Source organism: Plecotus auritus, assembly GCF_963455305.1.
Source record: "Plecotus auritus genome assembly, chromosome: 2".
NCBI classification, from domain to species: domain Eukaryota; kingdom Metazoa; phylum Chordata; class Mammalia; order Chiroptera; family Vespertilionidae; genus Plecotus; species Plecotus auritus.
Genome location: NC_137771.1, coordinates 228,555,405 through 228,689,609, shown reverse-complemented (window position 1 = coordinate 228,689,609; position 134,205 = coordinate 228,555,405). Strand labels below are relative to the sequence as shown.

Genomic DNA, 134,205 nt, shown 5'->3' with positions numbered 1-134,205 from the left:
GTCACCCTTCCCAAGCACCTAGTTTTTGCTTGGCCCCTTCATCCTTCTCATCCATCTTGTCCTGGAAAAGGTCCCTCACCCTCCCTCCCTCGGCTCAGCGCCCCCTCTTCTGCCCCCTGGGGCCCCCGTACTGATGACTCTGGCTCGCCTGGCATTGCCTGTCCAGGATCTGTCCCCCTCACTGTAATGGGGCTGATACTGACCGGGCCCTTGTAAGGCCCACGCCTCCTGCCCCGGCACCTGGATCAGCTCATTCGGGCCTCCCAGGAGGAAGCAGGCTGCCTGCCCAATGGGCGACTGTGCCCAGCGCATCTGGGGGCCTGGGTGCCCCCAGGACGGTGGGGGCGCGGCCTCTTTCTGGGCCACAGCATCTCGCTCAGAGGCACCAGTTCACATGGCAGCCGGGTGTTGAGTGGACGGTGGAATGACAGCCCAGGAGGCACCTGAGTTTGGGGCAGGTGTTCCTTCGGGGGTGGCTCCCAAGCGCTAGGCACCCTTACCCACCACCCAGCCTCCGTTTCCCCAACCCAGAAAGCGCACACGACTCATGTCCGAGGGCCGCTGAGGAGGTCCAGCCCTGGCCGGTTTGGCTCAGCGGGGAGAGCTCGGCCTGTGGGTCCGGGTTCCATCCCGGTCAGGGCACGTGTCCAGTGGCGGGCTCCATCCCCAGTGGGGGGCGTGCAGGAGGCAGCCAACCAATGATTCTCTCTCATCACTGATGTTTCTTTCTCTCCCTCCCTCTCTGAAATCAATAAAAATATATTTAAAAATGGGAAAAAATCAATGGGAAAAACATCCTCCGGTGAGGATGCGCAGCAAAAGAGAAATAAGTAAATAATAAATAAATAAGTAATAAGAGGAGGCTCAGCACTCAGTGCAGAGTTTAAACGTCACTGGGCCTCGCAGACTCGTCCCCTCAGCACCGGACCCACCCGCCGCCCCGCCCCGGGGTCCTCGCGCCCCTCGAGGAGGTCGCTCAGCGGGCGGCGCGTCTCCTCCCGGTTCCCGGCTCCGTCGTCTCCGGCAGCGCCGCCCGGTCCCGCCCTCGGGCCTCATTATCTGCGTTTCCGCGTCGGGCCCCGCGCTTGGCCGGCCTCCCCGCGGCGTCCGGAACGCTCCGTGCCGGGCCCGCCGCCCGCAGGGCCTCCGCCCTCGCCCGCGCCCCCGCGGGGTTTGGGTCCCTGGGGCCCAGGTACCCGCAGCCGCGGCCACGAGCCCCCTCCCTTGTCCTTGGTCCCCCTCCTCCCCGGCCCGGCCCCTCAGCGCGCCCCTCGCCCGCGGACCGGGCGTCCACCCGCGGGACCCGCCGCGCGTACCCAGGAGGAGGGAGACGGAGCCCACTCCTCGGGGCCGCGATGCGCGCGTGGGTCCGGCGGGGTCCTGAGCGCTGCGCCCGGCCGGCAGCCGGAGGAGGTGCGAGCGAGTCGGCGCCCGTTTGGAGACCCGCACCCAGCGGCGCATTCCCGTCGGAGCTGCGGGGACCTGGGCGCTGCGGGGGTCTCATCTCTGAACCCGGGAAACTGCGTGCCTGGGGACCCTGCACGTGGGGAGAGGCGGGTCCCGAGGCGGGTCCCGGGGCGGCCGCGTCGCACCTCCAGGACCCCGCCTCCCGCCGGCCCCACCTTCCGCGGCCCCCGCCTCGGCCTCGGCCCCGCCCCGGGCGCCCGGGCTCGCGGCGCGGCGCTGGCTCCAAAGTGCGTCACGGGCACCGGCCGGCTCCTCGGAGGCCAGGGCGAGGCTGGCGCCGGGCCAGCGCGGGCCGGGCCAGGGGTGCCGGGCCGGCTCGGGGCGGGGAGCGGGCGTGGAAGACGCTCCAGTGGCCCGGCCCTCGGCGCGCGGTGGGAGGCACCCTCGCGGCGGGCAGCGCGCCAGGCACCGGCCCCCCAGCCGCGGGGCGCGCGAAGGCGACACTTTCCCCGGCCCCCCTCGTTTCCTCCGCGCGGCGGGCGAGATTTCCTCCCGGGGAAACGGCGCGGCTCCTTCCCGGGGGGCCGCCCCGCCCCGCCCCGCCCTCCGCCCCCTCCCTTGCTGGGGAGCCGGTGCCGGGGCAGAGGCAGGGGCCGCGGAGCGCTGCCACCCACTCGCCCGCCATGTGACGCCGGCCTCCGCCCAACAGACCCCGCGCCCCGCGCCGCCGCCGCGCACCATGCTCCCGCCGGGCCCCGCGCGCCCGCCCGCGCCCCCGCCCGCGCCGCACCCCGGCCTCCGCAGGCAGGTGGAGCCGCCGGGCCAGCTCCTGCGCCTCTTCTGCGCCGTCCTGGTCTGCTCCGGGGAGATCGCGGCGCTCGCCGACTTCTCAGGTAAGACGCGCCCGCCCGTGCGCCCCCGGCAGGTGCCCAGGTGAGCCCTGGGCCGGGGGCAGTCGCCCGAGGGCGCTCGGCAGGGTTGGATGAGAGTTGGGGTGCGCTCACCGCCAGTGTTCTGCCGGTGGTGAGCCTTAGCGTATCGTGGCCGCGTGTGAGGCGGTGGCGGGGGAGCGCCCCCCCCCCCCCCGGTGAAGGGTGGGTCACCTGTTTGGAGCTGGCCGCCGCGCTGGGGACTTGGCCAGCATCAGCGACACCTCGGATGGCGTGTGGGCCGGAGGCTCCTGGAACTCAGCCTCGGTGCCCAGCGCGGGAAAGGCAGGTGCTGGGGCCCCGGTGCTCTGGGCTCGCCACCTGCACCCTCCGGGCGCATCCAGGGAGACCCGAAGTCTGCCTGCCAGGGGCGAGGGGACCCCGAGGGATCATCGAGGGATCGGAAGGTTGGGGGCGGTGGGCAGAAGCTTACAGAACAGAGGGGAGACTGGGGGTGGGGGTGGGGGTGGGGGCGGGGCCTGACTACCTCCAAAAGGTACCAGCACCCCCTCCCTTCCCAGTCACTTCCTTTAAACATGAGGACTTCCTCCATCCAGCCAACCGTGAGGCTGTTCCTCCGGGGACTGGGACCAGGAGCTCGCAGGGGGCCCCCCCGGGCTGGAGGTTGGCACCCCAGGGAGAGCAGTTTGTGGGTGGAGGAGGGACTGGCGCGCCTCTGCGCCCGTGGTCCTTGCCTGGAGTCGCCACCCTCCTGCCGGTGGGGTCCCCCCCGGGGAGCCTCCCCTCTCCAGCCCAGGAAGCAGCTCCGAGCCCCGCCCCTTTCCAGCATCTTCGGCAAGTCCAGGTCTGCAGTCCTGGAGGGCCTGCCTGCAGGGGCTTTTGTGGTTACCTGGAGGTGAGGGGAGCCCAGGGCCAGGCTGGCGGGAGCCGTGGAAACCAGAGGCGAGTTGGGTTTCTCGGGTCCTCACAGAGCGGGTCATTGTTAGCCCAGAGCCCTCCGGCCAGAGGTTCTTCCCTCTGAATATTTAATATCAGGGCAGTGTTTCCACCTGGCGAAGGACGCCAAGATCTGCCCCTTTGGCAAGCAGACCGCGGTCCTGGAATCACCCGAGCCGGCGCTGAGGCGGCGCGGGGAACGGCTCGCGGAGCGCCATGGACTTTTTTGGGAAAGGACTTGGCTGCTGCGAAGGCCCTGCCTGTGCCGGGGTCAGCGGGAGAGCTTGGCCGAGGAGGGAACTGGGAGCCACAGGCCCCGGGCGGCCCCGGCAGCCGCTGGGGGGACGCGCGTCACCAGGAGATGGAGCAGCTCAGGGACACTGTGGCCCGCGGGGTCACCACCCAGGCTTGGCCCACGGTCCAGAGGGGGAACCTGAGCCCCGAACAGGAGGCTGCACCCCGAGGGCGTGCACGCTGGGATGCCCGTCCTCCTAAACGGGCCCCGCCTGCGTGGGAAAAGCCATTTCCTTCTGCTCCGGGAGGGAGCCTGCATTGGGGTGAACACGCCCCGAGGGGGGGGGGGGGCGCCAGCCTCACCCATCAGCCTGGCCTCCAGAGATCCCAAGACTAGGGAGAAAGTGTGTGTGTGGGGGGGGGGATCCCAAGACTAGGGAGAAAGTGTGTGTGTGGGGGGGGGATCCCAAGACTAGGGAGAAAGTGTGTGTGTGGGGGGGGATCCCAAGACTAGGGAGAAAGTGTGTGTGTGTGTGGGGGGGGGATCCCAAGACTAGGGAGAAAGTGTGTGTGTGGGGGGGGATCCCAAGACTAGGGAGAAAGTGTGTGTGTGTGTGGGGGGATCCCAAGACTAGGGAGAAAGTGTGTGTGTGGGGGATCCCAAGACTAGGGAGAAAGTGTGTGTGTGGGGGATCCCAAGACTAGGGAGAAAGTGTTGGGGGCCTTTTGCGGAGAAGAAAAGAAAACAAACATCCTCCCCCCCCCCCAAACCACAGGTGCACTCAGGTTTCTGTCTGAATTCTGTCGGGTGTGGCGTCACGGACACAACAGGGACCCCTCCAGAGTGGGTTCCTTTGACCTGAGACGTGATGAGCCTTCAGGGACCCCCCTAACCACGTGATGGAGCGTTGAGAGGAACCCCTACCTCCGAAGACGGCAGGCGGAGTGTGCAGTGGAGAGTTTTAGCCAAAGTCGTGGGTCCAGACCATGTAATCCCCCCGCCCCCATGCCCCCATGCCACCCCCGTGGCCTCAGACTCCCCCCCCCGAGGCTTGCTTTCTGGGGATGGGCAGCCCTGTCCCCGTGTAGGAACTTGAGGGGTGCCAGGAAGCAGAGGCTGTGAGGAAAGGCGGCCCGCCCCCCGGGAGACGGACTGGGGAGCCGCGTGGGGCAGGCAGGTACCAGCTTTCTTAACGGAGGGAGGAGGGAAACGTCCGAAACCAACCCAGAGAGCTGGGGACCCCTCGCCGTGCGAAGAGGGGATGCAGGAAGGATGGCGTGTCCGCGTGGGAGAACGTGCGGGACGTCCGGGTCTGGCGGGTGTCTGCACAGGGGGGAGCAGTGCAGGGTCTGGGGTTACTCAGGCCTTTCTCATCTCCCACCGCCTCCTGCAGCCTGTGCGGGGCCGGGCCGTCCACTGGGGCAGCGTTCCCGGGTCAGCGAGTTTCCCTTTGCCCTGGGGATCGCAGCAAGGACCTCCCTGTGGTGAGCCAGCGGCTGCCTTGTGAGTCCTCACCGCCCCAGCTGCTGGGAAAGGCACCCCAGCCCCTTCTCCCTCGCCCTGAGGGTACGCGATGCTGCCAGCCTTAGAAACACATCCCGGGAGGCCGGAGCGGCTCCTGCAGAATCCGTGCCCTGATCCTAGGCCAGGGGTCCTCAAACGCCGGCCCGCTGGCCACAGGCGGCCCGCCGAGGACATGGATCCGGCCCGCCGGGGGCCGCTGCCTGTCCTGCTTAGCAGCCGACGTGTCCCGGGCCCGCAGTGCGCATAGGAATTTGTTCATCCTTTTTTTTTTAAACTATAGTCCGGCCCTCCCGCGGTCTGAGGGACAGGGAACTGGCCCCCCGTTTAAAAAGTTGGAGGACCCCTGCCCTAGGCCCACAGGCAGACGCGCTGGCGCTCAGCCACGCTCCCCTTCGGGCGGAGTTCTCCTCGGACTGCGGTCCTCAGTTGCGGGTTCGGCCTGTGAGGGTCGCATTGCCCACCGATAAAAAGAAAATACAGAAACGTCCCGTCAGCCGCATCTGTGCTCCAGGATCCAGGCAGGGGGAGGGCGGAGCGGAGGGAGCAACGGAGCCCCTACGTCTTGCCGTCCTGCCGTACAGGGCGATGTTTCAGCGCAGGCGTCTGCACACTGCTCGCCGTCCGTCCGTCCGTCCGTCCGTCCGTCCGTGTGTGTTCTGGGTTTTTTGGTGGATTTTTTTTTTTTTGATGGTTTTAATCTCGTCATCTCTGCTGAGGGCAGGCGGGTCCTCTCTCCCTGCTTCTGCTCACCCTCTCCTGTCCTTTCCCCTTCCCACAGAGCCTGAGTGACGGACGGGCTTGTGGAGAGGGAGGGGGAGGGGGTGGGGGAGAGGGGGAACCATTCTCATTCCCACTTGGATTCCTCAGAAACGCCTGACTTCAGACAGAGCGGTCGGGCTGTATGTTTACACACTTGGCGTGATGCTGGGGCCCAGCTGCGAGTGTGGGAAGAAGAGGGAAGCCGATGAGAACCAGGGACCAAGGGGGGCGGGGCCGCGGAAGGCTCCCTGTGCAGATGGTCCCCGGGCCTCAGGGAAAGCCCTGGCGTGGTGGCGGGTCTCGGCGGCGCCCTCCTCCCTCCGGCGCAGCCCCTGCCGGAAGCGATGCCTGTGACCAGACACAGGTACACGGAGAGGTTCCGGCCCCCCAGGACAGCCCAGCCAGGGAAACAGGCCAGGGGGGGTCAGGCTGGACCTCGGCCTTGTGGGTGCTGAGTGCAGGGACAGTTTGCCTGACCTTTCTAGAAAGTTCATGGGGCCCTAGCGGGTTTGGCTCAGTGGATAGAGCAGCCGTGGGCAAACTATGGCCCGCGGGCCAGATCCGGCTGTTCTATCCGGTTCTCTTGGTCTCCCCTCCGCTCCTTTACTTTGAATTTATATGAGTTCACACAAACACTCCATCCATGCTTTTGTTCCGGCCCTCCGGTCCAGTGTAAGAACCCATTGTGGTCCTCGAGTCAAAAAGTTTGCCCACCCCTGGGAGCGTGGTCCTGTGGACTCAAGGGTCCCAGGTTCGATTCCGGTCAAGGGCATGTACCTTCGTTGCGGGCACATCTCCAGTAGGGGGCGTGCAGGAGGCAGCTGATTGATGTTTCTAACTCTCTATCCCTCTCCCTTCCTTCTCTGTAAAAAAAATCAATGAAATATATTTAAAAAAAAAAAAAAGTTCATGGGGTGCCCAGCCGTGCGTCAGCTACCCACGGAGCAGGCTGACCTTCCCCGGTTCCTTCCTTCACTCCTTTCATCACCACGTCTCGGCCTGCGCTCGGGGTTGGAGGACAGATGATGTCCCTGGAGCATGTGACCACAGGCCTGCCTTTCCAGTCTGGGCGTTGGGTCCACATCGCCTTTGCCAGAAAACCCGAGCTGAGACACGGACCACGTTCTCCCAGGCTGGTGGTGCCCCAGGGCCCTTGGCAAAACCAAACACTAGAATACACCCAGCATAGCCACATCAGCAGCACAAACCCCACGAGGTTCGTAGCCGTGGAAAACCCTGCTGATAGGACCACACAGTCCCAAACCACAGTACACGGGCAACGGTCGCCGTCAAAACAGCAGAGTCCTCGCCTCACGGAGGGAGTTTAAAACACGAAGAAGGGCCCTAACCGGTTCGGCTCAGTGGATGGAGCGTCAGCCTGCGGACTGAAGGGTCCCGGGTTCGATTCCGGTCAAGGGCGTGTACCTTGGTTGCGGGCACATCCCCAGTAGGAGGTGTGCAGGAGGCAGCTGATCGATGTTTCTCTCTCATCGATGTTTCTAACTCTCTATCCCTCTCCCTTCCTCTCTGTAAAAAATCAATAAAATATATTAAAAAAAATATATATATATATATAAAACACGAAGAAGGGATGCAAGGCGATAGAGAGGGCATGTTGGGAAAAAGAACCAAATAGATGTACTGACTTTACTAAAACCGCTGTGTTCACGAAAACCATGTTGGAGCTAAAAGCCCCGTGGATTAGACTTAGCTGAAGAGAGAAATGGAAAAAAAAGCGGGAAAAAGTGTCCAGAATGCAGCAGAGGAGGTAAAGACGCGGCCCACGTTTATAGGACATGGAGGATGAGGAAAGGCTCAGCGGCCTCCGGATCCCGGAACGCCAGATGAGGGAAAGCCAGGGAGGGCCAGCACTGACAGCAACACGATCCTGGACTCAGTTCTCAAGAAGGAATGAGAGGGGTGCATCCAGGCATCCCCAGCAAGTACAATAAATTGACGCCTGTAACAGCGATGCTATCAAACACGAACAGCGAGCTGGTAGCCTTCACACCATTGAAGAGGGGACAGGATGTAACTTACAAAGCCTTTGCAACAACCGCCAGAGCAGAAGCCAGTGGAACATTTCCCAGGTTCTGGAGAAACCACCACCCATGCAGAGCTGTACCCCTCAGCAAGCGCTCGTTGGGAGGGTGTGCAGGAGATGCGCTGACCCCTGACGGATCCTTACGGAGAGAGCTGACGGGGGCGCTTCGGGAGGAAGGACACGGAGTCTGGAAGGAAAGACTGAGACCCAGAGAAATGGTGAGCAAAGAAATGGTGCAATTTCGGGTGCTCTGCACCCACGTCCTTGCTGCCCTCCCCCAGCGCCTCTGCCTCTCCTGGCCTGGAGAGCCGTCCCTAAGGTGTCCAGTCCTTCCAGCAGCTACGGTCAGGAGACAGGTGTGTGTGTGTGTGTGTGTGTGTGTGTGTGTGTTGTGTTTCTTTTTCTGGTTAACCCTCACCCGAGGATATTTTCCCATTGATTTTTGGAGAGAGTGGGAGGGAGGGGGAACGACAGAGAGAAGCCACGACGTGAGAGAGACACATCGATGGGTTGCCTTCTGCATGAGGCTGCCACCGATATGTGCCCTTGACCGGAATCGAACCCGAGACCCTTCACTCTGTGGGCGGTCGCTCTCTCCACTGAGCCACACCGGCCAGGGCAAGAGACAGACGGTTGGCTCAGTGGCGCTCTCCCGCTGACGGACGAGCTCCCGCGGAGACACCCGTCGCCCCCCCCAAGGTGGGCCCCGTGCCCCGGGGACGACGCGGTGGGGAATCTGTACGAGAGAGCGGGACGTGCCACGGCGTCCAGGAATCGGAGGCTGTGCTACCTGTGAGCCAAGGCTACTCGGAGAGCCAGCCCTGCTATGGGCAAACTTCCTTCTCCGTGGGTTTGTGGCCACACGGATAACCAGGGTTTGAGGCGTGACTGGTCTCAGGGTGGCACCGTCTCCAGGTGTGCCCACACCGCAGAGCTTGGCCCCGAGCTGTGGGAGTGTGTCCACAGGCCTGCGAGGCAGCAGTGCCAGGCCTGAGCGTCCCATCCCCACCCCTGCATTCCGGACCCTGGTATCCCGTGCGCGCGGGACCCCGAGCTGAATTCTGCACCACAAGTTGGGGAATGAGACACCGCCGTGGTTCGCTTCCCGCGAAGGGCCACGGTCTCTGCACACCGAGAAGCAGGCCACACGCAGACGCACCACGCAGGCCGCGGCCTCTGCGATGTGTGTTTGCAAACTGTCTGACTTCCCGTCGGCCTCCGATGTCCCGTGAATACAAATCGCCTCGTTCGGGGTGGGAAGGAGAGGGAGGAAGAAGGAAGAAACCCAAGAAGGATCTGCGAGGCCCATCTTGAGTCCGGAGGAGCATAATAGAGGGTCATCGCGTTTCAAGTCCGTCAGCATTCCTTTGATGACTACGGAGGAGAGCCTTCCCGCTGCAGTGCGGGGCATCATCGGGGGTAGAGCCCTCTCTGTCTGCAGGGTCTCCGCAGCCTCCGAGAACCTTCCAGTCCGAGACGGGCCGGTGTGCCTATCCGTCTCGCTTTCTCCCGACGTGGACGACTTTTCACGCTTCTCATGCTCAGCAGCTCCCGAGGGTCTCAGGCTCAGTGATCATAAATCACCGTCCCTTGCCACGCTAGCAGTCAGCAGCTGTGCGACGCAGCAGGTTGCCTAGGACCAAACCAGAGAGGGTCGGACCTGCATTGCCACCAGCTGCCCACCATCCAGATATCATCGCTGACATGTACACGTAAGGAACTGTTTGACATTGAAACGGGGACTCAGGACTGTTGGACAATGAAATTGGGACTCAAACATTTTTTGTTATTATATGTTTATTTCTAGTCTGCGGAGGCAAGATTTTTTAAAGGAAAGAAAAGGGGGGAAAATAGATACAGAGGCAATGAAGCATTGAACAGACTGTCAAAATACAGTGGGAAGGCAGGGGAGGTTTTGGTGGGGGGGGGCGGGCTGTAAGAGATCAACCGAAGGACTTGTACACATGCATATAAGCATAACCAATGGATACAAGACACTGGGGGGGGGGCAGGTAAAGGCATGTACGGGGGGGTAGGGGAGGCCGGGGGGAGGTCAATGGGGGGGAAAAAAAAGAGATATATGTACTACTATTTGTAATACTTCAAACAATTAAAAAAATCAATAAATTAAAAAAAAAAATCACCGCCCCGGCCCTTCCCTCTCCGCCTGCGGGGTACAGGTGGGAGCGGGAAGCCTGCTCTCCGGGCTGATTTGTGGGTTTTCGAGGCTGTGCTGTAAGGCACTCACGGCACCCCAGTCCCTTTCCCGTGAGACATACTGCGCCCCGACCCCAGGCCCGGCCGGCACACCCCTTTCTGTCAATACGACCGTGAGGCGAAGGGACAGTCCTTTTGAAACACCTGCCTCTCGGAGGCCTGAGGGACTGAACACACCTTCCAAAGCTAACAGGCCTGGCGCTCTGTGGCAGGTCACCCGCCACCTGCGGCCTCGGCATGGTGGGGGGGGCCCTGGGCCCGGGGCTGCGGGACCCGTGGGAATGGATCGCCGCCCGCTGGGCGGAGTGTCCCAGAGTGCACCTGTGGTCCGTTTTGCCTCTTTAAACCCCAAGCTCAAGTCCTGATTTCCCTCTTCTTGTTTTTTTTTTTGAGCGAGGTGCCCCAGCATTTTCCCAGGATTATTTAAAAATAGCTTTATGGCTCCCGAAAGCCATAAACCCACGTTTTGAGGTAGAAGGTCAGCCTTTGGCACAGACGTCTGTGTTTCTGACTGTTCAGAGCAGGGAAGGCGGCCCACCTCGGCCAAAAATGCCGCCTGGCGACGTGGCTCAGGGGTTGAGCGTCGACCTAGGACCCAGGAGGTCAGGGTTCGATTCCCGGGTCAGAGCACAGGCCCGGATTGTGGGCTCCATCCCCAGCGTGGGGGGCGTGCAGGAGGTAGCTGATCAGTGTTTCCCTCTCATCACTGATCAGTGTTTCCCTCTCATCACTGATGTTTCTGTTCTCTCTCTCCCTTCCTCTCTGAAATCAATAAAAATACATTTAAAAAAGGAGACGCCGAAGTCGGTGTGGCTCAGCGGATAGAGCGTCGGCCTGCGGACTGAAGGGTCCCGGGTTTGATTCCGGTCAAGGGCATGTACCTTGGTTGCGGGCACATCCCCAGTGGGAGGTGTGCAGGAGGCAGCTGATCGATGTTTCTCTGTCATCGATGTTTCTAGCTCTCTATCCCTCTCCCTTCCTCTCTGTAAAATATCAATAACATATATTTAAAAAAATAAAATAAAAAGGAGGCAGTGGGAGGCCCAGAGACCCCAGCCCAGAGCTGTCCTTCGCCTGACGCACCGGGGCTGCCTGGCTGCTCACGTCCCCCTGGCTCCCGCGGGAACCTCCCGCAACGCTGTCCAGAGGCGCCCACGTCTGCGCTCCCCCCGGGCGGGTGGGCGGGAGGGGGGCCGCCGGGCGGGGCCTGGGCACGGACCGGGCAGCCGAGTCGCGGCCTGCTGGGAGACGGCCCCCCTCCGCCCTCCGCACGCTTAGTAAACATTCACCAGTTTCCCACACGCAGGCCGGGCGGGAGGGTACAAAGACCTCTCTTACACCCTCACCCGGATTCCCCGGATGTTTCCCTTCGTTGCCTCGGCTTCGGTTTCTTCTGAGTTGCAAACGGTCCTCCACGCCTGACCCTAAGGACACGGACACGCTGACACCACCCCGAGCAGCGTCAAACCCCGGAGGTGACCCGGCACGTGCCGTGTTCGGAGCCACAGACCCCGCTCCGTGTCACCGGGTCCCGGGATGCACGGCAGGGCCCGGGAAACCCGCCCCGCGCCCGCCGTTCTCCGTCCTCGGGTCTCCGTCCGAGACCGGGACCAGCTCCCGGGGTCTGTCCCTCTGTGACCCGGCCCTTTGGAAGGCGGCCAGATGGTCCCGCCGACCCGCCCGGCTGGGACGCTGTGCCCTATGCGCATCGCGCCCCACGAGCCGGGAGGACGGAGACCCGCTTCGCCCCATTGCTCGGAAGCCTCGCCGATGCTGTTGGCTTGTTTATCTCTTTATTTATTGTAATCCTCACCCAAGGAGTGAGGACGTTTTTTTCCCCACTGATTTCGAGAAGCGTGGAAGGCAGGGAGTGGGGGAGAGAGAGAAACATGGATGTGACAGACACACATCGATTGGCTGCCTCCCGCCTGTGCCCCGACCGGGGCTGGGGGTCAAACCTGAAACCGAGGTACGTGCCCCGGACCCCTGAGCGTGGGCCAGGGCTGCAGGCCTCTTAGGTCACAGACGTGGCGGTCAGCCACACGCGTCCAAATGAACTGGTCACTTTAACGAGCAGCTCACCTGGCGAAGCCGTAAGGGTCGCGGGCGCAGGAGAAGCAGGTCTTCAGGCAGAGGAGGGAGGACGAGGGTTCTGGAGCCGGGAGCTTTGGCTGGGGACCCGCTGCGGGAGGGCACCGCCAGCGCGGCTCCCGGAATCAGGATGAAGCCGGCACGGGTGGAGCGGGCGTTTGGGCTGGAGAGGGAGGCGGGCTCGGGCGCGCGTGGGAGAGGGGCGCGCGCGGGAGGGGGGGCGTGCGGTGGCCTGTGGCTTTGCTGAGCTGTGTCGCCTGCCGGGCGGGGTCCTCCAAGTGTGGTCTCCAGCCTCCGCCCTGGACAGGGCAGCGCTCCTCCTAAGCGCCGGCCACTTGGCCGCCCATCGCCGTTTGGGGGGAGGGGAGGGGAGGGGAGGGGGTGCTGACGTCCAGGGTACCCCGACGGTGTCTGCTAGGACGATGCCCAGCCCAACCCGCTTGGAGCCAGGCTGTTGTTCCCGGTTGTCCATCTCAGATCGGAGGGGCCTCCCCGTCTCAGACGCGTGAGAGCTTTGCTTTGCTTCGCTGCGGGCTCGGAAGACCTTCCAGCCGCAGATTCCGCCTGTCCCGGGTTTCCCTGCGTCGCTAGAACCTGACGCCCCGTGACTACTTCTTGCTAATTAAGTGGATTGGGGCGACGCCGGTCAGTAGGTCATACGGGTTCCAGGTGGAGTCTCTCCGTTTTTTCAGTTTATTTCCCAACGACAGCTGGTGGGCGTGCTCCATTGCTCTTCAGCGTTCTGAGCCAATCACGCACACGTCGCGCGTGGGGCGTGGGGGCTGCCTTGCCGCTCCTCGTCGGGTTGCGCTGAGCCAGCTCCAGCTCCAGCTCCAGCTCCAGCGCCAGCGCGTGTTCAACAGCGAGGCGACCTGCTTGCCGCCCCCTCCCCGCCGCGCCGTTTGCTGACTGGGCCATCTCCCTGCCCGCAGCCTGCGGGAGGAGGAGCAGGGGAGGCCTGTTGTCAGTGAAGTCGGAGACAGGCCGCCCCATTGAGACCTGCTCTGCAGGCCCAGGGGGCGCTGCTCCGTCCGGTGACACGCGGCAGGCCCCGGTGGAAAGCCGCCCTGGTGTGGGCGCGTCCCGCTCTGTCGCACGTGGAAAGCCCCGTCCTGGTTGCTGGGGACGCGTTTCCATGGCCGCTGCTGTCCAGCTCCAGATGGCCAGATACGCCGCTGTCGGCCGCGGGAATGCAGAGCTGGTTCCGCGTGTTTCTGTCTAAAGGCCCCTGTGGACGAGGCAGTGCTGATGTTGGCCTGGACCGAGGCCGGCAGCACCATCGCCGCCCCAACCAGCTGACCTAACCCGCGCTTTCTCCAGGGCCCGCTCCTGGCGCTCAGGGGCCCCGGACGGCACCTCAGCACCGCACGGGACTCTGTACGACGCCGTCATTACCACGGAGCACAGGCGTGTGGAAAACGTGGCTCGTGACACCGGCCACGGAAAGGACACGTGGCAGGTGAGCCGGGACGAGGGGCAGAGGTCACCTCCTGACCCCGGCGGGGACACGGAGCGCTCACGTTGCTGCTTCGAGCCCGTCCAGAATGGCCAGGACAGCCCCACGCGGCTTGCTTTTGGGGTCACACGTGAGCGAGCAGGCGCGTTTGCAGATACAGAGTCTGCGCTTCAAGGGGCGCAGCTGCAGCCTTGGCCGGTGTGGCTCAGTGGACAGAGCATCAGCCCGCGGAGTGAAGGGTCCTGGGTTCGATTCCCGTCAAGGGCACGTACCGGGTCCCGGTCTCTCTCACGTCGATGTTTCTCTCGGTCTCTCCCTCTCCCTCCCACTCGCTAAAAGTCAGCGGGAAAACACCCTCGGTGAGGATTAACAACGAACCAACAAGAGGAGGTGCAGCTGTACTCCCAGGGCGCCGGGTCACGCTGTCCTCGCTTCACCGCCCAGAGGGGCCGGGAGCCAGGAGCCGGGAAGCGGCCCCCGGTGTGGGGTGGCGGTTAAAGGAGACACAGCTGGGCCAGGGTGAGAGGGCCTCACTCCTGGCACCCGGCGAGGGAAACACAGCAGATGGAGAGGCAGGCACGGGAGGGCAGGCGAGGCTCACCCGTGGGGGTGAACGCGCGCCCATGGCAGGGTGAGAGAGGTGGGCCCGGGGGAGGCCCAGCCCGCTGGGAGGCCACCCAGACCCTGGGGGCAGCGCCAGGCCAGGGGCTCAGTGAAGGGTGAATTGAAGACCGGGCAGGCCAGCCTAATTGCCCGTGATTATTGCTTTACGTTCACCCCTTCCCGCCCCCCCACCCCCCCACACACACACACGCACCTGCTAGGGAATGCTGTCAGCTCTTAAAGTGAAACCAGAGAGGCTTGGCTCAGATCCTCCATCGAGCCCGCGAGGAGGCCGAAGGGAGACGGGGTCCCCAGCCCGTTTCCCAGCGGCCTCTGGGTACACGGTTCGCCTGTCTCCGCTTTAGAGATTCCTGCTCCGTGAGCTGCCTGGGGAACACGGCACCCTTGTCTGGCCGGGTGGCTCCGTGGGTGAGCGCCGACCTAGGAACCACGAGGTCACGGTTCGGTTCCCGGTCAGGGCAGGTGCGGGGTGGCAGGCTGGATCCCCAGTGTGGGGCGGGCAGGAGGCAGCCAGAGGATGGTTCTTTCTCATCATCGATGTTTCCCTCCCTCCCTTCCTCTCTGAGATCCATAAATATATTAAAAAAAGAAAAAGGAAGTTCCCTGGCCCCCAACGAGTCTCTGTAACCTCCCAAGGAGCTCGCGGACGTCCGAGGGCTGCTCCCCAAACACCCGCCCTGCGGTTACAGGAAAGCCTTCGCTGTCTCGGTGAGACCCTGTGTGCTTTCCCGCTCAGCGCGACCCGCGGCCCTCACTCCCGCTGGGAACGCATCGCAGGTGCTGGGTCGCCCACGCGCCTCAGAAGTGGCAGGTGCGGGCCAGGCTGGCGGAGCGGGATCGCCGGCCGCCCCCACCCCGGCTGCACGGGGTGCCGGGCCTTCCGGTCCGCCCGCTTCCCTGAGTGCGTCTGAGAGCCTTTTGTTGTGCCTGGGGCGGAGCCGCCGGCCTGGCCGAGTCCGGGCAGAAAAGATCAAGTGTCGGTTTCATATCGGAGCTTGCAGCGCTGGGAGAAAGTCGCATTAAGTTATCCAATGCTCCTCGCTCGTACGCTGAGGTTCGGGGGTTACTCTGCACCCAAAAGAAAAGAAAAAGCGATCCGTTGCGATGCTCGGGGCAAGCGGGGATTGATCCGGTTACGGCGAAGCGAATCGTACGCAGACGGGTGTCCCCGAGTAACCGCCAGGGCCCGGTACCGGGTTACCCGGCACGGTGTTGGCTCCCTTTCAGAAGGTTTGAACCTGTGGTGGCAAAGGCACGAAGGGCTCCTGGCAGACGTGTTAACAGTGAAATAGTGTAAATCCTAAGGGGGTCATGCAAGCCCTGACCGGTGGCCCAGTGGTTAGAGCACCGGCCCTCTGCACCGAAGGGCTGTGGGTTCGATTCCGGGGAAGGGCACGTACCTCATTTGTGGGCTCCATCCCCGGCCCGGTTCGGAGTGTGTGCAGGAGGCAACCAATCAGTGGGTCTCTCTCACGTTGATGTTCCTCTCTCTGTCTCCGTCTTTATCCCCCCTCCCCACTACTCTCTTAAAAAAAAAAAAATCGCCAAAACTGGTGTGGCTCAGTGGATAGAGCGTCAGCCTGCGGATTGAAAGGTCCCGGGTTCGATTCCGGTCAAGGGCATGTAACTTGGTTGCGGGCACATCCCCAGTAGGAGGTGTGCAAGAGGCAACTGATCGATGTTTCTCTCTCATCGATGTTTCTGACTATCTATCCTTCTTCCTTCCTCTCTGTAAAAAATCAATAAAATATATTAAAAAAAAAATCAATGGAAAAATACCCTTGGGCGAGGATTAAAAAACAATTGCCATTGGAGTCCAACACAGAGTGTTTAGAGTAGTCTTTAATCCATTGATCCATCTCTCTCTCTGTGTATGTGTATATACATACATGTATGTTTACACATGTTGTAGATGGAGGAGTAAGTTCTCTTCATGGGGTCTTTAAGCTCCACTCTGATATGGCCGCGGAAATGGCCCTTGGGGAGGCGTCAGAGATGCAAGGGTTTATCCTCAAGGGCGAGGGGGCCCCTGGGCAGTGCCCTTTTGGGGGTCAGGGGTCCTACACAAGCAGAAGGCATGAGACCGTTACTGGTGCCTTTGGAGGCCCCGGGTCACAGTCGGGGGAGCCCAGGAAGGGGCCTCGCCACAGGGACCCCTTCGTCCCCCTAGCCCCCTGGTCACGGCTCACAGCCTGGCGGTGGGGATGTTGAGACATCAGGAAATCTTAAAAATGGACAGTACAGCCCGGCCGGCATGGCTCAGGGGTTGAGCATCGACCTATGAGCCAGGAGGTCATGGTCTAATTCCGGTCGGGGCACAGGCCCGGGTTGCAGGCTCAGTCCCCAGTGCGGGGTGTGCAGGAGGCTGCCGATCCATGATTCTCTCTCATCGTTGATGTTTCTCTCTCTCTCTCTCTCTCTCTCTCTCTCACTCTCTCTCTCCATCTCTCTTCCTAAAATCAATAAAAATAAAAACTGAAAACGTGGACGGTACAGTCATACAGAGAGCTCCCTGAGCGCTGGTGGCGAGGGCAAACGCTCGTTTCTCAGGCCGAAGTCACAGAGCCGGCCTGTTCGCACTCGCCAGTGTCAGCAGCCCCTTCCGGGGTCACGTGCTCCACGTGGACGGGCAATGTCGCCGCTGCGCGCGGGGCTTCCTTCGCCCGCTCCTGAGACCACGGCGGCAGGGACGTCTGGTAGGATTTGTGGCACGCCCTTGGTTGGGAATCGTGTTCATTTGGCTTGAAGAAAACCAAGGAGTTGGACTGTCCAAGAGAAGAGCCGAGTTCCCTGAGAACAATCGGCCGGACACTGGGATCCGGGGACTTGTGGGCCGGGAAGCGGGTGCCAGGAGCCAGCAGCCTTGTCCAGAGCGGCCCCGGCGGGTCCCTGCGGGCAGCATCTCGCTCGTTCCTGTGAAAATGCTTCCGCGCACCCTCAGACCCGGGACACGTGATCCGTGGCATCAGGCCAGCACGAAGATGCTCCCTCTCCTGGGGCAGCCGTGTAGGATGTGAAAGCAGACGTCACCTAGGGTTTCGCCAGCTGTCTGTCCTCAGGCCAGACCCAGACAAAGCAGGTCCTTGCCCTCTCTGGGTCCCCTTCTTCCGAGGTTGGGGCTCCCAGCCACTTTTCCTTCTCCACCCCCGCTCTCCTCGGCAGTGACCTGGACCGCCCTGCCCCCAGACCAGGTGCCCCACTTAGGTATTTCTTATCCCATCAACCCTGTAAGCAGGCCCGAGGCTCCCCTTTTACAGATGAGAAAACTGAGGTCTAAAAGAGGTTGCACTCAACGTGTCCAAACGCATCAGATCTGAGGGGTTCCAAAGCCTGGATTCCCTACATCATAGCCTGCGGCCACCCCGTGCTTGGACACTTTTGATCCTGGGCCAGCACCTCTGGCGAGCCACACCAGCCTGCCCCCGTCCCACCTCCCATCTAGGGCCCCCCCGCCTCTGCCTTCCACTTTCCCTAACGCGGTTTTTAAAAGTCAGCGGGGGAGAGTGAGGCTAATTAAGGAGTTCCCTAGTCCCTTTCATCTCCCTAGTAATTGAACGCACTTCAATTACAGCTTTTCAGGAGCAACATCTTAAAGAAGTGATGCCCCCAAGGAGGATGCCACGCCCCCATCACACACCAGTGAGATGTGTGTGGTGAGTCTTGGGGACGCCTCGGAGTCCTGCCAGCCTTCCCCTCAGCACAGAAACCTGCTGCCGCGGCCAGGTCGGCCACTGCCGGAAACCAACACCCCCACGTCCCGGAGGAATGGCAGGATAAAGGGTTATTTCCTGCTCGTGCCTCCATCGGGCGTCCTTCGAAGGTGGGGGAGGCTGCGCTCCGCGCTGTCACTCGGGGACCCAGGTTCCTTCCATCTTGTGCCTCTGTCACCTTCTGCCTCCCCAGGGTCTGTCCTTGTCCCGGTATCTTCCCCACGTGGCAGCAGACGGGGGGGGGGGGTGTGGAGAGGGAGTGGAGGTCACTGGGCCGCTCGAGGGTCAGACCTGCCCGTGGCAAATGTCACTCGGCCCTCTTTCCACCGGCCAGACTTTCTCCTGTCCCTGTACTGCAAGGGGGACCGAACCACATGCTCCCCCAGGGGCCCCCAGAGAAATACGTTGTGTCCACCCCGTGGAGACGCCCGGGTCCTCCTCGGTGGGTTCTGGGACCAGGACCTGAGGCATCACTTCGGAGCGGTGATAGCTCCCCTTGGTCGCCCCACCATGTGATCCCCAAAAGTATCTGAGAAACAGGCTGGTGGCTGTCCTTCCAATCATAGTCACTCCAGGTTCACATTTTTTATTTTTACTTTATTTTATTTTATTTTATTTTTTTTGAGCTTGGATTCAGAATTTTACTCAGAGCCTCCAGACAAGAAATCTTGACTTCAGCCTGGCAATATCATGAGCAGAGAACCCAGTAATATTATTTAGGGCTTTTGACCTATAGCACTTCAAATTAATAAATGGGTAGTGTTTTAAGCTACATTTGTGGTAAATTGTTATACAGCACAGGTTCACATTTTTTAAAAAATATATCTTATTGTTTACAGAGAGGAAGGGAGAGGGATAGAGAGCTAGAAACATGGATGAGAGAGAAATATCCATCAGCTGCCTCCTGCACGCCTCCCACTGGGGATGTGCCCGCAACCAAGGCACATGCCCTTGACCGGAATCGAACCCGGGACCCTTCAGTCCGCAGGCCGACGCTCTATCCGCGGAGCCACACCGGTTAGGGCTCCGGGTTCAAATTTTGGTGCCAAACCTGGGATGAGAGAAAGGGCTTAATCTGAGGTCTAAGTTCACTTCCAATGCTCCCCAGTGTGGGGGGCCCAGCCACCAGCCCTTGATCCGCTTTGGGGGAGTCCTGACTCTCCCCCTCCCCCCAACACTGACTCACGGCTCTCCACGCGTGGGCGGCCTCTCCCCGGGCTCCTGCCAGTTCTCTAAACACGCTCGCGAGCACAGAAGAAAAAACACCCTTTTCTGGACAAGAACCTGGAACATGTGGCAACACCGCGGGGTATTTGCGAATAGAAGGGTGCAGCCTCTTATCAAGCGTTAATGGGGGGTGGGGGAGGCGCCGCTTTGTTATTTCTTTAAACGGGGGAGGCAGGGACAATAGAATTGAATTCCACTCTCTTCCCAGAAGTCGTTGTGAAATGGGCCCGCGGTTCGGGGCCCCAGCAGGGGCGGGGGCAGCGCGCTGTGCTCCCGCCTGCGCGCAGCGGCCGGCAAGGGGCCTGTGTGGGGGTTCTGGCCTCGGAGAGGGAAGGGCGGGAGAAGGTCAGCCCGAGGGCCTCTGCTCAACAGAGCGGCTCCTTAAACCGCGGTTGTTGGAAGGTCGGCCATTGGCACCGGCGGTGCCCCGGTCACTGGGTGCTGCTTGTAGAAACGGGTTGTCCGTGTACGTGTGACGGCCGTGTCCTGGTCACTGGGTGCTGCTTGTAGAAACGGGTTGTCCGTGTACGTGTGACGGGTGATGACCTGGAATCACTTCCCATGTCTGTCTGAGGACAGAGAGGCGCTCCTGCCATTCTTAGGGGTCTGTTTCCCAAAAAGTCTTCATCTTCCTTTAAAAAAAAAGGACCCCTGGCCCCAGCCGGTGTGGCTCAGTGGATAGAGCCTCGGCCTGGGGACTGAAGGGGGAGGGGTCCCAGGTTCGATTCTGGTTGCGGGCTCGATCCCCAGAAGGGGGCGTGCAGGAGGCAGCCGATCCATGGTTCTCTCTCCTCATGCATGCTTCTATCTCTCCTGCTCCCTTCCTCTCTGAAGTCAGTAAAAATACATTTTTTTAAAAAGGGAAAACATAGACGCCTTTACGTGGACGACTCCGAGATGTGCCTTTCGGGACAGGGCTTGGAGCCGAGTTCTAGCCGTGGCTGTGGCTGCAGAAGTGTCTACTGACAGGGAGTGGGGAGTTCGCCAGGAAAGAGCGTATCTTGAGTTAAACGCCAGCCGCATCGAGGCCCCTGAGCCACGGAGCTGATGATGGGCGCGCCCCCCCCACGTTGGACACGGTCAACGGAGCGTCTCGCGGCCGTTCCAGGCTCAGGGACGGGTTTCCTGACAGCGTGCCCTCCTGCCTTCTCTCGGGAGCGGGTCTTTGCCCACCGCTATAGCGTGGGAACTGGCCGAGGGGGTTAAGAAGTAAAGCATTTTCCACCACCGCCCGGGGAGGGACACGTGGTCCCCAGGGAACTGCCCACAGAACGCTGTGATGCTGGTGGTTTTGGAAAAGGGTCTCGTGGGGACCAGCCCAGGAACCCAGGTGGGAAGGCCCAGTGCTGGGTCTGAGCGCTTGTGCCCCCCCATTCGTGTTTTAAAACCGGAACCCCCACGCCCTAACCAGTTTGGCTCAGTGGATAGAGCGTCGGCCTGCGGACTGAAAGGTCCCGGGTTCGATTCCGGTCAAGGGCACGTACCTTGGTTGCGGGCACATCCCCAGTGGGGGGTGTGCAGGAGGCAGCTGATCGATGTTTCTCTCTCATCGATGTTTCTAACTCTCTATCCCTCTCCCTTCCTTTCTGTAAAAAATCAATAAAATATAAAAAAATAAAAAAATTAAAAAAAATAAAACCAGAACCCCCAAAGGGGACGGTGTGAGGGCGGGGGACCTTTGGGGTGTGATAGGTCAAGAGGGAGGAGCCGTCATGAATGAGACCCACTACTCCCATTGATGTCACGTAAGTGAGTTTCCCAGCCTGGCCGCGTGGCTCCGTGGTTGAGCATCGACCTCTGAACCAGGAGGTCACGGTTTGCTTAGGTCACGGTTTGCTTAGGTCACGGTTTGCTTCCCGGTCAGGGCCCAGGCCCGGTTGCGGGCTCGATCCCCAGTGTGGGGCGTGCGGGAGGCAGCCGATCCGTGATTCTCTCTCCGCACTGATGTCTCTCTCCCTCCCTCTCCCCTCCTCTCTGAAATCTGTAAAAACACATTAAAAAACAAACGTGCGCTGCCGTGTGTCCCCCGATACGGAACAGGCTCGTGGCCCTGGAACCCTGTGCTCCGCCGACAGCCCCGCCCAAGCCCTGGGCCCCGACCCTCCCACGTCCGTGTGGCTTAGCCTTTCCCGGCCTCACGGCGGGACCCGCACGCGTGGGGCCTCCTCAGGCGCCCCTGCCCTGGGTCACGTGCCCGCGGGGCCTGGGGCCTTCCGTGCCTTCACCGCTCACTGCACGCGTGTCCCGGATGGACCCCTGGTCGGGACGTGGGCACCGGTTCTTGCAGAAAGAATTGGCCTGAGTCTCCAACCAGGTTCGCGGCCGGAGAACCTCGGGGATCCGCCTGCTGGCCTGACCCCCGGGACGGCCGCTCCTCCGGCGCCAAGGGCCCGTCCTCCTGGAATATGGACGTGGCGGGCAGGGCGCCGGGCCGCGCACTCGTGTCGTTCCGAGGGGAGTGGTCCCGTGGGGGACCTGCCCTGTCTCCCGGGACGGACGGCACGACAGACAGAGGAGCGAGGCCGTGGCCCCACCGCGAAGCCGCTTCCTCCGCCATGACCCGCCCTGGGCGCCACCCCTCGGCCTCAGCGCACCGTCCACCGAGCCAGAGTCACGCACGGCCTTTCCGACAAACCGCGGCCACGGGGCCAAGTCACGTTCAGTCCGCCGGCCGCCCAGCGTGGCCTGGGGGTAGGGGACACGGACAGGACAGTTTGGTGTTGATGCCCCCCCGGGGGGTATTTTCCCATTGATTTTAGGGAGAGTGGGAGGGAGAGGGAGAGACAGAGAGAAACATCGATGTGGGAGAAACACATCCATGGGTCGCCTCCTGCACGCGCCCCAACCAGGACCTGGGCCGGGGAGGAGCCTGCCACTGAGGTGCGTGCCCTTGACCGGAATCGAACCCGGGACCCTTCGGTCCGCAGGCGGATGCTCTATCCACTGAGCCACACCGGCCAGGGCCAAGACAGTTTTAACGGCCAGTGTGCAGAGCCGCGTATGGGGCACCCGGCCGGGGAGCTTCCGGCGGGCTGGCCTGGGGCAGCATCGGGCGGCCCTGAGCTCCCTGCGGTGGCCGCCACGGCTGGGGGGGTCCCAGGAGGGAGCTGGCACTCGGAGCTCCGGCTTTATCGGGACCCCCCCCCCCCACCCCTGTGTTCCCCGTGAGGACCCTGACCGTTAGCCCTGGGCCACGGGGGGTGTGTCTCTGCCTGGCCCTCCTGGTGCCTGGCGGGGGACACAGAGGGAGGGGTGGCCCCACAAGCAGGACCCTGACCCCCACACTGAGGTCGCTGTGCTGTCGTAGCTATACCCTGCCTCCCGAGGGAGCTGACGCGGTGGCCGACTTCTCGGCCGTTTGAGGACGGGCTCTGTGCGTGGCCAGGGCCGCAGTGAGTGCTGGGGTCCGGGCCCGTCTGCACCCTCAGACTCGCGGGCTGTGCGTGAGGCTGCGGAACACCGGGCCGTCCAGTCCTTCCTGCTGTGGCTTGGTGTGTGTGGGGGGGAGCGTCTGGGAACCCTCTGGACGGCGCCTTTGCCCAGAAGTGGTTCTGGGAGGTTGTGAAACCCGACTGGGAGGGACTCGGCATGGCCAGGCCGTCCGTGTGGGAACCAGGAGGTTCTGAAACTGCCTTCCTCCCCCCCCCGCCCTCCGGGGCCGAGGGCTGCCAGCGTCCCCCACACGCCTCCCCAGAAAGTCCCTGGCTCTGCTCCCGGCCGCGTCAGGGACCTGAGGTGTGAGGAGGAGGAAAGGAATCCACGTTCCGGCCGAACCTTCCTTCCTTCTTCCTGAGAGGCAGCCAGGCCCTGCCCGCCGGCCAGGCCGTCCATCCTCGGCCCTCGGGCCCCAGGCCCTGCCCGCCGGCCAGGCTGAGGGGGGAGTGGGAGGAGCACCCGGCGGCTTGGAGCCCGTGTCAGAGGCTGAGGCTGTGACAGGGCCACACCTGGGAGGGGGAGCCCCAGGAGCTCCTTCCCTCCCAGAGCAGAGGCTCCTTCTGAATCAGGGGTCGCAGGGCTGGCTGCCGAGGGGCCGGGGAGGGGCCGGCTGCGTGTCCTGGCTTCCTCGGCCCGTCGCTCCGTCCTTGCACGCGGTCCGTCCTCTGTGTCTTCTCTCCTCCGGAGGACCCGCCCTGTGGCCGTAAAGGCCCACCCACCCTGCCCACCTCACCCTAACAGGGACACCCTCAGTGCCCTGTCTCCAAACAAGGCCATTTTCTGAGGTCCCCAGTCAACATGGATTGGGGGGGCACTATTTTTTAAATATATTTGTATTGATGTCAGAGAGGAAGGGAGAGGGAGAGAGAGAGAAACATCCATGATGAGAGGGAATCACTCATCAGCTGCCTCCTGCAGGCCACACTGGGGATCGAGCCCATAACCTGGGCATGTGCCCCGACCGTAATCAACCTGTGACCTCCTCCCGACCTGTGACCTCCTCCTGACCTGTGACCTCCTCCCGACCTGTGACCTCCTCCCGACCTGTGACCTCCTCCCGACCTGTGACCTCCTCCCGACCTGCCTTCCAGGCTACCTGACGAAGCTCCTGCAGAACCACACGGCCTACGCCTGCGATGGCGACCACCTGAGCCTGCAGTGCCCGCGGCACTCCTCCATCAGCGTCCAGGCGGCCTTCTACGGCCAAGACCGCCGAGCGTGCGGTGGCCAGCGGCCGGCCCAGGGCGGGGACAGCCTGGCCTGCGAGGCGCCCACCACCTTCCAGGTACTGCGCTTCGTGGGTGTTGGAAGGGGCCCCTGGTTCTCTCCCTGCCTGTCTCTGTCTCTCTGTCTCTCTGTCTCTCTGTCTGTCTCTGTCTCTCTGTCTCTCTGTTTCTCTTTCTCTCTGTCTCTCTGTCTCCCCCTGTCTCTGTCTCTCTCTGTCTCTCTCTCTCTGTCTCTGTCTCTCTGTCTCTCTCTCTTTCTCTCTGTCTCTGTCTGTGTCTCTCTGTCTGTCTATCTCTCTTTCTCTCTGTCTCTCTGTCTGTCTCTGTCTCTCTTTCTCTGTCTGTCTGTCGGTCTCTGTCTCTGTCTCTCTGTCTCTGTCTCTCTCTCTCTGTCTCCCTCTGTCTCTGTCTCTCTCTGTCTGTCTCTGTCTCTCTCTCTCTGTCTGTCTGTCGGTCTCTGTCTCTGCCTCTCTCTCTCTGTCTCTGCCTCTCTGTCTCTGTCTCTCTCTCTCTCTGTCTGTCTGTCGGTCTCTGTCTCTCTGTCTCTCTGTCTCTGTCTCTCTCTCTGTCTCTCTCTGTCTCTGTCGGTCTCTGTCTCTCTCTCTGTCTCTTCAGGGTGGGATCCACTTTCCATTTCCACCTGTGGGCTGGGTTTGGGGTGGGGTCGCTCAGCCCCCCAGATGCAGCTCTGCCTGTGTCCCTCAGGGTGAGGAGCTGTGCCTGGGCCTCCTGGTCCCAGAGAGCCCTCAGCCTCGCCGCCTGCAGCACGTGGCCCCGCGGGCAGTGGTCCCGTCGCGGTGACGCGAGGCTGCTCTGAGGGCCGGGGCCCGCGGTTCGCTCCCCGAGCCTGAGCCGGCCCACGTGTCACAGCCTGTCCCTGTCTCCTGCCAGAAGGTGTTGGACGAGTGCCAGAACCAGCGGGCCTGCCGCCTCCTGGTCAACAGCCGGGTGTTCGGGCCGGACCTCTGCCCGGGGAGCAGCAAGTACCTGCTGGTGTCCTTCAAGTGCCAGCCGAGTAAGTGCCCGCGGGGCTGGGCTCTCTGGGCCTCCCCCCATGTGGTGCTGTGGGCATTGGGCCCCCGGAAACACGCCTGAGTGGAACGTGGGCCCTCCTCCCGGCTTTTCCTGAGGTGTGGGTTTGCGTGGGTGCGAGTGTGAGTTCACACCCAGGTGCGTCCCTGTGCGTGCTGACTGTGCCCGCGTCCCTGTGCGTGCTGACTGTGCCTGCGTCCACGTGTGTGCTGATGCCCGCGTCCCTGTGTGTGCTGACCGTGCCCGCGTCCCTGTGCGTGCTGACGGTGCCCGCGTCCCTGTGCGTGCTGACTGTCCCTGTGCGTGCTGACAGTGCCCGCGTCCCTGTGTGTGCTGACCGTCCCTGTGCGTGCTGACCGTCCCTGTGCATGCTGACCGTCCCTGTGCGTGCTGACGGTGCCCGCGTCCCTGTGCGTGCTGACGGTGCCCGCGTCCCTGTGCGTGCTGACGGTGCCCGCGTCCCTGTGCGTGCTGACGGTGCCCGCGTCCACGTGCGTGCTGAGGTGCCCGCGTCCCTGTGTGTGCTGACCGTGCCCGCGTCCCTGTGCGTGCTGACGGTGCCCGCGTCCCTGTGCGTGCTGACGGTGCCCGCGTCCCTGTGCGTGCTGACGGTGCCCGTGTCCCTGTGCGTGCTGACCATGCCCACATCCACATGTGTGCTGACCGTGCCCGCGTCCCGGTGCGTGCTGACGGTGCCCGCGTCCCTGTGCGTGCTGACCGTGCCCGTGTCCAAATGCGTGCTGACCGTGCCCGCATTTGGAAAGCCTTCCTACACTGCAGCCCAGCTGTCCTTCTCCCCGAGTGGCCCCTGCGGCGCCTCCCCCCAGACCTCCTCCCGTCAGAGAACTGTGGGTCCAGCGAGGCTTCGGATTTGGGCAGCTCTGGGGTCTTTGTGTTTTTTTAATAATATTTTTACTGATGTCAGAGAGGCAGGGAGAGGGAGAGAGAGAGAGAAACATCAGTGATGAGAGAGAAGCATGGATCGGCTGCCTCCTGCACGCCCCCTCCTGGGGATGGAGCCCACAACCCGGGCGTGTGCCTGGACCAGGAATCGGACCGTGACCTCCGGGTTCCTGGGTTGATGCCCAACCACTGAGCCCCGCGGCCGGGCTGCTGTTGTCCTTTAAGTAGAGTCTTGGCTCCACCTCCTCCCAGGCCATCGCTCCCCGTTGAACCCCGCGGGGGGCCGGCGCTGCCCGCACCTCGTCTATCCCGCACCCAGTGAGCGCCCACGGCCTGAGACAAGCTCTCGTTCTCCAAGAAAAGGAGCGGTTATGTCCGTGGCCCCATGGTCGTGAGAACCCAGAAATGTCACTCTCGGGCGACGGTGACTTAGCACGTTCCCGAGGAACCGAGTGAGTCAGCGTGACACACCGTCACCCCACGCCTGTCAGGGGACACCCCGGCCCCCAGTCCAGGAGGCGATTTGCCCGTCATCGGGCCGATCGCTGGGGCCGTCCCCGCGGGTGTAGAGTTACCTGGGAGAGCCTGGCTGGCTTCGCTGCCGCTCGCGAACGGCCTTGAACTTCAGAGAGCTGGTAGCCAACCAGGGCACGGCGTGCCTCCGAAAGAAAACGCACCATTTAGAACTTCTGAAGGGAAAGGGAGGGAGCGCAGCGAAGAGAGGCCATTCCTGGAAGCATCTCCGGGTGCCGAGGTAGGCGAGGTTGGCGTCCTGCCCTCTCCTGCCCTCGCTCCCGGCCTGCTCTGCCCCAGGAGGCATTCTTCACATTTTTGGGCCTTCTCCCGCTGGGAGGGCGCCCACATCGAAGGCAGGGTTCGGCCCTAGGTGGCGTGGCTCAGTGGTTGAGTGTCACCTGCGGACTGAAGGGTCCCTGGTTCGATTCCCGGTCAGGGCACAGGCCCGGGTTGCGGGCTCGATCCCCAGCGGGAGGGCGTGCAGGAGGCAGCCGGTCAGTGGTTCTCTCTCATCATGGATGTTTCTCTCTTCCTCTCCTTCCTCTCTGAAACTGATAAAAATATTAAAAAAAAACACCACAAAGCCAGTGTTCGGTCCCGGCCCTGAGGTCGGGCGATGTCTCCCATTTTCTCATCAGCAGCTGGAGCAGCTCCAGCCAGTGCAGGTGGGACTCACGTGCACCGACGTTGGGTCAGACACTGACGTCGGGTCAGACACTGACGTGGGGTCAGACACCGATGACGTCGGGTCAGACACTGATGACGTGGGGTCAGACACTGATGACGTGGGGTCAGACACTGACGTCGGCTCAGACACTGATGACGTCGGGTCAGACACCGACATCGGCTCAGACACCAACGTCGGCTCAGACACTGACGTGGGGTCAGACACTGACGTGGGGTCAGACACTGACGTCGGGTCAGACACCGATGATGTCAGCTCAGACACTGACGTGGGGTCAGACACCGATGATGTCAGCTCAGACACTGACGTCGGGTCACACACTGATGACGTCGGGTCAGACACCGACATTTGGCTCAGACACCAACGTCGGGTCAGACACTGATGACGTCGGGTCAGACACCGACATTTGGCTCAGACACCGACGTCGGCTCAGACACCCACGTCGGCTCAGACACGGACGTCGGCTCAGACACGGACGTCGGCTCAGACACCGACGTCGGCTCAGACACGGACGTCGGCTCAGACACCCACGTCGGCTCAGACACCCACGTCGGCTCAGACACCCACGTCGGCTCAGACACGGACGTCGGGTCAGACACGGACGTCGGCTCAGACAGTGACGTCGGCTCAGACACTGACGTCGGGGTCAGACACAGACGTCGGGGTCAGACACAGACGTCGGGGTCAGACACCAATGACGTCGGGTCAGACACGGACGTCGGCTCAGACACGGACGTCGGCTCAGACACGGTCGTCGGGTCAGACACTGACGTCGGCTCAGACACCATGTTCTTTCCGCTGACAGACAGGAGACAGGGCTGTCTTGCTCTCAGGCGACCTCACAGGAGGACCCCAGTTCGCGGGGAAGGGTGCTCTCCACGTGGGCTTAGCCCTCTCTGTGGTTCCCGTGTGTCCGTCCCGACACGGCGAGGAGGGTCTGTGAGAGCCGGGTTCTTCCCTCAGTGTCTGGGGTTCCCCCGGCCACGGCTTACCTGCACCCGAGACACCGGAGACCCGACACCCTGTCCGAGGGGCAGCCGCTGGAAGGTCGGCCTCCCTGCCAGCCCCTCTCTGTTTTGGGGAGAAAGGCAGAGAACTTACGAGGTACAGAAGGTGGAATTTGCCCTGCGGTGTGGCTCAGTGGTTGAGCACCGACCTATGAACCGGGAGGTCACAGTTTGATTCCCGGTCAGGACACAGGCCCGGGTTGTGGGTTCGATCCCCAGTGTGGGGCGTGCAGGAGGCAGCCGGTCCATGGTTCTCTCCCATCATTGACGTCTCTCTCTCTCCCTCACCCTTTCTTTTTTTGAAATCAATAAAAACATACTATATATCCTATCTAATAAAGAGGGAATATGCTAATTGACCGTCACACCCTCACAAAGATGGCAATGCCCATAGCCAATAGGGAGGGAATATGCTAATGGACTGCCGCACCCTCAAAGATGGCAATGCCCATAGCCAATAGGGAGGGAATATGCTAATGGACTGCCGCACCCTCAAAGATGGCGGCGCCCATAGCCACAGGATGGCGGCACCCAGTTCCCTCAGCCCTGCCGGGGTGGCAGGCATGTGGCATGTGCCTGCCTCCAGAGTCCCCCAGTCCTCTCAGCCCCCAGCCGCCCAGGGTTGGCCCAAGGCACAGACAAGCCTTGGATGGCGGCTGCCTAGCCCCCCAGGGCCACCTGAGGCTCAGGTAACCCGGGCCGGCCGAGGCTTGCGCTGCCGGCAGTGGCAGCAGCAGAGGTGTGATGGGGGTGTCACCTTCCCCTAATCGCTGGGTCGCTTCCCGCCCCTGAGGGCTCCCAGACTATAAGAGGGGGCAGGCCTGGCTGAGGGACCACCCCCTCCAGTGCATGAATTTTCATGTACCGAACCTCTAGTATATTTATACTCTGAGTGGCCAAATGATTATGATCTCTGAACGCATAATAATCTGGCCGCTCAGTGTATATATATATAGAGGCCTGGTGCGTGAATTTGTGCATGGGTGGGGTCCGGCCAGCCTGGCCAGGGGGAGGGGACATGGGCGGTTGTCCGGCCTGCCTGCTGGTCGAACTCCTGGTCGAGGGGACAGTTTGCATATTAGCCTTTTATCATATAGGATATACACTGAGTGGCCAGGTGATTATGCGTTCAGAGATCATCATCATCTGGCCACTCGGTGTATTTAAAAGAAAGGTGGAGTTTATGTTTGGAAAGCGTTTTCCTTCGTGTTCCTGTGTGGGGCTCAAGCTTCATCCACTTCAGGTCACGAAGGTCCCAGTGGCCCCAGTGTTTGCCTCTGTGAGGCCAGGAGCTTCCCAATGGTTTGACTGCAACACGAGTAAGGAAAGCCTTTGACCTTTGACCCAGTAAAGTACACAATTGAAAAAAAATCCTAAATGGTGAAATAGGGCTTGTCCGCACCTGGTGTGGCGGCCTCGGGGCCCTGGGCTCTCCTCTGTGTCATGTAAGACCGCTGGCCGCAGCCCCTGCCCGAGGGGACTCCACGAGGGTCATGCAGTTGGCCCCGAGGGTGGGGGCCTGGGATCCCGGCATCCCGTCGGGCGGCGCTCCCGGGAGCTGACGATGCCCCGGTTTTGTTTCTGCCCCAGATGAGCTGAAAAACAAGACGGTGTGCGAGGGCCAGGAGCTGAAGCTGCACTGCCACGCCTCCAAGTTCCTCAACATCTACGCGGCCGCCTACGGCCGGCGGGCCCAGGACACGGACCTGTGCGCCTCGGGGGCCTGGCCGCCCCCCTTCGGTAGGTCTTCACGTGGCCGTTGTGGGGGGCTCCCCGCAGGGTGGGTCCCTGCTGTGGCTCGCACCGGGTTAGAGGGCAAGTCAAGGGCAAGGAGGTACCAGCCCCCCAGCACAGGGCCTCCTGCTGCCCCACATTCCTGCACCCGCCCCTGGTCCCGTCATTCCACACCGAGGAGCTGTGGAGCGCCTGCTGGATGCAAGGCCCTGCTCTGGGCACGGGGCACGCTCAGGGACCCGCACGGAGTCCACAGGGACCGGGCCTCCCAGCAGCGGGCGGGCGAGGGCGGTGAGGAAGCAGATAGCAGGGGCTGATGGGCCGTGTTTCAGGTGCGAAGAGCTCCGGGAACAGCGCGTGGGGGCTGGGGGGGGGGCGGCTGCAGGGAGGGGCGGGTTCAGGCAGAGACTGCACTGAGCAGGGCTGAAGGTGGAGAGGCTGCAGGCCCCTGGGGAGGGTGTGGGCAGGGGCCCAGCCGCGCCCGCTGAGGCTGCTCAGCGTGGAGAGTCCGCAGGCGGCCCCCTCGGAGCCTGCGGATCAGAGCCCAGACCGCAGCCCCGACGCCGGCCTGAGCCCCACCCATCACGTCCCTCTGCGTTACCATTAGTTGGGATTTGCCCGAGGAACAGGCAGTAGGAGACACGGAGAGAGAGGAACCGCTGGTGGGTGTCAGGGCTGCAAGTCTGACATCCTCGGGGCGGCCTCGGGGCGAGAAACTCGGGAGGAGCCTGTGTCCACTTCCGAGTCTGGCTCCGCGGGACACAGGCCGGAAGCCCTCGGAGAATTCCGATCTGCCGCCTCGAGAAAACGCGCTTTTTCGGAAAACCCCGCTCTTGGCTCTCCAGGCCGTCCACGGCTCGGGCGAGGCCCACCCACGCTGGAGGGTAGTCTGCTTCAGGCAGAGTCTCCTGGTTTAAACGTTAGTCACACACACAAACTAAGAAAAATCCATTTCCGTCACAGCTTAAGAAAATGCCTTCCTGCCCTGGCCGGTGTGGCTCAGTGGATAGGGTGTTGGCCTGCGGACTGAAGGGTCCCGGCTTTGATTCTGCTCAAGGGCACCTGCCTGGGTTGCGGGCTCCCCGCCCTCGTCGGGAGCACGTGAGAGGCAACCAGTCGCTGTGTCTCTCTCACGTCAGTGTTTCTCTCTCTCCCCCTCTCCGTTCTGCTCTCTCTGAAAATCAGTGGAGAAAACATCCTCGAGTGAGGACTAAAAAACACAAAAACCAGCAAAAAAAGTACCTTCTCAACAGCATCTAGACGTGTCTGACCAGACGACTGGGCACTGGAGCCCAACTAAACTGGCACCAAAGATTAAACGCCACCCCCACCTGTGAGGTTAACCCCCCATCCACCCCTGTGAGGTTAACCCCCCATCCACCCCTGTGAGGTTAACCCCCCCATCCACCCCTGTGATGTTTAACCCCCCACCTGTGAGGTTAACCCCCCACCCGTGAGGTTAACCCCCCACCCGTGATGTTAACCCCCCACCTGTGAGGTTAACCCCCCCATCTGTGAGGTTAACCCCCATCCACACCTGTGAGGTTAACCCCCCACCTGTGAGGTTAACCCCCCACCTGTGATAGTTAACCCCCCACCTGTGATGTTTAACCCCCCACCTGTGATGGTTAACCCCCCACCTGTGATGTTTAACCCCCCACCTGTGATGGTTGACCCCCTCACCTGTGAGGTTAACCCCCCATCCACTCCTGTGATGGTTGACCCCCACTTGTGATGGTTGACCCCCTTATCTGTGATAGTTAACCCCCCATCCACCCCTGTGATGTTTAACCCCCCACCTGTGAGGTTGACCCCCCACCTGTGAGGTTAACCCCCCACCTGTGATAGTTAACCCCCCACCTGTGAGGTTAACCCCCTTATCTGTGAGGTTAACCCCCCACCTGTGATAGTTAACCCCCCACCTGTGATGTTTAACCCCCCACCTGTGATAGTTAACCCCCATCCACACCTGTGAGGTTAACCCCCCACCTGTGAGGTTAACCCCCCATCCACACCTGTGATGTTTAACCCCCCACCTGTGAGGTTAACCCCCATCCACACCTGTGATCTTTAACCCCCCACCTGTGAGGTTAACCCCCCACTTGTGATGGTTAACCCCCCACCTGTGATGGTTGACCCCCCACTGGTATCTCACCAGAGAGAATAGGCCCCACCCTGAAACGCCCAAGGCACTGAGCTGCAGTCATCAGCATCTCGAGCTTCTTAACACGCCAAATTGCCACAATGTATTCATGGATCTGTATTCATGGATCCCAAGTGGACGGGAGCATGGCTCTAAGAGACACTCACGCATAAGTAACATGTCTGATGGAGAGGAAGAGCCGTAAACGCCCTCCCCTCACAGGCAGGCTCCACGGGGGCCCCTGAGCCGCACCGGCCGGGTGGGGCTCCACGTCTTCCCATTGGGAGGAGGCCCCGTTCCCCGGCGGAACCCCACGCAGCCCCGCCGTGGAGCGGGTAACATCTGTCTTAAGCTCTTGGTTTGAGTGGATGAATCCAGCCGGCAAGGAGGGGCACCTGCGGCTGGAGGTTCGCGCTCAGTACCTGCTGCCTCCCGTCCCTGGTCCCCGGGGCGGTGGATGGGCTGTTACAGGGGAAAGTGCTCCGTCAGCCAGAGAAGCGGCAGCAGACACCTGGCGGAACACAGGCCCCCGGGGGTCCGAGGGGCCCTGGCCAGCCCGGCTCTGGGCTCTGACGGGGAGGGAGGGCCCGGTGGCCGGGAAGGGGCTGGTCTGCGAGTGGAGGCGGCGCCCCTGCGCAGCTGCTGTGCTAGAAGGTGAACCCCGAGTCTCCGGGGAAAAATACCTGCCCATCCTCCTTCCACCCCACCCCTCCCCGCCCTCGCAGCCAGGAGCTCCCGTCCATGACCGTGAGGTGGGGGGGATCAAGCTCTTCCCGCACTCACGCCTCTGCCAGAGGCCAGGACCCCGGGCGGGGCCGTGCGGGGCAGCGGGAGGGGCTCGCAGGGAGCAGGGCCGGGCCTGGAGGACGGGTCCCTCACCTCCAGTGCACCCCACGCTCAGGCCTCCCTCCGCCTCACCGCAGGCTCGCTGACGGGCGGCGCTGTGTGAGCATCCACGGGACCACGGCTGCCTCGCGGGCCTGTCTCCGCTGACTGAGCGCCGAGAAGGGTTCCCTCCTTGGCCCCGTAACTGCCCGGTTTTAAACGGCCCTTGGCAGAGGCACCCCACAAAAACACCAGCTTGTCTTTTTGCACCAACACAGTTTACCATCGCCCGCCTGGAGAGCACGCTCCGCGGCCCCGCCTCCCGCGGCCCCCTCCACGCCCTCCCGTCCACTCGGCCCTGCCTCCCGCGGCCCCCTCCACGCCCTCCCGTCCACTCGGCCCTGCCTCCCGCGGCCCCCTCCACGCCCTCCCGTCCACTCGGCCCTGCCTCCCGCGGCCCCCTCCACGCCCTCCCGTCCACTCGGCCCTGCCTCCCGCGGCCCCCTCCACGTCCTCCCGTCCACTCGGCCCTGCCTCCCGCGGCCCCCTCCACGTCCGCGCGTCCACTCGGCCCCGCCTCCCGCGGCCCCCTCCACGCCCTCCCGTCCACTCGGCCCCGCCTCCCGCGGCCCCCTCCACGCCCTCCCGTCCACTCGGCCCTGCCTCCCGCGGCCCCCTCCACGCCCTCCCGTCCACTCGGCCCTGCCTCCCGCGGCCCCCTCCACGCCCTCCCGTCCACTCGGCCCTGCCTCCCGCGGCCCCCTCCACGCCCTTCCGTCCACTCGGCCCTGCCCCCACCGCGTGTCTCAAGTGCAGCCGCTTTGCTCTGGGTCCACTCGGGCATCTGCACCGGGACCCTCCCGGCCACCTCCCGACTGGTCTCTGGGCGCCCCATCCCAGTCCCCCCCACCCCCCTTGGTCCTCTCTGCACTTAGCAGCCAAAGAGACTCCATTTAACTTCAGTCAGACCCCATCACCGCGGCTCGAGCTCCTCACTCGGCCCCTGCACTTAGATCCCGTCTCCCGCGGAGGTCTGGCCCCTCTCCGCCCGCCCGCCCTGCCTCTGGAGCGCACCACAAGCTCTGCTCTCGGCCTGGAGTGTTCTCTCCACACGCGTTTGCACGGCCAGCGCAATCACGCCATTGCGTCGTGGGCATCGACACATGTCGCCTCCGAGGCTTCCGCGGTCTCTCCCGAGCTGTGCCCCGTGCTCTGTCTTCGCAGCTCGAAACAGTCACCTTGCCTGAGGCTCCCCCCGGGGGCGGGGGGCAGGCCCTGCAGCGATGGAGCCTGCGTCCTTCCTGCCGTTTCCCAGCGAGGAGGGCAGGCCCGCGTGCAGGGAGCTGAGCCCCCAGGCGGTGCCCCGGCTGCGGGGTGGACGTCGCGGCCGGATGCGGGCCGGTGTGGTCCCAGCCCCTGACCTCTGGGAGATCGGAAACCCATGTCTGTTTTCTTTCCATGTGAAACGTTCCAACTTTCAAAACACGGTGTGAGCCAAGGCAAACATGCCTGCAGGCCACATCCGAGCCACAGCCGAGTGCGTGTGTGTGCGTGTGTGTGTGTGTGTGTGTGTGTGTGTGTGTGTGTGGACCGCAGCCCCACCCTGGAGCAGGGGCAGGGCCTGCAGGATGCCTGCCCGGGGCGAGGGGCGGGGCCTCTCCCGGCTCAGAAAGGTCACGGCCTCGGAAAGGTCACGGGTGCTTTCCCCTCTCGGAGAGGCTACAGGTGGCTCAGAGCCTGGGTGCCCCCCGGGCACACGGTGGGGACAGCAGGGCCTGGTGGTCGGGGGTCGGGAAGCAGCGCCGAGCGGCTCCCGCCCTCAGCCGGGAGGAGGGAGGGAGTGGAGGGGGGCGCGTGTCCAGGCCTCGCTGAGGGACGGTCACTGGTCACCGGGCCCTCCTGGGCGACACCCCCACAGGCAGCAGAGCTCCCGACGAGGAAGAGATTTCCTTTTCCCTTTCTTTTTGTTAGTTCTCACCTGCGGGCCTTTCCCGTTGGTTTTCAGGGAGAATGGAAGGGAGGGGGGGGGGAGAGAAACAGAGAGAGAGAGAGAGAGAGAGAGAGAGAGAGAGAGAGAGACATGGATGTGAGAGAATCATTGATCAGCTGCCTCCTGCACGTCCCCTACTGGGGATCAAAGCCCGCAACCCGGGCCTGTGCCCTGACGGGAATTGAACCCAGAGCTCCTGGCTCACAGGTCGACGTCAGCCATTGAGCCACCCGGCCGGGCCCACTTTAAAGCTCCAGGGCTCCAGGAAGGTCCCTGGCTGGGCGTCCCCGGGGACACGCCCATCCGGCCACAGTTACTTTTCCTGGGTGGACGCCTGGATCCTGCTGTTTCCTTAATAAGGAAGGAGAACACCGCCCGTGGCCTCAGGGGGGGCCAATGTGGGCAGGCCCGGGCTCTGCAGGCGGAGATCCAGGCCCCGGGCCCTGCTGCCAAGGCCGCCTGGCGAGCCGCCGCCCGTCACCCAGGTGCCCGTCACCCAGGTGCCCGCCACCCAGGTGCCCGCAGGTTCTGAAGAGCGGCTCGCCCTGCCTGCACCAAGCAGCAGCCAGGAGACCGAAACCCGACAGAGGGCACCTCGTTCGCCATCACATCCGGGGGGGCACCCCATCATCACATCCGGGGGGGCACCCCGCCATCACATCCGGGGGGCACCCCGCCATCACATGTGGGGGGCACCTCGCCATCACATCCTGGGGGGCACCCCGCCATCACATGTGTGGGGCCACCTCGCCATCACATGCGGGGGGGCACCTCGTTCGCCATCACATGCAGGGGGGGGCGCACAGAACCAGGCTGGGAGGGAAAGACGACTTTATTTTTAAAAAACATTCTTAGAACACATTGTTATTGATTCAGAGAGGAAGGAGAGGGAGAGAGAGGAACATCAGTGACGAGAGTCGTTGATCACTGAGCCACGCGGCCGGCGGAGCGGGTGACCTGTGTGGCTTAGCGAGGCAGTTCTGCCCGCGGTCACCGTGGGAGCGAGTGGCTTCTTCCTGGTCGGGGGGAGAGGACCCAGAGTGGGTTTTCAGGAAGAGGCCAGGCCACCGGGCCTGACTCGGGGCTGACACACCCTGGGCCGCACTGCGCTCGGGACCATTCGTAGGAGACAGAGTTTTAAAGGGGGCCCACCCAGCATGGCTCCGCGGTGGAGCGTTGACCTGTGAACCAGGAGGTCAGGGTTCGATTCCCGGTCAGGGCACACGTCCGGGTTGTGGACTTGATCCCCAGTGGGGGGCGTGCAGGAGGCAGCCGGTCCCTGATTCTCCCTCATCGATGTTTCTCCCTCTCCTCTCCCTTCCTCTCTGAAATCAATATATATATTGATTTATATGTATAAAAAGTCCTCACGGAGCTTTGTTCGTGGAGGGAAATGGATTCTCAGTAGAAACGGCAAATGGTTCCCAGGATGGTCGGGTCACAAATGAAACAAAAACCTCAGTTCCACGCTGTGCTGATTCTGCCATTCAGTGCAGAGCCCGTTACAGAACGTGTGGGGCCCGGTGCGTGCGAAATGGAGGCGTAGGCCCCGTGAAACTGTAAGGATTCAGCCGGCCCTCCCGCTGCCGCCCAGGAAGCCAGCGTCTCTGCACTTGGCCCTCTGGGGGCCTGCTCCTCCGTGGAACGTGGTCCTCTGGGGGCCTGCTCCTCCGTGGAACGTGGTCCACGCTGGGGCCTGCTCCTTCGTGGAACGTGACCCTCTGGGGCCTGCTCCTCTGTGGAATGTGACCCTCTGGGGCCTGCTCCTCTGTAGTTGGTACGTGGCCCTCTGGAGGCCTGCTCCTCCGTGGAACGTGGTCCTCTGGGGGCCTGCTTCTCCGTGGAACGTGGTCCTCTGGGGGCCTGCTTCTCCGTGGAACGTGGTCCTCTGGGGGCCTGCTTCTCCGTGGAACGTGGCCCTCTGGGGGCCTGCTCCTCTGTGGTTGGTACGTGGCCCTCTGGGGGCCTGCTCCTCTGTGGTTGGTACGTGGACCGTGCCGGGGGGCCTGCTCCTCTGTGGTTGGTACGTGGCTCTCTGGGGCCTGCTCCTCCGTGGAACGTGGCCCTCTGGGGGCCTGCTCCTCCGTGGAACGTGGTCCTCTGGGGGCCTGCTCCTCCGTGGAACGTGGTCCTCTGGGGGCCTGCTTCTCCGTGGAACGTGGTCCTCTGGGGGCCTGCTTCTCCGTGGAACGTGGTCCTCTGGGGGCCTGCTTCTCCGTGGAACGTGGTCCTCTGGGGGCCTGCTTCTCCGTGGAACGTGGTCCTCTGGGGGCCTGCTTCTCCGTGGAACGTGGTCCTCTGGGGGCCTGCTTCTCCGTGGAACGTGGTCCTCTGGGGGCCTGCTTCTCCGTGGAACGTGGCCCTCTGGGGGCCTGCTCCTCTGTGGTTGGTACGTGGCCCTCTGGGGCCTGCTCCTCTGTGGTTGGTACGTGGCTCTCTGGGGCCTGCTCCTCCGTGGAACGTGGCCCTCTGGGGGCCTGCTCCTCTGTAGATGGTATGTGGCCCTCTGGGGCCTGCTCCTCCGTGGTTGGTACGAGGCCCTCTGGGGGCCTGCTCCTCTGTAGTTGGTACGTGGCCCTCTGGGGGCCTGATCCTCTGTGGTTGGTACGTGGACCGTGCCGGGGGGCCTGCTCCTCTGTGGTTGGTACGTGGCCCTCTGGGGGCCTGATCCTCTGTAGTTGGTATGTGGCCCTCTGGGGGCCTGATCCTCTGTGGTTGGTACGTGGCCCTCTGGGGGCCTGCTCCTTCATGGTACGTGGCCCTCTGGGGGCCTGCTCCTCCGTGGTTGGTACGTGGACCACGCCGGGGGCCTTCCAGAGACAGGAGGTCATCAGAGCCACTGTCCAGATGAGACTGAACCCAGCCCGGGGTACTCATTCCCAGGACACAGCGTGGGCCACGGGGCGCCGTGTGCGGCACGCAACCTAACGCTCTCGCTGCTGTATCCGCCTGCAGACTGCTTGTCCCACTCGGCGTCGCACGTGCTGGCCCGGAGGTGCTACGGGCAGCAGAGATGCAGAATCCTCGTTGACAGCCACCACTTCGGGAGCCCCTGTCCGCCCGGAGCCAGGAAGTACCTCACCGTCGCCTACGCCTGCGGTAAGATCGTCCCCTCAACCCGGGCGGCCTGCCCGGAGGAGGTGGCCATGACAACCAGCGCAGCTGCCGCCAACCAGCCAGCGGCGCTGCTCCTGAAGCTGCTCCTGAAGCTGCTCCTGAAGCTGCCGTCCCCCCGGAGAGCCCAGGGCCCCTTTTCGGGCTTTATGGCTGTTTATGACGCGCTCACCACATAAGCAGCAGAGTTTGGTCCAGATTCGCGTCAAAGCGCTTAGCCATCGGATCGGCAGCCAAGGGGGCGGTGGGGAGGGAACGGACGGGAAAGCTGATGTCACCGAGAGCAGCGGGCCTCATGCGGGCTCTTAGGAGGCTCCGGCCTTTATGGGGAGGCCGTGCGAGGCCTCGGGAGCTTAGCTGCCCCTCCGGCCTGCTTTTAGGCCCTAAGTGACGAGTCCCGGGGCCGCCGTTCCAGCCGCTGTTCCAGCCGCGTCCCCCGGCCCTGAGTCAGCAGGCCCCGTGCTGACCTGAGCAGTGAAATACGACAGGACACGGCTTTCCTAGTGTCTTCAGGGGCCACGTGCAGGGCCGGCTCGCTAGGTTCCGGTTCGGTACCACGGCTTAAAAGGAAGGCGGCGGCCGGTGTTCGCAGAGGGAGAGGCGGGTTCTGGTCTGTGAGCCGGACGCGTGGGCTGTTGTTTTTAAGGAGCATAAAAGCCAAGGGTGAGCCCGGCCGGGGGTGGCTCAGGGGTTGGGCGTCGACCCAGGAACCAGGAGGTCAGGGTTCGATTCCCGGTCAGGGCACAGGCCCGGGTTGCGGGCTCCATCCCCAGTGGGGGCGTGCAGGAGGCAGCCGGTCCATGGTTCTCTGTCATCGTCGATGTCTCTGTCTCCCTCTCCCTCAAATATTAAAATATAAATATAATTTTTAAAAAGCCCGGGTGGCCTGGCGCTGTCAGGAAGCCCCCGTGGCCCTTCCCTGGGGCCCGAATCGCACGTCAGGACGAAGCAGCACGGCACGCCTTCCATGCCAAAGGGGCCTCCCCGCTGACAGGGACCTCGATGCGGAGCCCAGAGGCTGTCTGTCAGGAACGTCCCAGCGAATCTCGGGGGCTCTGGGTGGGAGCCGGGGAGCAGTGTGAGCCAAAAGGGGTTGGGGTGGGAGGTAGGGAAGTTCCCATGACCACACGACCCCGTTCTCATAGCCTCCAGGACCAGATGCAGGGAATCCGGGTTTCTGGGGGACTCGGGGGGGCCTGGAGGGCTTCTGGGGGAGGTGGCGTCTGAAGCAAGGGAGGTGCGGGCGTGTAGGCGTCAGCGCTGGTGACGCAGGAGGAGGGCGGGAGGCGGGAGGCCAGCACACAGCACACGGGCATGTGCAGAGGCTGGAGGTGAGAGCCGGTACGGGGGTGGGGGTGGGGGGCTGGGAGGTTCAGCTTGGCTTCTGCAGGCTCGGGGGCCACGGAAGGACTTCCCCAGGGACACAGCCATTCGCGTTTTAAAAGGAACAGCCTCCCTGTTGGTAGAGCTCCTTCAATCCCGGCTCCCTCCGCCTTCAGGCTGGAGGCGGTTTCAGGTCACTGTGAGCCTGGGGGTGAGCCGGCTCCGGCCTTCTGCTCTCTGACCTTGGGCCCGCCTGGCGGATGTCCTACTCGCACGGAGGAACTGGTCGCTGGTCGGGCAGGGAGGGGTGTCGCTCCAGCGCCTCAGCGCGCGGCCCACCCGGGGTCCTCCCGCGGCGCCTCCAAGTCTGACCTCCGGCCACGCTCCGGACCAGGTGTCCTCAAACTACGGCCCGCGGGCCACATGCGGCCGCCGAGGACATTGATCCGGCCCGCCGGGGGCCGCTGCCTGTCCTGCTCAGCAGCCGACGCGTCCCGGGCCCGCAGTGCGCATAGGAATTTGTTCATAGTTTTTTTTTTAAACTATAGTCCGGGCCCTCCCACGGTCTGAGGGACAGGGAACTGGCCCCCTGTTTAAAAAGTCTGAGGAGCCCTGCCCTGGACCGTAGGCTTCTGGGCTGCGGACTTCCTTCCTAAGAGGCCCGGAGGCCCGGACACCTGGCCAGCCCCTCGCCTCCGCAGGGATGGCTTCTCTCTAAACCTGTGGCCGCAGTCCCCGGGAGTCACCAGCTCAGGCACAGCCAGCACCCCCCCCCGCCCCCACCTCCTGGGAGCACAGGACTCCGGGGGCCCCGGCCGGGGCAGCTCTCGAGGACCCGGCCAGCAGAGGGGCCGGGATGTGGGGCAGCAGGGAATAGGGGGCCGCTGACGGGGAGGAGCAGGTGACAGAGGAGAGTCTTTAACGCGCAGAATGCTTAGGGCCCTGAGTTCAACCTGCGATGCTTCTTTCTTTTTCTTTATTGTGTTTTTTAATTCTCAATTGGGATTTATGTTTATTGATTTGAGAGAAAGAAGGAGGAGGAGGAGAAGAGGAGGAGGAGGAGAAGGAGGAAGAGGAGGGGGAGGAAGAAGAGGAGGAGGAGGGGAGGAGGAGGAGGAGGAAGAGGAGGAGGAGGGGAGGAGGAGGAGGAGGAAGAGGAGGAGGAGGAAGAGGAGGAGGGAGGGGGGAGGAGGAGGAAGAGGAGGAGGAGGAGGGGGAGGAGGAAGAGGAAGAGGAGGAGAGGGGGAGGAGGAAGAGGAAGAGGGAGGGGAGGAGGAGGAGGAGGAGGAGGAGGAGAAGGAGGAAGAGGAGGGGGAGGAGGAAGAGGAGGAGGAGGGGAGGAGGAGGAGGAGGAGGAAGAGAAGGAAAATGAGGAGGAGGAGGAGAAGGAGAAGGAGGAAGAGGAGGAGGAGGGGGAGGGAGGGGAGGAGGAGGAGGGGGAAGAGGAGGGGGGAGGAGGAGGAGGAGGAGGAGGGGGAGGAGGAGGGGAAGAGGAAGAGGAGGAGGAGGAGGGGAGGAGGGGGAAGAGGAGGAGGAGGGGGGAGGAGGGGGAGGAGGAGGAGGGGAGGAGGGGGAAGAGGAGGAGGAGGGGGAGGAGGAGGGGGAGGAGGGGGAGGAGGAGGAGGAGGAGGAAGAGGAGGAGGAGGGGGAAGAGGAAGAGGAGGAAGAGAAGGAGGAGGAGGGGGAGGAGGGGGAAGAGGAGGAGGAGGGGGAGGAGGAGGAGGGGAGGAGGGGGAAGAGGAGGAGGAGGGGGAGGAGGAGGGGGAGGAGGAGGAGGAGGAGGAGGAGGAGGGGGAGGAGGAGGAGGAGGAGGAAGAGGAGGAGGAGGGGGAAGAGGAAGAGGAGGAAGAGAAGGGAGGAGGAGGGGGAGGAGGGGGAAGAGGAGGAGGAGGGGGAGGAGGAGGGGGAGAGGAGGAGGAGGGGGAAGAGGAGGAGGAGGGGAGGAGGAGAGGAGAAGGAGGAGGAAGAGGAGGAGGAGGGGGAGGAGGAGGAGGGGGAGGAGGAGGAGGGGGAGGGGAGGGGAGGAAGAGAAGGGGGGAGGAGGAGGAGGAGGAGGGGGAAGAGGAGGAGGAGGAAGAGAAGGAGGAAGGGGGAGGAAGAGGAGGGAGGAGAGAGAGAGAGAAACATCGACGTGAGAGAGAAACATCCATCGGTTGCCTCCCGTACTCCCCCGACCAGGGATGGAGCCCGAAAGCTAGGTGTTACCCTGACCAGGACCTGAACCGCGACCTGGTGCGCAGGACGGACCACGCTCCAAGCACGGAGCCCCGGCCCAGGCCCAGGCTTCTTCCTAACGTCTCCGCCGACCCCAGCTTGACCCCGAAGTTTTACTCGGGGAGAAATTCAAGGTTTAGTGCCATCCAGACCCCCTGAGACTCACCGCGTGTGGTTCCACCCCCGGACGGGGCGGGGAGGGCCGGCCTGGGTCACGGCCGTCATCATGGCCCTTTAAGGCCGCGGGTTTCCCGCCGGCGGCCGCAGTGCTGGACTCCAGTGGGGCACCGGCCTCTCCCCGTGGGCTGTCCCTGTGGCGTGGCCATTCTGGTGGCTCCGTGTGACGGGGGCCAGCGACCCGTGGCATCTGCGTGTCGTGTTTCTGAGGCTCGTCCCCGTGGCGGTGTCAGGAGTGTTCCACCGCGAGAGAGGCACCGGGGTCGGTATTTCCTGCCGGCTGTCGTGGTAAATGCTGCGCCGTCCGCCAGGACGGCCTCCCGGGGTCGGGTGGTCACTGGCACGCGTGCCCCTGACGCGCCGTGACACACGCGCTGGTGGGGAACTGAGTTTTCAATCTCGTCTCCTTCTTCCTGGTTCTCAGTGCCCAGGACCATCCTCACCGCCGTGGACCCCGCCCCTCGCCGACCGGGACCCTCCCCTGAAGCAGGAGGACGAGGACGGTGGCCACGGTAACGTGCGGGGCTCGCTGGGGCCTCTCGGCAGGGGCCCGGCCGTGGGCGGAGGGGAGGGGTGTCACAGGGGCCGTGCGAAGGCGGCCAGTGGGGCCAGCACTTTATTTCTCTCTCTCTTTTTTTTAAAAAAAATATATTTTATTGATTTTTTACAGAGAGGAAGGGAGAGGGATAGAGAGCTAGAAACATCAATGAGAGAGAAACATCGATCAGCTGCCTCCTGCACACCTCCCACTGGGGATGTGCCCGCAACCAAGGCACATGCCCTTGACCGGAATCGAACCCGGGACCTTTCAGTCCGCAGGCCCGACGCTCTATCCACTGAGCCACACCGGTCAGGGCTTTCTTTCTCTTTTTAAATTATACCTAGAATAAGTCCTCCCCTATTCCGCTCTCTTTCCCGAAGGATAAATCAGATCAGAACAGACAGCTGCACAGAACACCCGCGGACCTGCACGGGCTGCTGGCGAGCTGATGGCTCTGATCGCGTGCGCCTGGGCGCCCGCCGCCTCCTGGAGGCCCTCAGGGCTTCCTGCCTTCTCACCATATCAGGACGGAACTCTGCCCCCTGGGCTCCGGGTGGTGAGCCCTGACTAAGCTGTTGAGCTCTGGGTGGCGAAAGTTTTTTTTTCCTTCACATTTTTTACTGATTTCAGAGAGGAAGGGAGAGAGAAACATCAGTGATGAGAGAGAATCATGGACCGGCGGCCTCCTGCACGCCCCCTACTGGGTGGGGATGGAGCCCGCAACCCGGGCCTGTGCCCTGACGGGGAATCGAACCGTCACCTCCTGGTTCAGAGGTCGATGCTCAACCCCTGAGCACGCGGGCCGGTGGGGTGAGGAAGGTTGTGTGTTACTTCCATAACACGTGTGAGGTCTTTGCCCCTACATGTGAGAAGCATGCCGGATGTGGACATCACAGAGCAGCACCAAGTGATAGAAACCCTCTCAAGCCCTGACCGGTGTGGCTCAGTGGGCAGAGCATCAGCTGCAGGACTGAGGGGTCCCGGGTTCGATTCTGGTCAAGGGCATGTACCTTGGTTGCGAGCACATCCCCAGTAGGAGGTGTGCAGGAGGCAGCTGATGGATGTTTCTAACTCTCTCCCTCCCCACTTCCTCTCTGTAAAAAATCAATAAAATATATTTAAAAAAAAAGAAAAGAAACCCTCTCAGCTCACGCTTAGGATCATTATCGCCCGTGTTCCCCAGCCCCGCCAGGCTGCCCCGCCCACTGCTCTCTCTAATCCCATGACTATCCCCCCCCCGCCAGCCGCCTCTGACCCCTGCCTCCTTCCTCTGAAGCTTGGGCCCTGTCTGACACCCCAGGGGTCCCCAGAGCTCCATGGATGCCCCATCAGGAGCCCCCAACGTGTAACCAGGATCCGACTGTCATTTCCAAAAACTGTGACCCACGCGCCGCCTGTCTAACCGGGGCTGGTCTTCTCGGGAGCGGCGGCGCTGGGGCTGAGTGGGACGCGGACGTGAGCGCGTTGCCGCCGGGGCAGGAAGACAGATCCACAGATCCTCTGCAGGGGTGGGTTAGAGGCCGGAGTCCAGCCAGCACGGCTTTAGGGTTTCCGGTCCCTTCTGTGTGTCCTGTACGCAGGGCCCCTGACGTACCCTCTTCCTGGCTTAGTCTGGGTTTGATTTCTTTGTGTTGTTAATCCTCCCGGAGGGTATATTTTCCCCATTGGTTTTTAGAGAGAGTGGAAGGGAGCGGGGGACAGAGAGAGAGAGAGAGAGAGAGAGAGAGAGAGAGAGAGAGAGAGAGAGGAGAGAGAGAAACATCTACGTAAGAGACACATCGACTGGTTGCCTCCCGCATGCGCCCCGACGAGGCCGGGGATCTAACCTTCAAGCCCTTGACGGGGAACTGAACCCATGACCCTCTGGCGCGCGGGCAGACGCTCTAACCACGGAGCCCCTGGCACGCCCCCCCCCCCCCCCCCCCCCCCCCGTTCGGGCGGCGCTGAGCTCTGGGGCAGCTGCGCCTCATCGTCCTGCATGTGTCCTGACACAGGTGTCAACGCGGACCCCAGTGAGTCCCGGGTCCTGAGGAAGGAGGGGGTCATCGTCAGCAGCTCCCTGGCAGCCTTCGCCTACATCCGAGGTGGGTCGGTGGGGGGGCCCTCAGGGAGCGGAGGAGTCACTGGGGGTGGGCTGGCAGGCGTGCTGCTGGGGTCGGGCACTCGCTGGCTGTGGGAAAACGACGTCACGCTGACCTGCCGGTTGTCACCCGCTGGGATCTGGAAACACAGAGGCCTGAACTCAGGTTCAGCTCAGGCGGGCACCAACAGGAGAACCCCGGGGCGGGGCGGGAGGGGGGGCGAGCCGGGGGCGGGGGGAGCCGGGGAATCACGCCGTGTGGGGGTCGGGCTGCAGGGCATCCTGTGCTTTGAAACGTAGGCGCCGAAGGAATGCGTTTCCAGCTGGAAACGTGGGAAGGGCCGGGATTAGCGCATTCCGCCCCGGCTGGGAGCACACGGGGCCAGAGATCGCGCCGTCCACGGAACAGGCCGTGCCCTGCGAACACAGAGCCCCTTTCTGAGTCACCCCAGTTACCGCTCACGGTTGCCAAGGTTTCCCGGCTAATCTCCCCCTCGAGGGCCAATGGGACGCAGCCTGCTGATTGGCTAACCCGTCGGCCCACCTGGCACGGCCGCAGTTCAGAGCGCTGGCTGCAGGTTCCAGCAGCCCCCGCCTGGCTGTTCCGGGAGCCACACCCTCGGGGCCTTTTTTTATATATAAATATATTTGAATTGATTTCAGGGAGGAAGGGAGAGGGAGAGAGAGAAACATCAGTGATGAGAGAGAATCATGGATGGGCTGCCTCCTGCACGCCCCCCACTGGGGATGGAGCCCGCAACCCGGGCCTGTGCCCTGACCGGGAATTGAATCCGGACCCTTCAGTCCACAGGCTGACGCTGTCCACTGAGCCATGCTGGCCGGGCTATATTTTCTTTCTTTTTTTTTTTTAAAAAACCTTATTCTTTTTTATTATATTTATTTATTTATTTATTTATTTTATTGATTTTTTACAGAGAGGAAGGGAGAGGGATAGAGAGTTAGAAACATCGATGAGAGAGAAACATCAATCAGCTGCCTCCTGCACACCCCCTACTGGGGATGTGCCCGCAACCAAGGTACGTGCCCTTGACTGGAATCGAACCCGGGACCTTCCAGTCCGCAGGCCGACGCCCTATCCACTGAGCCAAACCGGTCAGGGCATTTTCTTTCTTTTTTAAAAAAATATATTTTGTTGATTTTTTACAGAGAGGAAGGGAAAGAGACAGAGAGCTAGAAACATTGATGAGAAACATTGATCAGCTGCCTCCTGCACACCTCCTACTGGGGATGTGCCCGCAACCAAGGTACATGCCCTTGACCGGAATCGAACCTGGGACCCTTCAGTCCACAGGCCGACGCTCTATCCACTGAGCCAAACCAGTTAGGGCTATATTTTCTTTTTAGTCTAGAAGGAGTTAAGCTTTGCTTACATCATACATTGGTCCTTCCGTGCACATGTAAATTTTCTATGTACATTAATTTTTCGGCGTTTACTACTACGGATAGCTGACGGTTCACTGAGCGTTCACTCTACGTCACTCCCCGGGCGTTCTGGCAGCTTTTTCGGGATTAGTCCGTTTCGTCATGAGGACTCTGAGGGGGGAAGGTGCTAGGAGCCCATTTTACAGAGGAGGAGGCCGAGTCCCAGAGAGGGTGTGTGTCCTGCAGGAAGTCACACAGCCAGTGAGAGGCAGCCCGAGTTTGACCTCAGGGGGCCACTCTGCTCCGTGTCCTCTCACGTACATACATGTAGTGACCTGTGCTCCAAACCCTCTTTTCTACCCACGGGGTCTGTGGTCGCGGAGGAAGCGTGGTCTGCAGGCACTGCCCAGGCCTGGCTTCTGCACCAGCTCCTGCCTGGGCCTCCCCACAGCCCTCCCCACCCTCCCCACCCTCCCCGCCCTGCCTGCCCCTGACCCGTCCTCCCTGCTCTCTCCACCCTCCCTGCCCCTGACCTGCCCTCCCCGCCCCTGACTGTCCTCTCCGCACAGCCCTCCCCGCCCTCCTGGCCCTGCCTGCCCCTGACCCGTCCTCCTTGCCCTCCCCGCCCCTGATCATCCTATCCTTACAGCCCTCCCCGCCCTCCCCATCCCTGACCGTCCTCTCCCCACAGCCCTCCCCGCCCCCCCCCCCGCCCTGCCTGCCCCTGACCCGCCCTCCCCGCCCTCCCCACCCCTGACCGCCCTCTCCCCACAGCCCACCCGGACAGGGCCGCCCTGCTCTTCGTGTCCAGCGTCTGCGTTGGCCTGGCCCTCACGCTGTGCGCCCTGGTCGCCCGAGTGTCCTGCGCCAGGGACCTGCGGGCGCTGCGGGGGGGCGCGGGAGCGCCTGGTGGCCGGAAGTGACGGGGCCTCGGAGGACAGTGAGGACGCAGAGGGGAGCGAGGACTCCTCCGACACCAGCTTCCCCGGGGAGCTGTCGGGCTTTCGCAGGACTCCGTACCCCACGTACACGTCCATCGAGGCCGCCGAGCTGGCGGAGAGGATCGAGCGCAGGGAGCAGATCATCCAGGAAATATGGATGAACAGCGGCCTGGACGCGTCGGTGCCACGGAGCGCGGGCCCCTTCTACTGAGCACGGCGCCTCGCTACGCCTCGACGTGCCCGACCTGAGCAGGCAGGGCTGGGGCCCCTCGGTGCCCGACCTGAGCAGGCAGCGCCCGGGGCCCCTCGGTGCCCGACCTGAGCAGGCATCGCCGGGGCCCCTCGGTGCCCGACCTGAGCAGGCAGCGCCGGGGCCCCTGGGTGCCCGACCTGAGCAGGAAGCGCCGGGGCCCGGTCTGTCTCACCGGTACCTTCTGTGAAGGAGACTCTGTCGTGCCGTCCGGACCCGGGGAAGCCAGAACGCGCCCAAAGGACATTTCAGGGTGTTCGCGGCGCATTTCTAAATAAACCGGGACGCGTCTTTGCTGTGCGCATTTGTTTAGGTTCCTGTCTGCACGTGGACACGGTTACCATTCACACCGATGAAGCGGGTCACGCCCGTTCCCACGCTTTCCTGGTGCCGCCATCACTCCCACGGCGACCGCAGGCGCCGGAGCCGCGGCCCCTCTTCCCGGTGAGCAGCCGGACCACGTGCAGCCAAGTAGCTGCACTGTCACCAGGACGCACGCGCTCACGGCTGCTGGAATTTCAAAAAATACGTTTTTATTGATCTCAGAGAGGAAGGGAGAGGGAGAGAGAGAAACATCCATGATGAGAGAATCACGGATCGGCTGCCTCCTGCACGCCCCCTATGGGGATCGAGCCCCAACCCGGGCCTGTGCCCTGACCGGGAATCGAACCTGACCTCCTGGCTCCTAGGTCGGCGCCCGCCCTGAGCCCCGCCGGCTTGCTGGCGGATTTCAGCTCTAGCATCACCCGCTAGAGCAGGGGCGGCGGCGACATCGTCCTTCGATGGGGGGCGAGAAAGGCCGGGCGCCTGTGTCCCGGCCGCCGTGGCTGCCGACCCTGCTGCGGGCTCAGAGGCTGACCCAGGATGAAAGCCACCGTGTTCCAATAAAACTCTATTTATGCACAGTGACGTGAACTCGTTGTCCCATGTTGCACATTACTCTCAAGCCGGAAGCACTCGCTGTCTTGCTAGTTTAGAGGTTAAGACGGCGGCACCTCCAGGGGGAAGGGTGGACCGCATTGCCTGGCAGTTCCGTGCACGGGGCCCGGGGAGTTACCTTCAAGTTGTTGCAAAAAACCCCAACCACACACATGCACTCGCACACACACACTCACACACGCTTACACACACACTCAAATGCACTCTCACATGCACACACAAACACACTTGCACATGCACACACTCGCATGCACACTCGCACACACATACACATGCACACTCAGACGCACTCTCACAAACACACACACTCATATACACACACAAACACATGCACACTCAGGCGCACTCTCACAAACACACACACTCATATACACACACACATGCACACTCAGGCGCACTCACAAACACATACACACTCACGCACACTCATATACACACACTCGCACTCACACACACTGTCACACACACTCATATACACACACTCGCACGCACACAAACACATGCACACTCAGGCACACTCACAAACACACACATACACACGCACACTCATATACACATACTCGCACTCACACACATACACACTGTCACACACTCATATACATACTCGCATGCACACACATGCACACTCAGGCACACTCACACACATACACATGCACACTCATATACACATACTCGCACACACACTCACGCACACTCATATACACATACTCGCACACACACATGCACACTCAGGCGCACTCACAAACACACGTGCACACACATGCATGTGCATACATGTATATACATAATCCTCTTTTCCTTTCCCCTCTGAGTGCACAGCGGGGGTGGCAGTGCTAATAGGATGACACGGTGTGAGGGTGCGTTTCCACGGCCCACAGTGACGCTGCCTGAGCTCCCGGCCCAGGCCTGCCTGTGCAGTGATGGGACCTCCCAGGCCCGCTGGTCCCGCAGGGATGGGGCTCCCCCGTCCCGTCTCCCCTGCAGACGCTCCTACCGCTAGTCACTGAGTTGCTGTTGGGTGATCAGCTTGGCTGTCGGGGTGTCACTGTGCTGTGTGCATGTGGCCCGTTTTCCTTAATGACGCCCCAAAACACAGGAGCAGCGAGGCTGGCGATGCGGAGCCGCCGCAGAGAAGACCTGGCGTGCGTGCTGCCATCTGGGGCCAGACACCCGCTGGGACCCGGAACGCCTCCCCCATCGATGCGGGGGGCTGTGCTCCTCGAGAGCGGCCCTTCAGGAAGTCCCAGGCCAGGACCTCCTCTCAGGAAGCGGGACCGGGGTGAGGGCTGTGGACGGGGTCCTGCTGGCCCACCGCCCGCCCGCTGCACTGTCGCCCCAGCCTCGGGGCGTCAGGCCTGGGGGACACTGGGCACCGTCCCCTGGGGCAGGTGGGGTCAGGGAAGAGCCAGCTGCCTCACACTGGGTCTGCTGGGCCGTGGAAAGGGGTGCCCACACAGCCCTTCCGGGCTGCTCCTGCCCTTCCCCTCGGCCCAGGTGGGGGACCAGGCCAGCCGCCCAGGCCCTGGCACACGGGCGGGCGGACTGAGCACGCTCACCCACCTCCCCTGGCGGTTCCTGCTCCCCGGGCGTGCGCTGTCTGGGGGGACCTCCTGAGAAGCACCCCAGCCCTGGGGCCTTCACCCCGCTCCGACCCCGCCCAGACCCGGGAAGGCTGTCAGCCCGTCGGACGTGCCCCTGCCCCAGCCCTGGGCTCGGGCCTCGCTGTGTTCTCTTGGGCCTCTGACTGGGTCCTGGCTTGGTCTCCAGGTGGCCTGGCCGTGCCCTCGTCCCCTCGCCGGTCAGATGGGCTCCTTCCCGGGGGGGCTCAGGGGGCCGTGCTTCTCACCCAACAGCCTGCGACTGTCCTGCCCCCGGCGGCCGGCAGAGCTCAGGGACATGGGAACGAGCTGTGGAGAGAGGCCCCGGCGGGGAGGGGGCTCATGTCCGCTGAGCTCAGAGCAGGGTCAGGCCTGACCTCCCCGATCGCTGAGCCAGGTCGTTGTGGTGTCTCCCACACATGGACTTAAAGGTTGTGCCCGGTCTGGCCGGCGTCCGTGAGCCCGGGCCCCGGGTCACTGGGTTAAGAAGCCCATTGTGGGCCCAGCCCCGGGCAGCACGGGCCCAGCTCCACCCCAGGCTGGGGCGGCCTCCAGATTAAACCCTAAGGAAACTCTGCAACTAAATGCCGGCAGCGGAAGCCCGAGGCCGAGGTGGGAACGAGGCAGGAAAGAGCCACGAGGACCCTCACCCACGGGAGAGCGCAGGGAGCCGGCCAGCCCAGGCCCCGCGTCCTCAGGCATCGGGGCGGCCGGAGGCCCCCTGGAGAGACACACTGCACCCTGCGCGGAGCACTAGCCGGCTTGTTGGTTCCATCGGCCGCGGCTGACCTTGAACTCCAGGGCTGGAGCTGCCAGGGGCACTTACATGCAAAATGTCTCCAATACACGTGTTTTCTCTTCGTTCTGATTTTTAAAAATATATTCTTTATTGATTTCAGAGAGGAAGGAAGGGAGAGGGAGAGAGAAACATTAATGATGAGAGAGACTCATGGATCGGCTGCCTCCTCCACGCCCCCACTGGGCATGTGCCCTTGACCACAATAGAACCTGGGACCCCTCAGTCTGCAGGCGGATGCTCTATCCACTGAGCTGCACCAGCCAGGGCTTCCTTCTGATTTTCTTGTTAATACCTTTTCCTTTTCCTGGTTTACTTTATTGTAAACCAGATGCCATCAGATGGAAACCCCAGGCCAGAGGGGGCCCCGGGCCCTGGCCCCCCCCTCTGCTCACCTTCCTGGGGGCACCCACCCGTCCGAGTCTCCAAGCCCGAGAGTCCTCTGTGCTCCCGAGCGCCTCGGTGCCCGTGCCCACGGCCAGAGCTGCAGCCGCAGCCTCGCCTTCAGGCAGGGCCCCACCCGTGCAGCCCACCTGCGGCCGCCATGGGTGGGCCCGTCATGGGCGGGCCCCGGACTAATTGTGCCTGATTTTCGGGTGCTGAGAGCCACCCAGCTGGTCCCAATACCTTGGAAATGACCCAAACGCAGCCACATCCTGTGGGAGAAATTAACCCAACGCTCCGGGCGGGCACGGCTCACGGGGGCGCTGGGAGGCGCAATGGGCATCGTCAGTGCAAACGGATGTCCAGGTCCACACGGCCTGCCCTGCCCGCGGGCGGCCCCTCTCCGCAGGGCGGCCTTGGCCTGGAGGCTCCCCGCCCGCCCGGCCGCTCCCCACGGGCCACCCCACGGGCCCGCCGGTCCCCACGGGCCACCCCACGGGCCCGCCGCTCCCCACAGGCCAGCTGCTCCCCACGGGCCACCCCACGGGCCCGCCGGTCCCCACGGGCCACCCCACGGGCCAGCTGCTCCCCACGGGCCACCCCACGGGCCCGCCGCTCCCCACGGGCCACCCCACGGGCCACCCCACGGGCCGGCCGCTCCCCACGGGCCCGCCGCTCCCCACGGGCCACCCCACGGGCCACCCCACGGGCCAGCTGCTCCCCACGGGCCACCCCACGGGCCCGCCGCTCCCCACGGGCCACCCCACGGGCCACCCCACGGGCCGGCCGCTCCCCACGAGCCACCCCACGGGCCCGCCGCAGACTCATGGGGAATGAGGCCGCCTTCCTGATGGGGACAACCCGCCCGCGGGCCCTGACCTCGAGGGCAGGCCTCGCAGGACAAAGAGAGGAAAGCCGGTCACTTCCGACGGGCCGTGGACTAATTCCAGCTCTTTCCCTGTCCGAGACCAGGCCCAGTCCTTCGGGAAAGGAAATAGGGCCGTCACTTCCTCCTGTTTCACAGACAGGGCGGCGGGCGGCCGGAGAGGGGGGCCGCGCTCGCGGTCAGTGACTCAGCAGCCTGACCCGGAAAGCGCGGGGCGGGCGGGGCGGCCTGTGTCCCCCGACGCGGGGAGAGGAACATGGTGGACAATGAGCTGCAGGAGGACGTGTCGCTCACCCACGAAGAACCTGCCAACCAGGGAGGTGCCCGGGGCTCTGAGCGCTGGACTTCCTTCCTGCGGCCCGGCCCCTGCTGGGAAGGCGGCGGGCGGGGCGGGGCGGGGCCGGGGCCGGGGCCGGGGGGCGGGGCCAGGAGGGCGGGGCCTGGGGCGGTGGGGCCAGGAGGGCGGGGGCGGGGCCTGGGCGGGCCGGGAGGGCGGGGTCTGGGCGGCGGGGGCGGGGCCGGGACGGGAGGGCGGGGCCTGGGGCGGTGGGGCCAGGAGGGCGGGGCCGGGGCCGGGGCGGGCCGGGAGGGCGGGGCCTGGGCGGCGGGGGGCGGGGCCGGGACGGGAGGGCGGGGCCTGGGGCGGTGGGGCCAGGGGGCGGGGGCGGGCCGGGGCGGGCCGGGGGCGGGGCCGGGGGGTGTCGCAGGGGATTCAGCTACACGCGTGGGGCCTGCATCACCCAGCTGATGCGCGTGGGGGCTTTTCTCCTTGCAGATGTTTAGAAAGAATTCCAGCTGCTCGGGGGAAAGTCCTGGGCTGTGTCCTAAGTAAGGTGGACAAATTCCTGAAGTCAGATTATTAAATAAAAAGTGCAAATTAGCCGGGCCGGTGGCCCTGCTCAGTGGCTGAGCGTCAACCTAGGAACCAGGAGGTCACAGTTCAATTCCCGGTCAGGGCACAGGCCTGGGTTGCGGGCTCTGTCCCCAGTGGGGGGTGTGCAGGAGGCAGCCGATCAGTGATTCTCTCTCATCATTCATGTTTCTCTCTCTCCCTCTCTGAGATCAATAAAATATATGTATTTATTTATTTTTAATATATTTTATTGATATTTTACAGAGAGAGGAAGGGAGAGGGGTAGAGAGCTAGAAACATTGATGAGAGAGAAACATCGATCAGCTGCCTCCTGCACGCCCCCACTGGGATGTGCCCACAACCAAGGTACATGCCCTTGACTGGAATCGAACCTGGGACCCTTCAGTCCGCAGGCCGACGTGCTATCCACTGAGCCAAACCGGTTAGGGCCACAAAATATATTTAAAATGTCACCTCTCTCCTTGGCAGAGACACCTTGACAGTGACCTTGAAGACCAGGTTCAAATGTGACGTTCTCAGGCTCTCAGGGTTTGGTGCCGAGATGCGGCCGCGTGGGGGGGGTCAGTGGTCTCAGCCTCGGCCCGTCGCCTTGTGGGAGGGCCGTGCTCCATGCGTGTGGAGTGAACAGCTCGGTCCGCAGGTCCACGCTCTGCCCCCACCCCAGGCGGCCAGCGCTCTGTTGGCCTCGGGAGGCAGCCACGCTCACCCCCCCCACCCCCCCGCAGCGCAGCGCCGGGAAGGGTGCGCCCAGGCCGCCGGGCCCTGGGCAGGCGTTTCCACTGACCCCGGCCACACCTGCTCGCGGCCCCCCCAGCCCCGAGCACAGACGCACAGACACATGGTCACCTACTGGGGCTCCTGCGTCAGGAAGCAGCCGGCTGAGCTAAGCTCTGCGCCCCACGTCCTCGGTCCTGAGGCGGCAGGTGCGGCCCCGCTGGGGGAACCGGGTGGGAAGCCGGGAGCATTTCTCGAGCCTCTGGACCCCCCGCACTTGGCCTGCGGGCAACTCGGTGTGGTGCCCTGAGAAGCTGAACTGACAGGGACCTCGGTCACCTGGGCTGGGGAGCGGGGTTTGGGGAGCACCGATCACATCCATGGGGGCCTCCATGAGGGTGCCCAGTCCCTGTTGGCCACACAGGACTCTCAGGCCAACACGGGGGAGGGGGAGGGGGGGCACTGACTCTCCCTCCGCCTCGCAGTGTCGCCAGGCCCGCAGGACGCAGATGTCACACCCACAAACAGCCCGGCCTCGGCCTCCCTCCCTGAGGAGCAGCAGCAGCAGCGCCTCTCCTTCCCCTCCTCAGGCTGCTGACAGCAGCGGTGCTTCCCCTCTCGCTCACGTTTAATCTTCTTTACGAGAAGGACGAGGAGAGGCGACCGGGACTGACTCACCTGAAGGCCTGGCCGAAGCCCAGAGGGAGTGTTCATTTCAGCACAGCCCGCCCCGGGCCCACAGTCAAGGTGTGGGGGTAAAACGGGCCTTTTCTGCGCGTGGAGGCGGGGCCACCGAATGTCAGGGGACACACTGGGCCCCGGGACCGTGCCCCGGGAAAGGAGAGCAGGGCCGGGGGGGTGGGTTACGGAGACAGGCTCCTGGGGGTGGGAGGGGTCTGCCGGCCTCGCCCCGTGGGGTCCCAGCTCGTCCCCTGCGACTCTGCTGGGGGGAGGGGGCGTCGCTAGCTGTCACTTGGCCTGATTGCAGCCTGCGGTGTGACCGCCTCTCACACAGGTGCCTCGCGGGGCGGGGGCAGGGAGGCGGGGGATCCATCAGCACCTTCAAATTCCAGCCCGGCTCTGGGGCGCCCAGCAGGCAGCCGCCGGGAAGGGCTCCCTTTCCCTGCTCAGTTCCTCCTCCCGGCCTGCGGAAGCTGTCGAGGGACAAGCAGAGCACACGTGTCTGTGCGTGCATCTCTGTGTGCATGTATGCATCGGTGTGTGCACACACATGTGCATGTACATGTATGCATGGCTGTGGTGGGGGGAATGTGCACGTGTGTGCGCATGCGTGTCAGCTCCCTCAGTCCTGAAAACCCCACTGTGACGTGGCCAGGTGTGGGGTGCGGCCCCCTCTGCAGGGGGCGCTGTGGGTTTGAGCGAGGGGCCGGCCCGGGGCCGTCTGGGGGCTCTGGCTCCGGTGACCCAGTTCCATTCCCGCCTCGGCCACTTGGAGGCGCTTGGCCGAGGGCCTGGTTGGCGCTGGTGCCCCTGCTTTCTCTCTGGAAAGCTCAGCCGCAGCCATGCCATCTGCCGTCGCAGGGCGGTGGCGGGCAGGCAGCGGGGCCGGGGTGCCGAGTGCTGGGCGGGACCAGGGCCAGAGCCTGGAACCTCCACATGCACCGGAGAGCAGAGGCCCCCCAGCGGCTCTGTCACCAGGTCCCGGGGTCTCCACAACGGCCGGCCGAGTCCACGAGCCCGTGCGTGCCCATCGCTCTGGGAGTGAGTGGCTGTGTGCCCACCGCGGCCCCGACTCCCTCCCCGCCACGGCCGCTCCTGCGAGGGCTGCGGGGGCCTCGGGGGGCCCGGTGGTCGCCCACCCACCCTCCTCGATGGGCGTCCCGTGTTTCCCGTCTCCGCCCCCACGGTGTCGCTCCGTGCAGTGGGCTGAGTGGGCCACCGGGGTGCCTGGCCCTGGTGCCCGGAGCCTGCAAATGGTCCCTCCCGGGGGTCGGGTCTTGAGGTCGTGGTCCCGTTGGAGCTCTCGGTGCGGGGTGGCCCTGGGTGTGGTCACGTGGGGGCTAGTTCAATGATACATGGAAGTCGGACATTCATGTGTCTCCTCCAAGCCCAGGGCGTCCGGCCCGTGTCATCATGTCGGGGATGAGGGTCCGCCTGTCCAGGTGGCTCACTCGGCAGAGGCCACGCCCCGGGGACGAGGCCGCAGGGGGCCGGTCCCAGCCGCGGGAGGGGGGCACCAGCCAGTGAAGCAAGCGGGGTGGGGGGGTGCTCCGCGGCGGTCCCCGGGAGGGACGGCAGCTCCCCTTGGTGGGAACATGAGGTACGTTGATGGCCATCCTCACGCCACTGGGGCGGGGACCCCGCACGGCCCGCTGGGCCCTGCCCCCAGCGCCGGCCCCTCCGCAGGTGCCCCCGGCCTGGGCTTTCCCACCAGTGAAGACTGTGGACTGAACTCGGAGGTCAGAGGGGAGCCCTGTGGCGACCAAGGCTGGGGGCCATCTCGTTCCCTGGCCGGCCCCCCAGCATGAAACCCCCTCCTCTGATGATCGGGGCGCCCACCACGGTGCGAGTCTTCACACCCTGATCCAGTCACAGAAGCAGCAGGGTGGCTGTGTCCCCCCGCCCCCCGCTGTCTGCTCCAGCCCAGCTCGGCCCAGCGGATGGGCAGCGGGGGGTCAGGTCCCCCTGCCCAGGACTGAGGAGCAGGAGCGAGAGCAGTGGGCAGCGGCGGGCACAGGGTCTGCTCTGCTCACCCGGGTTCCGGCAGCCGGGCCTGCGTCCTGCCCCTCCTCCCAGCCTCCCACTGACGCCCCGAGCTCCGCGGGCCCTGGGGCCATCCGCTGCTGCCGTTATCAGTCACCCCATCGTCCAGCCAGGACCTGATTAGCCACAGGCTCCCGCGGGCCGAGAGGTGGGAGGCAGCGTCCACCCGGAGGCCGGAGTGCCGTGGGACTCCCAGCCGCCTTCTCCGGCACCCAGAGGCGTGATGGCGCTGAGGTGCTCCTGTATTTCACTCTAATTCTTCAACAGCGGCATTGTAGCCCTGGCCGGCGGGTTCAGTGGATGCAGGGGTCCTCAAACTTTTTAAACAGGGGGCCAGTTCACTGTCCCTCAGACCGTGGGAGGGCCGGACTATAGTTTAAAAAAACTATGAACAAATTCCTATGCGCACTGCGGGCCCGGGACGCGTCGGCTGCTAAGCAGGACAGGCAGCGGCCCCCGGCGGGCCTGATCAATGTCCTCGGCGGGCCACCTGTGGCCCGCGGGCCGTCGTTTGAGGACGCCTGGTAGAGGATGGCCCAAACAGTTAGGACCGAAGGGCCGTGGGTTCGATTCCCAGTCAAGGGCCCGCACCTGGATTGCTGGTTCGATCCAAGGCCCTGGTCCGGGCCCGTGTGGGAGGCAGCCAATGGGTGTGTCTCTCTCACATCACTGTTTCTCTCTCTCCTTCCCTTCCACTCTCTCCAAAAAGCATCAGTGGGAAATGCCCTTGGGTGAGGATTAACAACAAAGCAAACACCCACACACCCGGTGGCCTCCTGAGCGCGGGTGTGCAGTGCGCGCCCTGGCACCGCGGTTTCGGGCCCACGTGGAGCGGCGTGGCTCACCCTCCCCCGTGAAACAAATGAGTGAAGTGTAGGGAACGTCTTCACGTCACTGGACGGTGGACAAGCAGGGCCAGGGCTCGGGCCGCAGGGGCGGACATCCCGGGGAGCGGGAGCCGGGGGCCCAGGGAGACCCGGCGGCCAGAGCACCCAGGACGGGGTGAGAGACAGGACAGGCGCACGAGCACCCGCCCGGGGCTCCCAGCCGAGGCCCAGGGCCTGGGAGCCGGCTCTGCCTCCGAGTCCACGGGGTCCCCCGTGACGAGCGTGGCGGACTGGGGGGCGGGTCCGCATCCGGATGTGCCCGCTTCCCGCGCTCGGCGACAACTTCCTCCGACTGACAGCCAGGCGCGTCGGCTCACAGGCCGGAGCCCTTCCCTGAGGCTCCAAACGGAGACTCAGTTCCCCAAAGAGGGGCTCGTCCCCGCACCCCAGCCCTGGGCCAGTGTGACCGATGGCCGGTAGCCCTGGGGGACCGGAGGCAGCGGCAGGCGCGGGCATCCTGTCTCAACGGAAAGCCGCCCTTTAGCGCTCGCAGGCGGGTGGCCATGGAGGCCTGAGCTGTTCTGCGTCTCCGCTCAGAGCAAGCTTTCCAGCAGATGATGGCGCTAGACTTTATCAAGTCCGATTGTGCTTGCCAACAGTCAACTTGCGATATTTGTTTTCTAGACATATTCACTGATTTTTGAGTTCCATCAACATAAAACTATGAAAATCTTATATTCAATAACTTAAATCACATTCCTTCCCAAGGAAAAATCTAGAGCTTTGCCGTTCAAAAACTCATCAGTTCCATGTAAGTTATCCCAGAAACGCAAAGACTTTCTGAGCCTGAACCTGAACCTGATCAGTTGCAAGAAAAGGTGAACCTCTGTGCAGGTGGCTGAGCGCAGGGAGGGGAGAGCAGGGAGGGGGGAGCAGGGAGCAGAGAGCAGGGAGGGAGAGCAGGGAGGGGGGAGCAGGGAGCAGGGAGGGGGAGCAGGGAGGGGGGAGCAGGGAGCAGGGAGGGGGAGCAGGGAGGGGGAGAGGGAGAGGGAGCAGGGAGGGGGAGCAGGGAGGGGGAGCAGGGAGGGGGAGAGGGAGGGGGAGAGGGAGGGGGAGAGGGAGGGGGAGCAGGGAACTGAGCTGAGCCTGGGAGGGCAGACACTGCTGGGAGCTCATCAGGGTCCAGGTCAGACTGCACCCACTGCCCCTCCATCTGGTGGAGCCTCAGCCAGGAGGTGACCTTCACCTGGGAACCGAGCTGCCTGCTCCAGTCCCTCCAAGAGACTGAGCTTGGCCTCAGACAGACCTGCAGGCTCAGGGAACAGGGGCGGGTGTCGGCGCCCTCTAGTGGCTACTGACGCTGAGCTTCCCTCCAGGGCAGCGGCTGGGACAACAGACCAAGGAGGCCCGCAAACGCAAACAGCCCGGGTGAAAGTGCAGGCAGCCTCTGGGAGGACGTGTTGAGTTCTGTGACCTTTAATAAATTTTATCTAAAAGCTCAAACTCCGAAACTAGGAAGCCTGGAAACCCCAACGTCTTTCCCGAGGGCTGAGCGGCCCCTCAGCGGTCACTGGCATCACCGTTGCCATGGTTACCATCTGTCCACAGAGAGGTGCGCCGGCCTGGGGAGCTTCACCGTGGCCGCCACCTTATGTCCTTCACGCCTTGGAAGTGTCTTTTCAGAGCAGTGCTGTCGGCCCACGGAGAGTTTAAACACGCGTCGTCATCGTTTTCCTCCAGTTTCTGGAAAGAGACGTTTTACTGAGGAAGGCGTTTCAGGAAACTTTTGCAACATGAAGTGACGGAAGATGAACTGTAACCTCCTCCAGCCCCGCAGGCAGGACGCTTCCAGACGAACCCGGGTGGCTGGGGGGGGGGGGGTGTGTGCCTGGCAGGACCCACAGCCCAGCCCCCTGCAGCACTGCTGACCCCTGGGGGAAGCGGGTGTGTGTGCGTGCATGTGTACACGTGTGCGTGCATGTGCGTGCGTGGACACAGGCTCCCGCACCTTGAGCTCCTCCTGCCGGCGGTGGTAGAACAGCATCAGCTGCTTCTGCTCCTCGCTGCTGATCACCGGCTCCCGGGCAGGCGCGCCCTGTCCCCGCTGTGAAGACGGGAAGAGCACGGGTTAGTCATGCGTCAGGGAAGACCAGGAGGTGACGGTGAGCGTGTCACCTGCAGAGGTTAATAGGTCGCCCACGAGTCCCGGGGCCTGGGCTTCAGCCGCCCGCGCTGGCCCTCGTGGGGGACAGACCAGGGGAGGGCAGATGGGAGCGAATGGTGGGGCGCCACGGCCACAACAGCCCCGGAGCGCCGGAAGCCCGCGGGCACGCGCTGACCCTCCTCACAGACGGCAGCCCCGCTCCAGGCAGCTGTGCATTTCGAGAAATATTTCCACTCACTGTAGCCCTCGTTCTTTAAAAAAAATATATTCTTTACTGATTTCAGGGAGGAAGGGAGAGGGAGGGAGAGAGAAACATCACTGATGAGAGAACCATTGACCAGCTGCCTCCTGCACGCCCCCCACTGGGGATTGAGCCTGCAACCCTGATATGTGCCCTTGACTGGAATCGAACCCGGGACCCCAGTCCTCAGGCCGACGCTCCAACCACTGAGCCAGACCGTGAGGGCAGCGCTCGCTCTTGGTGCTGAAATGAACACGGCAGCCGTCCCCCTGAAGACAGACTCCCGACGCTGCCCGTGGCTCCGTGTTCGCTTCGGTGGGGGCGGGGACTGAGGCAAGTTTTCCTCCCAGTCCAGGCCCCCGGGCCACAAGGAGCTGGAAGTGGAGCCTCAGCCTAAGGGGTGTCAGCGAAAAGTAAACAGAAAACGGCACGTGGACGCGCTCACCTGCTGAATCTTGACGATGATCTTGGTCTTCTCGTTCCTGCCCACGTAGTCCGACAGCTTCTTCGTCCTCCGCAGCTCCTTGGCGGCCCACCACAGCTGCGCGTCCGGCTCCGCGATGACGCTCAGCGCTGCCTGGGCCGCAGGAGAAGCGCTCAGGCCAACAGGACCCACAAGTGGTCCCCGGGAGCCAGGCCGGTGCCCTGCACGGGGTCCCCTCCCCGCCGATGCCGGGAGCCAGGACGGTGCCCTGTGAGCATGGGGCCGGCATCCAGGACCTGCCCTCCTGCCTGAGCCCCTCGGGGGCACGGACTCCCCACCTCAGGGCCCTCATCGGGTTAGCGCCCTCCCCGTCAGTTTCAGCTCCCGCCCTGACTCTGCACTTCCTGCCAGTCCACCCTCATCCGCAATGTGGGTCCCTCGGAATGGACTCGAGGCGACCAGGGGATCCCGCCGGGTCGTTAATGTGGACCCAATGGTTGTCTGCCTGCCCCTGTGCACCCACCTGAGGGAGGTGCTCAGGGACCGTTCTCCCCACAGGATAAGGAAGAACGAGACGAAAAGGGAAGAACATGAAACCGGCGGACGGGCTGGCACACAAAGTTCCAGCAAAGGGACCAAAACGTTGGGGTGCAAACTGGCACAAGTTGGGCTCCAGCGTCCGGTGGCCCCGATGTCTCAGTTCCTGCCGTGGGCAGCTGGCCACGCCTCCCCGCCCGGGTGTGAGCCACGCCCTCGGCCATGCGCACCACCCTCTAGCCCCGCCTCCCCCCACCCCACCCTCCCACCCCCAGTTCAGAGCTCCCCTCTGGAGCACAAGCTGCCCCCGGAAGAGGAGGGCGAACCTGGGGCTGCTCTGGGGCGAGCGCTGGCGGAGAGCCACACACCTGAGTGCCCGACAAGTCCTCCTTGTTTTCAAACTCCATCCGGATGGGGTCGTAGGGCGGCAAGCCCATGGGGTACACAATCATCACCGCCCCCCGCAGCTGGTCCAGGGCGTCCTTCACCATCTCCATGGTAACGCAGACGCCGGCTTCCACTTGTTTCTGAAAGGGGCAGCGGTTACCGACATGCAGCCCATCAGCGCACAGGCGTTTCCCAGCTCCTGGACCAAGCGAGGCGCCTGCCTCGGGGCTGGCTGCTGGCTCTCAGTTCTTCACAAGGTGGAGCGAGGAGGGTGCACGGGCCTCATGCCCACGGGCTCCACAGGGAGCCCCCCCACCGGAGCCGTGCATCCTGCTGACTGTGGGGCGGGAGGGTCGGGGGTGAAGGGCACAGCCGTGGAGGAAGCCAGGGCCACCCACTTGCCCCTGGAGCTTAAAGCAGCACGAAGAGGGAGGCCGGTGGGCAGGGACCCGGGACTCGGTCTCACGGACAAGCTCACCTTGGAGATCATCGCTTTGGCTTCTTCCATCGTCTTCTTCAGGACTTCCTTCATCTTTTCATTTGGAGCTACAGAAACGGAGGGGGAGACGCCGCCGTTAACACTCTCCGAGCGCCCCAGCCTTCATCGGAGGCGGGAGGCGGCGACACGAGAAGCCTGGCCTCGGGGAGGGATAGGCGGCCGGCCGTGCAGCCCGGGTGGGTGCCCCAGGCACAGGGGCACAGGGGCACAGAGCAGGAGCTGAGGGCCCAGCACACATGTCAGCCGCGTGGTGGCCGTCTCCCTGGCCACCGCTCAGCGTGATGGCAGCGTCACAGCAGCCACGGACGCTGCTGAGACCGGTTGGGGGGCGCACCCCAGCACAGCTTTACAGAAGCAGGTGCGGTGGGTTGGGCTCGGTGCCCAGAGCTGCTCAGCCCTAACGGGAAAACCGTAACCTGCAAGTTTAGGAGCAAAAACAGCGGAGACGGAATGTCCGGCCTAAGGGAGATGCCACGGTCAGACCTTACGGCCTCGAGGACGGTGCCCATCGGACACGGAAATACTGACGCTCAGAGCTCTGTCCTCTCACTGGTGCAATTCCTCCGGAAAGCAGTCTCTCCGGGCTGAGAGCGAGTTTAGGCCGGAACAGGCATGGAAGACAAGCAGCCAGTTTCCGGGAGAGGCCCAGGAAGCGCTAGAAATTCCTGTTATCCCCAGTACACGTGTTTACATAGGAAATGAAAAGCACACGTCTGGGGAGCGCGTGCGCACACACATCTAGGGGAGCATGCGTGTACACATCTAGGGGAGCGCGCGCACATGCCTAGGGGAGCATGTGTGTACACGTCTAAGGGAGCATGTGTGTACATGTCTAGGGGAGCGCGTGCGCACACGCCTAGGGGAGCATGTGTGCACACGTCTAGGGGAGCATGCGTGTACATGCCTAGGGGAGCGAGCAGACCGTGCAGGACACGCTGTATCTGTGCCCCTCGCGGTGTGTGGGGCACAGAGATACGTGGTGACTGCTGATGACAAAGATGTCACGGCTGCTGCTGTGCAGGTGCAGAGGGACAAGCGTCAGAGGAGTCACCGCCCGCTCGTCCGTCCTTCAGACCCGCCCGCTCAGGCACCACTGACCGGCCGCGTCCTCTCCTGGGTGCACCCGAGAGGGTGACGGAGCCCCAGGGGGACCTGGAGCTGCCATCACGGCCTCTTTCCCACAACCCTCTGACGAAGCCGGTTCTGCCCATCGGAACAAGACCCTTCGATAGGTTTTCAGTGATCCCCCCAACACGCAGGCTGCACCATTGAAATCGCCAATTTACACCATTGTGACCCACAGAAACGGCAACTTCACGTGGCTCACTGATACATAGAAGCTAGCTGCACCCAGACAAGAAGACAGGCGCCGTCTTCAGCCCTCACCCCTCACCCCTCGGGCTGGCGCGTGCACGAGGCGCCTGGCCAGGGCTCCCCGACTACGTGGGCGACGCTGAGCTGCTCCTGACCAAGCCCGCCTCGCCCAGGCGTGGGTCGGCACGCGGAGCGAAGAGCGCGGTTACCGTGGCCGTTCCTGCGTCCAACGTCGTCCTTTTTGAACACGGCGCCTCCGCTGGGCACGCACTTCGCCCCCCACTCGTCCCTGAGCTTCAGCTCTTCAATCTGCTCGTCGGTCAGGCCTTGCATGTTCGGAGGCAGGAATACGCCGTGTTCCGCTAATTCTTCCATTTCTTAAAAAAGGAGGAAGACCACCCGTGTCCACCATCGTCACTGACCCCTGTGCCCCCGGTTAGGGTCTGCCCGGCGGCTCGGGGTTCCACTGAACAAACACTTAGCTACCCGACGCATGCCAGACCCGCATGTGACCTCTAGCACATGACCTTCCCGTCCGCGGTGAGTGGAGGTCGCGGCGGGCGCGGGCCGAGCCTGGCCTGTGTGCTGTGCTGTCCTTCCCGGGGCTCGGGAGGCACAGACAGATTCGCCGCCAGTCTGACCACACCCCCCCCCGCCCCCCCCCCCCCCCCCCCCCGGCGCTCCGCTTTCCCAGTCTGTGCACACACCCTCTGGGTGATTTACCAACACCCCGTCTCCCCCAGCTACAGCTGTGCTAGGCGAGGCTGGCTCGGGTCAAACGGCTGCTATTTCATAGACAACTTTAGAAAAATACTTCGCAAATAACTCATGTAAGTCCAGCCCGTGGGAGGACTGCAGGCAGCTGGCACCTGGGAACAGGAGAGACAGGCCAGGTCCCGGTTCCCTAGGGTCTCGCTCGCTATTCAGATGACGGCTGCATGTTTTCTGTTCCACATACATTCACTCCCAAAGCAGCCCACATTTTAACCCACAATATTTCCCTCCTTCCTCCCTCCCTCCCTTTTTCCTCCCTTAATAGACAGGGTCACAGGGACCTGGGCCTTCCCACACCCCCGTGGAGACACCGCCTGTGGTGTAACTGCATGGAGTGGTCGGACCCTCCCCCCTGCCACACACACACCCTGAGCCCCTGGGCCGAGCAGCTGGCCTCGCCCCCCTTGCTTTCCCTGCCCGGCGCCAGGCCTGTCTGGATGGCAGGGGACAGTGGCCACTTGTAGGGCCCTAAGTGCTCTAACAGGACGGCATTCAGCGCCGCGTTTTCAATGGACAATTTTATAAAAATAAGTCTGGAGTCCCTTTCTCCCCCAAATGCTTTAATTCTAAAATAACATTTACTGTGGGGCTTGTTTTGGGGCAAGGACATTCTATGAGTAAATGACAAGTCCACTTCATGACGACAAGCCACGCCCCTCGGGAGCTCCCAGGGCACAGGATCCCATGTTCTAGGGACAAACTCGTCTGGAAGCGTCACGCCAAGCTCCGGGGCCGCCTGAGAAGGCAGCTGCCGGCTGCGCTGGGCCATTCAGATGTGATTAAAATGAAACCAACTTCAAACGCCGCTCCGGGCTGCGCCCATTTCCATCGCTCAGGGGCCCCTGCGGCTGGCGGGCGCCTTACGGGGCGGGGCGTCCCGAGGGGGGTGGGAAGGGGGGAGCCCTGGCGCTGGCTCAGCCTGGAGGGCGGCCCGGGCAGGGGTCCCCCCCGCAAAGCGCTCCACTCAGGGGTCTCCAGCACCGGCCACTCTTTTCAAACGCCAGCGCTCGCCCCGTCTCTGGGGTCCCTCCTGGCGCTCTTCCCTCTCCACCCGGAAGCTCCAGGGGGCTCCCCGCAGCGCCCCGATCCTGGCCCGAGACACTCCTCGGCCCCCGGCTCTCCGAGCATCGCTGGTGACCCCCATTTCAAGCCCGGTTGCTGCTCATCGGTACAAACTTGACTCCCGCCCCCCATCCCCGCAGGCCCCACCTGAGCAGAGGCGCTGCACCTTGAGCCGCGCATTGTAGACGCGGGTCACCTGCTCCGTGAGCTCCCCCAGCTCCGCGCTCCCCGGCGCCTGCAGCAGGAACTGGCTCTCGTCGCCCCGCTTCACGTGCAGCAGCACCCATGGCGGCCCCTCAGCCCCGCGGGGACCACTGCCGCCCGACGAACCGCCGCTACGCCGGAACCCGGGGTCGCGAGAACAGCACTCGCTCCCGGAAGTGACTGTTGCCAGGAGCAACGAAGAAACACAGCGTCTTGGGGGGTTGGCGGGGGGGCGGCTGCTTAAGTCCAAACCCGGGGTCGGGAAGCTGGGCGCGCGGGAGAGCCGGCGACCCAGGCCTGGGGCAGGTGCCGCGGGCCAAAACCCGCACGGACTCCTGGCCCGACCGGCCCGCGGCCTCGCCCCGCCTCCGGAAGTGAGTGTTGTCTGGGCAACGCTCCCAACAGACGGAGCCGCGGAGGCAGCGGTTCGCCCAGTCCACCGGGAGGACGGGCGGGCGGGCGGAGGCTGTGGGGTCGGAGCGGGCGGGTGGTGAGCGCGAGCGGGGAGGTGAACGCACACGGGCGTCGGCTCCGCGGCAGAGTCCTCGTGCCCCGGTGTCAGCAGCACTTCCGCCTCCTGCAGCGCCCACTTCCGGGAACGCCCCGCTGCTTCCGGTCCCGACGCTCGCATCCCCTGTGGTTGACGCTCCGCTGGTCCTGGGCACCCGGGGGCCGGGGGACGTGTCCGCCGCGGACGCATCCGACCCGCACGTCCCCGCAGCTCCGGGGGCTGCCGCCCGAATCGCCAGCCGGCAGGCCCTGGTCCCTGTGGTCTTGCAGTGCGTGTGCCACAGTGACGGAGAGCGACAGCGAGCACGGACCAGGCAAATTCCAATAGGGTGCGAGGAAACCCGGTGGAGGGACGCCTGGAAGGGGGGAGACATTTGCTGAGTCCCTGACAACAAGGCTCGCCCCCTGGCTTGCTCCCGGGAGCGGCCACGCCACGATGGACTGACGTGAATAGTTCAAGCACCCGCCGCGTTCATTCCGAACCTTCGGCTCTCCCCGCATCAGCATCCTTGCGGCTGGTCCCAGGGGCCGAGGGGCGGGGTGACAGTCAGCCTGGGAACGCCCCAAGCCACTGGGGCGTGGGAAGGCTGCTGGCCAGGCCCCGCAGCCAAGCGGTGGAGCCCAGGGGGAGAGTGTTCACCTCCCTCCGGCGCTGCGGGGGCAGGGCCACCCAGACCCTGGAGCAGGCGGTGCCGCTCACATTGGCAAAGGCCTCTGTCCTTATCGGGAAGGCCCAGTTCTCCAGGGGCACCTTCCTAGCAGTAAAAGGAAGTGACTATTGGTACACACACTCTGGAGGGATCTCCAGAGAATGGTGCCGAGTAAAAAAGCCATCTCCAAAAGGTTACATACCATATGGATCCATGTCTTTTTATTTTTAAAAGTATGTTTTTATTTCAGAGAAGGAGAGGGAGATGGAAGCATCAATGATGAGAATCATGGATCGGCTGCCTCCTGCATGCCCCACACCAGGGATCGAGCCTTCAACCCAGTTACGTGTCCTGACCAGAAATCCAACCATGACCTTCTGGTTCATAGGTCAATGCCCAGCCACTGAGCCAGGCTGGCCAGGATCCATTTATATAAAATTCTTGAAGTGGCAAAATTACAGAAATGGAGAATAGACTAGTGGTTACCAGAAATTACGGACAAGGGAAATGGTGATGGGACGGGAGGTAGTGGGAAAGGGCAGTGTGAGGGAGGGCCTTTGCAGAGATGAAAATGTTCTGTATCCATGTCATGCCCTGGTTGTGGTACTTACTAGTCTTGCAAAATGCATCCACTAGGGACAACTGGGTAAAGGTACCTGGGATCTCTTACTTCTTACAACTGCATATATATCTAAAATTATCAGAAAATTACAGAGTAAGTGCACGGGCTTCTTGATGATGATCACTAATCTCAATATCTTTCTTCTTAAGAGTATTGAGAAGTAAAATGGATGAAAAGAAGATCTTGAATTAAAACACCTGATTTGACAACAAGAGTTAATCCCCAAATGCTACTAACTTGTACATGTCAAGTAAAGGTCAAGTCTTCCCTTCTGAGCAACGTAGTCGATATGGTAGAGAAGGTCTATTTATTTCATATGACAGCACATCTCACAGGATATGTACAGAATGTATACCACTGACTGTAATATAGACTTCTATAAAGTACAGTTATAAATATCGTGTGCCACATAAGCAATAAAGTTCTTACATATAAACAGCAATCTACTATCGAGAACAAAGAATTCACAGAGCTCCCCAGTGTCTAAATTCTGCTCTGTTTTTAATAGAACTGGTAAATATTTCAGTAAGACACAGAATGATGGCCAGTTATCGGCAGCGTACCTTTAACTTCCACAGCTTTGTGCACTTCCAGCAACTTGCCGAATACAGTTCCCGGATCAAGGCCGCGCTGCTGCACGGTGTGTTTCAGGCAGTAGTGTAGGTTCGCCGGGAGACTGCTCACAGAGCCGCTGTCGTAAGGAATTGTTTGGCTAATAGAGAGCAACACCACACACTGATCACACAGCAGCTAAAGCCACAGTTTGGACAAGTTAGTTCACATTTGAAGCAGACCGCTTAGAGCAATACTGCCGTGTAAGGTATACTGATGCTGCGATGCTTAGAACCTCAAGAAGCACAACAGAAAACTCACAAGCGTCACTGGCTGTTAACGGAGAGGGTTACTTCTATAAAGAGAGGATGCCGATAACATTTAAACACTTAGAAAAGCAGTTTCCCTAGGGATTTGCTCTCTGTGGCTAAGTGCAATGCAGTTCTGTGCTTTTCCACGTTCTCACCACGGACCCCGCTTCCTGCTCTCCCCCGACGTGCATCGGTAAAGGTTCCATGAGGACACGGGGTTTAGGTGGACATATCCAACGCCTTATAGAAAGGAGCGTTAATGTAAGTCTTACTGGGTACAGAGGCCTTTAGCTTACATTTACAACTAAACAACTGCCCAAGGATTTTCTCATTGGGATTACTTAATGATATCAAAATACTCCATTCTGTAAAAATTCCGTGTACTTCATAAAAGCGGGGTCAGTGGGTGCAGCAGAGCAGGCGAGAGAATCTGCAGCCTGGAGGGCGCCCGGAGAGCTTCCAGCAGCACCCCGGTGGGCCCGGGCCCGCAGCCTCTTCAGGGAGAACAGACCTGCAGGGAAGACCCAGTGCAGAGCGCACCCCCCGCCCCAGCTGCTCCCCCAGCTAAGGAAGCTCCAGAGGCAGAGCAGCAGACGGGGTGGAGGGGTGGAGTGGGGAGCGGGCAGCACACACCTTCGTGTACGGAGAGGACACTTGGCGCTGAATCTCTCACTGAACCCACGGCACGTGCCTTGCAGACACACACGCCACCCGCTCCTCGGAAAGGGCTGGAGTGTCTGCAGGACAGGGACTGAGACGTGCTTCCCGCTGTCAGGGGCCAGGATGGACAGTGCCGAGGGGGGGAGGGTGTGCGCGCAAGGAGAGAGAACGCTGTTTCAGGAGTGAGGATTGTTCTAGTTTTGGAAAGAAAATTAAAGAAATGTCCAGATTTCACTGACAGCCGTCCTTCTGATAATGAAATACTGAAAAAAGAACTCTCAGAACTTTTCGATACAGATTTGGTCTGGGTCATGCCCTGGAGTTTAGGTGACGAGTGTTAGAATGTGTGAGTGCATACACCACACGTGTGTGCACATGTGTGCACTCACTTTCTTTAAAGCGATGCCTCCCAGATTCCCGTTTCGGCGTCCCGCGGACAGCTCTTTGGTGACCGCTCGTGAGGGCAGAGCCGGGCCAGCGGGAAGCTGTGGGGCTTCCTGAGACTCTTTGGAGACTCACCAAGGATCTGAGTGGGGTCTGCTTTCCAGAGGAGTTCTGAGCCCTTTGTACGGCTACTGCTCTCAGTTGTCCAAACAAACACACCAGAACGCCAGTGAGTGACGAGAAGCGTTTCCCTATTTCCAATATACACATACTCCATCTCTGTACACGTGACACAGTGGCATTTCTTGACATCAGTGCAGGAACAGGACTATTGCACAGAATGAGTAACAGTGCTGGTTCTCGCTCTGCCCAGCACGCCGGAGCGCTGTGGCCCGTGGGCTATCTTTCTGTGAAGTCTAGAGCGGGGGCCACCGGGGCCAGCGCGGTGAAAGGGTCGGCTGGAGGGGCGGGGCCTGCGGGCAGCGCAGAACCGGGAGGCGGGGGCGGCCTCCGCGAGGGCAGCGCACAGGGGGGGACCCCTGTCCCTTGACCCCAGTCATCGCCAAAGGTCACGCCTGGGCCGGAGGACGGGCCTGGCCGAGGGCCCAGGGAGTCCGGACAAGCTGCCTTGGGCTTCGCTCTCACTCCAAAGTCCTCTTCCTCGAAGGTCACCCACCCCCTCGGGGGGCCGGCGCTCCCTGGGGCCTGGGCCTGCAGGTGAGAGCTGTCCTGAAAGCTGTTGGGCTGAGGAGGCGGCTGGCCGCTGCCCTGGCCCCGAGGTGGCCCGGGAGGAGGGAAGGGCCACGCGGCCGCCTCTGCGTCCCTGGACGGGCCTCGGAACGGGTTGGTCCCGTCGGCAAAGAGGTCTGGGCCAGGGAAGGTCGGGGCAAACGGGTTCGGAGAGCATCGCGCGTTCTCCTGGGATCTGCTCCGCGCCGGAAGCAGAGGCAGTGCCGGCGCGCAGCTCCCGGAGCTCAGGATGCTGATGTTACTCTGGGTTGCAGGAGGCAGGGGGACCATCCCCGTGGGGCCCGGAATGAGAACGGGGGCGGGGTGCGCGGGCGGCTGGGCCTGTGGCAGGGCAAGCAGACTAAGTGACAGGTCTTCAAACGGGTCGCTCTTCGAGGGCGATTCCAGTCGGACGGCGGGGACGCCGTTGGGTTTCACCTGGAAAGAAGCAGCACGCACAGTCAGAAACACACACCTGAAGGGACACGTTCACTGCCCACACGCCCTGAGCTGCCTTCCTGTCTCAGCTGCTCTTGATTTGGGGGCAGGCGTACAAACTTAGAAAACAAAAAGCAGCTGTGTCCTTGTTACTCTGGCGGGTTAAGATAAAACAGCTGAAATCTTACTCGTGAAAAACTCCCAACTAAGTAAATCCATCTGTTAGACAGAGCTTACTTCGTTCCTGCCAGTACTGATTTGGTACGTGGAATCGTACGGAATCGGCGAACGAGTTTTGCTCATGCCCAGTTCTCCGGGACGTCAGCACGCACTGGAGAACCCGTTGATGCTCAGCCCGTAACATTCCAACCCCCACCTGTGACGACGACGTGGTTTCATTCTTCTTACATCCGTGTTCCGTTACGGCTCATGTGCCAGGGAAATGCAGTGCAGGGATGGGCATGAATTCCCAGTGCACTGGCATCCTGAGCGAGACCTCTGGCCTTTCCTTCCCCTGGGGAACGGAGCGGGCGCTGGGGAACGGCGTCCCGCCTCCTCTGCTTTCTGGAGTGCTAGCAGGTTCTCCTTTGTGGAAGCAGCTGTGAGCGACGGGACGTCTCCTTCACGGACCCGCCTCATCTCGTCCAAGTGTCCCGGAGCGCCCAGGGGTGCGTGGTAACCATCACGCCATGATGGCCCGACACCACTGTTTGTAAGCCCCGTCTCCTCGGTACGTTAACTCTGGGAGCACAAGGGGGCTGTGCCCGGCGTGGTGCCCGGGCTGGAGGTCAGTGTCCGGCTTCCGCGCACACACGGTCGCTCGGCCTGTGCCCAGGAAGCCGGGGAGGGAAGCGCAGCGGGACTGAGCTCGGTGGCACCGTCTCCAGGGAACGAAGCTAGGATGCCAGCCACAGGGCAGAGCAGCTCGCGGGCACTTCGCTTTAATTTGAAAACGAGGAGGATGACTTGGATGCCAACGCCTAACTTAGAAACAGCACAAGCCTCTGGGTTGAAAAGGCGAGGCGAGGAGAATTCCAGCTCAGGATGTGCAGGTAACACAACGGAGCGCTACCGACATGAACTCGGCTGTTAAGCCAACAGCTAAAGGTTCACGGGCCGCTGAGAACCGGGCGGTCCCCCTCCAACGCCCGGGGCCTCGGGAGCAGGGCCTCGGGCAGAGGACGGGACGGCGCCTCCGGAGGGGCGGGGGTAAGTGGGCAACTTCAAGTATATGAGTGTCTGGTCCCATTGGCCTACAGCGTACTTTACACTTGAACAAGTAAGTGTGTTTTTCTTGGAACAATGACAATAAATTTGTAGAAAATGAGAGCATGGACAGGTCTCAGACTCTAACCCAGGGGTGGGCAAACTTTTTGACTCGAGGGCCACAATGGGTTCTTAAACTGGACCGGAGGGCCGGAACAAAAGCATGGATGGAGTGTTTGTGTGAACTAATATAAATTCAAAGGAAAGGAGCGGAGGGGAGAGCAAGAGAACCCTCCGCTCTTTCGGCTCCGCGGGCCGGATAGAACAGCCGAACGGGCCGGATCCGGCCCGTGGGCCGTAGTTTGCCCACGGCTGCTAACCTGTATTCTGAGCAACTAGAGGTAAGCGGGCTCATACATGGAAATTACTTCAGAGACATCATGAAGTTAGTCAACTCCATATGCCAGTAACGTCTGGGTTGTTTATGGTTAACACAACAGAACAGAACAGGTCACGGGACCCGGTCTCCATGGCACACATAACAGTCCACACGCAGATGCCACAGGGAGGAGAACGGAGGGGCCGGGCGCACATGGGGCGGCCTTTCCACAGAGACAGGTGTTGGAGGGCCCTTTAAACAGCCCTGTTGTGAAGTTAACTTTCCATCTTTCTAACCATCAAGTCTTCCTTACTAAAAACAATCTTGCAACTAAAATTATTTGAAAAACCTTTTTCCAAAAGAAACCCAAGAAAAGAATTAAATATGCCAAGAATCAATTTAGTTTTGCCAAATAGACTTTCATATACATAAAGCTTACCTTATTGAAGTTATAAGTTTTAGTTTTGTTAATTTTCATTTAAAAAAAAAAACAAAGCAAAATATCATAAAGCATAAACAACTAAAATGGTTCCTAAAAATTCAAAATACTAAGAAAAAAAGCAGGTTTGATGATATGAGAACAGAGTTTATTAATGGAACAGGTAGCTTAAAAATGGGTGAAACTTAGATGTATGAAGCAGCAGATCCATACATCTATGCGCTGCGACAGATGAGAAGCAGGTAGGAATTGAGAAATAGTCCGATACCTGTTACCCTGACGGCCGCTCCTGCTTGGAGAGAAGGAACAGACAGCAAAGGAGAGTTAGGAGGCGCCCGGAGCCCACCGCAGCCCTCGCGATGCGCTCCCCAGGCGCCCGGCTCACCCGGAGCAGTGACGTTGGCAGGTTGTAGCGTGAGTTCAAGCAACAGTTCCAACTTATTTTGTCATTTTGAACAAAAATGTGTTGCTGAATTAGGGCTCCAAGTTCAGGTGGATTACTAACCAACGTATTTCAGGTTTATTCCAAAAATAATAATCCAAATAGGTTTTCAAAGCTCTAAAATATTCTAAGCAGCCCATCATGGATGAAATGTTTGCATTCCCACCCCCCCCCCCCGGCCCCCCGCCCCCCGGATTCAATGATGAGAGAGAATCATTGACCGGCTGCCTCTTGCACGCCCCCCACTGGGGATCGAGCCCGCGACCCGGGCATGCGCCCTGCCTGGGAATGGACTGTGATCTCCTGGTTCACAGGTCGACACTGAGCCACCCCGGCCGGGCTCATGTGTGCTTTTATGTTTCCAATACTTTGCAGATTTGGGGCAGAATTAATAAGACATAAAAGTTACTAAATGTTCAATGCTAAGGCTATTTCATATTATCAAAATGTCAAATAGGTTGTATTTTAAAATCTCATCCTTTGAACTTACAGCCACTGCAGGAGGTTCTGAGTTACAGATGTTTGTTATGTCTTGAACAGGCGTTATTCTTACGGTTCAAAGTTCAAAAGGAACACGAGGTAAAGCACTTCCCCTTCCTCCCGCTTCCAGCATGTTCCTCCCGGGAGGCCCCAGGACTCTGTGAGCCTCCACAGGACAGTCTACAAAGAGCAGGGCCCTCGCCCCCAGGGGTGGCCGGTGGTGTGGCCTGGTGGTGTGGCTCAGTGGTTGAGCACGGTCCCATGCACTGAAATGTCGCTGCTCGATTCCCAGTCAGGGCACATGCCCAGGACGGTAGGCACCACCCCCCACCGTGACATCAATGCTTCTCTCTCTCCCTCTCCCTGCCTCTCTCTAAAAATCAATTAAGACTTTTAAACATACATATACATATATATCACTCATTGATAATAAAGTATATTTTCATTATCAGAAACGTAAAAAAAGGTGTGTCTGCGTATATAACGTCCACAGGATTAGACATCAGAGACTGAGGCAGAAAGAGCACTTAGAACTTAAAACCAACGTCCTGGGCAGTTTCTGAGGAACCGAATACAAGATTCCGGAACACACCTCCCAGGCCCCGCAGGGCACGCGCTGCCTGCCACGAACCACGGCCACGCCACTGAAAACCAGGCTCAGAACGAAGAGGACCAGAAGGTGACCTCAACCTCCTGTCCTCCTGTCCCAGACGACCTTCCGCGGAGGCTGCCTTCCCTGACAGTCTGCTCCCGGGCGTTTTCCGGAGCAGAGAGCCCTCACCAACGTGTGGCCAGGCGCTGTGACCGTAAGCGAAACCGCGTCGGAGCGTGAGACCAGTTCTACCCGCCACAGGCCACTGACACGCACAGAGGCCGTGCCCAGGGCACCCCGGGGGCGTGGACACGGACCCCGGCACCTGCTGCCGCACACCTACTCTCACGCTGTCGACGAGCCTTAACCGTCACAGAGCTTTGGGAAGGGGTTCGCTTCGCCCTGGATGGGCGTGCGCTCTCTGTCCTGGAACAAGGCCGGCCAGCTCCGAGGCGGCGAGCTGGGAGATGAAACGACGCAACAGCGCCCCTCTCCCCGGAGACGGAAAGGCTCATGGCCACGGACGTCTCGGAGCGACACCAACCGTGCTCACAGGGTCTTCAGGACCAAAAAGCTGCAGCCCGCGTGGAGGCATTAACTAGCGTCAGAGCACGTTATTCTCTTGACTGTATGTCCTGCTTCAGCTTTTACAAACGTGACCCATGGTCTGAGTATGCTAACTGCTGACAGTACTTACAGTCTTAAGAGTCACATCTACTTTAATGTTTTTTTCACTGTGCAGAAGCATAAACTTAACTTCTGCCAACTAGGTGGACACACTCAGACAGCTGTAAGAATAAGTGCAAATACAACTCATACATGTGCTGAAGGGACGATGCCAGTACGTAACAGTTCTGTACTCTAGACTCTGCCAAGGTTAAAAGCAGACTTAAAACCTGACACATTCTTGGGCCTTGACGGCATTTTCCAGTTAAAGCTTCAGGATAGAATGAAATGTAAGGCCACCTAATAAAAATGTGCTTACTGAATATAAATCTTATTTCAGTAATCTTTCTGAACAGATGTAACAGAAACCAAGTACAACAGCACCCAAATAAAATACAACAATTCAACCCGCGTGACTGCCCCGTTGAAGTAACTGTGATGGACATGTCAGTGGTCGCTGCAGGCGCCGCCCCTCGGGCACACGCGAGTCCCTGTGCTGCTCTCACCCTCTCCAGCCACCAGGCAGGGCCCTCCTGGGCGCTCTACGCGGGGGCAGAGTCGGATGGGGCTGCCTGGGTGATGAGGCCTGCTGCCACTCCCACCACCTGAACCCCAACAGGACAACTGTCTCAGCCCCCTAGGACCCAGGGCCCCCAGCGAACCCGGGCAGCAGCAGCAGGAGTGTTCTTACGGGACACGAGCCCCACGCCACGGTCAGGGCCGCTCCGACGGTCTCCCTCCAGGAGCGGAAGCCCGAACTAATTCCCTGGCTGTGAAGCGCAGCGGAAAGCCCACTGCCGCCGTCCATCCTGATTTGTTCACCGCCCGCAGTAGTGAGGCACTGAAACAGTCACAGACACTTTCAAAGCCGACAAGCCACTTGGAAGTCCCTGAAGTACCCACGGAAGGCTCACGCTGAGAAACCTGATCTAAGCAATAGGTTGAACAACAAGGCCAACCCTGACATCCATGTTATGTGCCTAGTCCCAGACGTCAAAGGACCCTCACGGGCTGAAGTCGCCTTAAGGAGCTATTCCTACTGAAGGGAGACCGCCGAGTCAGTGTCTATGTGTTAACGGAGATGAGCGTGCTCAGAGAGCGCCACGGGACTCACCTGCGGCTGCGCCGAGGGCTCAGAGGGCAGGTTGTGGGAAGACCTGCTCCGCGGCGGGGGCTGGGGTGGCGTCTCCAAGCCGGGCTGGGGGGCGGGCTGGGGGGCAGCCTGAGGCAGCGGGGCTGCTGTCGGGACCAGGGGCTCCTGCATCTTTGGACCAGGCGGGGCGGCCTGAGGCTTCAGGGGCTCAGGAAGGAGAGGTGAACCTAGAAAGTCATGTTCCGAGTCAGGTGTTGCCTGGGAAACCGTGCTTACCCCTCTCTGCACAGAGGCTCGGGGCCTCTGGTAGATGTCGAGGCCGTGCCTACCTCTGGGGACTTCGCAGGCTCTGCCCTGGCTCTCGGCAGCCGGCCTCCCAGCAGAGGCCGCGGACGCCCGGGCCTGGCTCTGCGGGGCGCTGATCACCCCGGCGCGGGGCGGGATCGTCTGCACGGGAAGGAAGCACATGCCATCAGCTCAGACACCCGCCCCTGCACCTCCTCTGCTTCCTCTCCTCTCCTCCTCCCTGGCATCCCCATGGGCAGGCTCGCGGCTCTGGTTTACAGCCCCCCCCTCCCCACCTTTAGAGGCTGCATTTGTGTTTTTTAGTTGACAACGGGCCCTGTGCTGTGTGGATGGAGCTCATAGAGCAGGGGTGGGCAAACTTTTTGACTCGAGGGCCACCATGGGTTCTTAAACTGGACCGGAGGGCCGGAACAAAAGCATGGATGGAGTGTCTGTGTGAACTGATACAAATTCAAAGTAAAGGAGCGGAGGGGAGAGCAAGAGAACCGGATAGAACAGCTGGATCCGGCCCGCAGGCCGTAGTTTGCCCACGGCTGTCATAGAGGCATTTCATCTTCAAAGCGCTTCTGTCTCTATTTTAAGTCCAGAGCAGGCATGGCTGCGCTTCTCAAGGCCACGAGCCAGAGAACAGAGCCAGGCTCACCCGCAGGGCAACAGCTGCGGGGCGGTCCCTCCCCACGGCCACGCCCCAGGCCGGGCAGGTGCAGGGCCTGCCGCTGGGGAAGGGGCTTCTGCAAACCCAACCGAAGCGAGACCCGTTCTAGCACAGAAGGAAGCGCTCTGCCCTGACCACTCGAGCCGGTCAATTAGATGTATGGGCGACACACTGGGAAGACACAGCTCTTTTTCAAACCCTCACCCGAGCACATTTCACACTGATTTGGGGGGGGGGGAGGGGAGGGGGAGAGAGAAGTGTGTCAGAGTCAGTGAAGAGCCATTTGCCATCTTTCTGAGAACAGGAGAGCGGGCAAGGAGGCTGTGGCAAGCTCCCACAGACAGGAGAGTGACGTTTAGGTTGGATGGTAAATAGAGCCACAAGAGAAAAGACAGAAATCTCTAGCTTAGAAGTTCTATGAGGGGTCTGATTAGAAATTAGACGTGGCTTGTTAATTTCTAGTTGTTGTAACAGGTCCCGGTTCCCGCTCCCGCAGGCCGGGCCACTGACCAGCCCACGCCACTGACCACTGTCCACTGCCTTCCTCCTTCTTTACATGACTCCCATCCCGAGCGCATTTTCTTCGGGTGAATGAGGGGCAGCTGCGCGGATAAGGGAGGGCGTGGTGAGCGCATCGGGACAGCCCCTGCCCCGCGCTCCGACACGACTCCTTTCCTGGAATCTTACTAACCGATGGGTGTAAAGTCCTTCTTAGTGAAGGGGGGCTGTATCCTCCTCAGCCCCTCAGGAAGGAGGGTAAGAGCTGCCCGCACCTCCCTCACAGAGGCAGAGGCCTGGACGGTAACCCCTGTGGCTGGAAGCAAACGGACCTCGAACCCAGCCCCCCGCCCCTGGCAGGTGCTGCCTACCGGTCTGGTTGCGCCGTGTCCAGCGGGTCCTGGGCCCGCGAGTCCCGCGGGAGGGGAAGGCTGACTGCGACCTGGCACAGACACCCCACGTGCCTCTGGGGGTTAAAACAGAAACAAGAAACTGTCACTCACACCCCCGTCCAGTCACGGTCTCCTTCGAGAGAGCGGCTCCAGCCAAGGGCCTTTACCTAGACTTCCTCTCCGCGTCGCTCCGGGGCTTTGGGGCGCTTTGAGGCGGGAGAGAGAAAACCGTCGTAAGTGAACAGCGCAGCACATGGCCCGGCCCGGGGCTGCGGTCTCTGCCCGCGGGAGCAGGAACGGGGCTCAGTGGTGACAGGGAGTGGCTTTGGGTAACGGCGAAGGTCATCAGTCCTGAATGCCCCGAGGGCTCCTGAGCGCACAGACCCGCTGACAGGGGCTCCGACCACACGCTCGGGACGGCAGCCGGGGCGTCCTGATGGGCCAAGGGCCTGGGAGGAGCGCTGTGGGGTTTCTGTAACCATCCACGGCTAAGGCCGAGGCAGGCCGCCTCGCTAAGGATCTGCCTCAGGGGAGAAGTGGGCCACGGAGAGGCAGACCTCAGGGTGACTCTTTGGAAAGGAAATTGTTACATGAGACACATCAGCCCCTCGGTGACTGTCATCAGAATGAACGGCTTCTCCTCTTAATCGTCTTTTAAGCAAATTTAGTTCCGCATCATTACCGATAAAACTGTTATGTGAAATCACTCACAGATAATTCCTGGACCTGAATTAACAGGGCTTATCTATAACTATTAAAAGCTCAGGGTTAGCATAGAACATTTCTAAATATCTGACTTATTCTGACGAGGATTCTGAAAGCGTTTTTCTTAAAATAACGTACAGTCACTTCACACCCTGAGCGTGTATGGAATAGATATGAACAGCATGACATGGCACAGGCGTCGCAAGGAAAGGAAGGGCGCCCGCGGGAACCGGGCACCCAGATTGCAAGGAAAGAAGGCGACGAGGGCACAGAGGGGGTGCTCGTGGCTGCTCGCCTCCTGCACTGGAGGGGCTGACGGTGAGAGCGCTCGGCCCACGCGCAGCCCCGCTGCCCCGGCCTGGGAGCGGCCCCGACACCTTCTCAGAGAAGAACAGAAGCCGAAGCCGTGCGGGGCCCCAGCAGAGCAGCCGGCCGGCACACAGACAGCGTCTGCGTGCAACTGACTTTCGCCAACAGGCTCTTTGTCTGCGGTAAGCGCCTTCTGACGTGTCAGGACAAACCAAGTGACGCAGACGCCTGCCCACCCGCCTCCCGCCCTGGAAGAGCGGAGGGAACGGGCCTTCTGTCTGCACGGCCGCTGCAGGGGGAACGGGTGCGAGGAAAGCCTCTGCCGCCTGCTCACCTCGCCCCCGAGGGTCAGAGCTGACCCATGGGAAGAGCTCCAGAACTCGACGGCCCGAACGGGAAAACTCAGTTTGAATTTCATTTTAAATTTCTGAGACTACGTTAGTCTCACAGAAGTTCATTTTGCTTCCTTATTTCTAAAAAATTCTAGGAGTACTATAGTGACTTTTTCTAAGCTTACTGCCTTAAAAGAGTTACTGGTTTATAGGGAAAAAATGCACAAATACTGCCTACGAAAGAATTAGGAAGCGAGGCAATTTAAAAACACTAAATCGGATTTCTAAGTTGGTAATATGATATACCTTTTCACAAATTCATTAAAAATTTACTACCTGCCCTAGCTGGTTTAGCTCAGTGGATAGAGCGTCGGCCTGTGGACTGAGGGGTCCCGAGTTCGATTCCGGTCAAGGGCACATGCCTGGGTTGTGGGCTTGATCCCCGGTAGGGGGCATGCAGGAGGCAGCCAATCAATGATTCTCTCTCATCACTGATGTTTCTATCTCTCTCCCTCTCCCTTCCTCTCTGACATCAATAAAAATATATATATATAAAAAAAATTTACTAACTACTGGTTGTTTTCCTCATTGAAGGAGAATATAAACAAAATTACCAAGGAAATAAAACTAAAAGCAGGAGTTTGAAACAGGAAAAACTAGCATTTCTCTGAGTCCATGGAAAAAGGACCACCTAGCAGTATTCTGCAGCTGTAATGCTGAAACAATTTAGCAATCAGATATGTACCTTCAACTGAGCTCTGGCGTTTTCACACAAACCAAATAAGCTATATTTAAACCCAAAGTGATTCGTTTGCTAATAAAAATTGTCCTTATGTTTAGAAAACGGAGGCGTGAGATCCACGACAAGTTAAGACAAGGCCACGCGGAAGGGAGGCTGTGTCCGGATGGCGATTCTGCCGGAAACGGAGCTCGGGACGCCCTGCCGTCACGGGCGTGTGGGCTGCTGGACGAGGCTGTTCTGCGGTCCCTGTGCTGAGCCCTCCGAAGCCAGCATGGTTCTGGGGAGTGAGCCTTTGTGGCCACACTGACACCACTTACGAAGGGCAAGTGCCTGCGGCCTGGTCAGTAACCCCCGCTCCGTCCGGGAACGAACAGCCTGTGCGGGCTGTTACTCATAACACTGAGCTCCAGGCCTGACTGAACAGGAAGAGCGGGAGTTTGGAGCCGTTACAAATATAAACGTCATTCGCTTTGACTTTTATCAAACACACCTAATGCCTTTCAGTTACAGGGGTCAAACTCCAAACGCCAAGGCCACGTGCGCATGTGATAACAAACATGACGGTTACCTCCAAGCTCCTTCCTGGCAGGTGCAGGACTCCTGGCCCCTGGGCCACCAGGACACGCAGCAGAGAGGAAACGACAGAGTAAAGCGTGAGACGCCGGATCCGCTAGCCCTGACCCCAAGCACCACGCAGGAGCTATGGGTTAGTATCGTGGTATGACAAAAGCTGTTATTTAATGCAAGCACTTCTAGTAACTCCAGCAACAGCACATGCTTATTTAAAAGAACAGTTAGCCCTGACCGGTTTGGCTCAGTGGATAGAGCGTCGGCCTGCGGACTCAAGGGTCCAGGTTCGATTCCGGTCAAGGGCATGTACCTCGGTTGTGGGCACATCCCCAGTGGGGGGTGTGCAGGAGGCAGCTGATCGATGTTTCTCTCTCATCGATGTTTCTAACTCTCTATCCCTCTCCCTTCTTCTCTGTAAAAAAATCAATAAAATATATTAAAAAAAATAAATAAAAGAACAGTTAGCCCTCCCTGGTTTGGCTCAGTGGATAGAGTACTGGCCTGCGGATTAAAGCAGCGGTTGCCAACAGGTGGTCTGTAAGATCCGAAAGGTTGGTGACCTCCGGACTAAAGGGTCCCAGGTTCGATTCCAATCAAGGGCACAGGCCCAGGTTGTGGGCTCAATCCCCAGTGGGGGGCATGCAGGAGGCAGCAGATCCATGATTCTCTCTCATCACTGATGTTTCTATCTCTCTCCCCCTTTCTCTCCGAAGTTAAACATGTAAAGCTTCACAGTACATATGTATGTTCCCTGGGTCTGACTCTACAGAAGTCAGCACACGGCATCCGCCAGCAGCAGCGACGCGGGCTCTCGCACACCTGGAGAGGCAGCGACGGGAGCCTAGTGGGCAGCGTACCCAGGGCCGCACCGCCACGTTCTGCGGAGAACAGCGAGGAAGTAGCAGCCATGACAGAAGACAGTAACATCTAGAAGCTGAGGCCTGATGCGTGCAAAGCATTTTAGTCGCGGGCAGGGCTTTCTGTCCAGCAGGGGGACACGGTGGTCTGTTACCTGAAGGCGGAGGTGGTCGCTGCGGGGGCGCTGGCCGCGCGGGAGGGGCCCCCGGGCGGGGAGGCGGCGGCCGCTTGGGCTCCAGGACCTGCGGAGCATCCTTCTGGGCCTGCGCGGCCGGCGGCGTGTCCACGGGAGAACCGGGAAGAGCACCTGGGGAGAGGAGAGCAGGGTGTGAGCGCGAGGGATATGCTTCCTGCATACGTACTGTGCACGCTCTATCCTGTCATTCCCTCAGTCTGGGCTGTAGCAAGATGACATGCATGTTAGTGTCAGTAACGTGTGCGGCTGTGCCTGTCACAGCGCTCCGGTGCCGCCGAGCAGCGATGCCCGCTCCCGTGGACGCTCCCCACGGGCCGAGCCTGTACCACAGCCCGGCAGGACGGCACAGCTGTGTGGTTGCTGCAGCCGCTGAGCAGCAGAGAGGAGAAAAGGGAGGCTGGCTTTTCTCTGTGCTTCCCTTGAACTGACTCAGCGAGTGGAATGGCAAACCAGACGCTAATGGCCCGGAAGACAATGCCAGTGTGGACAGCCATCTTTCATGAGACAGAAACAGCTTCCACAGACGGACCTTCCGACCGTGGAGGGCTGACTACAATTTCAACGCGAACGTTTGCTTTGCCTCTTCCCGTTTCACGTGGTCACAGAGGCCACGCGCGGCTGTAGCGCTAAGCAACCAGCAGGCTCCTCACTGCCACGGGGACAGGCGTCAGTTAAGACGGGGACCGGCCAGGCCCAGGAGGAAGATGAAGTCTGCTATTGTTTCCACGTAGGGCGCTCCTGCAAAGCGCCCCCTTGCGTACACGCGAGCCTCCGCCCACCTCACAGGAACACAGCCCCGCAGTCTCTCCCCGGGAGCTCGAGGACGGGGTGCGGCCACCTGAACCCGCCCACGGCGCCAGGGAAGGCCCCCAGACCCCGGACCCCAATACACACTCTGTAAAGACGGCTGCCCCGGAGTCCTGGATGCGGTCCGGCTTGGCCTGATGGGCAGGGAGGGCAGGGGGCTGTCCGCTATGGTGGGCGACTGGCAGGGGCTGGTCCGCGGGGAGGAGCTGGGGGAGGCGCCGAGGCCGGAGCCCGGGGCCGGCTGCAGGTGCTGGGGGAGGGCCTCCTCCACCTCGGCGCTGTAGTCATCCACGTCCCCTGGGGAGACAAGGGCAGGTCACCGCCGGCCTAACGTCCTCAGACGTGTGCTCACCAGCCTGGTTTAAGGGGTCAAGTACACAAAAGAAACGTTCTATCTGACACGGAACCATGCACGGGTCACGCATGCAGGCGTGCATGGACATTCATGGGTATGGAATAGAATCAGCACGAACACTCGGACAGGAGACGCATCTCAGCAACAGGCCGTGGGGACCAGCCTTGGCCTGGGCTGGCCTGGGAGTCCACGTTCCACTGGGCAGGTGACCATCTACTGCTGTCCCTCCACCTTCCCAGGCTGTGGCGCGTCCCCGCCCCGCCTCTCCCCCCCCCCCCCGAGCCTCCGCACTAGCCTCCCGGTGCCCCAACCCCACCCTCACAGGCTTTCTTTGCTGTAACTGAACTGGCTCTCCAGGCCTCCGTGTCTCCTGACCTCAGGGCTGCCAAGTGGGGCAGGGCGTCCCTTGCAACCTCACCGAGCTGCAGAGCACGCGTCCTCATGGACTAAAGGCTGTTTCTCTGCGGCCCTGCCATCCGGAGTTCACTTCCCACCCTGCACCTCGCCGCTGCCGCCGTCTGCAACCCCCACCCTTCCTCCACACGGAACCCGCCCAGGGCGAACTGACAGAGACACTGTACGTGACACCTTTCGGGTGAACCAGAGGCCGCGTGGACAACCCTCCAGCAACCTAAATACCCTGGTCTTGTCCTTCCTCACCCACGGACACTCTCCTCCACTCCGAACGCCCCCCAGCCCTGCACTCCCTCTGAAGTAACAGACTGCCCACACCTCCGACCGCCACCTCCCAGCTTCTCAGTCTCCCCAGTTTCTCTCCTTTCACTTTTCAATCCTCACCCAAGGATATTTTCCCATTGATTTCTAGAGAGAATAGAAAGGAGGGAGGGAGGTAAAGGGGGGGCGGGGGGGAGAGAGAGAGAGAGAGAGAGAGAGAGAGAGAGAGAGGAGCATCAATGTGAGAGAGACACATCGATTGGTTGCCTCCTGCACACGCCCCAGTGGGTCTGGGCCGGGGCTGAAGCCTGCAGCTGAGGTACGCGCCCTTGACCGGAACTGAGCCAACCACGCAGCCAAACCGGCTAGGGCTGAGCCAAACGTCTTTAAGGAGCACCTGCAGACCCTGCACGGCCACCTCCATCCACACCCCCACTCCCCAGCATCTGGCTCCACCCCAGTGGCTCTCAGGAAGGCCCCCAGCCCCTCTGCTATTTGCTTCAGGGACAAGCTGCCGCCTTCTCGCCTCCTCTCTGCGACACGGGACATGCTGACCACTCCCTCTCGTTGCCATTTCGTCCCTCGATTTCTAAGCCACTGCTTTCTCTCGGCTCTGACGTTCCTAGAGCTTTCTCCGCATTTTCCTTCCGGGGCAGCCCTCCTGGCCTCCGCTTGGTCTGCTCCTCGGCACACGGTTCCAGGGCCGGTCCCTCCGTCTCTGCGGTCCCCGTGGCCTAGGAGCACGCGTGCCACGAACAAACCTTCCAGGTCGAAGTCTGCCGCCACCTCCGCGTCCTCGCCCAGCAGCGTGGAGCTTGTCGACGAAGGCAGCGGGACGTTAATCTTCTCTAAACTTATTTCTTCTTCCAAGTTCTTGATCCAGTCCGGACTTTTCAAAGTGATGGTTATAGTCCGGCCCAGGAGCTGGGTGAGCAGGAGAGACATAGATGGCGGTTCATTGGCATGGAAACGGGTTTACTCAGACCAAGGCAGCACACCTGCTCCACACACGCTGACCCTGACCCAGTTCACACGCCCCCACTCTCCCGTGAGGAGCTCGTGCTGCTACAGCTCAGGCCTCTCCCCAGGACACAGAGCCAGTGTTCTCTGCTGTGGCCAGCGTCTCCCCCACCGGGTGCGAGTTCACCCACAACTGGCTGCAGAGCGTGGCGCTCCCTCTGGCTTTGAGCCACGTGTTAACTAACTGTCCCGGGAGGAACAGCCACAGAAGAGACAGCAGCAAACCGCCTCCTGCTCAAACGCGGTTTCTGAGTTCCCGAAGGAAGGTGAGCCATCACCCAGCGCTCTCCACAAACACAGTTTTACAAAACTTTGAAAACCTTGTAAGGGACCTAAGCTGGATACTTTCTAAGAGTATGACACAGATGACTAGACCTGAGGGTGAGGGACAGAGCTGAAAGGGCGGGGGGAGACAAGGAAAATTAAATTGCCAGGGAAAGGCGAAAGGAAAACTCAGAAAGGGAGTAAAAGTTGACAAGAAAAGCCAACATAGAAGCCGCCCTTAAGCATCACGTGGGATGAGAAAGGCATTTTTAGGAGACAAGAGCCGGAATGACTTTTAAAAGTCAGAAGTTTCCAGATGGCGAGGACACGGCGGTAACCAGACGCACACAGCAGGGGCTGCGACGATGACGCCCAGGGGTCACGGCTAAGACAGCAGCAGCTCCGCAGCGAGGACAGCGCCACCTTCAACAGGAAGGACCTGCTCCTTCTGGGCTTTCACATGGCGAAGCTGACGCGCTTCGCGGGGTTTCTGACTCACTGCTGGACGAGTGTGTTACCATTACATCCGGGGAACAAACAAGACACCGCAGAGCCTACTGCAACAGCACCGTGTGTGTGTGTGTGTGTGTGTGTGTGTGTGTGTGTGTGTGTGGACATGCTCGCTCCAAGGAAGCGGAAGAAATGGAACCGAACGAAGCTCGGGAATGCGTATGAAGTAGCCCCAAGGGAAAAACCAAGCTTGGGTTTTCGTCCCTCCTACCTAGCGAGCGTGCACTCGGACATGTAGGGTTTGTCCAAAAGCACTCGGAGGAATGGAGACAGCACTCTATGGAAGTCAACTCTCCAGGCCACTGACACAAACCACCCCACAATGACGTGTCAAAGCCCAGGGAGCAACATCTCCACTCATTAATAGATTTCTAAAATGGCTCCATGGGGTGGGTAATTACCTAGCGGATACATTAATTTTTAATTACACTTGACATTCAACAGGATATTAGTTTCAGGTGTACCACACAGAGGTCGGATATTTATATACCTTGTGAAGTGATCGTAAGGCCAGTACCCACCTGACACCACACACAGTTACAGTAACAGTGCTGACTGTATTCTCCATGGGAATTCCTGTCCCTGTGCTGACTGTATTCTCCGTGGGAATTCCTGTCCCTGTGCTGACTGTATTCTCCGTGGGAATTACTGTCCCTGTGCTGACTGTATTCTCCATGGGAATTACTGTCCCTGTGCTGACTGTATTCCCTATGGGAATTCCTGTCCCTGTGCTGACTGTATTCTCCGTGGGAATTCCTGTCCCTGTGCTGACTGTATTCTCCGTGGGAATTACTGTCCCTGTGCTGACTGTATTCTCCATGGGAATTACTGTCCCTGTGCTGACTGTATTCTCCGTGGGAATTCCTGTCCCTGTGCTGACTGTATTCTCCGTGGGAATTCCTGTCCCTGTGCTGACTGTATTCTCCATGGGAATTACTGTCCCTGTGCTGACTGTATTCTCTATGTGAATTACTGTCCCTGTGCTGACTGTATTCTCCGTGGGAATTACTGCCCCTGTGCTGACTGTGTTCTCCGTGGGAATTACTGTCCCTGTGCTGACTGTATTCTCCGTGGGAATTACTGCCCCTGTGCTGACTGTGTTCTCCGTGGGAATTACTGTCCCTGTGCTGACTGTATTCTCCATGGGAATTACTGTCCCTGTGCTGACTGTATTCTCCATGGGAATTATTGTCCCTGTGATGACTGTATTCTCCATGGGAATTACTGTCCCTGTGCTGACTGTATTCTCCGTGGGAATTCCTGTCCCTGTGCTGACTGTATTCTCCATGGGAATTACTGTCCCTGTGCTGACTGTATTCCCTATGGGAATTACTGTCCCTGTGCTGACTGTATTCTCCATGGGAATTCCTGTCCCTGTGCTGACTGTATTCCCTATGGGAATTCCTGTCCCTGTGCTGACTGTATTCTCCATGGGAATTACTGTCCCTGTGCTGACTGTATTCCCTATGGGAATTACTGTCCCTGTGCTGACTGTATTCCCTATGGGAATTACTGTCCCTGTGCTGACTGTATTCTCCATGGGAATTACTGTCCCTGTGCTGACTGTATTCCCCATGGGAATTACTGTCCCTGTGCTGACTGTATTCTCCATGGGAATTACTGTCCCTGTGCTGACTGTATTCTCCGTGGGAATTACTGTCCCTGTGCTGACTGTATTCTCCGTGGGAATTCCTGTCCCTGTGCTGACTGTATTCTCCATGGGAATTACTGTCCCTGTGCTGACTGTATTCCCTATGGGAATTACTGTCCCTGTGCTGACTGTATTCTCCATGGGAATTACTGTCCCTGTGCTGGCTGTATTCTCCATGGGAATTACTGTCCCTGTGCTGACTGTATTCCCTATGGGAATTATTGTCCCTGTGCTGACTGTATTCCCTATGGGAATTCCTGTCCCTGTGCTGACTGTATTCTCCGTGGGAATTCCTGTCCCTGTGCTGACTGTATTCTCCATGGGAATTCCTGTCCCTGTGCTGACTGTATTCTCCGTGGGAATTACTGTCCCTGTGCTGACTGTATTCTCCGTGGGAATTCCTGTCCCTGTGCTGACTGTATTCTCCGTGGGAATTCCTGTCCCTGTGCTGACTGTATTCTCCATGGGAATTACTGTCCCTGTGCTGACTGTATTCTCCATGGGAATTACTGTCCCTGTGCTGACTGTATTCTCCATGGGAATTACTGTCCCTGTGCTGACTGTATTCCCTATGGGAATTACTGTCCCTGTGCTGACTGTATTCTCCATGGGAATTACTGTCCCTGTGCTGACTGTATTCCCCATGGGAATTACTGTCCCTGTGCTGACTGTATTCTCCATGGGAATTACTGTCCCTGTGCTGACTGTATTCCCTATGGGAATTACTGTCCCTGTGCTGACTGTATTCTCCGTGGGAATTACTGTCCCTGTGCTGACTGTATTCTCCGTGGGAATTACTGTCCCTGTGCTGACTGTATTCTCCATGGGAATTCCTGTCCCTGTGCTGACTGTATTCTCCGTGGGAATTCCTGTCCCTGTGCTGACTGTATTCCCCGTGGGAATTACTGTCCCTGTGCTGACTGTATTCCCCATGGGAATTACTGTCCCTGTGCTGACTGTATTCTCCGTGGGAATTCCTGTCCCTGTGCTGACTGTATTCTCCGTGGGAATTCCTGTCCCTGTGCTGACTGTATTCCCTATGGGAATTCCTGTCCCTGTGCTGACTGTATTCTCTATGTGAATTACTGTCCCTGTGCTGACTGTATTCTCCGTGGGAATTACTGTCCCTGTGCTGACTGTATTCTCCATGGGAATTACTGTCCCTGTGCTGACTGTATTCTCTATGTGAATTACTGTCCCTGTGCTTGAAAAGGGGGCCTGTACCACTATCTCAGCCAACCCAACAAGTTCCTAGGAATCATGAGTACCTTCTTCCTTGTTTTCTTGTCAATGAAGCATTTTATTCATTTGACAGAAATCTTTCCTACTATATAGATGAGCCAGAACATCTAATTCAAATTTAAGAATTTAAAGTATTTTATATAAAAATAATTAAAATCAAATTAGATGTAAACATAGTTTCTTCTTAATCTATATCAATGGTTAATATCTCTAGGGACAGACCAAAATAATCCTGAACTAGTCAGACACCTAGTCTTAAGTAATAAATATTAAAGTTCTCCATAAGGTCTTTCCTTCTTCGGAACTGGAAATACATTTTGATAATCTTGCTGCGTTTGTATGGAAACATAATCCTCGGTCACTTAATTCCAGAAGAACTTAGAGTCAGCGGAAGCTCCTTACCTCTTTACCACTGAGGCCCAGAACACTCAAGGCAGAACTTCCCTCCAGAAATGTAACCCACATTTTATCTTCTACAAACCTTCAAAGAGAGAAAAACAAACAATGAAAACCATAATTACTACCTCAGACTCAACTAGCCCCGTGACCGGTCTGGTGATGACTGAGGGACAAGGGCCCGTGGAGGCCGGAAGCACAAACTGGAGAGGCAGCAGGCGGGTGACCTGGAGGGGGCGCTCTTCCCCAAAGATCCAAGTCAAACGGCTTTCAAACACGAGGCTAACAGGTGGCCGGAGCAAAGGGCCTGTGGTGATGGCCATCTGTGTCCCCTGCTCATGCGCTCCGCCACCTCACCGGCCAGGGAAAGGGGCCGGAGGCTGACCCTTACAAGGCAAAGTGACCTTACGAGGCAATAAGTTACAGGACAGAGTCCGAGTCTCCTGACCCCACAGACCTGCGAGAGGCATGGGGGCTCCCCTGAAGCAACGCCCTCTGGCCAAGAAAGAAGATGGGGTGCTCATTAACCCGACCTCGGACCTCCCCCAAGAGCCTGCGGTTACGGTCTTGTCTTTGTTCACTGACAGCCATTTACTGTCTGGGGACTTCGACGGCCTTGGCTATGATTCTGTTTACGATTTTGAAATAAGAACCCCAAGAGTAAAAAATAAAGGACATTAGGATAAGCCCTGACGATGGCCACTGATATGTAATAATGTCCTCATGCAAAAAGGAACAAAGCAAATCACAGCACTACCAGTCTGCCCTACAGAAACAGTTTGAGGAGCTGAAATACCCCCAAAGGTATAAGTCAAGTTCAGAAATCCTTGCAGATTTTTCAAAGATGAGAAAATACATACATGTATTGAGGTGCGTGCACACACACACACACACAGTCCCCTTAACGAGGATTCAAAAGCATGCATTACGGACATTAAGAGGAAAAGGCTAAAATAAAAGCAAACATGTGCACAGTTACTTTGCCAGCTTAAAGCAAAGGCCGGAACAGATTTCCACCATCACTCAATGTGACCAGCTTCTCTGGCCCAACGGTACGAAGCGGCAGGACCCTGTCCTTTCAAAGACGGACAGAAGCCATCCTACGAAGTACCAGGAAGACCTCACCTGCTGGCGGGGTCGGGGGGGCGCCCTCCTTCCTGTGGCTACACTCAGACGCCACTCCCGCCCTAACCGCTTTCTCTGGCGGCGGTTCCAGGCACCTGTGGCCACAGGGCAGGCCTAACTCTTGGTCCGACCCTTCATCAGCAACGTGCCCCTCGCACATGTCTAACTTGAACAGAGACTCTGGTTCTAATGCCCATAGATTTATGTAGGTCCTTCTAGAAGCTGTATTTTCTTCCCCTTTTCACTCCGCGGGTAAAAGCTTCTAGAGTTTTCCCTAATGGAGAAGAGTGTCTACGTGCACCTGTATCTGTGCCATCCACATTTCCAGGAGCCGCCTAGTTACACGGAAGGGAGTTTAGACTGGTCACTCGCTGCTGGCGTCCTGTTCTGGCGCAGAAGGTGAGAATCAGTTTAGTCTTTCTGGTGAGAGTCCTTTCCTTCTTTACTTACTTTTCATTTTTTAAAGACTCGAATGTTCTGTTTTATTTTAAAAATGCTTTTATCAACTTCAGAGAGAAGAAGAGAGAGAGAGAGAAGCATCCATGATGAGAGAGAATCATCGATCAGCTGCCTCCTGCACGCCCCCTACTGGGAATCGAGCTCACAACCCCGGCGTGTGTCCTGACTGGGAATCCAACACTGACCTCCTGGTTCCCAGGTCAACGCTCAGCCACTGAGCCCCGCCAGCCGGGCTGCATAACGTTTCTACAGCATGGTCTTCCCCCAGTTTGGAAATAACAACATTCAACACTATTCAAACCCTCGGTAAGGCCGTTTCTAATACAGAAAATGTGATTTAGGAACCATGAGCTGCTTCTGAACGGTAAATAGTTCTCACCTTATGAGAATTACTTCACCAAAATTCGCAAACTGCTGCAGAAGCTCGTCGATCAAAGTGTCATCGAAGAAGCTGCTCTCTGGCCCCGAGCTCTGGACGGAGACCAGCACCGTGGCGTCGGGCGGGCCCTGCTCGGCCAGGACCTCCCTGTAGACGCTCTGCCTCTCCTCGGCCTCCACCTCGAATATGTCGATGTCGATGAGGGCGACCACGGGCCTGAGGCGCGAGGAAGACAGGGTTAGGGTGCCTCAGGAGGGACGCGTGTCACCCTCAATGCGAGCCCAGGGAACGCGGACGCGGCACCTATGGTCGGAGGTCTTCAGCTCGGCCCTCCCGTAGTGCAGCAGCGTGCCCGGGGTCCACGTGTAGAGGATTTTGCTTCCGTCTTGGAAACTGGCGTTGAGGAGGTCCAAGTCCTCCGCTGTCGCGAGACAAGAAGAGAGGGCGTGAGCGACGTGACGGCCGGCCAGCCCCTGTCGCCCCTGCCGCCTCTCGGGCTGCCACGCAGACGCAGTCGCCAACAGGCCGCAGGTCTACACACCTCAAGTCGGCAAGGCTTTTGGTGAAGTCACAGTTTTATGTTCACTGAATAGAAAGTGCGATGCGGCTTTACCTGAGGTCACTTCCGGGCCTGAGCCCAGCCAGGCTTCGTAAACAACTCCACAGAGCATGTGCAGACACTGCCTCATGTCAGAACCCGGCTGGCGGCCCACTAAACTGTCACAAAGGGGTTTCTCGCTTCCCTTTATATGAAATAACGTCATTGAGACAGACTGAAACATTCCTTGGTATTAAAGGCAAATCTGAGAATATTTTTTAAAATCTGTTTTATATTTGACTTTCACTTATTCTATTAGATAACCTTTGCTGAAAAACAGTGAAGGGTAAAGGGGTCAGTCATATGGTGACGGAAGATGTGATGTGGGTGGTGGGCACACAGGTGATACACAGACCCTGTACCATAGAGATGGACACTTGAAACCTACATGAGCTTATCAACCACTGTCACCCCAATAGATGGAGTTAAAAACAAACAAAGGAAATTAGAAAAGCAAAAATCAATCCATCAATCCGTCTGTGAGACTCAGACACTCACACCCCCCTCCCCCTCCCTCCCTCCTCCCTCCCCCCCGCCCCCCCGAATCTGCACCAACTCAGTGACATGAGGAGCCACTTCCCGACCTGATCGATCAAAAGGCCACTTCCTCCTCCTCCAGAGGACGCGGTCGGTCCACGCGGGGGTGCGGCACTTTTCGCTGGTGTCATAGTCTTCAGAAAACAAATCATATTTATATGTCGGAGCAAAGGTTACTTTTCCTTCTAAAAATCCTCTAAAAATCTACAATAAACATATACAAAGTAAGTTATTTATGTACAAAGTAAGTTGCTTACAAAGCAAAACATTTTCACTGAACAGCCATTCGCTATGTCTAAGTGCTGAGGCCTCGCGACATCTGTGTGCGTCATCGGATAAGCACGCCCGATGAGCGGGACAAAGCGCAGGGGCGGAAGCTGACCCGTGGCCTCCCGCGCCTATCTGACCTCGCACCGAGGAACCACAGCACTGTCGGCACTTTGGAAGTCATTTGGTCTGATGTCTGATTCTCAGATGAGGACCCGGGGCCCCAAACGGGCAAGTGGTGACCAAGTGCTCGAATGTAGGTCTGACCCCATGAACAGCGGTCACCAACCTCTCGGACCTCACAGACCCCAGTGGTGCTGGCGACCACTGCCCATGAAGGCACCAGAGCAGGTGGCCACAACTGCCTCCACCCTGAAAAAACTTGAAGGTAGTTCTTCCATAACGCTGTGGTCAGACGGTTTAAGAAATAAGTTTCAAAAAGGCAGATGAGCTCAGCTGGTGTGGCTCAATGGTTGAGCGTCGACCTATGAACCAGGGGGAGACATGCCCGAGTTGTGGGCTCCATCCCCGGTGCGGGACGTGCAGGAGGCAGACAATCAGTGACTCTCTCATCACCGATGTTTCTCTCTCTTTCCCTCTCCCTTCCTCTCTGAAATCAATAGAAGATATCTTTTTAAAAAGGGAGATGATATGTATATTCTTTTTTTTTTTTAAGGTTAAAAATACCTTAGTTATATTGTGGTTCTTTTTCTTTTTAAATATATTTCTTTATTGATTTCAGAGAGGAAGGGAGAGGGAGAGAGAGATAGAAACATCAATGATGAGGGAGAATCATTGATTGGCTGCCTCCTGCACGCCCCCTACTGGGGATCGAGCCCACAACCCAGGCATGTGCCCTTGGCCGGAATCGAACCTGGGACCCTTCAGTCTGCAGGCCGACGCTCTATCCACTGAACCAAACTGGCTAGGGCTATTCTTCTTCTTAAAAGTTAACCTTACAGAGACACAATAGATTTTTCTTCCGGGGAATTAATGTGGGTTTTCCTTTCTTTTTCTTTTTTAAAGGGACGGCAAGTCTGTGCCTGTTAGACTACAGTGCACGTTTACTAAGTGTACAGAGAGCCCACGAGACAGGTGGGTTAGGGAGAGCGCGCTGCATGGCCACGGCGCCCTTCTCATCGCCGTCCTCCTGCGACTTGCCTGCCCGGCGTTCTTCTGGCTGATCAGCTGATCCCCTGCGATGAGGGCGTCCCAGTTCTGCTGCCGGATGAGCTCCTTCACCTCCTCGTTAGGGAGGTCGATGCGGTAGTTGAAATCGCCGCACCAGAACACGTAGTCGTGGGAGAAGAGCATCCTTCCCTGGAGCCGGAGAGGAGGTCCAAGTCAGAGCTCAACTCAAGATGCTGGTGGCAATTTCCTGCCCCCGCCCCCCGCCACGCTCATGTTTTACCCGCAGCGAGAACACGTGAAATATCTGTTTAGGTGAGCGCGGTTGGTATTCCTAGGCAGGACCTGAAATCCTCAGCGGCTGAGCGAGAGCCGGGCACCTCAGCACAGCTCCCACGCCCCATCTCCGAGGGCGCGCGCGGGCAGCTCACCATGGGGAAGCTCAGCTTGCGCACGATCTCCGCGAAGTCCTCGTTCCGCTCTTTGACCTGGGACTGCCCGGCGGCGAAGTGGCTGCAGACGAAGCAGAGGCTGGTCGTGTGGAACAGCATGCGGATGGCCACCGCTCCCTTGTTGCCAGTGGCGCCTCCCATTCCCGTCTTCACAGTATCCACGGCGACATCCCTGGGACACAAAGCATCTGGAATCAAAGATGCGACCCGGACAGGTGCCCGCACTCAGGAGATGTCAGGAGCGTGCATCGCGTCATTCCAGGAGAGCGCGCCACGGCCACGGAGCGCCAGGTGGCGACCGGCACGGTTCGCACAAACACACGGGGGGGGGGGGGGGGGGGAGCAGGAGCGGAGGGAGCCGCGGAGGACCCACCTGATGAAGGGCGCGTGCTGGGGGCGGATGAAGACGAACAGGCAGACGCCCACCAGCTGCTCGGAGGCCAGCAGCACGTACTTGTTGTCCCGGGAGATGGTCTTCTGGAGCTCCGCGGCCCAGAGCTTCTGGTTCGTGGTGCTGCAGGACGGAGTGAAGGCAAGGACAAGGGCGCTGCTTCGTAAGACAGCTGTCAGTGACCCCCGATAGCTTATATCCATCCCTACTCAGATGTTTAAAAATGTTTTTACTGATTTTTAGAGAGAGAGATAGAAACATCGATGAGAGAGAAACATCACCGATTGGCTGCCTCCTGCACACCCCTACTGGGGATGGAGCCCTCAAGCCGGGCATGCGCCCTGACTAGGAATCGAACCAGTGACCTCTTGGTTCATGGGTGGATGCTCAACCACGGAGCCACCCCGCCGAGGCTGAAATACGGTCTTCTTACAGGGTCCAAACAAGGCCCACACTCTCAGGCCATGCTATCTCACCCCTAAGTTTATGCTGAACATTCTAAAAAGCCGTCCAAGACGGGCCATTGCTCAGCCTCAAAAGCAGGCACACTTGTCACAATAAGGCAGCTAAGCTCTGGGTTTCACTCAAATCATCTGCTTTAGTAATGAGGCTTCCGACAGCAGTTCTCCACGTGTGGTCTGGGAGCGTCCCTAGGGTCCCCACACCGTGAGCTCGAAGCCATTTCCACACCCTGCTGAGACACTGCTCCCCCTCTGTCCACGGGCACCTGCGTCCCGGGCAGAGGCAACGAGGCCTATGCGTGCCGACGCCCTGCACGGAGCCGGCAGGTGCCATCCTCACGGCCTCGCACTGCACGTGAGAGTGCCTTTCCCTGCCCTGACCGGTTTGGCTCAGTGGATAGAGCGTCGGCCTGCGGACTGAAGGGTCCCGGGTTCGATTCCGGTCAATGGCATGTACCTTGGTTGCGGGCACATCCCCAGTGGGAGGTGTGCAGGAGGCAGCTGATCGATGTTTCTCTCTCATCGATGTTTCTAACTCTCTATCCCTCTCCCATCCTCTCTGTAAAAATCAATAAAAATATATTTAAAAAAAAAAAAAGAAAGAGTGCCTTTCCCTGAGAGGGCCCTGATGAAGCAGCCAGCACTGACTGGGTCAGAGCGCAGCCCCGCCCCGCCCTCCCCGGGCTGTGTGACGGGTTACACACAGAGCCCGCCCTGCCCCGGCCGAGTGGCTGCCATTTCCCGGAAAAGCGCTTGACAGCGGGAGCCGAGAGACCTGCCGCTTCTTTCGCAGAAAACCATTTGTACGTGAAGGAACTAACCCAGAAGGACTGGTTATTCAGACTTGGGTTATTCAGCAAATACTTTTTGGACCAATCCCATCTTTTCAAGGGAAACAGCCCGCGGGGGCTCCCAATGATAAAATTTGAGTTTTTAAGCAAAACTGAGAATTCTGGAAAACGTGGGGCTGCTCCTGTGACCTTGACAAGTCCCCGATCCTCCAGAGCTGGCTGATGAGGTCAGTGACGATGGCACCGACGCGTGTTCTGAGTGTGTAAGGGCACGGAAAACGTGTGAAGATGTCCCTAACTCAGCGAGCTAACATCTTCCAAGTGAACAACACGCGATGTCTCAAAATCAGGCATCACAGACAGACCAACAGAAAACGAACATTCGCACAGAACGTTCATTGCCTTGCCGAAACCGGTGTGGCTCAGTGGGTAGAGCATCGGCCTGTGGACCGAGAGGTCCCGGGTTCGATTCCGGTCAAGGGCATGTACCTTGGTTGCGGGCACATCCCCAGTAGGGGGTGTGCAGGAGGCAGCTGATCGATGTTTCTCTCTCATCGATGTTTCTAACTCTCTATCCCTCTCCCTTCCTCTCTGTGAAAAATCAATAAAATATATTAAAAAAAAAAAAAAAAGTTCATTGCCATCTTTTCAGATTCCATATTGCAACTGAAGTTTAAGAAACTACTATTTGTTGAGTTTTGGTGTCGTCTCAGAGAAGAGATTATTGGAAAAGGCTATTAAAATATTTCCATGTCCATTACATACTTATGTAATTTTCTTCATATAGTTCAACCGAAACAACACACTACAACAGACCCCTGCGAAAGGAAACGCGAGAAGCCCGCTATCTTAAGCCAGACGTGAAAGAGATGTGTACAAATTCTTTAAGATTCTCCGCGGTCTTCGGAGTGCAGAAAAGATCCTGATACCAAGTCTGAGAACCTCTTTCACAGTTTAAAGGGACCTTCACATATTTCCTCTCAACCTCTGTAAACAAACACTGCTGACGTATCTGCCCCCACGCCGCCCCCGAAGTCGGGTGCCGCCCGCTGGCTTACCTCGCATTCACGATGTTTCCCGCATTCAGCTCCACCATCTCCTCAAACCCAATCGCAAATATGTCTGTCGGCTTACTTCTTCTCTCTACAAGGACGCATTCCAGAGAGACGGTGAAAACGCAGCCTCCGTCAAATGGCACCCCTGCCGCCAGCCCCCCGCGCAACTGGGATCGACACCAGATCTCACAAGACCCACGTTTGTGTTTTCAGTTTAACCAAACTCACACCGAAGACAAAAACCCGGCAGTGGAACAACATTACTTGAAATTCACTCTCTATTCAGGCGGCCTAGGGTTTCTTCTTCCAGACTGCTATTCTGGGGGACCCTTAAGCTTTCACAGATCATTCTGGAAGAATCCTTGCTCAAGTTTGCACTGCGGGCAGTCGGGAAACAAGCCCCTCTGACGGCTCACGTGAACCAACACTGGAGGGGAAGGGGTCTTAGAGAAGGCTCAGACAACAAGCGGCTGAGAAAACTGCAAATGCGGGGTAACGGTTGGGAGAGATTTTTCACATTCGAATTCGAAAACCGCAGGCTGGTCCTCTGTGCTTTTCAGAAAGTAAAAACCCAGGAGTAAAGAGGATGGGAGCTTCTGATGGATTTGATCTAGGAAATGCTGGACTTCCAACCTCTGACCCCACTTCCTTTAAAGCCATGCATATTGCAGAGCGCCCCCTTGTCTCCCGGGTGGAGACATCAGCCGGGACGTGTGAGTGACACCCACAGACCGAAGGCCCACCTTGGAACTCGGGGACGCCCGCCAGCCGGGGCGCGTCAAGAAGCCAGTCGGTGAGCGTCTGGTTCTTGAAGGCTATGCTGCGGAACTGCTTCCCGCCGTTCACGTTCCAGCTGCCCACACACACGCGGGTTTTCCTGGGCTTCGAGTACTTGTAGAAGTTCTCGCACATGCTCTTCAGGACTTTGGAAGAGGCTAATCAAACACAAAACACAACAGTTTTAACCGCATTAAAACGACGACGAAACGGACGGTCACCACGGAGAAGCGGCGCGCGGCACGCACAAGCGTCACGGCAAACAGGCACGACGCGCCGCGGGCACATGCACAGGCAGAGGCGGCCCTGAGCGGAGCCCAGCCCGATGCCACCCACCGACACAACGCAAAGGGCGACCGCGTCGACGCGGTAACCGAGGTGAGCAAAGCCACCGTGAAATTATCGCGGCCACACGCAGCATGCGGAGCGAACCGTCCTTTCCGACTAAACGCTACGTTGCTTTTCTAAGGCACAAAACCAGAGGCAGCACGTGTTTTAGAAGCACGGCAACTGGCCTTCACACGCTAGTAACTTCCATTCCGAGGCCGGAAAAACACAAATTTACTTTCTCCCCGGACAACAACGTTTAGGGACATTTACACGTAAGATTCCGGCCACTGACATGACAGGTGGTCGCAGAATCAGGGCTCCCGGACAGAAACACCGAGTCTGGATGGCAAGGAGGGGCCGCGATGACGTCACTGTAAACGCTGCCCACCTCGCTCGGAGTGGAAGCACCTCCTTGAATCACGTGCCTTGCCTGTGCCCGCCCCTGCTACCCACCCCCGTCCACGCCCTGCTCAGCGCGGCCCGGCCCGCTCCCGCCACGGGGCCTCTGCACGGCTGCCTCCGCCGCCTGCCACGCTCCTCCCTCGCTGCCTTCAGGTCTCCCCGTCGCAGGGAGGCGCCTTATTAAAACCTGCACCCCGGGCCCAAGCGCCTCCGTCCTGCCCGTGCTTTTTCTCTGTCGCATTTCTCACCATTCACCCGCTACGCGTTTCATCTGTTATCTCTAACTGCCCGTCTCTCTTCCTAAGGATGGAAGCTCCGGGAGGGCAGCAATGCCGGTCCACTGCCCCATCTTAGTGACCAGAAGCCCCTGGTGCACAGGAAGGGCTCAGTACGTAATGGGTGAGTGAAGGAAGGCCCCATACACTTGAAATCCCCGATCGCTTGCCCTAGTTTCCTTCCTTCTAGAGCGCGCTTCCTGTCGATTAAGTTAAATTCTCGGCACTTAAAGTGGATGGAACTGTAAGAGGCCCTTCATTTAGAACAGAGACGATGCACTTAACTGGCTGCACTGGGTCAAAGGAAAGGAAAACCGGAACGGTTCTCGCCTTTCACCACACGACACTGTTTTATTCTATTATTTATTTTGCGATACCGAGGCACCGCAGTTTCGTGGCAGAAGAGGGGAATAACGTGTTCGTACAGCCTCGATCCCGGCGGCTGATTTTTCGCCCTCTTACTGTTGGGACTGACTGCGCAGAGGCGGTGAGGCGGAGAGAGCAGACTGTGTGTTCTGCTTTCTGGCCTGCTGCTCTCGGTGCTGGGAGCTGGCTGACCCCAGATAAAGACTCTCTGGTCTGTATAACTAAGTCCCTGCCATGGTTACTACTTCGGAAACGGCTTCTGCAGCCTTTCTGGACCTAAACACCAGTCCTGTCATGGCCCTGCTGCTGAAAATCATCAGCAAGACAATGAGTCGTGTGAACAAAAACGTGTCGCCACGTTGTATGAACTCACCAAGCCCGTTTATAAAGGGGATGCGACGTTTTAAAAAATCTAGCTTTTTCTCCACGGGCCGGCCCTTCGCCTTAGCGGGTCTCTGCTCAAGCGGACGTCCGCCCTCAGCACCGCGCTGCCACCCGGCAGTGCGCCTCGGGGCGGAGCCCATCCTTTCAAAACAATGCCCCGTCCCCCGGAGCGTTCCGCACGCCACGCCAAACAGGCCCTCAGTGACACCGAATCTGAAGCCAAGGGGAGAAAGGTCTTTCCACGGAATCTCTGGCCAAGAGTTTAGCTTTTGTTCCCTTCGCCACCAACCTGGGTTTAGAGACCAGATGACCAACTCTGACCGGAAAACGGAGGCATGAAACTGCCATGAACAGGAAAGGCAAGGAAATAGCCACTGTGGGGTCTTACACGCTCAACGCTTCCAACTCTTCGCAACCTCGATGCTTTTCAACAGACTTCAGATCACGTTAGTTCGGGTCTTACACTGAGAATGTCTCATCCACAGTGTGAGGAAGGAGCCAATGCCTTTTCACACATTATGAGTGAGAGACACTGTCGAGCAACACGAATATCATAGATCAGGCGTCCTCAAACTACGGCCCGCGGGCCACATGCGGCCCGCCGAGGACATGGATCCGGCCCGCCGAGGACATGGATCCGGCCCGCCGGGGGCCGCTGCCTGTCCTGCTTAGCAGCCGACGCGTCCCGGGCCCGCAGTGCGCATAGGAATTTGTTCATAGTTTTTTTTTAAACTATAGTCCGGCCCTCCCGCGGTCTGAGGGGCGGTGATCTGGCCCCTGTTTAAAAAGTTTGAGGACCCCTGTCATAGACAGTACTCTGGAATCAATCCCCAACGGTCCCGCCTGGGTCTCCCCGTCAGCGCCCTGAGAGTGGGGCACGCAGTAACGTTTGCTCAATGAAGTATCAAGTGACATGAAACCGGGTGAGCCCTACTTAACCGCAATGTAACAGTTGCTACAGGATGGCAGAGAGCCTTCTAGAAGAAGTTACTGTGTTCTCAATCTGCCACGGTTTCCTCAGGTTAAACTGAGGTGTCCATTTGTGCTGCTGGAGTCTGAGGGGGAGAGCACGTGGCCACCGAGGGGGCTCTGTTACAGCACCGCCCTGAGGAGACGAAGAGCAGTTGCCGTGCGGTGGAGGGGGTGCTGTACTGTACCTGACTGCAATGTCTGCTCGGAAACTAGGGATGCATGAGGAGGAAAACAAAGATCGTTAGTAAACAGCAAGGCAAGGGCAAACCGGGGGGTGACAAACCACTCTCAGGCGCCCCTTCTTCCAAGCCCATCTGATGACCTTACTTTCCCGGGGCTGCAGGGCACAGGAACGAAAATGAGTGCCCACCGAAGCAGACCGTCAGCGCCGAGGGGAACCGTGCAGCGACTCTGATGTCAGGTGCCGGGCTGCATCTCAGGCTGCTCCTGTGTGTGTGTCTGTTTGTGTGAGTGTGTGTGTGTGTGTCTGAGTGTATATGTTTGTGTGAGTGTGTGTGTCTGAGTGTATATGTTTGTGTGTGTGTGTCTGAGTGTGTATGTTTGTGTGTGTGTGTCTGAGTGTATATGTTTGTGTGAGTGTGTGTGTGAATGAATGTGTGTGTGTAAATGAATGTGTGTGTCTCTGTTTCTGTGTGTCTGAGTGTGTATGTTTGTGTGAGTGTGTGTGTCTGAGTGTATGTTTTTGTGTGAGTATGTGTGTGTCTGAGTGTATATGTTTGTGTGAGTGTGTCTGAGTGTATATGTTTGTGAGTGTGTGAATGAATGTGTGTGTGTGAATGAATGTGTGTGTCTGAGTGTATATGTTTGTGTGTGTGAATGAATGTGTGTGTGTGTCTGAGTGTATATGTTTGTGTGAGTGTGTGTGTCTGAGTGTATATGTTTGTGTGAGTGTGTGTGTGTGTGTGTCTGAGTGTATATGTTTGTGTGAGTGTGTGAATGAATGTGTGTGTGTCTGAGTGTATATGTTTGTGTGTGTGTGAATGAATGTGTGTGTGTCTCTGAGTGTATATGTTTGTGTATGTCTGAGGTGTATGTTTGTGTGTGTGTGTCTGAGTGTGTATGTTTGTGTGAGTGTGTATGTCTGAGTGTATATGTTTGTGTGTGTGTGAATGAATGTTGTGTGTGTGAATGTGTGTGTGAATGAATGTGTGTCTGAGTGTATGTTTGTGTGAGTGTGTGTGTGAATATGTGTGTCTGAGTGTATATGTTTGTGTGAGTGTGTATGTCTGAGTGTGTATGTTTGTGAGAGTGTGTGTGTCTGAGTGTATATGTTTTTGTGTGTATGTGTCTGAGTGTATATGTTTGTGTGTGAGTGTGTATGTTTGTGTGTGTGTGTCTGAGTGTATATGTGTGTGTGTGCGTGTGTGCACAAATGTGCACATACATGTGAATGAGAACATGCACCTGAAAACCTGAGAGGCTGCAGGATCCTGAGCATGGGAAGATACTGCCCTAACATACATCGTTTAGAATTCTTTCTGGGACGCACCAATGGATAAGCTCAATCAATTCAGTTACAACAAAGCACACGCATTCCAAGAAAGCCACCATGCTGTGCAAAACTGTGCCATGTCCCGCCACAGGGTCTATGGGGAACGGGGTTGGGGCAAAACCATCACTTAGGCGGTGATGTGCCAAAAAAGACGGGAACCTAATCAAGACAGCGGCACAGTTTTACACGTGTTCACTGGTCAAGGGGTGCCTGACTACTCGGAGTTATGACCCGACGTCAGCTTGCAGCAACAGCCTCGGGGGGGCTGCCGCCTGGGTCACTGGGTGTCGGAGGCAGGGTCTCTGAAATGGACTGAGTGGCAGCACCAGGGATGGCAGTGGCTCTCAGCACAGCTGGGGACCCGAGGTAGAGGGGTGAGGTGTGTGCACAGGTGTGTGCATGTATTCTTAAAAAAAAAAAAAAGTTTTTGTTTTTAGAGAGAGAGGAAAAGAGAGGGGGAGAGAGAGAGAGAAACATCGATGAGAGAGAATCACTGAGCGGTTGCCTCCTGCACACCCTTTGCTGGGGACTGAGCCTACAACCCAGGCATGTGCCGTGATGTGGAAGTGAACCGGGCAGCCTCCTGGTGCACAGGTCGATCCTCACCCACTGAGCCACCCGGGCTGGGCTGTATGTACGGGTTTTCTACTCTCCTCCTCTTGCTTCTGCTGGGGGCAGTTCTCTGTGTGCGCCTGGTACCACTGCCAGTGAAATCATGCAGAAACTAATGCAGAACTGGCCTGCGCCCAAGGTGTTCCCCAAGATGCCATCCATCTCAGGACGTGAGCTACGGCAGAACTGGGTTTGTTTTTTCAGGAAACGTGCAAGAAACTGAACTGATGATTCAGGCTAGGAGATTTGGGGCCCCTCGCTTTTCCTTTTCTTCCCTGCGCTGCTTACTTTTGAGGTTCTTAATGATGCCTTCGCATCCAGGGCGGCCCCGGGGAGCACGGGGGGAGAGGTGGAAGGGTGCAAGCAGCTACGTCTCTACTGCTGGAAGCAGGAAGGAAGCTTGATGTTCAAAGCGGAGGTGTAGCAGGTTTTTAAAAAGGATGTTTTTTATTGATTTTAGAGAGAGAGGAAGGGAAAGGAAGAGAGAGAGGTGAGAGAGGCATCAGATCCATTGGCTGCCTCCTGCGCCTACTGGGTATCGGGACCGAAACCCGTGCATGTGCCTGGACCGGGAATCGAACCAGCAACCTTTTGGTGCACATGACACTCCACCACTGAGCCACACTGCCAGGGCCAGCTGGTGTGTTAGAGCTTCAGTGGGCCGCAGCCCCAGCCGACCGGCAGAGCCCGAGGAGCTGACTGTAATGAGCGACCTCCGCCATGGAAGAGTCCGAAGAGCCCGCGGTAACCCACCTGACCAGTCATTACCCGAGAGGACGGTGCCTGGGAGGGACACTCTCCCACTGGAACAGGGAGAACCGGAAGGGTTGGTTTGGAGGTAACGGAGGAAATAAAAATGCTCAGCGCTAAAAAGTTAAAATAGAAAAAAACTTACGAGTAAGGAAGTCTAATTTATTAAGTTTTATAACGAATGCTGAGGTTTTCCCATGATACCACTTACTATATGTTCCTGATATGAGCTCAAGTTCTTGTGGTTTAAATTAAAGGCACAATAAAAGCCATATATTTATGTCAAATGTTAAAATTGGAAATGGTGGTGTCCAATAATAAGCAATATTTTAAATCATTAGTTACTATGATTTAGTATTTCTTTAAGCAATAGCAATGAATAGGTAAGACTAAGTTATAGAAACTTTTAGGTGGTGACTAGCAAAATACCCAATACAAGAGGCAGGTACTGATTTTTCAGGAAAGCATTTGTTTGCTACATAACGAGGCTACTGAATGCTCTACTGGCTGAATGCTCTGTGAAACCCTGCCTTCTGCAGTTAGTGTACTTAAACCACTAACCCCTCCATCAGAACCTATCAGAGAAAACATGCCTGGGCCTCCGTTTATGGCTTAATAACACCTCTGATCCCTGGCCGGCGTGGCTCAGTGGTTGAGCGTCGACCTATGAACCAGGAGGGTCACAGTTCGATTCCTAGTCAGGGCACATGCCTGGGCTGAGGGCTCGATCCCCAGTGTGGGGCGTGCAAGACGCAGCCGATGGTTGATTCTCTCTCACTGTTCATGTTTCTAACTCTCTCCCTCTCCCTTCCTCCCTCTCTAAAAATCAATAGAAACACATTAAAAGAAAAAATCTATTTACAAAATCATGTTGATAGAAAATCCTTCCAAACTTACTTTAATCAACTCAAGCTACAAGTCACTTATGCAAATAAGCTCACATTTACCTCTCGGACTGTCAGGGGGAACGCCAGTAACACCAAGCAGGTAGAATATAAAGTAAGTACGCATACCACGCAAACTTCCAGTGGTTAAGAGTGCTCGCGCTTTGTCAGCTAAGTCACTATTTAGAGTGTTTCCCAGGAGCAAAACGTCAATGGCCTCTTGCTTGGAGCTGTCAAAGAAGTTATTCTGAATCGTTCTAGTGACAGAACGAGCACCATCTTTTAACTTCCCAGCCTGTTGGGGGAAAAAGGAGCAAGGGCTTTCATTCTAATCGTGTCATTTTCACTCGGCAGGCATTCTGAAACTTAGGGTGACAAAACTGTACTGCAGTAAAGGACCTAATCATCCTATTTTGAGTAGCGAATCGTCACAGTAAAATGGCTCAGGTTGCCACTGCTTCTCTTCCTCTTGGGACCACGGCTCTGCCCAGAGAGGGAAGCTCAGTGCCACCATGCACCCCTGACGACACTGGGGCGCTGAGCGTCTAGCACTGTGGACGGGAAGAGGGAACCGCGTGCACTCAAACGGGAACTCACTTCCACATCATCACTGCAGACTCGGGGTGGGGCGGGGAGCAGCAGGGAGAGAGGGGATGCATTGCACTCACAGGCCCTTTTGAAAGCTGCAAAGGGCTTTAATAGTAGAAAATAAAATGGAAACTATTCCCTAGTAACTTCAGTAGTTACAGCTATAACTGAACAGAAGAATGAAGGCCTAGTCTAAAGAGAATTTATAAATACAGATTACATGTAAACTACCATCTACATTTTAGGCCACTGTATTACCTGTGTATATGTAACTAACAAAAATAATAAATCTGGACTAATTCCTACAGGGAGAGAGTTTATATAATGTTCAATGAGCATATACTTACTTAGTATGTTAATTACCATAAAGGTTTATTTTGACTTTACAGATTTTGATAATTGCTTTAAAAAAACAAACAAAACTTTTGTCTTTTAGGAAAATAGTTTAGTTTACAATATATTATTTTTATTCCTTAAAAAACTAAGAGTAATTGAGGCTTAAAATGTTATTCCCTCCCATATAATTTCATACATAAAGGACATTATTTGAAAAGACACTCACCATTCACATTATCAGGCAATTAATCAAAACGAACCCAGAGAAAGGAAAAGAAAGAACAGTGCAGATGTTAGATTTTAGTTCAATGCAGACTAGTAATTAACATATAAAACTTCGTATCTATCAGGTTAGAGTCAAAGACCACTGACAACATAGGTAACCTCTGTACGTATATTGTCGTAGTCGCTGCAGAAACAAAAAGGCAAGAGAACACTGAAGAGGATTTTAAGCAACAGCTGTAGAGCGTCAGGTTGTAACAGAAAGAATTATGTTCTTTATGTAAACTGAATAAATGACAGCTTAACAATTTTAGGCTTTAAAAAACAGGATCACTTAGAAGACAATATTGAAATGTCAGTACGTGTGACGCTATGATTTGAACAAAAGGCACTGGCAGGCGGGGCCCCCTCTGGACCCGCATGGCGTGCTGTGACTCGGGAGGGAAGCAGACGTGGGAAGGAAAGCACTCGGAGAGGATGAGTGTCTCAAGGAAGTTCACCTGCTCACTGAAGAGGCGAGTGAGAACTGGTGGTGACTGTCCCTGTTTCTATTCTGAAGTCATTTGAGGAACAGCCGAGATTTAAAATTCACCCGGGGTCAGGAGCCTTAATATCGTATATAAAATAATGAAAAATCCCTCAAGCATGTTTCCAACGTCCCTCAATATGGGCCAAGTACTAGAGGGGAAGATAGTCTGTAGGTAATACCAGCAATTAAAATGGAGCAGTGAGGCACAGAACTGTAATTAAGTCCACATCTCACACTTCTTTTGCACATTTTCAAGTCTCGTTTTCAAGGCAACGTAAGTAAAGCATAAAAACATCGCCGTTAAGCCCTAATAATGTTGGGCTCACAGGAGGTGTTGCACACACTGTCCACTGATTTATCTGTCCATCCAGCGTGTGTCATATGTTTATTAAATAGCAGGCACTGTGGTAAGTGCTGGGGACCCAAAGGCCAATATGATAGGACCCTTTATTACAAAGACCATGGTTAAAAATATCCTACTTATAATAAAAACTAGAGGCCTGGTGCACGGAATTCATGCACGGGGGTGGGGGTGTGTCCCCTCAGCCCGGCTGGCACCCTCTCACAATCCAGGATCCCTCGGACATCCCTCTCGCAATCAGGGACTGCTGGCTCGTAACCACTCGCCTGCCTGATCACCCCTAACCACTTGCCTGCCTACCTGATTGCCTCTAACTGCTTGCCTGCCTGCCTGATCACCCCTAACCATTTGCCTGCCTGCCTGATTGCCCCTAACCACTCTGCCTGCCTGTCTGATTGACCCTAACTGCCTCTGCCCCCACTGTGGCTTCATCCAGAAGGACAGCCAGAAGGTTGTCTGGCTGTCTGGTCTAATTAGCATATTACACTTTTATTATTATAGATAACAATATAAAAAGTAAAGCAAATATGCAAGGGAAGAATAATTTTAAAAAATGTACGCATGTTCCATACAGGCCTCGGGGATTCTCACTAAATAACTACGTATGTCTGTCACCCAGCTGACCCCGCCAACCTGGGGAACAAACTACCTCCTGCTCGATCAGGGCCATGACAGGAGGAGGAGTGAAAGGGAGTAAAGGCACCATAAGGCAGATTCTAAAGAGGAACCTGGGGAACCCTCTTGATGAACAGAGGCCTGAAAACCCTTACCACGCGGGCAGGAGGGCCTTGTCTAAGGCGACGGAACCACTCACCTTGGCCTTGCCTTCCAGAGCCCCGGTGCCGGCATAGATCTTACTGATGGAGTCGCCGTTCACCGACCACATGGAGCGGAAAACCTCCTGAAAGCGGGTCACCAACTGGGGCTTCTCAGCCAAGCCGAGGGCTTCCAGCTGCTTCGCCAGCATCTGAAACAGCGAGAGGGACTCTGTGAGTGTAACGATACGTTCACTGTGGTGTGACTTTTTAACAACTGCCAGAAGTAAACGGAAAACGTGCAGCGACAGGACTGTGTAGGACTGGATTCTACAAACGTAATAGTTTACTAGGCTGTGTTGTTTCCCACCATTTCTATTTTTTAAAAAAAATATATTTTATTGATATTTTACAGAGAGGAAGGGAGAGGGATAGAGAGCTAGAAACATCGATGAGAGAGAAACATCGATCAGCTGCCTCCTGTACACCTCCCACTGGGGATGTGCCCACAACCAAGGTACATGCCCTTGACCGGAATCGAACCCGGGACCCTTCAGTCCGCAGGCCGACGCTCTATCCACTGAGCCAAACTGGTTTCGGCCCACCATTTCTATTTTTAAAGTAAATACCACATCAATGAAACTTACAAGCAACTTAATATTCCCCTGTAGTAAGAAGAACAGCTTTCTGGTTAACTGATAAAAATCATATTAAATTTTCCCTATAAATCATACTACTTTACCTTGTTCATCTAAAAAGACGAATTATTCAACAGCATGGAGCAGAGCAGAAAAAATATTTACCTAGTTTATCTAGATGTGTATAGAAAAACTAAGCTCCTTTGGTTTTTAGATTTGGTTCTGTAAGTTTGGGTAATAAGGTCCAGAGATTATGAGGAAAGAAGAACTGCTCTTGAACTGTCACAAAACAAACACTAATATTGGTGCTGTGTGCACAGGGCCTAGAGGCACGCAGTGGGCAAGGGTCTCTGGCCACACAATCCCTCATCACAGGTCGCAGTGTGCCGAAAGCCACTGATCTTTACTCAGGATGAACTGTAGCCTTGAAATCTGGCAGAGTCCAAGCAATGCACAGGCCCTCTCTGGCCTATTTCTCTCATCTGGAGTCCAGGCATAACGTCTGCCTTGAGTTTTCACTCAACTCCGTCCTATTCGGGTTTCTTTGATCTCATCTATAAGTATGGGTACTACGCATAAATCTCAAAGGATCAAAAACTAAAATCCTATGAAAATACCCTACACCTGAGGAACCAAGATGGTGGCATAGGTAAACAGCTAAACTGCTGCCTCGCACAACAATTTCAAAACTACAACTAAAAGACAAAACGGACATCATCCAGAACCACAGGAAGGCTGGCTGAGTGGAAATTCTACAACTAGAAGGAAAGAGAAAAGCACACTGAGACTCAGAGGAGTGGCAGGAGGCAGAGGTACTGAGGCGCGCGTGGAAAGGGTGGGCAACTGAGTGCACGGCTGGCTTTCTCAATCAGGAGGGAAACAAAAAGCTCCTGACTGCACTGAACACCAGTTCCGGGCGAGACTCTGGGGACCCAGACTTATTCGGGGAGAAACTGGACTGTCTGGCAGCGGGTGGAACTCGAGGGAGGCTTTCTCTCAGAGGTGCTTGCAGCGATTACTGAGGGACACTGAGACCCAGAGGCCTATTAGGGCAGGGCTGACGGGAAACCAATGCTGTCTGCTCCGCCCTGAGACTCTGCCCCATCCGAGCTGAGCACAGAGGTTTTTGCAAGTCTTCTCCAATAAGGGTGTCTCCAGCACCAAAGTTCTCCCAGCGTAGACACAGCTGATCCTCACAGCTAATTGGCCTGGAGGCCAATTCCTCCCAGTGATACCAACAACAATCAAGACTTAACCACAACAAGACTGTGCACACAGCCCACAAAGGGGTGCACCAAGAGTGTCCACCTCAGGTAACTGGGGAGGCTGAGCCACTGGGCCCTATAGGACACCTAGCACACAAAGCCACTCTATCAACTCAGGGAAGCAACCAAAATGCGGAGACAAAGAAACATGCCACAAATGAAAGAAATGGAGGAAAGCAAACGACTGGATATAGAGTTCAAAACCATGGTTATAAGGTTTTTCAAGAATTTTTCAGAAAACTGATAAATTTAACAAGATCCTCGAGGATATGAAAAAGGACCAACTAGAAATTAAGCATACACTGACTGAAATAAAAAATATTATGCAGAGATCTAACAGCAGACTAGAGGATCGCAAGAATCAAGTCAAAGATTTGAAATACAAAGAAGCAAAAAACACTCAACCGGAAAAGCAAAAAGCAAAAAGAATCCAAAAATATGAAGATAGTGTAAGGAGCCTCTGGAACAACCTCAGGCATACCAACATCCGAATTATGGGGGCGCCAGAAGAAGAGAGAGAGCAAGATACTAAAAACCTACTTGAAGAAATAATGACAGAAAACTTCCCCCACCTGGTGAAAGAAATAGACTTACAAGTCCAGGAAGCGCACAGAACCCCAAACAAGAGGAATCCAAAGAGAACCACACCAAGACACATCATAATTAAAATGCCAAGAGCAAAAGACAAAGAGAGAGTATTAAAAGCAGCAAGAGAAAAACAGTTAATTACCTACAAGGGAGCACCCATACGACTGTCAGCTGATTTCTCAACAGAAACTATGCAGGCCAGACGGGAGTGGCAAGAAATATTCAAAGTGATGAATAGCAAGGACCTACAACCAAGATTGCTCTACCCAGCAAAGCTATCATTCAGAATTGAAGGTCAGATAAAGAGCTTCACAGACAAGAAAAAGCTAAAGGAGTTCATCACCACCAAACCAGTATTATATGAAATGCTGAAAGGTATTCTTTAAGAAGAGGAAGAAGAAGAAAAAGGTAAAGATAAAAATTATGAACAACCAATACATATCTATCAACAAGTGAATCTAAAAATCAAGTGAACAAAAAAATCTGGTGAACAGAATAAACTGGTGAATATAATAGAATCAGGGGCATAGAAAGGGAGTGGACTGACAATTCTCGGGGGGAAAGGGGTGTGGGGGGTGCGGGAAGAGACTGGACAAAAATCGTACACCTATGGATGAGGACAGTGGCGGGGGGTAAGGGCATGGGGTGGGGTGGGAACCGGGTGGAGGGGAGCTATGGGGGGAAAAAGAGAAACAATTGTAATAATCTGAACAATAAAGATTTATTAAATTAAAAAAACACACAACCCCTACACCAGGTTTGACTGCCGGGGGCTGATACCAGCACTGTTCCTCGCTGGCAGAGAATGAAGCAAACCAGGCCGGGGTCGCCTTCGTCATTGGGACCGCTCTGCCTTTAAGAAGGTGGGCAGGCTGGTCTCCACTACTGGGGTGGCTCTGCCGGCTTCACTAGTAAATTTGGTAACCACTTAACCACCTTCTCACCCCTGACTGGCCACGGTGGCGAACCAGCCGAGTCAGATTCTGAAAAGTGAAACCTAAAGTGCCTCAGTCAACTCCCTCTCAGAATCCACATGAATGCATCCAACCAGCTGAAAACATAGCTAGCAGCACCAAGCCACACAAACACTCCATCCACCAGGCCAAATGCCCGCTTTCACTTTTCTTGTCTATTTTCTAAGTAAATTAAAATGAGAAATCTCAAAGCCAGATTTCAGAAAAGGCAAACAGTAAAATTTATTTAGTGACTTGAGAAATGTCTCAAAAGACATTTCTGTAGCAGAGCATTCTACACACTATGGTTCATTTTTGAGAAAGAAAGGACCGCAGCTGCCGGCAACTAATTAGCCAACATTCTGGCCCCCGGTCCGACGATGCGCTGAGGAAGTAGGAACGTGGGGCTTCCTATGCCTGTTTCCACGCCTCTGAGGACTGCGCTCAGTCCCTGCGGAAGGAGTAAGTGAAGACCCGCCCCAGCCGCGGCCTCACTGCGCAGGACAGGAAGGAGGACTTTGCCGGCAGGAGGCAGTGTGTCTGCACTGACACTGTGTCTGTATGTGACTGACCCTGATGGCAAGAGGTGAAGAGAAAAGGGTCTTTACACAAAGGCCATTAGAGGAGCCGAATCTCATGCCCTTTCATTCTCGCTAACACAGCCCAGTCCTTAGAGCCACTGACTGGCAGGCGCCATGCAGGCTGCACTGGGGCAGACGGTCCACACGCACCCTCCAGGCTGTGCGTGCTCACAGAGCCTCTCCATTCCAAGAAGCCTTTAAAGGCCCACACAGGGAATGAGGACAGTACAGAGATACACGTGTTTTCCTTCGTCTGCTCCCCAAAGAGGCAATTACTGAACCAGCATAAGCAGCAGGGCTGTGTTTAGAGGGGAAATTAGGAAATAACGGAGGGAAACACAGCTATACATAGAGAGGAGAACAGGTAAAGGGAACTAAAAAGACGAGAGATGTTGGGGGGAAAAGAAGACTAGAAGAGAAATGCCTTTACTGAACCTAACTGCTCTGGGGGCGGTCATGAGAGCCACTGAGAGGTGTCACACGGCCACGCACAGGACGGCCACGCACAGGACGGCCACGCACGCACGCTGGCTCCTCACCTCCAGGCCCAGGAAGGCCTGCACGCTGTTCGTCCTGTCCAGGCAGTCCAAGCAGTTGGTGCGGACGGTCCCACTCTGGCACCTGCAACCAAGTCACTCACGTTGAAGTGCTTGTTTGAGACACAGCGACAGAACTCAAACAAACTGAGAAACACGAAGGTGATTACAGGGTAGCATCCACTTTCTCCCCCAACTTTTCACAATTTTCAAACATACAAGGAAGGTGAAGGAATTTTACAGTGACTACCCCTTCTCGCCAGGCCCTGCAACTGTTAACATTTTGCCTCCGATTCTTTATCACACACCTACCTGTTCCTCCACACCCACTTATTCTTTTTTTTTTAATTGTTTGAAGTATTACAAATAGTAGTACATATGTCTCCCTTTTTTCCCCCCATTGACCTTCCCCCAGCCTCCCCTTCCCCCCGTCACCCACTTATTCTTAACTAGGCCAGCAGTTGGGAGCTAAGCATACATTCAGACTTACAACACCGTAGTTCTCTGCACATAAAAGATATCACACGTTTAAGGAATAAATTTTGAAAACCCAAGATCTCTTATCTCTACCGACATTCCTATAAAGTTTCTATAGCATTGACTCTAAATACTGTACCCTGAAAAAATGTGCTTAGTTTACTAAAGCTTACCTCAACCTACATGCCTAATTTCAATCTTTCAATACTTACTTTCCTTCTCTACTTCATATGCAAAAGCTAACACTAAGTTACACTAAAGCAGACAATAGGCAATGTCTTTTACTTCTATTTGCATTAGTTGTCTTTACCCGGTCACAATATTAAGACATCGTTTTGAGAGCGAAGTGGAACAGCCTCGCAGTAACAGGCTGGGTCGGGAGCCTGAAGGATTCTAGCTCTCACACACCCTGGTCACATGACAAGGGGCAGGCTACACCAATGCCTCCGTTTCCTCCCCTGCAGAAAGGCATAGGATAGGGCCTCGCCTTGCCGCTGTCGTTGCTGATACAAGGAAACCCAAGGGCACTGCCTGGCCACAGTGTGTGCCCAATAAAGTAACCTATTGTTATTACTAGAGGCCCGTTGCACAAAGAGATTCGTGCAATAGGCCTTCCTTCCCTTGGCTTCCAGCACCAGTTTTCCTCCAGCACCCGGGACCCAAGCCTTCGCTCTGGCCGGAGTCTGCCATCTTCATCTTCGCTGCGGCCGGAGTGCCGCTCCTGTAGATCCCTTCGCCCCCCACCCTCCCTCTCATAGCAGGCGTCCTGCCCTGCCCGCCCAGCCACTCTGTGCCTCGAGCAGCTGGGCAGCCGCCATCTTTATCCTTCTAATTTGCATATTCCCTCCTGATTGGCTGGTGGGCGTAGCTGAGTGATGGTCAATTTGCACGTTTCTCTTTTATTAGTGTAGATTACCTGCTGAGTTCTCAAGAAAACAAACCTAAAATCAAGTATAACCATTATAAACTTTGATTTTAAAAAAGACACTTAAGGGTGTAACATTCAGAGTCATTTTTAAATTACAGCAAAGTTCCAATTTAAAGGAGAGAGAAACAGAGCAGGCGAACCTTCGAACGTCGTTTCCGTCGAAATGGAAGAAGCCGTAATCGAGGAACCTCTGGACCTGAGGCCTGAGGACGCTGTGCAGCTTCTCGGCCTTGCCGCCCTTCACCAGCTGGTGGTAGTCGAAGCTCACCATCTGCACGTCGGCGGCGTGCTCCGAAGCCTTCAGGTGGCTCTGGAAGGGAAGGCAGGCTTCACCCAGTGGTAAGGCAGTAGCCCCCCGGTGTACGCGGTGACGGGAACCTGACCCTGAAACGGAACACTAACGGCGCCAGGCATGCAGCCACACAGCAGCCAGGCATCGGGTGCCATGTGTCCCCGAGCCCGCCTGCCCGTCCCTGAGAGCCCTGGTGATGGCTTCCAGAGAACTTTAGTGACGTTCTCATCTGGTTTAGAAAATGAAAAACTATTTTCTCCCACTCACGTTTCATGTTCACAATCCAAATTTAATAACTGTTTATATCTGCCATACATCTCAAAATAAAGTGGCTCTTTTTTAAGACAAAAGACTCTAAAACATAAAATTCTTTTTTATATCTTTGTTCAATACATACAAATGCTTTGAAAGTTTACCATAGAAAGTTATTCTCAAATGTATAATCTGTTTATAATATTTATTTCACGAAGTTAAAACAAAACAGCTGAATAATTAATGCTGGAGCTCATTAGATTGAATTTGAGGAAATGTTTTCTAACCGTTGTGTTTAAGCTTATAATTCTACATAACGTCATAGTTTATATTATTGAATTGGTGTTTATGAAGAACACGTTTTCTTCAGAAGGCTTCTCTTCCACTTGAGATTCTCACATTCCTCTCATCGACACGAGAAGGTGTGCTCCTGCCTGCTGTATGTCAATGCCTCTGGCACCACCATGAGGGCTGACACGGCGCCTGGTTGCCAGCAGGGCGAGCACGGGGAGGGGCACACCACCCGGCTCTTTGTCCCGGACAGAGGGACACTCAGGGCAGCAACGAGCCCACTGCAGGAGAGTGCCAACTGCCTTGCCAACTTCCCACAATCCCAGGTTCACAACATCACCCTCAACTGTTTCCTCACAGCCTGCAGGGCTAATGGTTCCAACAGGCACCCACCCTTTCTCTAGGAAGCATTTCCTTCCTGGCATATTCCACGGCTCTACTGCATTAAGTTCAACACCCTTCTTACCTGGAAGGCCTTACTCAGCATATGTTCGCCTTCCTTAGATCCAAGCAAATTTATTACTATTTGTTTACCATACAGATTCTTAAGTGTTCTAAAATGCCTGTTAAAGGAAGAAAATACGCACATGTCAAGTGATGAGGTGACATTTTTTTTCAATAAATAAGAATCCAGTATTAATGAGAACTTACATGGTTCTGTTTAAGCTCACAAAACCGGTAAACTGAATACAAATTCATTCCACGTGGTCTCAGGAACGTATGAGAACTCAGTCAGTCAGTGTCCTCTCTGACTATGGGTGCCGAGCCCCGACCTGTGCTGGAGCTGCGGGATCCGCCGGTCCCTCCCCCCGGGAGCCTGGTGCTGGCCCCGCGCAGAGAACACACGCCACCTACCGGCTGGGCGGGCCGGGCGGGCAGAGGGCGCAGGGCTGCCCCTCACACCCGCGGCCATCACAGCCTCTGTGAGCATTTAACCCAGTGCCGCCAAAACCCCATCTACACGTGATCAATACACTCAGAAAGTGTGAATACTGTACTAGGCACTTCAATTCTTTTTTTTTTGCACCAAGTGCTTGAAATCCAGTGTCTCCTTTACACTCCAGTGCATCTCAACACGGGCCAGTCCTGCACCCAACAGCGAAGTGGGGCTCGGGCTGCTGTGCTGGGCAGCCGCCCGCGGAGAGTCTTAAGGCCGAGACCAGCGCTGCCACTGCTACAGGTCGTTAACACTAGGAGTCACCGTCTTCCGGTTAAGTCAGGACTCAGAAGCAATTTTACTCGAGCCAAAAAACGTAAAATGAATCAGTAAGTATAATTACAACAGGTCTCACTGCTTAACGATTTCAAAACCGAGAGCACCAGCCCTACCTGTCAAAGGCGGGCGCATTGGCTTCAAAGCCCCTGGACATCCGGACGCGGTGCGAGCCCACCTGGGACAAGAAAGATGTGGTCACACCAACAGCCAACAGGAGCTCAAAGACAAACCACCGCAGTGCGCAGCAGTGCATTCGCTCAGCACAGAGAGCGCGCCAGACAACCGACTGCCCTCCCCAGTCTCTTAACAAGACAAGTTCTAAAAAAAAAAAAAGGAAAGGTTCTAGGAGCAGCTGTGGGCAAACTACGGCCCGCGGGCCGGATCCGGCCCGTTCGGCTATTCTATCCGGCCCGCGGAGCCGAAAGAGCGGAGGGTTCTCTGCTCTCCCCTCCGCTCCTTCACCAGCAGCAGCGTTAACATGGCAACGTCGGGAAACACAGCCGCAGCTCCTTCTTCTGAGTGGGCGGATTTATATCCCCCATTCAGTAGAAGGAACAACCTCTCAGTCTTCCAGAGGCTCCTTGTAATGCCCGCGGACGCGTCCCCCGACATCACCCTGGGAATGCATGTTATCGTGGTGATGTAGGGAGACACACCCCTGGAGAGCACAGTATCAGAGCATTAGCTAAAAAGGAGACCAATAACACTGTTCCCACTGAAGTTGATGTTTTAAAGACCAAAAACCTTTCAACCCAGTCTACATTGCCATCTACATCTACGTCCCGGGCATAATTTGGAAGTTGCACTAAAGAAAATGTTTAATTTACTGTTTGCACATTTTGTTCTTTTCTATTTGTTTTAGTTTTAAATTATTTTATTATATTTAAGTTTAATTTGAAAGGCTGTTGTACCTTTCCTTTGTTAGGCAATTTTATTTTGCCTTTGCCATCTTCAATATAAGGTATGTTATTGTGCTATGATCCCTCCATTTTTTGAAGTTTCAAATTATAATAATTAGTGTTTACATTCTTCTTGTTAAAATGTTTGAAATGAATAAAACTATTGAAATAAAAAAAGAAAAGACCGTACCCTTTTATGTAATGATGTTTACTTTGAATTTATATTAGTTCACACAAACACTCCATCCATGCTTTTGTTCCGGCCCTCCGGTCCAGTTTAAGAACCCATGGTGGCCCTCGAGTCAAAAAGTTTGCCCACCCCTGGTCTAGGAGTTTCTCTTCCCTTTTATTTTTAAAAATGCAACCTCATAACCAAAGAGCGAGAAGTCAGACCATTAAGAAACACTTGTGAGCTAAGAGGAAATTCTGGTTGTGAAAGGCATTTTTAAGCAGCGACCCCTCACACAGTGCTGACCGCGTGTGCCAGGCACGCGTCTGCGTGCCTCTCACTCCCTCCTTACGAGAGCCCTGGAGGTAGCCACCCCGCTACTGTCTCTCCCTCTACAGAAAGGAGCGCTGAGACGCTGAGACGCCGACAGCCAACCCCCGCCCAGGCTGCAGGCGCAGAGGGAGAGGAAAGATCACTCAGAAGCTTGTTTTTAGTGACGGCATCTTCCTGCCCGCAGAGGCCAAGCTGTTACGTACTAAGATACTGAGAGGGCAAGTATGGAAACTAAAAATCAACGCACTATGGAAACACCCCAACTTTATTATCAAACACAGCAGCTCAATTTCTGCGGACGCTGAAAAAACATTACAGGAAAAAAACATCTGATGTAATTCCAGGAACTCTGCACTCAGACCCCTGATTGTGAATCTAGCTAATATTGTTAGATGGAGCAATCCAACTATCCAACAAGCCAACAAACGATCCTGAAAACTTAAAACATACGGAAACCTTCAAGAGATTAAAACAGCAACGTCGCATACCCACCTGCAAGCCTGGCTGCTCCCAGAACAACGGAACCGAGCCCCGGATTTGGATGAAGGAAGAAACAGAGTCATCCAAGTACACGACCTATCGAGAGAAACACGGATAAAACAGTCCCGCAGACACAGCTGTTACCTCTACGTTAGGAGACAAATTTACCAATACTGGTTGCACAGGTGGTATCTTATGACCCACCTCTCATACACAAATTGTTCTAACAAAATATCCCCTATATATACAGGTTGGGGCAAAAGTGGGTTTATAATTGTGTGTGTGGAAAATAATATGATAATTAATAAATAATAATAATACAAGATTAAACTGTTTTGCGTGTACTCCTAACTGTAAGGCACTTTTGCCCCAACCTGTATTAACCAGAAAAATATCCTGTATAATGAAAGGCTAATATGCAAATTGTCCCCTCGACCAGGAGTTTGACCAGAGGGCGGGGCCAGCTGGCCAACCACCCCCAGTACCTCCCCCCGGCCGGCCCAGCCCAATTGGCCCCCATCAGAGTAGGCCAGCCAGACACCACCCATGCACAAACTCGTGCACCGAGCCTCTAGTTAGAAATATAAGCATTGGAATCACAACTTTTAAAAAGGGATTCCTGTTAAACAGTATATACCTTTCTATTTTTTATACACATTCCTTTCTATTTTCACATATTTTTTCTTTAGTGTTTCATATTTTTATTGATTTTTTACAGAGAGGAAGGGAGAGGGATAGAGAGTTAGAAACATCGATCAGCTGCCTCCTGCATATCTCCCACTGGGGATGTGCCTGCAACCAAGGTACATGCCCTTGACTGGAATCGAACCTGAGACCCTTCAGTCTGCAGGCCGACGCTCTATCCACTGAGCCAAACCAGCCAGGGCAGTTTTTCATATTTTTAAAAAATTCATTTGAAGATGTGAGTTGGGCCTGAGGCATGGACTAAATTTGCAATTATATAGTTTCACAGCCAAAAATATCACCATGTTTAAGTTTAGATGGTTCAAATATCTACAGATGAGAGCCGGGATTGACTTAATTCACGGAAAACACTTTCCCAAGTGTCTGGCTCTGCCAACGAGGATTTTAAATTTAACACCAAAGGGAAGGCCCTGTGGGCCATGCTGAGCAGTGACACGCCTGCTCCTATCTGAAGAGCGTCCCCACACCAGGGCGCTCAGGGTAGCCTTTCTGAGCGCCAACAAGCTGCGAATGACCTGAAAACGGCAGGCCGACGTCAAAAATGGGTTCTGGCCCTGACCGGTGTGGCTCAGTGGATAGAGCGTCGGCCTGCGGACTCAAGGGTCCCGGGTTCGATTCCGGTCAAGGGCATGTACCTTGGTTGCGGGCGCATCCCCAGTGGGGGGTGTGCAGGAGGCAGCTGATGGATGTTTCTCTCTCATCGATGTTTCTAACTCTCTATCCCTCTCCCTTCCTCTCTGTAAAAAATCAATAAAATATATATTTTTAAAAAAATGGGTTCTGGGTCAGGTAAGCATCTGCTACCCTACTGTTCCCTGCGCCTCCATCGCACACAGGAGCGGAGCGATAAAACCCCGTGTACCTGCTCCGTTTCTACAAAATTGGCGACGTGGCCATCGTCGTTTGTCCCCCGGACATTGAACCTGGTCCCGGCGCGCTCGCAGCTCAGCCTGGAGATGAGGCAGGCCTTGGCCTGCTTGTGAGCCGCGTAGATGGTCCGGACCTCGACGCCCCCGCACATGAGGCGCAGCAGCCAGTCGTCACAGCTCACGCCGTAGTGCTGGAGGTGCAGGTGCAGAGACTGGTTCCTGGGAGAAAGGCGGGGCCGCGTCAGCCCGGAGCGCAGGCGGCACAGCGCCTGTCCTCCCGGGACACGCCGTTAAACCGGAGGCACTGAGCGCGCCAGCTCGTGTGCGTTTCCCACGCCAGGCCTCAGAGGGCTGGGCTGGGAACGAGATGCTGGGCAGGTGACCTGCGGCCCGGCTGCACTGCCTTCCTCTCCCTTCTCTGGGACGTCTGCGTCTCGTCCATCCGAGAGGTGCAGGGTTGGCCTGAGCAGCAGAATCTGTCCCTCACCTGCGCCCTCCCGCCCTCCCACACCATCTCCTCCACTGCTCCTTCCCACTTAGTCATAGCACTGGACTGTACCCACATCCCATTCCCACTGAGTCAAATAAAATGAAATAATAAGGGAATGCTGGCTTAGGAAGGCAATACTGCCAGAGACAGGACCTCAAAACTAAGAACAATAAAATGAGTAACACAATCCTATTACAACTAATTCACTCCTAATTTTAAACTATAGATCAGCCTTGGGCAAACTACGGCCCGCGGGCCGGATCCGGCTGTTCTATCCGGTTCTCTTGCTCTCCCCTCCGCTCCTTTACTTTGAATTTATATTAGTTCACACAAACACTCCATCCATGCTTTTGTTCCGGCTCTCCGGTCCAGTTTGAGAACCCATTGTGGCCCTCGAGTCAAAAAGTTTGCCCACCCCTGCTATAGATCTTAAAAGATATTTCTGAAATGACAGGTCAGTCGCGATCAGGGGGAGCAAATGGGTTTCATGTCACGTGACAACCTCTATGAAGTGACCGTGGTGCCTGCCTTGCCCTGCTGAGGATTCTGGGGCAGGGAGGTGTGTGGTCGCACGCCCACGCCGCCGTCTCTGCAAGTCAACGCTGGCCCACGGTGGCCCGCTTCACGGACTCACCAGAAAAACCTGTTGTCGGTCGTGTGCTCCTGCATGCAGCGATGGGCACTGAGACTCAGGTCCAAACTGACCCCGGATGCAGACCAGGCGAAATAGAAGTTCCCCGAGTTCAACACCTTGCGCACTTCGGAAATGCGATCCTCATCCGAGGAATCGGCTCGTAGGGATATGAATTCGGTGGAAGTCACTCGGAACACTTCAGATTCCTGAATCTTGCCCACAGACATGCACCCGGTGACGAGGACCAGGTAATGCAGCATGGTGTCGCCTGCGGAGAGCACAGACTGCAGTGACTGAGGCTTTGAGAGAGACTCCATCTGTGAGCCTCCAGTGTGGGAACGTCTCTCAGCCCTGATCATCTAACCCGCGATGACGTCGGCGGGCGAGGGGCTTGCCACCCGCTCAGGCTGATGATGTTGATGATGAACTTACCCAGATTGAGGCGTAGAACACCGAGGAGTCCATAGGCATCCAGCACTTTGGAGTAGGTGCCCTTGATGGCCTCCTTTTCTGCGGAAGCTACAAAAAAGGGTTCAGGGTCAGAAATGAGACCTGACACATCAGATTTTCTTTAGCTATAAAGTCAGAGTTCCAACCAAAAAGTTCTGAATCTAAATCTAATTCTTTTTTTTTTTTTAATATATTGTATTGATTTTTTACACAGAGGAAGGGAGAGGGAGAGAGAGTTAGAAACATCGATCAGCTGCCTCCTGCACACTCCCTACTGAGTATGTGCCTGCAACCAAGGTACATGCCCTTGACCGGAATCGAACCTGGGACCCTTCCGTCCACAGGCCGACGCTCTATCCACTGAGCCACACCGGTCAGGGCTAAATCTAATTCTTAACAAAGGTGTTGCAAAAGATACTTTCTCCAACTTGTAACCTAACTGTTCTTTCTGAAGAGTGAGCCCACATGCTCCAGCACCACCCCCCCTCCCACCGCCGTGAGTAACAAGACGTTGAGTAATCTTCGTTTGGGGGCTGTTCTGACTTTTCTCTTCTCCCTCCGCTGACCGTTTTTTTTTTTTTTTTAAACAATTTCTACTCTTTTAAGACAATGTCACTTTTTTTTTTTTTAAATATATTTTATTGATTTTTTACAGAGAGGAAGGGAGAGGGATAGAGAGGTAGAAACATCGATGAGAGAGAAACATCGATCAGCTGCCTCCTGCACACCTCCCACTGGGGATGTGCCCGCAACCAAGGTACATGCCCTTGACCGGAATCGAACCCGGGACCCCTCAGTCCGCAGGCCGACGCTCTATCCACTGAGCCAAACCGGTTTTGGCTCGCTGACCGGTTTGACTGTTGTACCACTAGCACCAGGCCGCTAGGATGTCCCTTTCAGGATAACACAGCCCCTAACAAGAGATCTCTCAGAATCAGCCTCCAGGCACCCTTCCTGTTCGTTTCTCATCACCCCCCCTCGCATCCCCTGCTCAACCACACACTCTCACCAGTGCGGCCTGCAGGGCTCTCCCCACCCCTGCCTCCTGGCAAATTCCCTTCACCTGATAAATACAGGCAGAAGGTCACTTTCTGGAAGCCTGTTTGCACTCCCCCAGCACCGCAGGTCAGAGCTCCGTCCTCCTGTTACCTACTTCCTTCTGTTACCTACGCTGTATCTGTCCTCACTCCCTTCCCTCAGCCAGGCTGCCCGAGGCAGCAGCCCTGTCCTCCTGACCCGTCCATCCCCACGCTAGACTAGGGTTTCACACTCAGGGGACTGAGTCCCGTTAACAGCGTGAAATCAACCACCACACAGCTTCCTGTGGGAACAGGAAATCGGCCGCCTGGCCTGTCTTGTTTCTTCCACAATAAAAGTCATGGTATCTTGCTAATGGACATGCCCCATGAATAACTGCTGTACGGCAGGCTGTTTGATTGATATATTAAGAAAAAGAAAACACCTCTGGAACTTTGAAGGAAAAATCTTCCTAGTTCTTAGCAAATACACTGATTAAAAATTGGACAGAGAACCAAAGGAAAGTACACCACAGCTAGACTCTCCGAGGGTAATTACAAACAATACCTCTCTCACCTACAAATGCAGAAAGGCACGGAGCTCTCGCTCCCTCTGCCTCCCCTCCAAGTCCTTTCCTTCCCCCTCCCCCCCCCCCCACCCCAAGACCGCCTGCATATTCCTGAAGAAGCGCGTATCTCCAAACGGCACTAAGGGAGTAAACCCTATAATATCGGGTTATCCCCTCCCCACACATTTTTCTTAACGAGGAAGAAAGATTCCTTTATTTTATTAAACTCCATGAAATACGTAGAAATATATGATGTAAGAGGGAGAGACCTAATCGAATAATTGTCCCATTTCCCAGCAATTTAATCTAGAAAATAATGTGAGCATCTCCCACTCTGAGATGAGTTAAGAAGCCACGCCACTTTAAAACCCTGTAAACAGCCTTTAGAGCACGCAGCACTTGTTAACCGCTCCCTCGGCCACCGCCCCCGCCCTTCCTGCTCTCCCACAGGAGTCCGCGGCAGCCACACTCGCCCCTCTCCTCCTCTGTCCGCGTTCTTTCCATCAGGAATACCCGTCAGTCATCTTTCCAAATTCTCCCGTCCATCCTCCAGTACCGACCTCAGACGCCACTTCCCTCCCGACTCTGTCCCCCTGACCCCGCTGGCTGCCAGTCGGTCTTCCTTCTCTGGGTCACGCCGCACAGCACACGCTTGCATCCCAAGAGGAACAGAAGCCAGGTCTCCTTTCTCTGCATCTCAACCTAACACCAACCTAACACCGACACGCTGGACAGTGCGGCTGCTGGGTGTGCAGCTGATGGACAAGGACAAATTGAGAGGTTCAGCACCAAAGGAATTGTTTTGTTTAAAATAATACATAAAGCCCTGGCCGGTTTGGCTCAACGGATAGAGCATCGGCCTGCGGACTGAAGGGTCCTGGGTTCGATTCTGGCCAAGGGCACATGCCCGGGTTGCGGGCTCCATCCCTAGTGTGGGGCCTGCAGGAGGCAGCCAATCCACGGTTCTCTCTTATCGTTGATGTTTCTCTCTCTCTCTCCCTCTCCCTTCCTCTCTGAAATCAATAAAAAAATATATATTTTTTTAAAATATATTTTATTGATTTTTTTTTAAATATATTTTATTGATTTTGTTACAGAGAGGAAGAGAGAGGGCTAGAGAGTCAGAAACATCGATGAGAGAGAAACATCGATCAGCTGCCTCCTGCACATCCCCCACTGGGGATGTGCCCGCAACCAAGGTACATGCCCTTGACCGGAATCGAACCTGGGACCCTTCAGTCTGCAGGCCGACGCTCTATCCACTGAGCCAAACCGGTTTCGGCTATTTTATTGATTTTTTACAGAGAGGAAGGGAGAGGGATAGAGTCAGAAACATCGATGAGAGAGAAACATCGATCAGCTGCCTCCTGCACACTCCCTACTGGGGATGTGACCGCAACCAAGGTACATGCCCTTGACCGGAATCGAACCTGGGACCCTCCAGTCCGCAGGCTGACGCTCTATCCACTGAGCCAAACCGGTTTCGGCAATAAAAAAATATTTAAAATAAAATGAAAATAATACATAAAAAGAGATACTTTTTTTATCCTCACCTGAAGATATTTTTCCATTTATTTATTTATTTAGAGAGAGGAGGGCAGGGAGGGGGGAGGGAAAGAGAGAGAGAAAGAAACATCGATGCAAGAGTGACACATCAACTGGTTGCCTCCCACACGGGCCCTGACTGGGGCTGGGGATCTAACCTGCAGCCCAGGTCTGTGCCCCGAGGGAATGGAACCCATGACCCTCAGGTGTGTGGGCCGACGCCCTAACCACTGGGCACACCAGCCAGGGCCGAAGAGAACACTTTCCCCTGGCACGGGCAGTATCTGAATGCTCTCTCACTGCAATTTAACCATCCGCACAGGGACGTCTGCAAGTTCAAAGGCGACGCTGTGTGTCTGTGGTGGGGCGTGAGGGTGGGCGTGGGAGACAGGCATTGTTAAATTACTTCCAACCAGGTTTAAACCAGGAGCTTGTCACGTGCTGAGGGGTGTGACGTGCTGAGGGGTGTGACATGCTGAGGGGTGTGACGTGCTGAGGGGTGTGGCGAGCTCGGCAGAGCCAAGGGCAAGGACAATGGAATGAAGTCCGAGCGTGAGGACAGGAAGCTCAGGTCACTCTCCTGCCACAATGAAGCTCCTGCTCACCACTGTCAACACTCTGCCGTGGCCACGCCTCCCAGCTGGGGCACAGCCTGTCTCTCGGCTGGCAGGGAGGAAGAGGGCGCTATGGGCACAGCCTGTCTCTCGGCTGGCAGGGAGGAAGAGGGCGCTATGGGCACAGCCTGTCTCTCGGCTGGCAGGGAGGAAGAGGGCGCTATGGGCACAGCCTGTCTCTCGGCTGGCAGGGAGGAAGAGGGCGCTATGGGCACAGCCTGTCTCTCGGCTGGCAGGGAGGAAGAGGGCGCTATGGGCACAGCCTGTCTCTCGGCTGGCAGGGAGGAAGAGGGCGCTATGGGCACAGCCTGTCTCTCGGCTGGCAGGGAGGAAGAGGGCGCTATGGGCACAGCCTGTCTCTCGGCTGGCAGGGAGGAAGAGGGCGCTATGGGCACAGCCTGTCTCTCGGCTGGCAGGGAGGAAGAGGGCGCTATGGGCACAGCCTGTCTCTCGGCTGGCAGGGAGGAAGAGGGCGCTATGGGCACAGCCTGTCTCTCGGGCTGGCAGGGAGGAAGAGGGCGCTATGGGCACAGCCTGTCTCTCGGCTGGCAGGGAGGAAGAGGGCGCTATGGGCACAGCCTGTCTCTCGGCTGGCAGGGAGGAAGAGGGCGCTAAAGAAAGTTAACGAGAACGAGAGAACAGGATGACAGTGCACGTGACCTTCCTAGAACCACGCCTGGCCTGCGGCTGCACGCCCCGCGGCTTGTGGGCAAGGGATTTGCATGCGGGCAGCACTGGGGCAGGCAGACCCAGAGCCTCGGGGCACAAAGCTCAGCGATGAGGCGGCACGGCGCTGGTTCCCAGACAGACACTGGAGGTGGGGTGATCCCGCCGAGATCACAGAATCAGCCGCAGGAGAGCCCGCGTACACACAAAGGGAAGAGTGTTCTACAAGGCCAGGTTTTCTCCGCATAATTAAATAATTAAAATTCCAGCTGGAAGACATTAAACCATCCGAATGAACGTTCCACTTAAGCTACACATTTCAATCTTGGCAACGGGCCTGAACCAAAACCACCTTTCACACGTTCAGGCCTCAAGTTCGTGCTGAATGCCTCCCAGGTGCCAGTGCCCATCCCTGTTAGGAAGACAGCACCCCACAGCCATCCACACGCGAGTGAGAAGGTCTGGACGTGCTGGGACGGAGTTCCAACAGACGGCAACAACCTCCCTTAAAACCTCTGCAGACGTGGCCTCTCCGCGGGAGCCTGAGGAATCACCGGGGCGAGCAGACGAGAAGTGGAGGTTCAAGTGTTCGGGCAGCGAACACACAGCCTGCGGCCCAGCAACTCCGTCCCGGAGAGCCCACCCATCAGCAAGGTGTGCGCATGGGCGTCACACCCGTGCCATTCCTAACAGGACAGACGCCGGAAGAGCCACACGCGGAACACCACACGGCAACAGAAGTTAACAAGCTGCTGTCACAGGCTGCCACACGGGTGGTCTCCCACACGGGCCGCTGGAAGAAAGCAGCAGACACCATAGAAGACAGAGTGAATGGCTCCATTTCTGTTCAGCTCAAAGCCAGATCAAGAAGTGGGGCCAGGGACCACCTTTGCGGGTCAGGGGGAGGTCACTGGGAAGGCACAGAGGGGCTCTCTGGAGAGCGAGCCACAATGTCCCACTTCTCCACCCGGGGGCGGTAACATGCGAGTGTCCTCATACTTCATCAAGGCGTACGCTGATGACTCACGTACTTTTCTACACGTGGGAAGAAATTTATTTGTATAAGTAAAATGTTGAGCAGAGAGAACAGCACGTGTAAAGACCCTGAGACCAGACAGCACTCGGCACATTCAGCACCAGAAGGTCAGTGTGGCTGGAACACAGACACCCAGGGGTGCTGGATTCTAAGTTCAGTGTCAACCACTGAGGGGTATTAAGCGAGGGAATAATATGACCAACCTGTGTTTTTAGAGCCGGGAGCGTGGGGGGGGGGGGTGGGAGCAGGAGACCAGTTAGGAAGGCGAGCACAATGGCTCACCTGAAAGGGCCCCCCTGGACTGGCTGGGACAGAGCAGCGAGGGGTGGGTGCAGCTAGGAGGCCGAGCGGCCTGGCCCGGGCTGGAGCGAGTGTGATGTGAGGGGAAGAGTGCAGAACGATGCTTAGGCTGGCCAGGGCGTGGAGTGCGATCCAGGAGGTAAGGAAGACGGGGCGAAGAGCAGGTCTGAGGCGAGCAGCTGGCACGGCCCCAAGGCTCACCAAGGCCCACCTCGCCTGCCCCCCTTCTCTCGGGAGCAGCGTCTGTTCGTGCCTGGCAATGGTTTCATACATTGGGTTTGTTCCGTCGGTTGTTATTCGTGGTGGGAAGGCAAATTCAGTCACTGTTCCATCATGGTTAGAGCCAACATCCTGTTATGGTCCCGGGTTGGTTATATTTCACAGGACAACATAGAACATCTGCTAGACCTTAAACCATGTGATAAAAAGTCTCGTGATGGGGTTTCACCGCTCAGTGGGAGACACTGCCTTCGCCCTGTTTCCTGATGGCAAAGTTGGGGAAAAAGTGAAAGCGCTCGGGGAGCATTAGCTGGCCCTTCTCTTGCTGGCTGACCCTGCCGCCCAGACCGGAACGGGAGAGCGCATGTTTGCGGCTCGCTCAGAAAGGGATACACAAATCTCCGTATCAGCATTTCTGTGCAGAAAAGTCAACCATATACAGTCACGTCTTCTCTCAGCTGGAACGTTTTTCTCACCAGAGACAGGACGCTACCCCTTATCTAAAGGGCGATCGTGAAGACTGGCAGCGTTTGGCAATTAAACAGAAAGGAACAGCTATGCACACTGCTTGTCACCACCCACGGCACTGTCACACCCAATCCTAGAAGCCGACATTTAACTTGGCCCCCAAAGGGACTCGGTCTTTAACGGCCCACCCTAAATCAAGCCATGCCCCCCTCTGCTGGACTACTAGCCCGTGGCAAGAACACGCCTCCGCATCAGAACACGTTGCCCTTTTCACGCCTAACTTCAGCCTTCCACTAGCATCCTTTCTTTCCCGTTCACCCCGTCTAACTCCCTAATAACCACCGCCCCCCCACAACAGCACCAACAATATCACAGTGGAGAAAACCAAACAGAAAGACTGCGCCAGCGGAGCCGTTATTTCATTTCTCCAAGCTCAGTGTCCCCATCTGTGGTGTGGGGTAAAGCACAACCCAAAGAATTAAATGACACACGTGTCATGCCACATCTCCACATGTGTGCTGAGATGCTCAGGGACACTCCACCCAACTCCCAGCAGAGCTGCAGGGCATTTTATTTTATATATGGGGGTGGGGGAGAGAGAGAGAGAGAGATACCGAGAGAGAAACATTGATCAGTTGTCTCCCATAAGTGCCCCAACTGGGGATTGAACCTGCAACCTTTTCACAAATGGTGACAACGCTCCAACCAACTGACCCACCCGGCCAGGACACTGCGGATATTTTTTTAGAGAAGAAGGGAGAGGGATAGAGAGGTAGAAACAATGACAGAGAAACATCCATCAGCTGCCTCCTGCACGCCCTCTACTGGCCGGGTGGATATTTTAAATTGGAGGAAACATGGAGATACTCCACACACGTTAGTTCAGAGTTTCAACACTAGATGGCAGTGTAGTCCTTACTGACATCCTATCTTTCTGAGGTTGGGATAAAAATCAATGCAGATCCCGATGAGCATCGACCTATAAACCAGGAGGTCATAGTCTCTCTCATCATTTTTTTTTATATTTTATTGATTTTTTACAGAGAGGAAGGGAGAGGGATAGAGAGCTAGAAACATCGATGAGAGAGAAACATCGATCAGCTGCCTCCTGCACACCCCCCACTGGGGATGTGCCCGCAACCAAGGTACATGCCCTTGACCGGAATCGAACCTGGGACCCTTCAGTCCGCAGGCCGACGCTCTATCCACTGAGCCAAACCGGTTTCGGCGTCTCTCTCATCATTAATGTTTCTATCTCTTTCCCTCTCCCTTCCTCTCTGTAAGAAATCAATAAAATATATTTAAAAAAAAAATCAATGTGAAACAGGAAATGAGGTGGCACTGTCCAATCTGATTCTAAGGTTTGAGAAGCTGTCCAGTGCTCTACCGCCACACATATCCTATATAGTAAAAGCCTAATATGCTGTTTGGTCAGCTATTCAACCAATCAAAGCGTAATATGCTAATAATATGCTAAGGCCACTCAACCGCTCGCTATGATGTGCACTGACCACCAGGGGGCAGACGCTCTGGCTGGTAGGTTAGCTTGCTATTGGAGTCCAGCCAATTGGGACTGAGCAAGACGGGAAGGACACGCCCTGGAGCCCTCCCACAGTCCCTCCCCGGCTGGCCAACCTCCTGTGTCCCTCCCTAGCACCGGTGGGGTCCCTTGGCCTGGCCTGCGCCCTCTTGCAATCCGGGACCCCTTGGGGGATGTCGGAGAGCTGGTTTCAGTCCGATGGTGGAATGACCGGTTGCTATGATGCACACTGACCACCAGGGGGCAGACAATCAACACAGGAGGAGCACCACTCAGCCAGAAGTCGGGCTCACGGCTGGCGAGCGCAGTGGCAGTGGCAGTGGCGGGAGCCTCTCCCACCTCTATGGCAGCTCTAGGGATGTCTGACTGCCGGACATCCCCCGAGGGCTCCTGGACTATGAGAGGGAGCAGGCTGGGCTGAGGAACGCCCCCCCCCCCTCCAGTGCACAAATTTTGTGCACTGGGCCTCTAGTTTATTATTAATTTCAGAGATGAAGAGAGAGGGAGAGAGAAAAACATCAATGATGAGAGATAATCATTGATTGCCTGCCTCCTGCACGCCCCACACTGGGGTCGAGCCTGCAACCCGGGCATGTGCCCTTGACTGGGAATCGAACTGTGACCTCCTGGTTCAAAGGTCGATGCTCAACCACTGAGCCACACCCACTGGGCAAAGAATATAGAGACTATTGCATGTCTGTCAACTTTGCTGTCTAGTTTAGGTCCGTCTCTGCCCTGTGCCACTTCTTTACCAACCATGTATTCGGCAAGAACGAGTGAAACTGCGCTAACGCTAGGGGCACACAATTCCCAGACACGGCGTCTCCTCCGAGCCAGCACCCACACAGACGCCCGCCCACGCTCCATGTGGCGAGCCGGCGCCGCACTGCGAGCGCTGGGGGAGCGTCAGCCCCGTTCAAGCTGTGGGCTCAAGAAAGCTCCCTACTGGCCCCTAACAACAACAAATGCACTGTAATTCTGGAAACGTGGTTATTTCCACAGAGTGTGCAAGCTGAAGTTGTCTGTCCTATTACCTATCGCAGAAAGGCCTATGAAACGATGCTCAGACACTGTCATCTCACGCGGCCGTGTGGTCCAGTGGTTGAGTGTGGGCCCATGAAGTAGGAGGTCACGGTTCCACTCCCGGTCAGGGCACCAGCCAGGTTTTCAGGCTCAATCCCCAGTAGGGGGCGGACAGGGGGCCGCCAACTGATGTTTCTACCTCTCCCTAAAGTCAATAAAATATATTTTTAAATTAATTATCATCCCAACCCAATTCTATCAGAATTTGGAGGTGGGGTGGGGCGGGGGCTGGAGCCCAGGCCCCGGTACCTGTGAAGCCTGCCCAGGTGATGTAATGTGCACCCCAGGACCCACTGATTACGTCCTGGCCTCATGACTCATTGGAGCTGGGAACCCCGCCAAGTAAAGACAGAGTCCCAAGCTGCAGTAGAGGGCGCGTGGCCCGAGGGGGTCCTGATCTGGGATCACGTTCAGTCTGTTCCCACCTACACCCCACTTCGGACACGAGCTGATCATATGAGAGAGAACATTGCACGCGGGTGTCTCTGGCGTAACCCAAGAAAACCCAGTGACTGCCAACAGCTATTGCCCACGATATCTAATTTCCTCAACTTCACTCACTAAAGCCAGGGCGCCTAGCGCCTCCAGAACTCACAAGCTCTGGGTACATGCAGACCGATTCCTGCTGGCGTCCCTGTCACCGTCTCCTCCCAAGAAAAAGACCTGCACACGAGTGTGTAGAGACCAACAAAACCGGCACATACTGGTAAAAAGCGGTCATCCTGGGATACAGATGGACTTCTCCAAAATGAAGGGGAGGAAGACAGAGGAGGGAGCGGGAGGGGTGGGGGCAGAGCCTGGGGAAGGATGAAGAGGCTGCCCTGGAAGGTGGCGGGGGCATTCTCACAGTCAGGAGAGCGGGCGTAGCCAGGAGCAGCGTGATGGCGCTGGCAGCAGCCTGGCACCCCGGGAAAGCACGAGGACACACCAGCCTGTCAGCCTGGCACCCCGGGAAAGCACAAGGACACACCAGCGTTTCCTTACAGGAGATCAACAGGGACTAACAGGGGAGGGAGGGCCAAATGACGGCGAGCCTTGTTGAGCGGGTGAGGAGTTTGAACTTAACCTTACCGGAAAGTGGGCTGTACTTCTGTTTAATATAAAAAATGTGCTAGGAGACTCTCCTGGCAGGGGAATAGGCAAGATGTGCGGAGCTTCAGGCGCTGGGCCTGCTGAAGACACGGAGCACGCCCCGGTGTTCTCCAAGCACGGTCCCGGACACAGCAGGCTTTTTATTTTTTATTTTATTTTTTTTTTAAAATATATATTTTATTGATATTTTACAGAGAGGAAGGGAGAGGGATAGAGAGTTAGAAACATCGATGAGAGAGAAATATCGATCAGCTGCCTCCTGCACACCTCCTACTGGGGATGTGCCCGCAACCAAGGTACGTGCCCTTGACCGGAATCGAACCTGGGACCTTTCAATCCACAGGCCGATGCTCTATCCACTGAGCCAAACCGGTTTCGGCGACACAGCAGGCTTTTTAAATGTGACCGTTTGTAAAGGGAGCTCTATAGCCCAACACAAACCTTGGCATCACTCCAGACGGAATGCCACGTTAATTTTCTAAGCCCAGTGGCTTAGAAAAAGGCCTGTGAGCTCTTAAACGTTCAAGGTTTATAATAGGAAGACAGAACACACCCAAGAGATCATACAGCCATTTATGCTAGCTTTACAGAGAGGCAATATTCAAGCTCTATTTTTTTCTCCTGAAAGAATTACTTACGTAGTCTAAATCTAATACAGGAAGTAGAATTAATAAATAATTAAGATAGTATTTTTATATCCTTTCTCCTTAGAATATCAATGCCAAATGGATGGTTGGGAATTTTTTTTTTTTAAATAATTTTTTGGCCAAAAGAGGGTGGCGGGTGGCTGGAGGTTTGGAAGTATGGTTACCCTTAGGGTCCCTGACCTGGGAGTAAAGTACAGAAATAACCCTGATAACCACAGGTAATGAGTACCTAGGAGCCGAACATCTGGATCCCTGCATTACCAGTACAATTAAAGAAACATGTGAATTTAGACAACTTAGAAAACCAGGTAATGCCAGCAAAAACACAAGCCGCTAAAAAATGTTTCACATGCTAACCAAACATTTCCCCAAAATATTTTTAATTAAGAAATCATCAGTATAATTATACTTGTAGTAGGAAAAAATATGCTGTGCAAATCAATATTATAGCAAGTTAAGTTTGGTGTGTTTAAGTACAAGAAACAATTTGAGTAACGTAAGCCCATACTGACTGAGTATAACCCCTATTATTACTTGTTTCTTAGAACACACATAGCCCCTTCCTGCTATATGTCTCTACGTAGCAAAAACCTAATAAAGGATAAGCAGTTATCACTAGAACACTCCTAAAAACACAATCACATTTCAAATCACCCCAAACTGAACTTATTTGCCCAAATCTTATATTAAGAAAGACAATATTCAAATTAATATTTTTATTTTTAATTTCATGCATTTGCCCACAAAATAATCCAAAAGATATTAATCTACTTTTATTTTTTAAATATATTTTATTGATTTTTTTTACAGAGAGGAAGAGAGAGGGATAGAGAGCTAGAAACATCAATGAGAGAGAAACATCGATCAGCTGCCTCCTGTACACTCCCTACTGGGGATGTGCCCGCAACCAACGGACAGGCCCTTGACCGGAATCGAACCTGGGACCCTTCCGTCCGCAGACCAACGCTCTATCCACTGAGCCAAACCAGTTAGGGCTATTAATCTACTTTTAAAAAAATCCTCACCCAAGAATATTTTTAATTGATTTTTAGAGAGGAGGGAGGAGGGAGGGAGGGGGGAGAGAGGGAGAGGGAGAGGGGGAGAGGGGGAGAGGGGGAGAGAGAGAGAGAGAGAGAGAGAGAGAGAGAGAGAGAGAAACATCCATGTAAGAGAAGTATCAACTGGCTGCCTCCTGTACGCCCCCCAGTGGGGGATCAAACCTGCAACCTCGGCATGTTCTCTGACTGGGAATGGACCCTGAAAGAAACACTGGGGTGCAGGGGACCATGCTCCAACTAACGGAACCACCGGGCCAGAGACGAACCTCCTATTGTTTATGTGGGGTACGTGGTCCTTCTCTTTGAGAGAGACTATCAAAATGACTTTTAAATGATACGAAATCAATCACATATGCCGCATGAAATTTTAAAAAGTGCTTACAAGTCTCTAAATGAAAATACGGTAAGGACCTCACCATGAGACACTCCAAAAATATTAAATAGTCTTAACAGTTCATTCCTACAACTGAGCTGCAAGAGCTTCTGTCCAGGACAGGAAAGATGTGGAGCCAGCCACTTCGTGGGCATGTGGGCTGTGATACAAACGGCAGCAGTATGTCTTTGAAGGAGAGATTTACTTTCAAAGCAGCAGGAAAACCCACTAAAGCAAAAACCTGTAGCCAAGATCTGCATCAACGCCCACCCGCCACCCCAAAACCCCTGCGGCGGGGGGAGATGGAAGTTTAACCCAAAAAGAGGCTGGGACTGAGGGATCGCCCCTGAACACCGAGCCCCGCGGACACTCACAGAGCACGGCCACCGCCCCGGACTCGAACAGGAGACATTCCTCCTTGTGCCTGGTCTCCACCATGAGGCTGAAGGGCGGGGGGTCCAGCTTGTGGTAGACCCGGAACCCCTTGCTGAACGCCATCCTGTCCGCAGAGGCAGCCCTGTGGGAGCGAGCAGAGCAGAGCAGAGCAGAGGTGGCGCCGCTTCCTCCCGCAGCCGGTCCCCCTCTCCCCCGCAGCCGGTTGCCCGCCCCCCGCAGCCGGTCCCCTCCCCGGAGCCGGTCGTCCTCCTCCCCCGCAGCCGGTCCCCTCCCCGGAGCCGGTCGTCTCCCTCCCCTGCAGCCGGTCCCCTCCCCGGAGCCGGTTCCCCCCGCAGCCACCCCCCCGCCCCCCGCAGCCGGTCCTCCTCCCCCGCAGCCGGTCCCCTCCCCGGAGCCGGTCGTCTCCCTCCCCCGCAGCCGGCCCCCCTCCCCCGCAGCCGGTTCCCCGGCAGCCACCCCCCCGCCCCCCGCAGCCGGTCCTCCTCTGCCGCAGCCGGTCCCCCCGCAGCCGTTCCCCCTCCCCCGCAGCCTGTTCCTCTTCCCCAGCAGCCGTTCCCCCTCCCCCGCAGCCGGTTCCCCCGCAGCCGGCCCCCCCACCAGTCGCCCCCTCCCCGCCGCCGGCACCATCCCCGCGGGTCGCCCCCTCCCCGCCGGTCGCCCCCTCCCGCCTCCGGGCTGCCAGCGCCCAGAAGGCCCTCCGCGGGGGCAGAGCGGAGAGAAGGGCTTAGTCCACAGGGAAGGCGTCACTCGGTCACCACAGAGCGGAGCGGGGCCCCAGGCGCGATGCCGGCGGCAGGACCAGCCAGTCCCTCGCCGGAGCCGCTCACGGATTCCAGCTCCGGGGCTGTCGCCGCGGGGAAGGGACCGGTTCGGAGGCTGGAACCAGTCCCGGGCCCAGACGGGAGGCTGGACGGAGGTCGCACTCCCCGGGCGGGAGGGGGAGGGGGAGGGGGAGGGGGAAGGAACCCGCCCGCACGGGCTCCGGGGGCGGCGACCCCGGCCCAGGCCACGCCGGCTGCGGGGCTGCGGGCGGGAAGTCACGACGCGGGGCGCAGACCTGACCGGCTCCTCGCGGTCCTGGACGGCCGCGGGCCCGAGGCGCCGAGCAGCCGGCGCGTCCACGGCGCCTGAACCCGCGTCCCTCCCGCGGGCGCTGACAGCCGCTGTCACCACACCCCGCCCGGCGGCGCCGACAGCCGCCCGCCCGCCCCCCGCGCCCCCTCACCGCTGCCGCCGCTGGGGCCGCGGACACCGCCTCCGGGAAAGCCACCCGCGGCCCGGCCGCCCGTGGGTCTGGACGTGCCGCTGCCGCCCGCCGGCCTCACCTCCTCCCCCTGCTCCCCTCCGCCTCCGCCGCCGCCGCCGCCGCCGCCCGCCGCCCGGGCCGCCGCCGCCGGAAGCGTCACTTCCGGCCCAGCAGACCCAGGGCTTCCGCATTGCACCGCGCGGGGGCGGGGCCAGACCTCGGACGGGGGCGGGCGTCAGAGAGGCCACGCCCACTCGGGCGCCCGGCTGCCGGGCGCGGGGGGCTGGGTGCCGCCTCCGCGCGCAGCGGGCGTCGCTCGGCGGTGTCTCCGATCGCAGCTGCAGGTCCCGCCGCCTGGGGTGCCGGGAGTGCCGGGCAATCGGCCTCCCCAAGCCCGCGCGTGGGCTCCCGGAGCTGCCGGGGCCTCTGGGGAAGAGCCTTGCGGGCTGGGTGCGGACACGGGCGCCGCGAGGTGCCAGGACCACCCCTGTCGCCCCCGCGGCCACCCGGGCGAGGGCACAGCGAGGCGGCCGCGGGCCGCGGGGCGGCGCCTGGAGAGCTGTCCATGGTGTCACGCTGAGCGTCCGGGAGGTGGAAGGAAGAAGCAGCAGCGCCTGCTTTGGAACTGGTGGGGTGCTCAGGGGCGGTCGGGAGCGCCCTAGGAAAGCCGTCGGGTGGTGACCGGGATGTCACAAACCGGATGGTACTGAGGCCCCGGCGGCTGTCATTGTCACTGAGAGGCCAGCTGCTTCTCTGGCTGTGGAACCCAGTACCTAGAGGCAACCACCCTTTCATCAGCGCCCGCATTTCTCAACAAACCACGCTCCCCGGCTAATGGCGATGTCCTAAGGGCTTTTCATTGCTTCCTCCTCATAGATCTAAATATGGAAATGAAGTCAAAACCAGCAACCCCAAAAGGAATCGAAAACCTCAAAACCCCAGCACTCTGGGGAACGGCTTCCCTGGCAGTTGCTCTTTCTTCTTCCCCTTCGTGCTCTTATTGTACAGCACCAGCAGAATTTAAATTCCGCCTAGCACGCAGAATCATTTCCCCTCCAGGCCTTGGCACGTGGCTCCCTTTATCGTTTTTTCATCCATTTTAGAGAAGCTGGACCCACCCAGGTTCCAGGATACTGAGTGGCTGTCACTTACTAGAAAAGAGGCTGCTTCTTTTCCAGGATATGCACACACTCACACATGGATTTCGTTCTGAGAAGGAAGAGCATGCTCTCACTCAGTGCTGTCCGTGAGTGTGAGGACGGGAAGAGGCCTCGCTCCTTGCTGTGTGGCCTTCCGCAATTTATCAGAAGCACCTGGCAATTTCCCCAGATGGTTTCGCCTCTGATTCAAACAGCCCCTCTGTTCAAACTGCAGGACCAGAGCAGCTACTCTCAAGGCTGCATTCTTGCATCCCCCACCTCCCCGCTCAGGGACAGTTTTCCCAACTCAGGGGAAATTCACACCAAGGAGTCTCCAGTCACTGGGAAGTTCCCCTCCCTCCTCCTCTTCAAACAAGCCTCTTTGAACGCCTCATAACTGTCACTCCCAGCATGTCCTACAGGCGTGGGGCAGATACTGATAAGACACCGCCCTCGGACATCTGCCCACTATCTCAGACCCAAGTCCCCCTCCCTTCCTTGTCACCTAGCAACAGCAGCCTGGGGCCCTTTAAAAGAGCAGGCCAGTGTTTATTCCCAGCCCTGGTATTAATTAGCAATGCACCAGCCCTTTCCCTTCAGGGCAAGTAAAACAAACTTTCTCTCTGCATCTCTCTCCTCTCTCTGTTGTGCATTCTTTCACCGCTCCACTCACCGGCCAAAACCCCAACACGATTTCCTTAGAAAAACTATTTGCTCTTTGTAGTGGTTGCTGACAGCAGCCTCAGTTACACTCCGATTAAGATAATCTACTGGTCTGTGAGTGCGGTTCTTTCTTTCCAGGAGAATCCCTTTCAGTTGGAGATTGCATTTTCCAGAGAAAACTACGTGGGAGTGGGTGAGGATGGAATTTTCTTATTTGTTCACATTAAAATGGGTGTGTGTGTGTGGTAAAGCAGGGCTCTTATTCCTAGAATGGACAGAAGCTCACAGCTTTTCCAGATCCTTTCAAAACGGATCAGTTTAGTCACGAAATAAGCACATGCCCAAGGTTTGAAAACACAGGGGCCACTTTTACGAGTGACTTTTACAAACCGTCATTTCTTCTCTTTTCTTGGGCCCTTTTCCTGTTGATACTTCCTTGTTCATTGTAACGCTTGAAAACAGCGGGACAAATGCTCACCCACTCTGAAGAATGCCTTTGGGGTGGGCTGACAGAATGCAGTTAAGCGGCACACCCACACTTCTAGGCGAGGCTCCGAGGAGATGGGCTGATACTTCCTGGACGCGTTAAGCATCCCAGCAGGTGGTACAGCTACCAGCTTCAACAGCCTCAGGGAATTGAGAGCAAACACTGATTGACAGATGTGGAGTTTTGACCAAGTTATTTCTCCTATGGGCAAATTCTATCGGGTTGAAACATGAAATTGCCATTTCTGTAAGTCAAAAATAGCCCAGTCTAACAGTCTGTCCCCAGTAAACTACAGCTAGGATCAATAATGTAGAAATTACTGGTTATCCCAAACAATGACATAAAAACAACTGTCACGCCAAAACCGGTGTGGCTCAGTGGATAGAGCGTCGGCCTGCGGACTGAAAGGTCCCAGGTTCGATTCCGGTCAAGGGCATGTAACTTGGTTGCAGGCACATCCCCAGTAGGAGGTGTGCAAGAGGCGGCTGATTGGTGTTTCTCTCTCATCGATGTTTCTAACTCTCTATCCCTCTTCCTTCCTCTCTGTAAAAAATCAATAAAAAATATATTTAAAAAAAAAAAAGAGTTAAAAAAAAAAAAAACAACTGTCACAAGGCTATGAATTTTGGCAGGTGTTTGCTGTTTACCTTTTCCGTACAGCCTGCATTTTCTTATCTAAA

The 134,205-nt window shown here is 57.6% G+C and overlaps 3 protein-coding genes across 12 annotated transcripts; 1 reads left to right on the top strand and 2 right to left on the bottom strand.

The window, feature by feature from the left end:
- Positions 1–1,646: 1,646 nt before the first annotated feature.
- EVA1C (eva-1 homolog C) lies at positions 1,647–46,747 on the top strand. The gene is given in 10 exon segments (XM_080654624.1): positions 1,647–2,300; positions 23,647–23,840; positions 24,673–24,796; positions 29,515–29,664; positions 37,572–37,715; positions 41,869–41,903; positions 41,905–41,956; positions 43,980–44,069; positions 46,223–46,344; positions 46,346–46,747. Coding segments are annotated over 10 exon segments (1,320 nt in total). The 5' UTR covers positions 1,647–2,146; the 3' UTR covers positions 46,601–46,747.
- An 11,087-nt stretch (positions 46,748–57,834) lies between these two features.
- LOC308242189 (cilia- and flagella-associated protein 298) lies at positions 57,835–64,774 on the bottom strand. The gene is made up of 7 exons (XM_080656048.1): positions 63,931–64,774; positions 62,157–62,324; positions 60,613–60,680; positions 60,116–60,274; positions 59,232–59,363; positions 58,390–58,485; positions 57,835–58,124 (listed from the first exon to the last, which is right to left on the bottom strand). The coding sequence occupies exons 1-7, from the start codon at positions 64,685–64,687 to the stop codon at positions 58,014–58,016; spliced, it is 1,491 nt and encodes a 496-aa protein (XP_080512174.1). The 5' UTR covers positions 64,688–64,774; the 3' UTR covers positions 57,835–58,013.
- A 1,285-nt stretch (positions 64,775–66,059) lies between these two features.
- SYNJ1 (synaptojanin 1) lies at positions 66,060–131,427 on the bottom strand (the record flags this gene model as incomplete). Of its 10 annotated transcripts, none has more annotated exons than XM_080654537.1 (32): positions 66,060–68,843; positions 71,136–71,156; positions 74,162–74,367; positions 74,470–74,587; positions 75,971–76,065; positions 76,159–76,197; positions 78,648–78,686; positions 79,662–79,814; positions 80,598–80,807; positions 82,302–82,464; positions 86,630–86,708; positions 88,587–88,802; positions 88,890–89,007; positions 89,769–89,925; positions 91,150–91,308; positions 91,548–91,740; positions 91,942–92,082; positions 94,270–94,354; positions 95,010–95,201; positions 97,958–97,981; positions 101,661–101,826; positions 104,382–104,534; positions 108,887–108,968; positions 110,429–110,598; positions 111,590–111,686; positions 112,453–112,514; positions 114,233–114,316; positions 115,788–116,013; positions 116,919–117,186; positions 117,351–117,437; positions 129,969–130,111; positions 131,316–131,340. In XM_080654537.1, the coding sequence occupies 30 exons, from the start codon at positions 130,090–130,092 to the stop codon at positions 71,139–71,141; spliced, it is 3,924 nt and encodes a 1,307-aa protein (XP_080510663.1). In that variant the 3' UTR covers positions 66,060–68,843; positions 71,136–71,138. The 10 variants fall into 10 exon arrangements, with proteins under 10 accessions (XP_080510663.1, XP_080510660.1, XP_080510664.1 ...); XM_080654534.1 differs by having other exon boundaries at positions 131,216–131,339; XM_080654538.1 differs by having other exon boundaries at positions 101,661–101,817; positions 131,216–131,336.
- Between the last annotated feature and the right edge of the window lie 2,778 nt (positions 131,428–134,205).

What these genes read in the sequence shown, in the direction of transcription:
- LOC308242189 (XM_080656048.1), bottom strand. Translation starts at nt 64,687, where the DNA reads ATGCGTCCGCGGCGGACACGTCCCCCGGCCCCCGGGTGCCCAGGACCA. An exon ending in CCAAAGCGATGATCTCCAAG is followed by an intron (nt 60,275 to 60,612) that starts GTGAGCTTGTCC and finishes TGCCCCTTTCAG; the next exon opens with AAACAAGTGGAAGCCGGCGT. An exon ending in GCCGGCAGGAGGAGCTCAAG is followed by an intron (nt 58,125 to 58,389) that starts GTGCGGGAGCCT and finishes GTCTCTTTCCAG; the next exon opens with AAACTGGAGGAAAACGATGA.